The following is a 121896-nucleotide window of genomic DNA, read 5'->3' as shown; positions in this document are numbered from 1 at the left end:
TGCTACAGGTCAACAATGCTGTACTGCCTCTTCGATATCTCTACCTTGATCCTACCTCAAGTGTCAGGCAGGTTCCCAAAAAAAAGTCTTGTCAAAATGAATGCATCCTTTTTTTATTTTGCAAATATGATAAAAGAAAAACAACTGTCCATTACAGCTCACTGCATGAAGAAACTAAGTAACCTAAATTCTTGAGATCTGAATCCACAAAGAGCCCCTGTTGCTTTTCTGACGTCAGATCAAATACACTACACTGCATATCCCTGTAATACGGTTTGGAGAATTGGAGAAGTGGATCATCACATGATTTTGAATCCAACTGAACTGGCTCATCTTCAAAGACTTACACCAGAAAGAATCAGCTGAACTGTGACAAAGATCTGAGAACCCTCTGACCTCTCAAGAGCAGCTCCAAGTCCAGCTGAAAGGATTCTTCCATTAATAAGCCTCATTACCGAGGCTGTTCACACATTTTCTTCCATTACAGCAAATATGAATGTCTGAGGACATCAAAGACGAGCGCAAACAGTGACATTAATAAAAGAGTGAAGAGAAATAGTCTCTTAAAAAAGAGTAGGTAAACTACATCATTCAATAAATAGATAGTAAATATCATATATTTGTGTACATGTGGTTATTTATTAAGCTGGATTCAGAAATGTAAGGGGCTTACTGTTTCCCCTATAACTTTCTTTGGCTTTTTATGGAAGTAAAACAACTAGTTCTTTAAAGTTATTTTAACAGTTTTTTCTATGTGTCATTAAAAGTCACTCCAAAACACAGATAGGCTTCATGGTGCTGATACTTCTAAACTCTTTCTAAAGTTTTTTTGGCTCGAGAGGTCAAAGTTCACGCTATCATATCTTTTGTTTACATGAGGCAATTTTAAGCAACTGTAGATGTACATCACTGACTTTTGGCTCATTAACTGCTTTTGCATTCATGTGGACAGAAATATTTTAAGGGTGTTTTATCAGATTTATTTACTTAGAACAACAAAAGAAAACCCCTGTTTGAAAGAACCTATACCCCTATGCGTGTGGACCCGGTCCTACGCTTCCATGTATCGTTTTTTTGTGGGCGCACAGCACCTCCTGCATGGCAATAAGCCTCACAGTGTTGAAATGTCTTATTAACGTAAATCTTCTTGGGTAATTTGGAGCTGTGACTCAGCTCTGGCCTAGTCCACTATGGCGGATTACTGCACTTTCTGAAACATTTGGCCTACATACCAGCCTATAAGTTACACTGGAGAAAAACAGAATCTCTTCTCTTTAACAAATCCCTTAAAGATTGATCCAAGTTGAGAGGTCCCATAAATGTGGGCACAGATTATATGTGCCTGCAATATGAAAACACCTATATTACCGACTGGTTTCTTTCTTGAGAGTTAGCTGTAGTGTGATTAATATTAATGTGCATTAGGTGTTGCACAAAAAGAACCACACTCTGCTGGGGACGTACTGAAGTGACAAAAAAGGCAGAAGCAGTGACAATTAAAAGGACAAGAACACTAGAGGTCCTTTTTTTGTTTCTCAATCTCTAAGGGTTTCTGCCTTCCTGAGTTATGCAGACTGGAAACGTGTAGGTGCGCTGAACTGATTATAACAAAAGAAAGGGAGAAATGATTGCTAACATTGTTTGACAAGAACAAAACATTGTTTGTATGTTTTTCCTTGACTGAGAATAAAGCTTTTGGTGCAACAGAGTTCTTTGTTAAACTTCCTATCTGTTCTGAGCATGGAGTGTGTTTCTGCTATAGCACTGTGTGTGTCTGTGTGAAGTGTGTGTACACAATGCATGACCACTGGCTCTTTTTTTCAATCTCCTCCTGAAATTCACGTGGCAGAGGCTCAGTGGACACGGCTTTTCCGCTGGCTTTCATCCCATTGTGTTCACGGAGAAGGGGCCTGGTGCACATCCTCGAGCAGCTGCGTGGCTCCAAAGTGTGCTGATAGCATGGGAACTAAAGAGAGGAGTGTGTGTGTGGGAGGGGGGAGCGGGGTGACAGTGTATTACTCACTGGTGGAGTGAAGATGTGAATCAGCGTGGTTGGCCCATAGTGCAAAATGAGCAGTCTGGGTGCCAAATCCAAACTAAAACAAACAGCAAAACAAACAAATGCACTCCATCTTGATTACTCAGTTGGAGTTTTTCTCTATTTTCCCTCATTTGTCGCTTCATCTTCTTGCTCGTCTCACATCTCTCTCCTCGTCAGATGCACTGGGTACGGGTTTATCCCTGTCCTCAACCCTGTTTTTGTTAGGCACATTTTACCCAAAACATCCTCTACAGTGTTGTGTCAAAGTGATGTGCTGGCTACCATATAAAGAGTTTAGTTAGGAAAGAAAAATAAAAAAAACCAAAAACGTTTTGGACAACGTTCAGATTCCTGGTTTAAGAGGAGGTCAGAGTTCATCATTTCACTCAGGTTCTTCCTCTTTTTCTCCTGAAGTGTCCAATTGTGGAAGGATCTCCTCTTCCTCTATAGCTGGCACCTCTTCCCTTTCATTAAGGCCATCAGTCGACTCCTCTTTGCTTGCCTGCTCCTCCTCTTCCTCGTGAATGGCTGTTATTGGATCAGTGGGCTTGCCAATGCAGTTTGGATTCTCTTCCTGAGCCTCCTCCTGGGCTTCTGCAGCAAGCACTCTTTTCCACATTTCATGGTTTTCCAAAAGATGCTGTGTGATCTGGCAAAACACTTTCCCCCTGCTCACCTTTTTGGCTTCTTGCCGCTCTGTCAGACAGAAAACAAACAGTTAGAGAAGATTCTGGGATTGAAAAAGAGTAGAAATAGAAGATTTTTGGGAAACATGCTCATTTGCTCTCTTGCAGAGAGCTACAAGATAGGACTGATATTCATTTTACACATGCGTTACGAGAAAGGCATGAAACAGGAAAACAGTGAGTCTGCACCTTTACAGCGAGATAATTAACATATATATACACACATATATTCTTTTTGTGCTAAAAGCAAAATTTAAGAGTACTGTGGTTTCCTTGTTTGTGTTTTTATTTTTACTTACAGGAATAAAGGGAGCGGGACGCGCGTAACTACTGTAAAAAGAGAAATTAACATTGCACTTGCAGCGGGATGATGAAATGAGCATCATATATATGAAAATCAAAAGAACTGGAATTTCTAATAATAAATTATAGATGCTGATGATAACTGTTGCACATGTTGTTGCAAGAAAGCAAATGATAACTATTTATCCCATTAGGAATATGTGTAGTAATTAATAGTGTTCTCAACTGTGTGTCTTTTTTGCATCTATCACAGCAGCAGAGACTAGCTGCATTAAATGCCAATAAATGAGTCAAAAATAATGACAGAAAGTCTATCCTGGAACATGTCCTGCCATGCAGTGAATACTCACAGGAACGATGCAGTGACATACGTTAGGTATTCTCTACAACATGAATAATCAAGAGACTGACATACGCGAGGTGTCAGAACTTGTTGACGCATCCTCATCTGCCATATCCTCGTCCTCCTCTTCTGTATCTTGTCCTTCCTGGTCTCCCTCAGATTCATCAACCCAGTGTCCCGGCATAAGAGCAGCTGAGTCGTAGGAGGAGCACAGCGGTCCCACGATGTGAGTAATGAATGATTCCTGCAGTTTAGCTAACTGTGGAGCAGACCTGTCCATGAATGGGCTGATGGGAAGGCCCAGGGATGATTCTTCATCGCCCTGGCGGAGTACAAATATGAAAATGTAAGAATAACAGGAATTATTAAATATAAATGATGTGTCTTGCACTCTCTCCTTCAAGAGCTGTACATTTTTAAAGATGGCAGAGAATAAGGGCTTTTACACAGCATAAACTAATTTCTATATTAAAATAAATCAATATACGAATTAAACATGATATCACTCAAAGGTATACGCAGCTATGCATCTAGTCTTCTGTATAACTCAAGTGGCAAACACAGAAACTTCCAGATATGCTGCCTCTGGGCACAGTCTCTTGAAAGTAGGTCAAGAAGACTACAAATAGAAAAACATCAGTTCAAACTATGGCCGATCTGTATGTATCAGTCATCCAAATGAGGCTGCCTGCAGAAATTTTCCAGAGTAAGGGTGACTGTGATCTTTATATTTGTAACCACATGGTCACCACCAGTAAATACAGACACAAATCTAATTATCTTTGCTGTGTATGTATAGATTGGGTGCACGACTCCGCATTAGATAAACTGTAATTATGATTTGTTTAAGTATTTATCTGTGTAACAGTCATATACTATAAATGGAGGCCACATAAAGAAAACCAAAGCGGAGTCATATCTGACTATCATGACTGTCTGCCCCTGTTGATCGTGTGGTTTGTGTTGGATTACCCACGACCACACAGCTTGTATTGTATTTTAATACATCGTGACAGTCCTGTACTGTGCTTTTATGTTTGTTATATGATGTTAGGGCTTTCAGAGCTATTCACCGGGAGGACAGAGGGCCAAGAGCTCCAATTGCTATGGAAACCAGAAACCTGGATGGCGTCAGTGCACAGCACTAGTGGTTGTGTGTGAAAAGTGTGTGTGTGTATTTATAGACACATCACAATCAAACAGAGAAACTTTGTTTTAAGTGAGTATTTTTAAAGTGTAGAATATTAAATTGGTGCATTGCAGTGCATGATGAAAGTTCACGCATGTTTGTGTGTGTGTGTGCGTTTATATCTGTGCTGACTCTGATGTCACAGAGAGCCTCGTTCCACTTGTGATCTTCCTCAGTGCGACTGTGAACGAGTGCTGTCAAAGGATGGCACATTTAGGTCATCCGCCTCTCCTCTATGAAAGCAAAGCATGCGCATACGCTCTGTCTCTCGCCACCCTGTCTCTCACCCCCAACCCCGATCCCCCCCGGATGCTGTCACTCAAAGAACTTACATAATCCATAAAGTTTTTTAAGACAACTGAGCCAAAGCGTCCAGAGGAACACCAGAATGCTAAGCAGCAGACATGAGAGGCATGTCGCTTTCCTCGGGAATCAGCAATGTTCAGATTAGAGGTTTCTCGCTGCTGAACGCTGGTTTGATATCCTTTCTCTGAGTTTTCCCTTCATTAAAAAGGATTAAATAGATAATACACATTCTGATGCTAAGTTTGATGACTGTCAAAGCAACCTTGTGATAACAAGCTTCTGTCCCAGCCTGTATGTCTAACATAAAGACCTGATTTGAGAGGAATTTATATTGTGGGTACCGCTGAGAAATAAATAAAGCTTAAGAGTTTTCAAATTAGTGCTATGCTGTCTACAAAATCCTTGCTTGTTATCTTTATGGTCTTGTGAGTTTATAGCAGGATTTGTTGCCAGGCATCCATCTACAGCGGCTGTAATAAATACATGAGCTAATAGGTAAGTGTTTTCAATATTCAGTTATTGTCAGAGGGAACATGTGGCTACACATTTATACCTTAGAGAAATGTTCTAGGGGCAAGAAATGAAATGCCTTTCATGCATACTGGAAGTTTTTAAAGATTTAGTTCATTGTGTCTGTTTTTTAGCTTTAATTACCAATTTCCTGTCACCTCTGCAATGTCACTCTCCCAGTTTCCTTTATTCCCTGCCTCATTGTCTTGCTACTTTGTGTAGTCAAGAGACTTTTCCTCATTTCTCGTCTTTTCCATCCCCCTGCCTGTGACCTGGACAGCAATCTCATTACAAGTTCCTAAAATGAATTTGAAGGACAGAGGATTGAGGAGAGAGGAAGCTTGCCAGAGCAGATGTAACGAAGGATCAACAGGTGTATCCTTTGTGTGGAAGTGTTGTTACCGCTGTGCTAAACTGCTGAAATATACAAACCGTGTTGGGAGGAGGAATCTACAAATAAGTTATTTTAGGAACTGTTCAGTTCACTACTCGTGTATTTGTTTGATAAAAGAAAAAGGTATGATATCTTGACACACTGTCAGTTTCCTTGAAAGATGGCCTCAATAATAAAGTTGTGAAGCACACTGTTATGCTTGAATGACATCTGAAATAATGAAACACAGCAGTAGTTGGTCTGTACCAAAACAATTTAGGATGACACCATGCCAAACATCCTATTTACTTAACATCGTTTTAAAAATCCGACTCCAAAGCCAGGATGTCTCATTTAGTTAAATGCCCGTTTCCTTGACTGACTCCCCGTGTCTCTTACCCGCCTCCTCTACTAACATGTCTGGCAGAAGGGCCTAAGACGTTAAGAGGATTCAAAGAGGATTCAAGGAAAGGAATGAAGAATGTACTTAGAAAGAAATTAGGAATCTGGAAGGTTTCCGGGAACTCTTAGTGTTTGTTGTGTTTTCTGTCTTGCCTTGTTTTCTTCTGTGTGAACTCTGACCTCTGTTTTTAGATTTATTTATTTTTTACTCTTTTTTGCCCACTGGATTTATTTGTCATGTTGACTGACCTCCTGTGAATGTTCTGTGTTTGGATTTTCCTTCACTGAAAATCACATTGTGTGTATCACTGGTAAGGCTGTAGACGAGGCAGCCAATTTAGAACATTTTTGGTTAACTCTCACAAGATATTTGTTTATATTGACAGGATTCGTTAGTAAAACAGTGAAACCAAACACAATAATTATTGTTTTTGTACAGAAATTTAGCTTGAATTACAATTAATAACTCCTAATCCCTGAATGTAAAATAGTTTTAACTTGTCATAGCTTTATAATTTTTCATGTGACTGAAATATTGAAATAATACTGAGATAGTTATCAAACTATGTTAGTAATCTATTACAGAAAAATGACCTCATATCTCTCATTAATGATCTAATAAATGTTCTGCAACAGCGACTCCTAACAGGACTTTGGTTTATTTACAAATGATAGCCTGATGACAGTGAAAACACTACTAGAGGCGCTCCTGTGCATCACAGCACTTCCTGTATTTAAAAACTTTTTGTATAACTATTTGGTTTGTGGCATCTGGCAATTGCTTGTACTTTGGCACACAAGTTAGGCTTTAGCAAAATATCCAGTCTGATCACACTGGCTTTTAGGTAGAATTTTATTGTGTTAAACCATTACTGATATATAAGTAATAAATGGCTGATTTTATTAAGTTGGGGTTTGTTTGTTTTTTGTTTAAATTTAAAGACTTGGGCAAGTGTAGAATTAAAGAAAAGCACATTTTGGTAGAATTCTTTTTGAAATGATTCTTGTGTTTTTTGTGTTTTGTTAGCTCTGAATATATTGGAGACATTTTCATGAACATACCTGTTCATAGAACTCATTGACGATCCCCTCTGTCCATTGTAGGTGCAGCTCCTTACACTTCAGTGGCCCGTTGACATCAGCGAGCTTGATGCACATCTGGCACACTAGCAATCGATCATTCTCATTGGTCCAATCAATACAAGACACTCCTTCATCCCCTACCTAAGGAATTAGAAAGATGTTTTTGTCAAAAACAAAAACAGAGCTTATAGATTAGTTGTAGAAGGTTTATAGACCTTGCATTTAAGACAATGTGAAAAAAAAGACATTCTCTGTTACTTCAGAAAGAGACCTTTACAGAAAAAAAATGAAAAGAGCCTGCAGTAAATGTTTATTATCTCTTTCAAGGAGGTTATAATTTTGGTAGTGTTTGCATGTGTGTATCACTCTTTCTGTCCGTATACATGATAGCTCAAAATTTTTGAATGATTTTTAATAAAACTTTGTAGGTGTGTAGATTATTGTGACGCTAACAATACATTAGAATTTGCCTTATAAAGGTCTTCAAGGTTGTTGGTGGAAAACTGACAAAAAGTGTATTGTCAATATATAGAAAGTACCATTTAAGGATTTACAATGTGTCACGTTTGACCTCTGAGCTCTTCTTCAAGGTCAGATAAGGTCAAAGTTTCATAAAATGTCTCGTTAAAATGTTTATTGTTAAAACTGTGCTTTAAATTCTGCGTCTTGTTTGTATTGGCAACATTTAGAAAATTGAACTGTTAAATGGGGATTCTAAATATCACATGATAGTTTGCATTCAAATATCAAGTCGAGTCAGCAACAGTACTGTAATTACAGACAAATGATGGATGGTCATGTTTTATACTGTTTATGTAGCTTATTTGATTTACCTTGGCATTAAACTCTGCGAGGAAGTCAAAGTGCTTTTTGAGGTCAGTGGCCAGGATAGCTTCAATGACTAGGAAGCGGAAGCGCTTGAACTCGACGTGTTCAAGGTTCACCAGGAAGTTATACTCAGATCGAGACATAAAGAGGTTCCAAGCTGCAGCTGCGTGATGGTTTTCCAAGACTGACCTGTCGTTGTAAAGAAGAGCCTAAAAGGAGAAACTTAAATTAATATCTCATATCTGTCAATGAATGAATCTTCCCAGTTTAGTAATGAGTCACTTACTAAACCATGTTTAATATTACATGTTAGGTTTTAAGGTATGATTTGGTACACCAAAGTCTAAAAATAAAAATAACTCATACATGAATCAAAACTTTGACAAGAATCCGTTTTTTTGTTGGTGCTAATTCTGGCTTTCTTTTTTTACCATAATGTTGCCTAAAACTTGCAGTATCTGCATTACCTCAGTCTCAACTGTAAACTGCTTAGACTAGCGACTTAATCTGCTTTTGGCTGTATGTTGATGTTTGTATTTGGTTCATTTAAAGCTCTTTAACAACAGTACTCATGTCTGAGTATTATGTATGTTTATATTCACACCATTTACGCTCTTGTAACAACATTTGTAACAACATTTGATAACATGATAAGCGGCTTCATTCATATTAATTATATGCAAAACAAGCAGATTTTAGCTTAAAGCGCAGTTAATGTGACAGCTTACATTACTCCTTATCTCATCATAATTGCATCTGAACTGTTATAAAGGTTTACGCTGCTCATAATAAACAAATACTGGTAATATGCTGCCTATCATCTCTCTGGAGCATTTCATAAACATAAACTTAATGAAAAGACGTCTTCCTGACATTCAGTTTTGTGAATGTTTTTACCTTAAAACATTAATTACTATCACATAACTAATAATTCAGTCAGTTAGTATTCTAAGATCAGTATAGTTGCTGAAGACACTTGGTTAATGAATATCCACACAACAACTTGATGTGGACAACGCTCAGGGCGACCTTATTGATGACCTTTCACTACTCCATTCCCAGTTTTAGCTTCCCAGTAAATGAACTTTCCCATCCGTCAGTCTTATCCATCACTATCGAGCCATCACTACGGCTCATCCCTCACTACGGCTCCTCCCTCAAGCCTTCCAAGTCACAAACATTTTCCTGTATTTATTTACCTGTGGTGCACTGGTAGCTACTAGAAAGGCATTGGTTCTTCCAGGGTGGTCATAGTCATGCATGGCAGCAGCTACATAAAGGGCCATGAGCTCCAGGGCAGGGATAAGACCAGCCAGGCAGCCATAGCCTTCATGCAGCACAGGGTTCATTTTGGACACCAGGAATCCTGTGGCACCAGGTGTAATGCCGTTCTGTGAGTCTACATCCAAAGAGACAACACAGGCAAACTATCAGTGACTCTGACCTCTGATCGCTCCTCTGAAATGTTGCCTGCAAGTCTACTTCATTTCTGCAGGACATGCCAGCATTATCACTAACTTTTAGTATCTTGCCATTGACCGAACAGGAGAAAAAAATAATAATAAAAAAACTACTTACAATAAAAATAAATATGGGAATATCTGGGTAATTTTGCTATCACACTGCACTTGTGATGCCATCCAAAACGTGTAAACAAGCATGAATAAAAATTGAGGACGACATCTAGTTACCGGTAAGTTGTGAGCATTAGCTCTGGTTCAGGACCCATGAGAACAACTAAATGTATGTCCTAATTATTCAGCTTGGTCCCTCATGACAGAAGTTATTAATGCATAAATAACAAAATTGTCAGCTTAATTTTCAATCTATGCACTTTGATCCTCTGACTGAATATCTGTCCTGTACAGTCTAGGTACGGTTATGAGTGTCTTAAGCTTTAAGATTTACACCAACGTGGAAACAGGCTTGCTAGAGTCTGGCAGACTGGAATTAAAATTATGATTTTTTTTTTGCATGAAATATCAGGAAGATTAATGTATGCGTAGGAGACAGCGCACCAGTGTGTACTCCGTTCTCAGTCAGCAGGGTGGGCAGTCCTGGCACAGGCTGAGTGGTGAGGTACCAGACAGCATGCAGCACGTCTGTGGCATGGATCCGGTTGTGATCTGAGGAGAGTAAAATGAAGTGCTGATTCACAACAGTGTGGGTGGTAAGAGCGTAGTGGAAAAGTCCCAGCTTGACTAGTTTTAAATACTCTCAATCCCGGTAGTCACCTCATTGGGCCTCAATGCAAGCAGTGTCCTTTTAAAATATATTTTGGCGATATAATATGTAAAGTTGGTGTACATATAAGTATACTGTATACTATGGATTACTACTGCATCAGTGCATGGCTGATGAAGCGACTTCTCTCGTTTTTACAGAAATGGTGTAATGTTACAATCCGTGGAAGACATGGAGATGTAACATAAAAATCCATATAAAATAAACATTTATTAATTGATTGATTTGATTAATTAAGTTTCACTGGAAGGTCTTTTAATAAGAACACAACTTGTAAACATTTTGGGTCACAGTCTTTCGCATAATGAATGAAGTGCTATGAGTAAATCTGCCAATTCAAACAATGGCTTAAAATCTGGGTCACAAATAGACAACTAGACTGATATAGTTTGATTAATGTCACATATGTATGAGATGGATATTGATGCCTCTAAGTAGGCTTTATCCATAGTATTCCCAAACATGTAAAAAATATTCCCTCTAGATGTACCCTGTGGAGGCTTTGAGAGAAAGGCTAAAATCTATTTGTATTTAATTAGGAGCTATTTTACAATATATTACAATCAGGTGGTTGGAAATTGATCCTCCATCATGCAGATGCATGAGATCTGCTCAAGATGGACTAAATCATCACTGACATTTGAAAAGCTGTGGATCCTTCAAATAATCTAATCCGTCACTATAAATTCAAGCTCGTGTCATCACATTTTCAGTATATATTTGCACAGTAAACAGAAGGCAGGAAAAATAGACGCGCTATTAAAAGTGTATTTCATGAGCAACACATCCACCTTGTGGCAGCAAAAGGTAATGATGGATCATTTTTTGTTTTTTTCTTAAATATGTGATCCTTCTACTTACAAGGGATGTCCCTGTATCCATTTTCCAAAGCATGGAAGTAGTTCATGAACTCTCGCACAGGAATCCTGAAGGTCTCAAACAGACCTGTGTCCTCAAACAGCCTATATGAAACCTGGGAGATGCCACCACGAGGAAAACACACACTACAGTGAATCACCTGGATATCAAATCATGCATATTAGAAATCAATTCATTTTTCCACCACCTGCATTAACAAGCTAACATCTTTATCCAGTTAAGCTGCTAATTACATAAGCCTACTGTAAATGTAATCTCAACAATATGAGTTCCTGTTTATTGAATTAATGATCATTTGTTTTCATTAAAGTTGCAACATTTCCTCACTAACGAAGTATTTACCTGGCTGAGGATGCAGCCCGTCTTGCCGTGAGTCTTCTCCACAAGACTAAAAATGGGAAAGTTCCAGTTGTTAAGCTGACTCATTAGAGGCTCCAGCCCTGGCATTAACAGAGTCTCTGGGGCCAAGTTTGGCTTGTCCTGTCAGGCAAAGGTAAGTGAACAAAGAGAAGTTCAGGGTGGTGCAAAGAAATATTTGGACGTAAGGTAAAATAACCTTTAGGACTTAAAAATTTCAGTCATCACAGTGACACAACAGTAGGAACATTGGTTTACTTAATGCACTCTGTAGACATACACTAATCGACATAACATTATGACCACTGACAGGTGACGAGAATAACACTGATTATCTCTTCGTCGTGGCACCTCCTAGTGGGTGAGATATATTAGGGGCCATGTGAGCCTTTTATATTAGAAGCAGGAAAAATGGGAAAGCATAAGGATTAGTGCAAGTTGGACAAAGGCGAACTTGTGTTGGCTACAAGACCGGGTCAGGGCATGTCCAAAACTGCAGCTCTTGATGTCATGATCCTTGGTTCGTCAACCCAGACTTTTGTTTTTTTTCTCATTGTTTTTCGTTATCTTTGTATTATAGTTCTCACTGTTCTATAGGGTTTTTGGTTCGTTCTGGTTAAGATGAGTTTTGGTTTGGAGCTTCATAGTCTTCTATTTATTCATTTTTTCCTAGCGCCTCTGAGTTTCATTATGTCTATTTGTGGTTCATAGTTTCTTGTTTGATTATGTTAGTTTCCCTTTGTTTCCAGTCTGTAGTGTTTAGTTATCATGTTTTTGTTCCCTTTCTTCATCCCCCCAGTCAGTCATGTCTCGGTGTGTTTATTCTCCAATCGCTCTGTCAAGTTCACATGTCTTAGTTGTGGTCTCAGTGTTTTTACTTCCTGCTTTATTTAGTTCTTTTCAGTCTCGTGTGTATGATGTTCAGTTTTGCTTCCCCCGTCACATCAGTCAGATAAGTGTGTTTCTTCCTGCTCATGTTTTTCCCAGTTTAGATGGTTTGTTCCTGCCTCATGTTTTGGTTAAGTTTTCAAAGCAATAAACCTGTTTTTGAGTTTTCACCTTGTGCTCTGTGAGGCCCACGTTTGGGTCCTACCTATGACACTTGTGGGGAGCTCCCAGTCTGCAGTGGTCAGTATCTATTAAAAGTGATACAAGGAAGCAACAGCTGTGAACAAGCAACAGGGTCGTCGGCGGGCAATGTTCATTGATGCATGTGGAGAGTGAAAGCTGGCCCGTGTGGTCCGATCCAACAGATGAGTTGCTGTAACTCAAAATACTGATGTTGGTTTCGAAATACACATTTCACTGCAATTTGTTGCGTATGGGCTGCATCGCTGCAGACCAGTCAGAGTGTCCACTGCTGAAAGTTCCAACAACAGGCATGTGAACATCAAAACTGGACCACAGAGCAATGGAAGGTCTGATGAGTCATGTTTTCTTTGTAAATCAATGTCTGGTGCTTACTTTGGAACACCTGGCACCAGGATACTGAAATCCATGTTCCCTACTTAAGCACTGTTGCAGACCATGTACACCATTTCATGGAAACGGTATTCCCTGATGGCTCTGGCCTATTTCAGCAGGATAATGCATCATTCCACAAAACAAAAATAGTTCATTAATGGTTTGAGGAGCACAACAAGTTTGAAGTGTTGACTTGGCCTCTAAAGGATGTTGTGAGGCCCCACCTGGCAACTTACAGGACTTAAAGAATCTGTTGCTAACATCTTGTTGCCAGATACCACAGCACACCTTTGGTCAGGGCTGTTTTGCTAGCAAAAGGTGGAACAACACAATATTAGACAGGTGACTGTAATGTTATGCCTCATTGGCTTATATTGTTAAAGCAAAACCAGCTTTTTTAAAGTAACTTTCAAAGATAGTTGCTGCTTAGTAGAGGATAGCTAGCTCATGACATCATAAGATGGTTTCACATAATTCGCAAATGATGTAGTGCTGCTCTTATTGTCGATTCAATTATTCCTTCTTAATGAAATTATTTTGGGGGAAGGACATTAAGTGAGGTCTGATTGTCTACCTCTGAAGAGAGCAGGACAGGGTGAAGAACAATGCCGTCATTCGGATACTCCCTGCAACCTTCCCTTGCTTCAGGAGGCTTCTTGCCTCCCTCTGCTTCCTCTTCATTCTGTGCAAAGTCGCTGCTGTCACTGTGGTTGGTCTCATAGGTGCTGTCGTACGTGCTATCATAGTCTGATGACGCTACTGCGCGTTCATCTGGAAATACATGACACGATTTAGAAAGGTAGCTTTAATCACACTAGTACTTATGGCCACATAGGATTTGATACATTAAAAAGGACTAAACACATTAGAAGTGAACACAGACGTGTTTCTTCTGTTGAGAATACATTATCACTAAAACACACAATGTTCCTGTTTAACTAAAAACTGGAGTTAATCCTATGTTAATGTTAACTATAAGACCTTTTTTTATAATGACTCCATGAAAACATAATCAAAATCCAAATGTCCAAAACTTCAGCTGTCCTAGGTGAAGCGCCCTTGATTTAGATCCTGCCTTATATAAGATTATTTTAAGGTCGAGACCAATATTTGACGATCTTAAATATATAAGCCGATATCTTTTTGTTTCAGACACATGAAACAAAGAAATTTATGTGTCCTTACTAAAATTTGTGTCAAAAACAAACCCTTTTATTGCCATAACGAGTGGTGGATTTCTTGTTTACATTCTGCTTGAATGTCGTAAACTATGCAACTGTATATAACTGAAGGGTGTTTCTGTTGTTTCTTCTTTACTTTTTCAATTTACATTTATTGGCCTCTATAAATACCGACACCAATAGATTGACAAACAACTTATATCTGCCGAAATATCAGCTGTGCTCTAATTTGTATCTGGAATAAACAGAAAAATATGCATTTTTTTACTTGATTACCTGGGTGGGGTATTCTGTCTCCTTTGTCTTCAGATTCTACCCCGTTGTTTAGTCGATTGTTGTACGGCCTGCCACAGCTAACGGAGAGCAGAGAGACACAAGCATTCAGAGTATACACTCCATCCTAATTTTTCTCTCTCATCTGGTTATTTAGATGTTCCTTTCCTCTCAGAGCAAACTAATGAAGTGACTAATTTCCCCCACTCACACGCAGATGACACATAAATTGTACAATCAAATTTTCTGCGGTCAGAATCGCTCTATATATTGTAAGTAAATAACTGATTTAATATGTGATAGCGTGTAAATTACCTGCCGCAGAGTGATGGAGGCCGCCAGTGAGTGGTGGTGGAGCTCGGAGCGCTCTGGCTATGAGTTAAGGTTCTGTGGTGGCTTTTGGGGGCCACAGAGCCAGGTACTCGCTCTGTTAGTGGCCCAGCCGGCTCAGGAAGCTGCACTGAACATATTTTTATCGTAGGGCTGGAGGCAGGAGTGCCCTGGACAGGAGGAGATGAGCAAGGAGAGCCCAGAGGTGATATGTTGGAGGGAGGGAAACCTGAAAAAGATTGCATTGTAAATCAATACTCGTTTTTTTTTTGTTTGTTTGTTTTGTTTTTACCCAAAATAACTGAAATGTTCTACACTCTACAGTAAAATAGATTCACAGACACACACCTGGTCTTCCCAGTGGTTTGCTGTACAGGTGGTTGGATGTGACAGAGGCAGCACAGGAGGCAGACATGGAGCTACTCTTTGAGATGGTCATCATCACTGAGTTGTTCCAAAAATCACTGGTTTATTGGAGGAGAAAAGTCAGATAAAGAAATTACAGTAATGTCAAACCTTCTGAGTAAGACGCGTTACCTTTCAGTAGTGTGTTTGTTGCTGGCTGAGCGGTCTCTGCGTACAGGGCCTGGCTCGATGGTAGGCAGCCCTGTAGCTGATGTGGTTGTGGTCCAAGTTGATGAAATTCTCCTAAGCAATCCTGGGGGAAGACTCCGCCTGAGACGCTGAAATACAGATGAACGTGTAGATGTTACCTAATGGTAAGTAGCTAAGGCATCATTATGAAATTCTAAAAAGTAAAGGGATTTTTTTAATAAAACGCAGCTTAAAAATGATGAAGAGAATGCTTCTTCGTCACAGTGGTCAAAATCAGTCAAACTTCAGAGATATCACTGCGTTCAGTTAGGAAGGTGGAAATGAAAGTGACAACGGTGCACCGCAGAGGCAACCCCAAAAAAGGGAACGGCTTTGTAGGTGGAGGCCACAGATACAGATGAAAGCAGGGTCACACTGAGCACACTTGACAGTTGTGAAAGAGAGTAGAAGGGAGACATGCACCACGTCCCCATGGTGTTAATCAACCCAGTGTTAGACATTTCTCTGTAAATCCATGAGCTGAACTCAGTTAATGAGCTCATATTTTTCTGAAGGGAGCACACAAACACATTTACAGCAGAATATAGAGGGCAGCAGAGGATCACATTTGATGTTCTTCTAAAATAAACTTGCATCCACTCAAGCAGATAACCTCACATACACACATGCTCACTCTGCTCTGTGGCACTTAATCAATTCAAAGATCTCAAGCAGAGTGTGAACGAATGACTGAGGAGGCGAGTAAAAGAGAAAAGGGTGGGCTGAGAGAGAATGGCTGTTGGTGCTTTTTCTATTGTAAATTATTATTAATATTATGGGGTATTCCACTTTAAAGGGCATATCTGAAACATCTTCATGCAAGAATAATGTAGCTTGAAAAAGTGACAAAAAAACTTGAAAATTGGTTTCACTGCATAAAAAATAAGTTATGAGTCAATCTTATAAAATCACAGCAAACTTTGAAAATGTAACCATTTTCAAAGTTTGCTAGGAGTAATATAAAGAGAAAATTTGTTTAACACAAACGAGTTCAGAAGCTGGAAGTTGCTAAATATTAGAAAAATATCCTGAAACTACAAGGAACTATAAGCAGAACCTACAAATTGTACCCATACTTTTAAGAAAAAAACAGGGTTTTGCTGTCTCGTTGAGCAAGGTCAAAGCTTAGTTGTAGCTCAGTCACCAATAGTACTGATTACCTTTATGTAACTGCTATTTCTGTCCTTAGTTCAGAGCCATACAACAGGCCAGTGCAAGTGAGTTGAATCACCTACATTACCCACTGCCACATGCAGTCTCACAAATCCCCAATGAGCCAAAATGAGGCAGCATCTCATTGAGTTCCACTACATGGCTCAGGCATTTGAGTGCACTCAGGCATTGTTAAAGCTGCTAGTCACTTTCCTGGTAGGCTGTCCTGCATTGCATCACACACTTTATTTAGTTTCCTTGCTCACGTTAAGTGCCTTCATACATTTTGAAGCACTGGCCTTGTAAAACATTAAAAAGCCCCCCGGAAGAATTTGCGTCATTGTTAGTTATCTTAGAGGCCCCCACCAGGCTAGCAGTGAGGGAGGAAATGGAAAAGATCGCTGATATATGCCAAAAGAGACATACCTGGTAAATACCTGTATGTGTGTTTGTGTGTGTGTGTGTGTGTGTGTACAACAATACAACTAAAAAACATAGCTTAAATATAATTAAATATTTTTGTGTTTTTATGAGCACATTATTAATACTTTTTACTTTACTCACTCAATATAATACAGGGAAGTATAATAAGTCTGGCATAACTATAGTAATGCCAGTTTCCATTTTTTGTATGTCCCTCTATTCATTGGTTATTCATGGGCAATAATGAACCTTTAAGGTTAGGGTGATCTGCTGATCATCACGGCTTAGGTACAATCAATAGCATCACTAGTATATAGCAATGAAAACCTTTTACTTCTTCATCTTTCTGCATAAATTTTGAGTGGGGTTCTTAACCCTGAAATTAAAACAAACAAAGAATACATAAAGGATGAATCTGTCTACGAATCTGAACAGTAAAGCCAATGCAAAGTGCCTTGAACCTACATTATTTCTAACAGACAGCAGATGAGTCCTCTTGTTGTAAAAAGATTTATATGAAAAAAATACTCTCTTTCTAACTTGAGCTATTTCTTATGCCCTTACTACTCATTTTCTGGATAAGTTTATGATATCAGTCACATGTTTCAGTGTTAGTTTTGTGAATTCACAATATAGATAATAAAGACATTGATCTTTTTTTAGATGGGGGGGAGGCTGTCTTGTGATTGATATAATGCTGGGCATGTATCTTTCCTTGTTCGATCCTCCCTTACTTTTTTAGTATGCCGTTATTTTTGTGCCAGTATTCTGAGCACACGTAAAAAAAAATTTGAGCGCACGTAAAAAAAATTTTGCAAGTGCATATGTTGCATTTTGAGGAGAAATTTATTTTGAGCGAAGAAAAGCTCAATTTGAGTGAACAAAATTAATTGCTGTGTGCAAAAAATGTATTTTAGCTATTATCCATACACACACAACAGCAGCCCCTCTCGCTCAGTTTTTGCATTTGCGCTTGCTCGCAATGTGTTGCGCTTGCGCTCTCAACATTTCTGCCCATGCGCGTTCAAGTCTTTCTGTACACCGTTATATTTGTGCCACAAAACCAGCCAATCACAGACTTGGATGCAAAAAAACCCTGATTGGCTGCTTTGGTCTCCAATCAGCTCGAAATGCAATATCCCAGAATCCATTTCGTCCAAAACTCAAATGAGGCAGTGGCAGAGGAACGCAGAGTGGCGGAGTTTGAAATATTACTCTTTCTGGGTTACAAAATAAACTTTTAAGATATTTTCATGCGAGAATGGTGCTGTGTAAACTTCAAATATCTGCTCGATTAACAAGACATTGCAAAAGTGCTTTAACGCTTTTCGGAGATGATAATAGCAAACACTAAAATAAATTTTTTGCACGCAGCAATTAATTTTGTTCACTCAAATTTAGCTTTTCTGCGCTCAAAATAAATTTCTCCTCAAAATGCAACACATGCACCTGCAAAATGTTTTTACGTGCGATCCATTTTTTTTTTTTTACGTGCGCTCAGAATAGTGGTTGTACTAAAACACACACCCTAAGCTGGAGGCTGTTAATTCTTTCTGTTAATTCTTTCTGTCATTACTTTTGTTTTAGTCCTGTTCTAGCCAAAACTACAATCACAACAAAGATAAAAAAGAAAAAAAAAGAAAGAAAACCCCACACTTTTTCCTATGCATGCTACTTAGCTGGCATTAGCTAACTGAAGTTTCTTGTGTGAGATTATTCACACATTGAGCTGACTACTGGTTCAGCACTGGTTCCTATGGAAAAATGTGTTTCCCAAAGTTTTCTGGCTGCTGCTTGGTAAAACTGGTTGCAATAGGGTGCTGCACCACAAACTGCTCCCTGATTGGTTTTGTTGCTAGCAGGTTGCCATGGTTGCCTGTCATTAGGGTTGCCAACCGTCCCTTAAAAAACGGAATCGTCCCGTATTTAGAAACAAAAGTACACGTCCCGTATTGAGCTAATAAGGGACGCACTTTGTCCCGTAATACAGTGAGAATCAAAAGTAGTCTATAAGTTTTAATGTAATTAACGCTTTGTTTGAAAACATAATTCCCAGCCCCGCTCCTGCTTTGTGACCAATGAGCTGACAGCACACTTATGACAATTCGAGTATGACAATTCAGATTACCGCTCATCTCATTGGTTGAGGAAAGGTCGCTTGCGGAGAAAATACCGGAAGACAACAGATGACCACAACAAAAAGCATGGCCAACGGGGAAACAAACGCCGACACTGCGGTGCAAGTCTCAGACGACAGTACACCTGAAGCTGGGCAAACACTGTGCGATTTTCAAACTGCACGATTGGCTCGCATGGGTTACAAGTTCGTAGGTGACGATGCAGGTCTCACACTATACCGCCGATGCTCTGATGCGACCTGAGTCACATTGTGCCTCCATAAAATGAAGGTTATAACAGAAAATCTGTCGCTCGCTCTCCCTCTCTGTCTTTCACTCGCACAGACACACACCACCATCAACTTTGCTAAATTGCTAATGAAAAACACTGATCAGGCAGCTGTGATTGAGCAGCAATGTCCATCCAACTATTTTCACAGTTGTTGTGGTCGTGATAATTTGGTGATGCCACATCGAAAAGGCTCGGATGAGCTTTCCAAAGTTCTACAAGTTGTGCCTCCATCGCTTGAGTCCAGATCACACGCTGCACAGCCGTGCTGCTCCGTCTTTTTCACCGACGTTTACGTGTTTGCGCGTGCGCAGTGTGAGCGGCTGCGGTGACACCCTCACGAGCGATTGATGATCGGGAGCTGGTCGTGAGGTGTTAATCGCTTCTCGTTACCCCACGTATACTACACGATGCACGATGAAGACCAAAATCGGGCCGATCACCAAATTGGTCGCACGACTCAAAAATCGCCTCAAAATGGGCCAAAAATCGCACAGTGTGAGCTCAGCATTAGACCAGCAATGTTTGTTCCTCTCAGAGAAAGAAAAAAAGGCTGCAAAAGTGCAGGGAAGAATGGGAAAAGGAAAACACCTGGCTGGAAAAGTGCACAATAACACCTATAAAGCGCACTGCACTGTGTGCCGGCGCACTTTTTCCATAGGCGTGCTTCTAATGGTGGGCACATGAAGAACATGAGGGGCGTGAAAGCTCGGGGAACCCTTAACCAATTTTTGTCCACCAGGCCACGGCAGAAGCAGATATGTATGTAAACACTGGTTTGTTTGTTTTTACACCCTCTGGTTAAGGTTAAAATGGGCATGCGCAGTGAATATCAGCGCTATGTGGCCAGAAGTGTGATAATATAATTTATTTTGTGTAATAAACAACTGCAAGGATATATTGCAACAAATAGATGAGTAATACATAAAAGTAATACATAGATGAATAATGATGATGAGTTATGATGCGTAATCATGGGAACAAGTGGGTTTACAAACGGGAGCAAAAGCTGAAATAATGCCTCTGCTGAAGCCAATTGCACTAAATGCACTAAATGTGCACTGTTACAAGAATGTTTTTCTTTCTATTGTTTTCTATTAATTTATATAATTTTAAGTTAAGCAGGACAGAGTTCTTTTAAAGAAAGATTTACTTTTATTATCAAAAGTTAAGCATGACAGGCTTCTGTTTAAGAAAGAGACCTGTTTTATTGTGTTAATGTTGTCATTTTGAGCTAAAAATAAATGGCTAAATGATTTTTGTTTCCCATGTCTTGATATCACAAAGAATACGCATCTACTTAAATCAAATTCAAGTCAAATGGTTAAAAAAATAATTTCGCACACAAAAAAGAGCTAAAAAATTCACCACACTGGGAAGGGTGAAGACAACTGGGTCGCCCGGCCCTGGCCACGAGGTGTCCCTTATTTATTTCTCAGGGAGTTGGCAACCCTACCTGTCATTATTCATGTTTGTCTACAAAAACCTGCAAATTACTGACCAAGTGGTATGCAAAACTTGAAAATATGTGACGCAAATTAGAAATGAACAAGCTTTGCCTTCAAAGTAAACAGTTATAGCTCAGCTCTGCAGCCTGTTTCAAAAACATGTCTCCATTTCTAGCTTGCACGTTTCACAGCTTGGAGAGCAGTGTTTGTAGACAAATCTGTAAAAAAAATATAAATATGCGACTAAAGTAAAAAAGGAAGTTTTTACCAACATTTGGGGAATACATTATATTTTTATATTTTATCCAAGCATGGTCACAACCAGTTACAATAAAAAAGCAGAAAAACAAGACGGCAACAGGACAAACACAAGTGTTCAAAACAGTAGCCTAAAAACTACTGGGTGAGCCACTGAGCCTACTTTTAACATTTATGGTTTAGAACTGTGTCTACAATTTGTACTGGCACTGATTTTTCTATTCACGTTTATCTGCTTTGCCTAGCACACTAAACAGTTAAACACCTGTATCTACAATAACTGTAAATCTTACACTGAATATTAGTGATTCTTCTTCTCCTTTTGGAAGACCAGACAAAACTTTGTTTTTATCTGTAAGTAAACTTCCACAAAACAATCAGAACTGAACAAACTCAACTTTTCTAGAAAGACAAGCAATAACCTTTGGAATAGCGAGTCTCTCTGTTTTTTCAGGCCCATCTTCAGAGTCAGAGCAGGTGTGGGTGTCTGCAGGGATGCGAGGTCGGTGGAGTGGCTGGAGGTTGATCTGGGTGCTGAGGAGATTGCTGACAGCCTTCAGAGAGCTGCAGGTGTTAGGGGGCAACGATGGGTCTGCCAGCAGGTCTGAGATCAAACCATGAGCCTCACCCATCACTGCGATGTCCACCACCACACTGGTGCCCGACGACTAGAAGACAAAATGAGAGAAAAGGTGAATAATTAATAATCCATTGTTCATTTTTTCTTGTGTAATACAGTCATGTTGTGGATTTAAAAAGTCTTTACACACTGATGCATACAAAAGTTTTTTTTATCTAAAAGAGAATAGAAAAATGTTTGTCTGTATACTGTGGTTGCACAGCAGCGCAACCACTGACTGTGTATATATGTGTGTGTGTTTTGAGCATAAAGCATAAATAAAATAAAGCAAATAAATAAGATGAAACAATTGCCTTTAGCCTACGATTGTACTATATCGTTACAGCAGTTTAATAATAAGTAATGAGAGTGGTCAAAATCCTGAAAACTGACTAACAAGCCCCACTCCTCCTACCCCTCCACCTTTTGTTCTATATTTAGCTATTATTGATTCAACATACTGATTGATAAACCCCAAAGGCTCATCTGTGTCAGAGGTAGGCCACGTGTTGTTTCAGTCATGGATTCCACCATTAATGTCAACATCGGTTAATCAGCTTCTCTTCAGTTTATATCACACAACCAAACATGTTACCCCACCCACGCACACACACACACACACACACACACACACACACACACACACATACACACACGCACACACACGCCCACACACACACACAAGGGAGTTTCTACATGTACATATTCTCTGCATGCAAAATGCAGTGTCTGCAATAAAATGAGCCTTGAGAAAGATTAAGAGAAAAAAAGAACTGACATTTGAGAGAATTCACCAATCTTAATGCTTAATTAAGTGAAAAGTTAAAATAAATAGCTTTTTTGATTAATGCCATAATTAAACGATGCAAGGCAACAATTAAAGATCAAAAGATTAAGAAGACTAGTTCCCAAAGCAGATGCTTATTTTTTTGTCAGTGAATGGTTTAAGGAAATAGGCTGTATAGTGTAAAAGATGTAGAAGTGATCGAGTATTGTGTCTCTTCACTGAAACTTACATGATCTGTGCCATAAAATAATGCTTTTAAACCTGTGAAGGATCAGTACCTTTTCTGTTTAGCTACTGGTCTTTTTTTTTTTTTTTTTTTTTTTGGACATGTCTCCTTTCGATAAAAAAGCAAAAGATAAAAATCTTAAAGACAATAATTGGGCTGAAAAGTAAAACTTTGATGCTTGCAGGGATCAGTTTCCCAAACTAAATATTATTATTTAATGTCTCTGTCTAAATAAAATGCTATTCTATTGTGATTTCAAAAAGATCACTTCAATTCAATTTTATTTATATAGTGCCAGAAATCAGATAGAAACTCAAAGTAAGAGCCAAGTGGATGATAGTCCCTAGAGAGGTGGCGTCTGATACCTGACCTGACATATAGACAAACAGGCACACACAGATACGAACATCCATTCCCACCCTCATGCTCTCATATGCAATTACTCAGCACTCACCCAACGTGGAGACAGACATAAATAGACACTGTACACACAATCACACTCCCCAAACGCACTCTATACCCCAGGTCTAGGTACTCTTGCCCCTAGAGGGGGAAACTGCACCCAGACCCAGGTAGTGTTACCCTCTCCCCTGGGGTGGAGAGAAGCAGACTGCCCGGACTCCGCAGCAGCAGGGAGGTCCCACATTCCAGACCCCAATCGGATGGCCAACTCCTCCTCCCAGCCCCCCCGCCCCAACAGGCAACAGAGAACGGGGGTGTATGAAGACTCCAAACCTCCCTCTGCCCACTCATATGTAGTGTTGATGCATGTGTGTTCTAAGGTGCATTTAAAACCCAGGAGGTCATGGAGCTAACTGCCAGAAAGCAGCAGGTAAACGCATAGCCCCTCCCGATAGCCCTCAATCGGAGACAGCTGGAGATGGGGAGGGAAGGAAGGGAGGGACAAGTGGCCCCTCCCTGGGGCTAGCTCCCCCGCTGACCCCAGTAGGCACCCCCACACTCTGGAACCCATCAGGGCAAGGGGGCCCATGCCCATCCGGACAGGGGCCCAGGTCAGCAGCGCCACCCGGCCCCACAGAGCCTGGGGCAGCCCATCCGACCCCACCACAGATAAAACTGCACCCACCCCATCATCCACTCATCTCCCAGACTACACAAGACAATAGACACCCAGGCTGAGTTCTTCCTCCACCTCTCTTATATTTCTCCCCCACCTGCAGAGTGAGTTCCTGGAGAGAGGAGACCTCCTGCAAAGATGTAACAGCCTCTCCCACCAGTTGAAGAGCCCCTCAGGTGGCTTGATGCACCGGCGGCAACCCGCGCCAGGGCTGAGCCCCCATATGCCCACCCGCCCACAACTCCGGCGACACACCAACCAAGATCCAAGCTTCCAAGGCCCAGCCAGGGTCCCGGCCCGGAGATGGCGCACCCCCAGAACCCCACGCCCACCCCGGACCCACCCAGGGGCAGCCAGGCTACCAGGTCAATAACCCATGTCCGTAAGCACAGACCCTCCTCTAGCCCCGCTGCACGCAGCCCAGAGGAAACCATCGGCTAAGAGCCAACAGAGCCCTTAACAGGCCATGACCGCAACCCCGGTTGAGCCCTCCAAGGAATCCCCCGACGCCCCAAGCCTATCCCTACCCCCACACCAATCAAAACAGCGAATGTTGGTCCAAACTATTTTTTGCCATTTTCTAATTATGGTATATGGTGTACAAGGCCAAGACTTGGGCTTTTAAATGAATTAAAACTCTTTCTGTGTCTATGGTTGATTAATAAGCTGGAGTGGAAGATTGCTGCTGCTACTCCTCCTCCTCGGCCTGTACTTCGAGGATTCTGACATTGGTATAACTCAGGAGTGTTGATTCATTTAACTAATAATAATAATAATAATAATAATGGATTGCATTTATATAGCGCTTTTCTAGGCACCCAAAGCACTTTACAATTCCATTATTCATTCACTCTCACACACTGGTGGAGGCAAACTACATTTGTAGCCACAGCTGCCCTGGGGCAGACTGACAGAAGCGAGGCTGCCATATCGCGCCATCGGCCCCTCTGGCCATCACCAGTAGGCGGTAGGTGAAGTGTCTTGCCCAAGCACACAACGACTGAGACTGTCCGAGCCGGGGCTCGAACTGGCAACCTTCCGGTTACAAGACGAACTGCCAACTCTTGAGCCACGATCACCCAACTAACATAATCATCCTGTTGTAACCAGGCCTCTGTAAGGCAGAATAAATCAATATGTGGATCAATTATTAAATCATTTACTAAAAGGCAATTAGAACCGAGAGACATAGACCTAGTATTGTTTCATAATTCACAAATAACTGTTTTATATTTTGGTCCGGTTGAAGATGTATATTGCTCTTTCTTTGTCATTTTTTAAATACTTAAGTTATTTTTGCAGATTTTTGGTTTGGTTTTTGGTGATATGGGAAAAGAGGTTCTCTATATAGGATTTAAAACAGAAAAACTTTTCCAGCTTTTAATACTTGAAATTGTCAAATATTAATATGTAACAAAGTGTTGCATATTTTTTACTTTTGATTCAAAGCACTCTCTCATATTTTGTCCCTAAATCACCAGCCTGTGTGTTGTAGTACTGAGTTTTGATATCCAGAGCACTTTTAGAAATTGATCTAAGACCTGAAAGTTCAGGTCAAGGGTGGAAGACAACCTTTTCTTTTATTTCTTACACTTATGCTATATTTTAATACCAAGGACCCAACTTTTGTTCTTGATTAAATTACATGAGTAGGATAATGTTAAAGTTATAGAACAAAATCTGTTGCTATTCATTTCAGTCCTGGCAGTTTTTGTATTATATATAAAACAAATAATAATAACCTACCATCATACTGTCATCTGTGGATGTCTGTAGATGTTAGCCAGTTAAACCTCTACAAGGTTTTGTCAGAATTCATTCCAAACTTTTTAAGCTATTGTGTTTGCCACAAGTGTATAAAATAGAACCTGGTCATGCAGTCTGGGAATGGGCTATTTCAAAAAAACTCACTGAATTTAACTGTGGTCCTTAATAGGATGCCGGTGCTGCAATTTGTTAAGTTTCATGCCTCCTAGCTATCAACTGTAAGCGGTGTTATTGCAAGGGTTTGGGAACCAGAGCAATTTAAAAGTAGCAGACCACACAAAGTAACAGAGCAGGGTTAGCAAGTCCTGAGACTCAGAGAGAGTAAAAGTGCTTTACACTAGTGCTTTGCTAACTCAGTAATAGAGTAGCAGAGTAGTATTAATAGAGTTCCAAACTGTATCTGACATTAACATCAGCACAAAAAGTGTGTGTCAGGAGCCTAGCACAGGTTTCCATGGCCAATAACGTCTGCAGGTGCAATAAATATACATTACTGTGCAAAAGTTTTAGGCAGGTGAGGAAATGCTGTAAACAAAGAATGCATAAAAATGGAAGTGTTAATCAAGTCAATCAACAAAATGCAGTGAATGAACAAAAGAGAAATCTAAATCAAATCAATATTTAGTGTGACCACCCTTTGACTTCAAAACAGCATCCATTCTTCTAGGGACACTTGCACACAGTTTTTGAAGGAACTCGGCTGGTAAGTTGTTCCAAACATCTTGGAGAACTAACCACAGATCTTCTGTGGATGTAGGCTTCCTCATATCCTTCTGTCCCTTCATGTAATCCCAAACACACTTGATGATGTTGAGATCAGGGCTTTGTGGGGGTCATACCATCACTTCCAGTACTTTTTGTTCTTCTTTATGCTGAAGATAGTTCTTAATGACTTTGGCTTTATGTTTGGGGTGGTTGTCCTGCTGCAGAATACATTTGGGGCCAGTAAACAATCATTTATATTTCTGTAAGCATTCTTTGTTTACAGAATTTTTCCCACAGCTGCCTAAAACTTTTGCACAGTATGATAATGATAATAATAATAATAATAATAATAATAATAATAATAATAATAATAATAATAATAATATAGTGTATTTACTAGAAATAGGGAGAATACAGAAAATAAAACAATGCCTCGTGGTTATTAAAAACTAGATAATTACTAATGTAGACAAATCAAAGAACAATATTTTCCACTATACCCCACCCCCTCTCCTTCTGTATCTTTCTTTCCTTACTGTGGCAGCACATGAAGCTAATTTAGCTCACATGATCACTCCATCCATAAGCCTTCCCATCTGCCTGCCCCCTGAGGCTGCTAGGCTTGACAACTGGCAGCAACCTCTGCTTTTGCTACTTTGCTTGTATCCCTGCCAAACTTTTTCACTTTGGTCGGACTTTAAAGTGTTATTTTTATATCTCGAGCTCGTGAGTGACCCGCTTGTGGATTTTTATTAATTCAATTCTTTTTTGGTCCAGAGGAAAAAAAGATCAAGATGAGACAGCAACAGGAGAGGCACCCCTCCATATTCCAACTAAGTGACAGCTGATTCTCAAAATTTGCTTCTTTAAACAAAATCTATTAGCTCTTCAAACACATCAGGACTCAGAGTTGTGATGAGTAAATGCAACAAGGACGTAGGTGATAGTTTACTTGAAGAGCATGTGTCTGTACATGCGTGTGCGCGGTAGTGTGCATGTGTTACCTCAACCTGAACAAAACCCATTAGACCACTCCAGAGCTTTATGACATCCTGCTATTGTGACATTCACCTCTTACCTGGCAGTAATAGAGTTGTTGAGCTAATGTCACAGAGGGAGTGACATAGTAGAACCAGCAATTTGTGTGCACCTGTAGACACCCACCCAGACACGGAGACATGATGTGGCTGTTTTATGGCAATGTTATTCTCTGATATTTAACTTCCTAGATTAATTTATTTTCTTGCAATGAATTTAGATTAGAAAATCTAATTTTATGTCTGTGCATTTGCTAGTACATTCAGTACATCATGCAAAAGAATTTGAGCTGATGGATGCTACAGAGATCTGTTTTTAAACATGTTGGTGTAAAGGTGAGGAAGGAGTTTATGGATTTCTCCCAGTAGGAGCAATGGTCAATGAGTAAATCAACAGTGGACACGTGAAGATGTGCATAAAGACACACACACAAACACAGAGGTATGCATGTACAAGAACCTGCCTTGGGATCAGACTGAGACAGCATGTAGTGCACATAGAAACATGGGTCATAAAACCTTCTCAAACTGAGTTCACTGTAACAGAATACAAATCGACTGGACTCTGGTGATGTACACAGAGAGATAAAAAGAGATCTGTGTATGCCAGGCTCCTATGAAACCAAAAGATCCTCATTTGGTTTACTTGTCAAACTGCATCATCAGTGTTTAAAGGTTAAACCACTCTCAATTGCATTTGAACTGACAGGACAAAACACCACAGCGCTCAAAAAATTCCAAAGAAAACATTTTTACCTTTTATTTTTGGTGTGATTTTAAGTCCTGACCTCAAAGGGTTCATAGTTTATGTATATACTGTAAATATACACTCAGGGACCGCTTTATGACACTGTTCAACTGCTGGTTCATGCAAATATCTGAGCAACCAATCACATGGCAGCAATTAAAACTAATGACCAATTAAGTTCAAACCAAACATTAGACAGGAAAAGAAAAGTGGTTTGAGTGACTTTGATGGTGGCGTGATTGTTGGTCTGGGTAGGCTGGTCTGAATCTTTCAGAAACTGTTGATCTGCTGGGATTTTTATCGCTCAACGATCTTTAGTTTAGTTTAGAGTTTACAGAAAATGGCCAGAAAAAGAAATAGTATCCAGTGAGAGGCATTTCTCTGAGTGAAACTGCCAAGAGGTCAGAGGAAAATGACTGATGAGCATACCCATAACCCTTACCTTGAAGCAGGGTCAGTGTGTGTGTGTGTGTGTGTGTGTGTGTGTGTGTGTGTGTCCAGATATAGAGCAAAATCTCTTTCCAGCACCTTGTTGAATCTGAGCCATAAAGAATTAGGTCAGTTCTCAATGCAAAATGAGTCCAAACTGGTACTACCAAAGTGTACCTAATAATATGTCAAGTGATTTTGTAACCATGGGAATATACATTCAAGTCAAATACAAGTTTCAAACTCTTTCCACACAAATGAAGATGATACACAAAGGATTTTTCCTCAGGTTTCCCATATCCACCACTTCCCACTATAACAGTTTTCTCTCCTCTCTACCCCCATCCCCCAGCCCTCTCCTGAGAGACAGTTAGAAAATATGCAGGCAGATCAGGCATAAAGGCAGATGGTGAGAGCAGAGAGAGAGAGAGATAAAGCAAAAAAGAGGGATGGAAAGAGAGAGAACGGGAGAAAGAGAGTGATAGGCACATAGAAAGAGAGAAGCTATGGCCACAGGCAGGCCATGGCCAATCAAGTGAAAAAGAGAACAGCTCACCCTAGCAGACCAGCTGAGCTCCTCCACAGTCTCATCTACAACAACTGTAAATACAGCACTACAGTGGAGAGCTGACAAATGTTTTTTTTCCTGTGTATGAAGTAAATAAAAGAATAAAATATGAAAAAAAAAACCTCATTCCATAGTTCATAAATCCTCTCAGATTTATGAACTAATTCAGGAGTAGTGATATTTAACACGGCTTGCCAGCGGCCAAGTTCATATTCTGAATTCTGTAATCGCCAAGAGGACTATTAAAGATTTACAAACAGTTACAGGATTTCATCGCTGGACCAACAGTTAATCCTTAAGTAAATCAATTGATTGTTTAATAATGGATGGTATATATTTTGGAAGGGGAGCAGATTGTTAATGCTCCAGTTGCTACATTTCTTTGCAAAATTGTATCTCTGCAATAAATGCTCCTTTAACTCCTGCTCATACTCGGCAGAACTGAAATGCAAACACAGATCAGCAGATATTGATTAAAGAGTGTTTGGATTAAAGGTGGAGAAACTACACAAACCATTGTGCTGGAGTCGGATAAAACTGCTTCTCCCCAAGACTACTTCACCTAAGAACAACAGTGACAGTGAATCTCTCAGTAGAGGCTTCACTCTCCTTCTTATGAACGCCAGACTCTGTGACCTAAAAACTAGGCTCTATCAAGAAGCTTAATTTAGACATTGCTTCAAGTTGTCCTATTTAAACCATCTCATCATTACTGATAAAATGGCTTGCACACATGTGTATGCACGAGCGCACACACTCATACACACACACACACAAAGCACATAGAGAACAAGCAGCCTATGCCAAGAGTGAATCAAACCAATACTGGACCTGTTTAAGAAGATTGTCCTGGTGGCGCCCCATGGTACTTGCTGAGTGCCTCCTCTGCATCATTAACGTTCAGCTCGAAGAGAGCCACTCACTCGTGATATTTGCAACAAGATTCCTGGAGAAGTCAACAGCTTTATGCTGTCCTCACTTCCTTAAACCTTAATTCAAATGTCACAGTAAGTGACACATAAGAGTCTCAATCCAAAGCAACTGACATTTCAACAATGTAGCCCACAAACACTTCCTTGCACTTTCTCGTCTCTTTTCTGCTGCTGCTGCTTCATGAGCACCCCCCCCCCCCCCCATCCCCGCCTCATCATCTCACCCGCCCCTGCTTCCACACATCTACCAATTGAAAACTGGTTCACTGGTGGTTCAGGGACGACAGAACCTGCGGCACATAGAAATCAGCTATATTGAAAATACTTGGTTGCTAGGACACATTGGGGCAAAGATCAAAGTGATTCATCTATGGACCATAAAATAGTTGTTTGGGGTTCAGTTGGCCACAGTTATACTACGCCTTCTACTTGTCAAGGGTTTCCTGTGATAGCAGATGATTCATGACAACCAAACAGTGGGTAACGTGTGTTATCAGAAAAGCACTCTTAGCATCAGGAAACTGAGGTACATATTGATTCAAGTCTGTTAACATGGTTGGTGGTGGCTAAAGCTGGAATTACATGTCAACTGTGGGAAAAAAACAGATGATTTAGCTACTATATAAAAAAATGAAATCACCACAGTATGGAGAGAGCCACACTTTCTGAAAAGACCATATTGACTTCAAAATATGGGAATCTTAAAAAGTTAGAGGCCCCTTTCCAAGGATGACGCTTCTTAGCATTCATCAGATTTTACTTTGTAGTTTTCTATGTATTATCGTACGATCTTTACCTTACAATATAAAGCACCTTGAGGCAACTGTTATTGTGATTTAGTAGTATATAAATATGAAATTGCACATTGCTCTGTCAAAATTCTTCCTACGGGAATGTTTGAGAGTTAAGTGATATAATACCACTATGTTACAGTACTGTGCAAAAGTCTCGAGCCACCACTCTTTTCTTTTGCTAGGAAAATGGGAAATTGGTGCAATGATTTACTGAAACTTGTAAACATACTAGCATAAAAACTAGCTTTTATTTCATTAGTTTTGTTACCTGGCTGAGATCAATTCCCAATCAAAACCTGAAATATTAATTATTAATGCAATAATAACAACAATGCAAACGTGCCCCACTAACATATCACTGGAGAGACAGAAGTGAGTCAAACATGAATAGGAATGTGCTGAAATGTCTTGAGTGTATTAAAACAGATTATTAAAGACTGGACAGCTTGCACAGTCAGCTGAGCAGGAACAAAAAGAGTTTAATGTTATGAAAATAAAGATCTGCTTTGAAGCTATTTTGATATTCAGCAAATCTTCAGATTAGAAGAGGAAATTTTGCCAAAGACACACATCCTTTTTTGCCCTTTCCCTCTGGGTTGCATTGACCCAGAATCCGTCCAGAGCTGTCTTGTGGTCCCAATCTGGATGGCACATAATCTGCAGATAAAAGCTAACGAACAGAAGCTGCTCTCAAAGATCATTCTACTTAAACTATAGAGTGCTATCTGGGCGCATAACATCATCTCTCTTGTTCTACGGTCCCTCCTTTGCTTACCACTCCTCTCTTCCTTTTTCCCATCTAAAAATAAACAGGAGCAGGCACAGCTGATAAACAAAAAGAAAAAGACACGTGCACCCTTAATGCTGGAGGGCTGATCTACATTTGCTTCTCTTCAGCTCTCTCCCACCACCATCCTGTATCTGTACCCTCTATGAAGTTATTTTTTAAGACTTCCTTCAATAAGGTAAAAAGAGTAATTCAGGTAAACACACTGATAACAACCTTGAAAAGGTTAATGCTTAAAACGACTGCGTCTTTAACAGAGCATGGCTGCCTACTCATCATTCTAGACATTGTGCTGATTCAAAAGATGACCAGTAGGGGGATTTCTCAAAATGTACAGGTAGTTTGAAATTACATTAGAGAACTAGTGGCCCCAGATGGAAGCAAGAGGTAACTGTTTGGCACTTCAACAAAGAACAGAAACTGTCCATTGTGAGTATTTCTAATTATACTTCTCTGACCTACATTCCACGATGCTGAAAGCTGGTGCACTGGTAAAGAAGTTTTTAACGTTTAGATTTAACATCAAGAATTAAGCACAAGAATTCTGTGTGATTCTCTAAATAGTTTAACTTAAAGTTGCAACCACTGCAATTTTAACTTCATGTAATGGTAGAAAAATACATGCACATAGAAACCAGGACAAAACAAGCCAATGATAAATGTAAAAAGAAGCAATAGCTTGCACACTGTTCAGGACAGCAGTAGTAGTATTAGCAAGTACAGATGGATGCATGCGTTTGAAAAAGGACAATGTAGAATTGAAAATAATTTAAAATACATCTGAATAAAGTTCTTTAGATGTATGTAAAGGTTGTACCTTTGTGTTCTAGGTATGTCTTTATTTATAATAGTCAAATCATTCAAACTAGTGACACTGTGTATACCAGTGATACTCCCTCTAAAATTAAAGGTAAGTTTTTTTTAATAGGAAAAAAGAATGCTGCACTTATAAACATATTTTGATTAGTGTGTAATTATGTCTTCCAACAAAATGTGATCTCATAAACTAATGAATTCATTAAAAATACATAAGAGTGAGCGCTGGTTTGTGGAACATGCCATGTTGTATTTTACCTATGCGCCTAGAGACAAGGTGCATACACAGTACGCTTTATAAATTACTTTTAATTTAAAGATCACAAAGAATCCTTTCAAATTATATATGACCAGTTAACATTTATTAAATGTACACTTTCTACAATAAGCTAGACAAAACAGAGAAAACCCAAACAAACATATGACTCCTTGTGAGCAAGTGCTTTGGTGACAGTGGGAAGGAAAAACTCCTTTTTAACAGAAAGAAACCTCTGGCAGAACAAGACTCAGGGAGGGGAGGCCAACTGCCTCAACATTGTGCCAACTAATGTTAGGCTCTCCAAAAAAATCTCAGTTTCCCTCTGAAAACTGTAACAGTGGCAAAAACAACAGCGCTTACCAGCAGAAACGTTCAAGATGAACATTAACAGTAAATGAGTAAATAAGAGCAAATCATTAACAAAGCTCATCACTGTTACGGGAAGCCTGTGCTATATCATTCCATCAATGATAATAACAGTATAAATTTTCCATGACATATAAGCGCCATCAACAATATCAACCACTGTGTTTACATTCGCTAACACACGTCACCCATGCAAGCCCAGACATGTCTGAGAGCGAAAGTAACTCGTTGGCCTTCAATTCTGATTTAGTACCAAAAAAAGGGAACTACAAGAGTTCAGGCCTCCAACAAAGCACATTGTCTTACAAAATATACACGAATACTGTTCCTGCTAAACCCATAACCACATTGTTTCAACACTTTAGGCAAAAATACACCACTGACTATAACTAGGCTATGAAGGAGGATATGCTAGTAGTGATTTGCAACACAGCACATGGCTGTAGCACTCACTACTGTTTTCCATATGAGGAGAAGAGCAAAGAGTGGATGGAACTCATTGATCTGGGTCAATGGTGGTAACCACTTAAGGAAATGGTTCAAAAGCTTGACCCAAGTTACAACACACCAGGTAAAAAATACATATTTTTCAATTACATATTGATCTAAAGTTTTAAACAGTTATTCAGTCTGTTTACTTAATATTTCCATAAAAACTACCACCTAGGCTACTTCTGGACTTATTCTGTATTACTGTATATATTGTGTCCCTACTATTACACTATAAATCTGCTGCTGCTGCTGGTAACTCATGGCACTAGAGGTCCGCCATCAATAACATAGCTTACTGGAAAAGAAGTATGGAAAATGCCGCTAATGTTGTGTGGACTAATGAATGCTGCTGCCTGAAAGCTGCATCCACTACTAAAATGTTCAATATTTTTTTCTCTGTCATCATATATATAGACATAGACATAAACGTTATTAACCCCACACTGGGGAAAAGTCATAAGACAATGTGAATTAGAGCTATAAGAAAAAATTAAAATTAAAAACACAAATAAACAAAAAATTAGTGTACAAATAAAAAAGCCAAAAACTTTAATAATAGTTATTTACACTATTTACAATTTATGTTTTACAATTTGACATCATATCATTACATACTCAGGGCTATACCATACACCCCCAGGTTACACAACATTTTTAATATTTAAATGTTTGACTTGCCTGCATAAAGGCAATGTGCATCATGTTTCTTGTGCAACATTAGGTCCATTTAATTATTATTAACAATAACTGTTAACTGATAACTGGTCCCAGGCCTAGTATGCATGCTTGTGTGTGTCTGTGAGTGTACGTCTGTTTGTATGCTGATTTTATCAAATGTGATGTCCTGACAGTGCAACCGTCATCCACTGGAGATGACTTTGCATCTTGAATGGCAGATGAGATAATCTGCCTAATACAGTGGATTTGTTTAATGTGAGCCCCTGAGGATGGGAAGGCGGTTACGTCACAAAATGAAAAAGCAGGAAAGCTGAATTACATGTAACTCTTTATACATATATACACTGCATATATAGCTATTTAAATGCATTGCATTCCTTTCTTCATTAGTGAAAATTTTGTTTTAGAGATAAGGCATTAAAATAGAGCCGCATTATAGCAGAAATCAAAGAAATCCAAAGCATTTCAGCATCCATATTTACCACAGGCCATTAAACCTTCCTCTGTCCCTTGACAGCCTCCAATTACACCTCATATACACTTGTGCTGTCAAGTCTATAAGAGGCCAGGAAAATCACAGCGGTCTAATGTACTGAGCCTCATAAACTCTGACAGCTCCATTATTTAGTCTTAATTAGACTTTTAGTTATTTCACTGACACAAACTGAAAAGTCAACATCATATGTACGAAGGGATGGTGCATCTACACACACACACACACACACACACACACACACACACACACACACACACACACACACACACACACACCAGTCTAATTTTGCTGGGTCGCCTGGCACATGCATCATCATACTGTGGTCTGCAGGGGGAGCTCTTTTTTCTGACTTACTACTATCAGCATAATGTTTGCTCTGATGTCTAATGCAGTTTGCAGGTGTAATTTCTTTGCTTCTCTTGAGCTGTATCAAAGATACATTTCTGTTGCGTTGTGACAGACAATAAAGGTGTTCTATTCTATTCTATTTCAGTCTATTTGAGGTTTTCTGATATACGCAGAACATAAAATTGATTCCATATTTTTTTAAGTCGGTGATTTTCAAAGAAGATGCAAAGAAGATATTTAAAGAGGATCTCTACAGTTTGGGCCATTTTGATATTTAACAATAACATAGATATAATAACATAATAACTTTATAACTTGTTAGTGGTCTAACTTTAATGAATGTAAAAACACATTAATATACAGAGAAGGAAAGAAGCAGACCAGGTCCCATAGAGACAATAGGATCACACACTTGTCCGCGGTTGACTTCAGGACCACAGATATCAAACCTCACTGCACCTAAAGCTGGGCCACATTTAAAAACTGTTAAACTTATAAAAGCAGCACTTCTATAGAACACTAGTCCTTGACACCATCAGACTGATAAATACTCAGCTACACAGAACATAAATGTTCTATAACTGCATGAATCTCTGAAAACACAACAGATTTGGACGGCAGCTTCCACTGATAATTTGCTGTGAATTTTGTACTAAAATTTTGTACTAAAAAACTGCAATGTTTGTGTTGGGTCTGTGTTTCCACAAGCCCCGCTAATTCTAGAGACTTATTCATCATGAAGAAAACAAGACAGTCGATCGATCGATTATTTGCGCAAGGGAGGCCTCGTCTGTGTCCACCACGAAAATGACCCCCAGATCTGACCTCGTCCTGCTGCCTTTATTGAGAGACAGTTCACACAAAACACGTCAGAACAGAGCCACGCCCACATGGTCCTAAGACAAACCATTGTATGTATATGTGTGAACTTCTGTAAGAATGTGTGTGTGTGTGTGTGTGTGTGTGTGTGTGTGTGTGTGTGTGTGTGTGTGTGTGTGTGTGTGTGTGTGTGTGTCAGACCTCCTGCTGACCAAAGGGTCGTAAATGCAGGAAGCTTACATCAAAAGCACAAGGATGTGTCTGTGATAAAAGACTACAGCCCCCCCCACCTAGAACCTCGAGAATCTGGGGAGGGGAGGACAGAAAGAATTCCTTTCACAGAATTAAAACAATGTACAAATGGCAAACATAAAAATGACAAACATTTAACAATTCACCCTAACAGTTTGTTCAAGCCAAAAAGAAAAAAAACCTGGACTATAGACTATAATTGGAATCTTTATATGTTGCATACTATAGTATCTGATCTTTATCTACTGCCTGTCTATGGCAGGTAGCTCAGTCTTGGTCTCATCTGTCATCACAGCAAAGTCATAATCTGTTATTATCTGTTTGGTATAGTTTGATACCTTTAGTCTCCCTTTGCTTGTAAAGAATTTACTTTAAAAAATGTAAAACTCTGCTGTGGAAAAGCAGAAAAGAACAGCTGTTAGTCACACATTAAAACTTTGCCTAAAAATTAGACTAGATATTGTACTTTGATATTTATATTACAAATGGTTTTTGTTAATCTTAACTGCCCCTGAAATTCTGTTTATGTATTATCAATCCAATTATTATGACAAGAAAAACTATGTTCACATGATGACCTACTTCTTATTGAAAAAAATATCTGAAAGCTAAAAATAACAACAGCAGTCGCACAGGGTTGAAAAAACACTCTCTTGTTTTTGCATAAAACACAGTTTAGTCAACCACAGGAAAAACATGGAAATGACATCTGTGTTTTTCTGGTGCTCACGCTGGCAGTGTGAAACCAGTTAGGTTAGTTTACAAGAGTTAAAAAATCTTATTCTAAAACAGCAGTCTGTGTGAGCCTGTGTATGTTATGTCACATAATGACAAATGACAATTAAAGGCTAAAGGAGCATGGATTTCATCTTACCCACCTACACACTTGCACACTCGCAAAGACACATGTACAAACGGGTTAACGTGTGCACTGACAAACACATAAACACACATGCCCGGTGTCACGACTCAAATGCTCCACTCCTCAGCAACCCAGCAAGCTAGACCAAAACCCCTACTGACCAGCAACTGTTCTTACTAGAGCCCAGCTGAGACAGAAAAAGTGAGGAGGGAAATGCATTACACATAGCCAACATGAAGAGAGAGACGGAGAAGGTGGGAATTAAAGGACAGAAATAATTCCTATTTCATTTTATCTCAGTAAGCTTCTGAGATAACTGATGTAATATATATCAGTATATATAATATACATATATAGAGGCTTTTACAAGTCAACAAGTGCAAGAGGACTGTTGGTCACCCTAGGATATCTATCTATATATATATGTATGTATGGACAGAGAGATATGGAAATGAGTATACAAATTCACTAAAACAACTATTCTTAGAAATGTACATGTGTTCAACTCTGGTTGCGAAGTACTAGCAAGCAATCTTTTCAAGTTTTCAGTTGTAATATGGTGCACTGGTTACCAACTTTCTATTGTTGTGCTTATATTAGCTCTGAACTCAACTCATGAGTAAGTTGAGAGATATTTTTGTTATTTTTTTATATACTTAGATAAGCCTTGTGACTTAGAAATGAAGCAATTGGTTACACAAGTATGCTTGTGTCTTGTGTCTATATATTATTGAAGACAAACTTTCAATGTAATTGATGCCTTTCTTTCCAATAATAAATGAAATGGCACTATAGCAAAGTTTCTTAAGAATAGCTGCTGCAGTTTGAGCATATGCTGTAAAATATGACCATAATCCAGCAGAGTGATTAGTTATGATATGCTTTTCTATTTTCAAAAAACAATAACTTCTTAAAATGAGGTCTGATTTCTTTGTAAGTTTGGATTGTATCTATTAGATTGATACATTTAGTATATAATTTAGTATATTTATGGGACTGGGAATATCAATGGTGAAAGGTTTTGTACCAGTGAGCATTTCACAAGCACGTGGAAACATTTTTAAATTAAACAGGTAGGTGTGCAGGTGATCAAAAGCAAATCTGTGTAAAACATAAAACCTTGGTTTGTAAAAATGATACTGTCACCCTAAATATGGACATAACAGAGCTGAGTTAGAAAATAAATATTACTTATGTAGAGATTGCATGGTAAGATTTATATTTATCCTTGGTGTAGCAAAAAAAAAAAATCTTTGCAGAATACCCTTTTAAAAGTCACTAATTCTCTGTTGTAGCACTTGAGTTTGTTAGGCTTCTGATACTGGCCTCTCATTAAGGTAAGTTCTCTGTCATATTGTTGCTCAGTATCATAATTATGTTATATTTCACAACATGCAGTGAAAGCAGTCTATATTTTCTATAAAAACTGGTTCATTTTGACCCGCAGAATTCCATTTTACCCCCTGAACACAGCTAGCTAGCCAGATGGAACTGGCAAAGCTGCATGCGCATGCATGGTTTGCATGTGTGTGTTTATGACAGTGTGTGTGAGTGAGGGAGAGAGATGGGGCTCCTGGGCTGGATAACGATGACTCATCCATCCACCCACCCACACCGCACGTACACACACACACACACACACACACACACACATGTGAATTCAGACATGCACTCGTTACCGTCATCACTCAAAACCCTGTTAGCGGCGCTCACTGATGCTAATTGTTCCCAATCAGCACATCAGGGGTCTTGTCAATGCACTGTGAAACCAGACCACGCCAATGATTGCTTATTGATTTTATTACAGGCTGACGTCATTCTGTCAAGCAAGAGTTTGTGTGTCAGAAAGCAGATGTTTGATGGACTTAATATGGAGCACAACTCTGAATGTGTTAAAAAAAGAGATTAAAATGATTAAAAGGAATTTGTCAAAACGCTTTAATAAATTTGAAAAAGCAACACTAAGAGTGGAGACCAGCTTGGTATAGCTATACTTATTAACAGAAAATTATGGTGCCGATCCGCCCAATGCATGTTGCAAAAAAGCTGCAAAAAAGGTAGTGGCATGGGGAAAATTGTCAGGCAGCTTCCCATAGAAATATTTAACACTTGTGTAACTTTAAATTTGAGTAGTGAGATTGCAGTATTGAAGTTGGCAGGTGTTACCAAATAGAACTCACAGAAAACAAAAAACACTTGTTTACTTCTGCTTTTCCTCACTGGTTAGTTGCTGGTTGGGTTTAATCCCACAATAGACCCAAAACCCAGAAATGAGCTAAAATGCAACACTTTATGAATGAGTTCAGCCTAATTACTAACAGGGATGATTTCAAAAGACAACTTGTGGATATTGTTAAGATGATTTGTTTTTATGACAAACACTGGTTTTAGCCCTTTGATGTACTGGTAAGCAGTCCAGGTTATGCCTCCACTCTCTCCTAATTTGACCACTGAGATAGATTTTTCGTCCATGTTGACCAGATAACATCCCACAGTTACTGCAGATTTTTCGGCTGCTCCATGTTTATTTTCCCTTATATCACATTTCAAAGGTGCTCTGTTGGATTGGGATCTGGTGACTGTGGAGGTCATTTGAATACAGTGACCTCATTGTCATGTTCAAGAAACTGAGATGATTTGAGATAATGTGTTATCCTGCTAGAAACAGCCAACAGAAGATTAGTACACTGTGGTGGAATGGACACGGTCAACAACAATACTCAGGCAGGCTGTGACATTTCAGCACATTTGGTAATAAGGGGCCCAAAGTGTGCCAAAAAAATATCTCCCACACTCTTACACCCCAACAAACAACGAATTAAACCGCTGATCTAAGGCAAGATGGATCCATGTTTTGTTTTGGTTTTTTTGCTGTTTATGCCAAATTCTGACCCATAATTTTCTGTGAACTTTTTTTTTCGCAGCCAAAAGTATTAGTTCTTATTATCAGTTCATTCTTGTCTATCCTGTTGTCCCCGTGCATGGATTGTGCTGATGACAGCCACTAATATAGCCGAATGGTAGTCTTTGAGTGCTTCTGTGTTTCACAGTGGAGTTGCATGACTAAGCCTTTGCATGTACTGTCAAGTAAATGCATGTATGCATCTGTCAGCAAGTACAGATTTGTACTGCTTGTATTTCTAGTCACCTTTGCATCTTTGACACATGAACTTCTGTTGTGGTTTTGTAGTTTTCCAGTTCAAAAAGTTTTTTTGCCTTTGCCTTCAGAACGTCGTGACAGTGTGGCTACCTGACAGAAAATGAAAATGAATCCACATTTTTGCACAGATTTGGCCTTTAATCTAAACTTTTGATCAGCTGTAAAACAGCCTTGTGGTAAGGACCCGATGCACACACTGGATTTCATGCGCTATAGGTTAGTTTTTATTTTTGTTTAAGCAACTGTATTTTGACGTTCCGGCACCAGTCGCACAGGAACAGCTGCTTGCTCCTCCTCCTCTCAGTCCCCCCGTCACTATTTAAACATACAGAGAAGAAGAAGATGATCACCTCGAGCAGTCACACGTGTCCTCTCTGCCACACCTGGGCATCGCCTTGAGAGCTCACTGTAGGGCCCCTCCGCTGCAGCAGGCCAGAGACCACACCCCTGCCACAAGCCTGTTTCAGTTTAAGTGTTGTTTTCAAGAAACCACATGCTCAAAAAATGCTTTGTCTCACTCCTATTTCTTCTTGTTTCAACCTTGTTAAGATCCAACCATGCAAAATATGATTTTTTTTGCCATTTTTCAGGTGGTCTTAAAACTTTTGATCATGACTGTACAACACAATCATGTATTAAGGAGCTATGTTAGCACTGAAACTTAGCAACTGTATTGCAGAGGCTCAGGAGATGGAGCAGGGTGTATATTAATTGGAAGGTTGGTGGTTTCCTTAACTTTATCCTTAACTTCCTGTCTGACAGATGCCAAGTGGTCAGACTGGACAGCATCACCTCATCCCCCATCACACTGAACACTGGTGCTCCACAGGGGTGTGTACTGAGCCCTCTCCTTTACTCACTCTACACCTACGACTGCACGGCCACTAGCAACTCCAACATCATTGTGAAGTTAGCGGACGACACTACAGTGGTGGGTCTTATCACCAAAGGTGATGAGACGGCTTACAGGGAGGAGGTCAGCGCCCTGACCCACTGGTGTCAAGACAACCATCTCACCCTCAACGTCGCAAAGACAAAGGAGTTGATAGTGGACTTCCGGAGGTGCAGAGAAGTACACACCCCCATCACCATCAACGGCGCTGCTGTGGAGAGAGTGAGCAGCTTCCGGTTCCTTGGTGTACATCTGGCTGAGGATCTTATGTAGTCAGTACACATAAACAAAACAGTGAAGAAGGCGCAGCAGCGCTTCTTCTTTCTCAGGAGACTGAAAAGATTCGGCATGAGCCCCCGCATCCTCAGGACCTTCTATCGCTGTCCCATTGAGAGCATCCTCACTGGATTCATCACCACCTGGTATTGCAACAGCACTGCTTACAACGGCAAAGCTCTCCAGAAAGTAGTGCGGTGTTCTGAACGGATAATTGGAGGTGAGCTTCCCTCCCTCCAGGACATCTACAGGAAGCGGTGCCTGAGGAAAGCGGGAAGGATCATCAAGGACTCCAGTCACCCCAGCCATAAACTGTTCAGACTACTTCCATTGGGAAGGAGGTTCTGCAGCATCCGGTCCCGTACCAGCAGACTGAGAGACGGCTTTTTCCACCAGGCCATCAGACTGCTGAACACTTCATAGACACCTCACCTTCACTACTGGAACTTCAACATTATGCACTCCATACTGTATATAAATGCCACTTGTTTTGCACATGTCCAACTACCAACCTCTGTATATTTTATTTGTTTGTTTACTCTATTTAATTTGTAAAATATGTATATATACACACACACACGCACATATACACACACACGTAGATATACATATTTAGTATACACATTCAGTAATATGCATACACTCTTGTACATATATTTATTCATATAACTCAGATTTAGCCATTCTTATATTTTGCTTGTTCTTATGGTATTGTATTTTTGCACACCTCTGTTGCTTGTGAAACTCGCACACAAGAATTTCACTCGCATGTACTGTACCAGTGTACCTCCACATGTGATGTGACAATAAAAGTGATTTGATTTGATTTGGTTTGATCCACGTGTCCTTAAGCTTGCATGTTGAAGTATCCTTAGGCAACTTAACCCAGAATTAATTTATCAATGAGAGTGTGAGGGTGTCCATGTTAGGTTAGTAGTGCTCAGGTATAGAAAAACGTATGAATGTGTGAACGCGGGTTGTAGTACGAAAGCACTTCGAGAGCTCATACTGAGTAGAAAAGTCCTATATACAAAAGTCAATTTAACTCTATTTTTTATTTTCTTCAGTTAAATTTTATATATATGTAGTGCCAAATCACAACAAAAACTGCTTTATATTGTAAGGTAAAGCCCTTGGCGATAGTGGGAAGAAAAATCTTTTTCTAACAGGAAGAACATTCAGACAGAACGACGCTCAGGGTGGGGCAGCCATCTCCAACAGTTTTGAGGTCCAGTAAACTAGTGAAAAACAAACATAAACAAGAATAAAGAGAAATAATATAAGATGGAAGATAAATTAATGTATAAAGAAGTCAATAACAGTCGTCCTGTGCATTCGTGTAACTGCACAGTCTACTGTCATCTTTACTTCACTGAGAAAGCTGCATCATGCACAAATAAGTCGCCATGCATGCATAAATACTCCTCCACAAAAACATACAAACCATTTCATCCTAGTCTTCCTCCTCCTTCCCTACTTCCCTCCAAGGCTCCGTGGCTAAGTGAAGTGCTTTTCCCCTGTGTTGTTGTACCCATGTTAGGCTACTGACGCCAGCTTGTCATTCTCTCCTCCTATTACTGTGAGAGGTGAGTGCGTCACGCTCGCGCAACCCACTTCTCTCTGTCAGCTTTCTGCTCTTGCTGATAGACACTGACATTGTCGGGCATGAGCATTTCAGGCTGGGTCCCATGGGAATAGCATGAGCATTCAGACACTGGTCTTCCATTTGACGCTGCATGCATAACGACTTACATCCCGTTTTGCATTTGTTCTTTGGGAAGTTTTGTTCTTCAATGATACTTTTTAAAGACGATAACCAGAACAAGTTCATACAATTAGGACTCAGTCACTGAATTGCTTCTTGAATGAGACTGGTGAGAAAGTAGTAGAGAAGGAAAAAGTGGGTGGGGAATAAAGGGAGAGGAAGCAAGAGACATGTATTAAGGAAAAAAGAAAAAGAAGAAGAAAAAATAAAATACATGAACATTAAAACGAGATTAATCATACAGAAACCAAACAGGCCAGAAATGTACTCCATGTATGTGTGTTTGTCTGACTGAGCAATCAAATCAGGGAGAAACAGCAAAGCAGACAGTGTGTGTCTGTATATGTAGTGCTGTCCTCTGAACACATCACAGCCCAAGCCCAACTCCTTCATCTGCTCTTCAGATGAGAACCAAGGGCTCACTTTGTGATGGTTTACCATATCTCTCTGAAAAAAAATGTCTATAAATAGTATCCAGGTATTTATGAATATTTAAACCTGACCTGAAATCTAACTGATGAAAGGAATGTACAATCTGGTCAATACAATCTGTGTTTGGTAGCGTCCCAATCCACCGTCTGCACAGCTCCACCCATAGATTAAATTGAATTCATGATGTGAAGCAATCCCATGATTAGCTGGGCATATGGTTATCTGGATAAAACACCTGTCACATCAGCTCAGGTCTAAAAGCTGTCTTCACAAGTCTCGGTGCCCAGTTTTTGCTCTAATTTGAATCTGAAAGATATGATTAGAAGCAAAGATTTGTATCTCAGAAACTTCGTTAAGGATATCTTGTTTTTCCACTCACCACTATTCTTTTGTGTACATGTGTCAAAATCACTTTTTAATAGTTCAAGTGTATGTGAAATGCTTGGATAGTGCTTTTATCTGCAAGTATTTTATTTTTTATTTTATTTATTTTAGATTTCCCTTAGAGCAGAGCACTGTTCAACAAGATCTTGTGCAAGTTACAGGTTTACTCCAACCACAGCCTGTAGCAGGTACGCTGGTTTAAGTTGATTATATCATATCAAATTTATTTGTTTAGCACATTTAAAGACCAAAGTACACCAAAGTGCTTTCCAGTAAAACCACGATACAGATAAAATCACGATATAAAATATAAACTACTGATATAAAATTGTTACATAATATAAATGCAGAGCCAGATGAAAATCCCACTAGTTAGCCTTGAATGCCAGGTTAAACAAGTACGTTTTTAGACGTGATTTAAAAGATTGAATAGAATCTGATGCCCGAATGTCTAGAGGAAGATTATTCCATAATTTGGGTGTGGCAATGGCAAAGGCACAGTCTCCTCTGGTCTTCAGCTGAGACCTAGGTTGCACTAATAGCAGTTGACCTGATGATCTTAGTGCTCCCTTAGGGCTATACAGACAGAGGAGATCAGCTAAGTAATCAGGTGCCATATTATTTAGGATTTTATAAGTAAACAATAAGATTTTTAGGACTTATATAATCAGCTCCTATTGGAAAGAAAACCTCATTGGACAAGATACTGGCCATCACAACAGCAAACTACACTTCATACAGCAGGGGTGTCAAACTCCAGGCTTGGAGCTGCAGGTTTTAGATCTGACCCAGGGTCAACATACCTGAATCAAATTATTAGTTCATTAACAGGCTTCTGGAGAACTTCAAGACATGTTGAGGAGGTAATTTATCCATTTAAATCAGCTGTCTTGGATCAAGGACACATCTAAAACCTGCAGGACACTGGCCCTCGAGTCCTGGAGTTCGACACCTGGGTCATACAGGGTAGCGTGCATGCTGCAACTGAACTTTAAGAATAAAAAACAAGGAGTGCCTTTTTGATGACAAGTTCTTTACCGTTACTCTGAAGAGGGCAGCTTATGTCAGAGATAATAACATAAAACAGGGGTCGGCAACCTTTTTGATGATGAGTGCCGTCTAAAATTTCCTCAGAAGTCAATGTGCCATATGATTGCATTAGCAATAAATTTAATAACACTCTACATGAACAGTTACACACTATATAAAACAACTTTACAGAATTATATTTGTTCACAGATGTTGGCAGCTGTCAGCGAATAATTATCAACTATCTTGAAACAAAAAAAGACACTTTTTATCCATAACAGCAAATGAACTGTACAACAGAAAATGCAAATGCTATTTATGGTATCCTCACAACAATGAAAACAAACGCTGTTGCGACAGTGATGTACACTGTCTTGTTGGTATATGTATGATTTCTATACATTTACGTCAGATTAAACTTTGGTTGTAAGATTCAGATAGTTATTTATTAAAAGCGAGACATTTTAAACGAGAATAAGAAAGAAAAGTATTTCTTTGTGTCCCCATTTCCCTGTTAATGCCCTACCTGGCCCCCTGGCAAAACTTTGCTAGACCCGCCCCTGCACAGTTACCAGCTGTCAGCTACTTAGAAAAGGATCCTGGTGTTATTTGTCTCTCAGAAACAGTTCATAACTTCAACTCATTCATGTCACCTAAAAGGTAAACCTGTTTCTCCATCACCTGATCAGCTCTGAGGATTCAGTAAGGACATCTCCTGGTTTCATCTGCATGTTTCCCTCTCACCAGATAACCAAACCGATATCATGACCAGCAGCTTTTACAGCTGTGGCTCCAGCAAACATCAGCTGATTCTAGAAATGAATATTAAATCAATTCTAACAACAGCTGATCAAGCTTAAATGTGCTGCTGTTGTTTTTCCACTGGTTTCCTCTTTCTGGCGCAAAGTGGAAGATAAACAAACAAGAGAGAAAAGCCGATCAGCTGATCACTGATCAGTTTCATGATTGAAGTAACAACAGGAGAGGGAGGGGGAGAGAATGAGAGAAGAAGAGGCAGCTGACAGCGTAGAGACGCTTTGTGTCTTTTTCCATTCTAGCTGAAGTCCGGGACAAACTGTGTTCCTTTTCAGCTCAATACAGAAAGCATAATATTTTCTCTGAATACGAGATGATTCCGTTTTATACGGGACGGTTGGCAACTCTACTAACTAACCTTATGAATACAATAAAGTTCACTATCAGTAACATCATAGCACCCACCCAGCAGTATAGAAACTCCGTCATGCTAGCTCACGCAGTACGAGTTATTGTAACTGACTATAAAAAATCAGCACAACAAAAATAAACTCCACCTAAACTTGGTTTATATCTGACCCAGATAGACTGCAGGTGATAACTTCTTACCTGAGGTTCGGTTCAGTTCACCTGAGGGCGGCTGCCTCGGGTTTCTCCTCCTCCTGCCTCCCCTTTACCTCATCCACCTGCTGGCCTCTGTGGAAGCTCCGCCATAGCCACGACTAAACAATTGAGTTATTTTTACACATGGCCAGCATCTGGCCAATCCACCACCTCTCATTGTTTATATCGTTACAAAAGACGAAACAACAAACAAACAAACAAACAAACAAACAAAAATCATCGACCCATAAAAACGAAAAATCACATCGGTCCACCGGACAAATGCCTGGTATGCCTGATGGCCAGTCCAGCTATGGTCGTGCCATCAGTTAACCCTTTGTGTGCCAGCTGTGGCACGCGTGCCCAGGGTTGCCGACCCATGACATAAAATATAAGATCATCAGATTGCCGAGTGCCTGCATCTGAAGGCACACACAAAATTGTAGATATTGTATAAGATTGGCTGGATCTGATATGTTGCATGAAACTGCATTTCTAAACAGTGATTTTAGCATGTAGTTTGATGTATGACACATCAACATAGAGAGTCTGCTATGGATTCATTGTCTCTACCTCCCCTTTAAAAATTGTGACTATTCCCTATACTCTATTCTGACAGTGTATAGTCACTGTTCCCAACCTCTTGTGATACTGAAGAGGCATGCTATTGAACAAGGGCCAAAAAAAGCCAGAACCCTTTAGCATCTAAAGACACAGCTCATCCAAAACCTGTCACTTAACCACCAATGAGCTCCTAACTCCTCTGGTAAAAATATGTGTAAAGCTTTCCTTGAGAATTCAAACTTTAACTACTCCACAGAAGACATGGTGGTATGGATCAGGAGTTCCACAAAAAGCAATGCTTGATTATGTTCATCATGGCCAAAGACCTCCAAGTATGGAATTCCTCCTAATCACCTATCAATATATGTCTTCAACGTTGCTCACATGAGTGCTGAAGTACCCCAATGGTAAAATCTCTACTAGTCCGTAGACAATTTCCTTTCCAGGATCTGACCTAAATTCTCCAAGAACTCCAAATACACGTAACTGCTGTTCATAGGTACACCAATACTTAGAGCCTTCCTCTCATTTCCCCTTTATGTTCTCAGGGGAAAACGCCAACTCAGCAGAATTCAGTGAGGGATTTTTGAGAATTCCCAGAGCGGCCTATTGCTATAAGCAACTACTGTATGGAAAAGGATATTCCAGGGCATTTCTAAAATTTAGATTCCAGAACCAAGCGTGTATGTGGAGGCAACCTCAATATATATTAATTTAACTTTAAGTTTGTTTATATATACCCAGATTGGGTATATGGTTAACATACCATATACCCAATCTGTGATGCCTTGTGTTGGCAGATCATCTTCTGCTGCCAATTCTGTGCAGATTTAAAACAGAAAACAACAACAAAGAGCAAGAGGTCAGAGTCGAACCAGACCACACAGCTCTAGATCTACGTGTCTGGCCTCAGTTTTGATAAATGGGGATGATTGTGAACTGTCAGAAGGCCAGAATCTGAGGTAAGACACAAGCAAAACCTCACACGTGTGCTCACACATACACATACAGACACACATAAGCAATGTCTTACATAACACAGTGAGTGATGGCAGCTGAGGACACAATAATACTGCCTTTGGCATTTGTCCTGTGAAAGTTGGACACGGAGGAAATCGGGTGAGTGGGAGAGAAAACAGAGGGACAGATTTTAAAAAAAGCCAATTGAAAGTGAAAGAAAGAGAGAAGATGGGGCAGAAAAGGGGTGAACGAAGACAAGATTAAAAAAAAAAAAAAAAGAAACAAGAAAATATTTGTTTGTTTTGCTACTACTGCCCATGGCCAGAGGCACAATACCCCAAGGGAAAATATGGCTTTATGTTAATAAGCCCAGTCAAAGCTGCCCTTATCACCACCGGCATCAACTTCCGGAAAGAAACTGTAATGGGGTGCAAGGGAAAGAAATAATAACAACAGGAGCAAAACAAGAGTAAACATGAGAGCAGCTTTCCAATGCTGGGAATAGCTCCTGGACAGAAAATTAAATAAATGAATGATCATGCTGAGTATGCCTCTAAACTTGTATAGTAGGAGAGAGAGCTAATGACTGTCATGTAGCAATGAGATGTAAAGAAAGCTAATTGCAACTGCAGCATTGAAAGATGGGAGAGTGTAGCAATGCAATTGAATAATGTAGTGCTATCTACTCTCGCTGAAGTTAAATGTGTGACAGTAACAGAATTGGTGTATAGGTTTAAGCAGGGGTTAAAGTGGGCTAGGAGTTATCTGATAGGCAGGTTAATACATTATACTGCGTGTCCCTGTGGAGCGTTCATGGCGCGCATGTCAAAACTGTGTTGTCGTTACTTTTGCATCAATCTAACACTACTGAGGAGGACTGAGCATAAATGGACTAATGTCTTTTAAATGGCAGGTAAATTTCAAATGCAACTGTTCAAACAGCTCCACAAAAATCACCAGATACAAATGCTTTCTCTGCTACTTGGCATATTATTGTGTCTTTGCAGCTAAATATACAGTTCGTCCATTTCCCAGGGACGGAAAGAGTTATGTTTGACACACTCAGAGATGGACTACGATGTAAGAAAGAGAGAACAAGAGAGGAAAATGAGAGACTGTTTTTAAAGGAATGTAAATGCAATGCAGTATAACAATTTGTGCTATTCACAGATAACATGAAAAGCCAGGCAGTTCAGTGCAGATGAAAGTGGTAACAATCCAGTACTGTGGTGAAGTTTACAGTAATGCACTATGCTTGACTAGTACAGAGCAGGCTGTGGTGTGAGGTTACATCAAGGGTAGCAGCCATCAATTTAAATTTAAGGTAAGTATGCTGATTAGATTCTCTCACCAATTTCGACCTTTCATAACAGCTGTATAGTGTCTAGAGGCTGAAAATCAGGTTAACATGAAATCTCATATCATGTTGAATTCAGTTTGCTAAATCCACAAAGAGCAGAGCATCTTAGAGCAGCAGCATCACGGGCCAGCTCATCACAACCTGTATAGAAATTAAACTCTAATGGAGCTTACAATGCACATTATTATGTGACTTATTTCTAAGTGATTCTTTTCCACATGTTGCAGCCCTACACCCAATTTTTAAGCTCCTCCACCTGCCAAATCCTACTTTAACCCCTGGGTTTAGGTGGGTCTTCTTGCCGCCTCTGTGGGAATAATAGGTGAGAGAGAAAGAATCTCAATTTCTTTTTCCAATTTTTTGTTTTTCTTTAAAAAAAACAAACAACAACAACAGCTTTTTATTTTAAATTGTTTCATGTGTAACATAATTAGTGAGCCAATGACATGTGTTAGCTTAAGGTTGTAGCTGTCCTTTGTAAAATAAGATCAAACAATAAATAAATACACTACTACTACTGTTGATAATAATATTAACACAGTCATTGAAAGAAACGCTGGTCTATAACACAGATGTAACCAGACTACCAGACTGTTAACTAGGGAATCATGGACCATCAATGCAACCGTTTCCTTAAATTCTCATCTAACTTAGGAGTTCGGGCTGAGTGCTGAGGATAACTAGTAAGATGATCAGATTGTTATCGTGTGCTGATATCAGAGGCATGAGTGACGACAGCATGATATAGTAAAAAAGAGAAAACATTTTTTCAGTCAAATCTGAGAAACGGAGTTGCAGAATCTTTTTTTTTTTGTTTGTTTCCCAACTTTCAGCATCGATATCGTGACATTTATCACAATTTCAATAGCAAAGGTACAATGAATGTATGATGCAGAGAAGCAGAAACAAACATCCCTGCCTTGGATATTTTATTTATTTATTTATAGTTTTGCTTTTTGTTTTTTAATGATCATGAATTGAGGAAATCATCAAAAAGTGTATTTTGGTTAAACGTTAAGAGTCTTGTCATATATATTTGGTCAAAACAAGTCATAGCATAATTGGTTTAGCTTAAATTTCTGTCATGGTCCTGGGTCGGTGACCCAGCGCTTTAAGTTTATTATTATCATTTTCTAGTTTATTGTTATGATTATTATTTGAGTTCTCTTCGGTCTGCCTCTGAGTCTGCGTCTGTATCTCTGTCTATGGTGTCGCCCCATCTGTTTGTGAATCTGTCTGTTCAGTTCAGCGTCTTGTCTGGTTCCCGGTGTCTGAGTTTCCTGTTTTATTGTGAAGGTCTGTGTCTTTTGTGAGTGTACTCAGTTTACGTTTCCCCTGTCTCGTCAGCTGTGATTTCTCCCAGGTGTGTTCCCCTCCTGTCTCTCATCCCTTGATTACTGCCATCTGTGTATTTAAGCCCTGTGTTTCTCTGTGTCAGTGTCGCGTCGTTAACGTCTGCTCACCCTCAGATTTCACTGTGTGTTCCGTTACCTGTTATGCCTGCCTGTTAGTTTATTTTCCCCCCAGTGTAGTTAGTCTTTTGTTCAGTCTGCAACCTGCAATAAAGCTGTTTATTTTGAGTTCAACTTTGCCTCAGTGAGTCCTGCATTTTGGGTCCTTCCTTCCTGCCTGCCTGCACACAGCCATGACAATTTCCATGTGCGTAAACTTTTTTTTAACCAAAATAGTCATTTCTACCTAACTATAAATGACTATTTTTATCATAGAAATTACTAAAATGTAAGTAATGTGATGTAGTTCAGCTGTCTATTGTGTACGACTGCAACGATTCATCAATGATGGCATGATGATGGCACAGTTCAGAGTCTGTTTGCACACCGCAAAGAAGCAAAGAGGCGGAGCCTCAGGTTGAGGGAAAGAAAACGTGTTTCTAACGTCCAAAACAGCAGCGATGGTCCTGTAATCACCATTAAAACCTTCACTGGTAAAAATCGAGCGGGAATCCTTCACCAAAGCACCTAATCAACAAACTCCGACATGAAGAAAAGCAAACAATCCACCGCTGTTTGTTTTACACAGCGTAAAGTATCCAGATGTATTAAAATAAGCAGATGATCTGATAACTTTGTTTGATACCAGACTAGTTAAATTATAGAGCTTGCTGAAGGTTGAAGGCAGCCGTCCTATTTTATATGGAAGTATACCTGCAGGGAGCAGGGGTGAGTCTAAAGGGGGGCATGGGGTGTACTAGACCACATGTATTTCAAGGCTTTCATAACATTTTTCCAGACTGAAATAATATAACATATAGTATTAATTAAATTGAATTAATATTTAAAAATATAAAAATAAAAGATTTTTTCACAATTGTTTCTAAAGTTTGGACACTGAATCATTGTTAATTAGTTAGTGTCTACATCATCATAATGTCTGTTTTCAGCAGCAAAAAACTCCTAGCCTCCTATTAACGTCAGAAAGCCTTCCAAGAAGAGTAAAGATACACCTTTATGCCTTAGTTTAGACTGCATATACAAACATATATATATATATATATATATATATATATATATATATATATATGTACATACATATATCTCATTTTATTTGACCTTGACCTCTGACTGTACTGATTATTCATACATTTTTGCATTTGCAAATGTTTTTTTTAAAAGATTAAGTTCCAGTATGACATGTACATTCAATCACAGAGTTTAGAGTTTTTTGTTTTTTTTTGACATATGTTATATGCAGTTAAACTTAAAAACATTCCAGTTTCTATACTGGAAACCAATGAGCAGTTTATTCTGAAAGACCTGTGTTTTTTCTCTTAAATATTTATTGTTGCTGACTATAAGATAGAAGTATTTCTTATCTGATTACTCAGTTAATCGATGGGATCATCAATAGATTACTCGATTACTAAAATAATTCATAGCTGAAGCCCTACTACTGTGTATTTACATGACAGCTTGTTTTAATAAAACAGTGGGACTAACAAATAATATGCTTCCCACAAATATAGGCCTGATGTAATGTGCATTTAAAATAAATAAAGGCCCGATTCATTAATTAAGAAAATATTTCAGCAGCCCTGAAACTACCAATTAGTCCAATGCAAAAACTGTAAAGGAGGGGAAAAAAACAACAAACTTGGAGCTACATCCAGAAAGTGAAAAATTATAATGAAAATTATATTTGAAAAATATAATAAAGCTGCTCCATTAGCTTGCCACTGGTTAAAAAAGAAGGGGGAAAAAGGGACTCATTACAAACTAAAATAAACCCGTGAGTTATTTTAAACATCAGAAGCAAAATATCATGGTAGTCTCTCATGTATTGTTTCATGTCCACCTCCCCATCATTATAATAACTTCAGACTCATTTCTGAAAGAGCAGGTATGCCAGAGTATCTCTCTTCAAAGCACTTTAGCAGTCAGTGATGCTCTTCTGTCAAAACAGAATACAGCAGGTAAAGGCAGCTTTGCATTCTTATGCCTAGATGAAACCACAACTTTACACAGTTGAAAGTCGGCCACAATTAGCTGCTGTATGCGTGTCACTGCCGCGTGTGTCTGCAGCGTGTATGTGTGTGTGAGCAAGACGTGTATGTGTGCATTATGAGGGATAATGGAAGGGAAAAACACTCCCAGATGCATGTGATGCAATTATATCCTTGATTATCTGATTGGGTAATCTACAGACAGGCTGGAGGCGTCCAAGATAAACACGGTGTTGGCAGACTATTGACCAAGCATAAACCACGACGAAGGACACACATACAGTCTTACACAGACACACACACCTGTATTTGAGCATGCACTCAACAACATATAGATATTGTGAATACTATTTAAATAATATTCTATTTAAACATTTAAATACTTTAAATGATGAAATATATTTTCCCATATTTGTGTTTAGCTAAAATAAAAAAGCTAACAATTTAAATACATACAACAATAATTAGACTGACTTTAGCCGTTAAGATTAATTTAATGGTCCAGTTTTAATATGTAAATGCATTTTTTGCAGGAAATGTTGCCACGGAAATTTTTTTTTTTTTTTCATCAAAACTTTAGAAATATTTTTTTACATCACTTTGCTCAAAAATCACCCTGAACCCACAGTATATTTTTAACAGGTTTTGGAGATGCCAGGATGATCTGATGCCGGTTGTTGAAAATGATCCCTCGTATTTCCTGATAATTCTGAAAACATTAAGGAGAAGGGCATTCTTTAAGCTAGCTGGGTCACCAGTACTCCTACACTGCTTGTGCTGCTGTGTAGCTCCCAGGTACGTCAGTAGGTGTTAACTAAGTCTGTAAACCCAGGGCACAGCAATGAAAGAAATGCACACATGCCAGCAATTCCTGCATAAATACAGTTTTAAAAATGTACCTCTGCTTATGTCCTCACTGATCCAAACTGCCCATGCTCTGCGTCCACAGAGTAAAGGGAAAGCTGAACAACAAAGAACACTTAAATGTGTGATGTGTGAGGTGGCGTGTTGGGTTTTTTGTGAAGGCTTAAACTGACAAATGTCATGAAAGTAAAGTGCTCCACCCCTGCTGCAAATCTGTTACAGTGTAAGAGTGTTTACTGTAGGGGGAGAGAGAAGCAGACATACCTGCAGACAGATGTATGGACAGGTCTAGAGTCTGCTTGTCAATGTTGCCCCCTGCCCAGGCCAACCACCCTCACCCTCACCCCTCCTCACCTCTCACCAAACATATTTTGGAGCTAAAACACACCATTGAATCGAGTAACAAGGCAATCCTTGTCCAGCGCCACCAAACCTCATCTGGACAGCCAGCAGGGAAGCCACTGTATGTGCGTGTGTTTGTAAGCACGTATACAGAAATGACCAGGAAAGGTTAAAATTATTTGCTGTTGCTTTTAAAGAGCAAGCTGGGGAGGTCACTCTATTGCACACACTTTCTTTTGCTCTTGCTCTTTTCCCCCTGCCCTGTGTTCTCTCTCCCTCTCTCTGGAGGCATGTGGCACTGGGCCATCTTCACCTTACATACGCACAAACACATTAAAAACACATACGCAATAACTGCCAGGCAAACTATAAGCAGTCAGTACGAACTTGCCTCAGCTGTGTGTGAGTCCATGTGAGCGTTCAGAGCAAAGGTGTGTTTAGAACAGAAACACAGAGGTTGAACACGAGGATCAGATAGTTGTCCTTTTACAATCAACACTTAAGCGGAGCTTGGCAGAGAATCTCCTCTCACTCCCACGTTTTGCCTGGCTGTAAACTGCAAATCTTTCAACACTCCTCTTATACCCCACATTAACTCCAGATACCCCCCACCCCCAGCTTTTTAAAGCTCTTTGTCACGCGCGCACACACACACGCGCACACATACACACACACACATTCACCCATGTCTCGGTGCTACCCATGGATAGATACACCCTGTCCTGATTCAACTCTTTCAATCACTTTTCTTCAGGAAGTCTGTTTTCACTGTTTTATCACTATGACTACCTTCCCTGTTTTTCAGTGTGTCTTTTCAATAGTAAAGGAGTATATATGTTTATAACTGAAATGTAGTGATATATAAACAGTAATATCTAATCAAGACTGTTACGTTTCCTACACACATTTTCACTTTATGCACAAATATTACCTTGTGGGGTTTTTTTTTCTTTGAGGTACTTAAATTACTGCTTTTTAAATGTTACCATGTTGTTCTAGTAGACAACACTGTAAAGCTGCTCAGGTATAGCAAAAAAGTTTTTTATGTATAGATATAGTAATGTGTGAAAGTCTTGAGCCAGCCACTCATTTTCAGTCCAACGTGGTCAGTACCTGACTATGTTGAGAGGATTACATTAAGCCACTTAACCTCAATTTCAATAAATTTGAAATTGGAACTGATAATCCTTCCAAATTATGGAGATAGAAACATATGGTCAGATTTTGCAATACCATCTGGGAAGTATTGGAATGGCAATAGCTTAATTTTTCAGCATGACAATAATCCCAAACATACTGTCAGTGCAGTAAAACCATACCTGGATAGAAAACACACAGTGGAATATTATCAGTCCTGCACTGGCATCCCCAGAGACCTCAAAATTACTGAGGCATTGTAGGGCTGTATCCCAATTCAGGGTCTGCAGCCTTAAAGGCCACATTTTAAGGCCGATTATGTCACAGCGACGCGACAAAGGCTGTCCCAATTCGAAGGCTGCTCGAAATGCAGCCCTCAAATGCGTCCTTCATTTCCCTGAATTTTAAGGACGTGGCAGTGTAGACTTCGTGGCCCAACATATCCCAGAATGCATAGCGCGGCGGTGGGTGTGGATAATTTTGCCAAAAAAAAAAACGGCGGATAAGGGGAGTCCGAAGAGTAAACTTTAAGTAAGTACTGAATATTATGTCACTTATTTATGTGCAAATGTTTAATAACGAAGAACATTAAAACATTACTGTTGGCCACATGTCGGCAAAGTTATGTGACATTAGTGACGTTTGTACTAACTTGGTTTTAAAGCCTTTACTTTAAAATATACGCCGTTCAATAGCTGAGTTTAATCTTACAGAGAATGATCAAAGCTCATCTAGAAACAAACAAACAAATGAACAAAAGATTTTCTCCTTCATTTCTGTCAAACAAAGCTGTATGAAACGTTTCCAGCTGTTAGTATCATGGTTGCTAGGCAACCTGGGCAGCGCAACGGAGGCTAGACCGTCCCATTTCACAAGCCTCGCACTTCCGGCCTTAGCGGTCTTTAAGTACGCGGCCCTTGAGGATCGTTGAGGCTGCGTACTTTAAGGCTGCAGACCCTGAATTGGGATACAGCCTAGGATAACTGACAGAAGACAGAACAAAAAGGCAGCCACCGTCCAAAGAAGAGCTTTGGTGTTGTGAATGTCCTTCAAGACGCCTGGAGAACTATTCCTGAAGATCACTTAAAGAAATTACAAGAAACCATGCCTAAGAGAGTTCAGGCTGTCCTGAAGAATAAAGGTGGTCATACCAAATTTTAGAATTTTAAACTCTTTTTACCTCATACACTGTATTTCCATGTATTTTTGCACAATGTTCAATAAACTGCTGCACCTTTTTCCCATTTTCCTAACAAAGAATAAAGCAATGGAGAGTGGCCCAAGACTTTTCCACAGTACTATATGTTTTCATAATCTTTTCATCTACTATATACAGCACAGTAAGTCCAACATTTTTTTTCAGGTGTACTGTGAGATAAATCAATGACATACACAATCTTGCACAGCCTTATTATCTAATGGCCCAGGCTGATTGGAAAATTGCAACTCTCAGGTCATGCAGGCCTAAAGACCGATCAATGTTGCCCTGATAACTGCCGGTCCTTAGAGAAATATATGCATTCCCTGACCGCTTAGCTTGCTGGTCCCACAGAGGGCGCTGCACTAAAAACCTCCTTGTGATTTCTTTGGAGACCAGCAGATTAGCACGGCCACCTTCAGTTTTCATGGAAGACTCCAATTCGTCTGTAAACACTCACTAACTTATCATAGAGCACCAGTGAGATGCAAACCGGAAACAGCATCCGTTCCCCTTCAAAGTAAAAGTTGCAACTTTTGAAACATGTTGGTTTTGGTGGTAAGACACAAATTCTACACTGAAGGTGAAGCTCCTCTGTTTCCAGTTTGCAGTAAATATACATATAGGAAAATGAACACACATGAAAATGGCAGGGAAGCTCAGCTAACCATATTAAACAGCTACACTGACATCAGGGAATTGTCTAATTATTATGGAAGTGGCTATTTCTATAAATACAGTTGCTGTTTACAGGTGACATCTGCAACAACAATAAATAACAAAACATGAGGTATACTCAAACCAACAAGCCCACAACTCATGTTTTTTATAGCGTCACAGTTTGTATACGGTTTATTTGTCCTAATAACAAGGTTCACTGAACCATAATCCTATTATATTTGCACTGCAAAGCTTTAACACAGTTTCTGATATTGTACAGTCATCTGTGCTTTTACTGGCAATTATTGAGAAGATAAAAACCTTGCTGTATTATCTATGCATTTTAAATTATTTTAAAAACTCTCCATCATTATCCTATAAAAGAAAAAATACTGTATGTTAAGACTGGATGCCATTCAGAGTAAGAGCGCTCTGGCGACTGGAGCTGGTTGTGTCTCCCTGGAAATGTATGTGCGTCAGTGAGAGAATGTGGGCCTTCCCTCAAATAGATTTCAGAGCACATGTTTCTGCTTTAGAATCTGTCTCTCTCCCGCCTTTCCCCTCCTGTTTGACACAGATACTTTATATGGTGAAGAGATTATGAAAATGATTTGAACAAGAGAGCAACCTTAATCGTGATATAAAGTAGTGAAATTAGCCTCGGATGAAACAATGTGCAAATATTTCAGTAAACCCATATTGCTGCTATGCAACTGAAAAAGCAAACACTGGCATCAAAAAAAAATAAAATAAATAAATTTAAATATTACGCTGCTTATCGACATACTTATGGTTGTTGTCTTGTTGCACACAGCAAGTGTTTGTCAGCTGCATGCAACCCAACAAACAAAATACTATTCCCCAAAATCCCCATCCCACTGAGACCCTGGCTAAAAGACAAACAACTCCTGTCAAAACACAAGGCCTCTGTGTGGAGCTGATCCAGAAGGATCATAATGGAGTTAAGTTCATGTTAAAATCATCAAATATTATAAACTCCTTTGTATGGACAGCAGAAACCAACAGGCTTTAACGTAGTGGTGCATCAGCAGGAGAATTAATCCCATTCACTTTAGAGAAAAAAAAATACTGAAATAAAGCCATGGAGCTGAGCCAATGCTATTTCCCAGCTTCCTGTTCAGCAGAGTGCCTGTCTTGCCTCTGGCTTGGCAGGCTGCACCAGCCTGCTTCATAAATACTGCACAACCAACGCTTGATGAAAACGCCCGCTTCTCTCAGGTACAACTGCACTCTGGAGAGCTTCATTTTCTACAGTATGGATAAACTGTGAGCATCTGTGTCAAAGAGAAGCTCTGAGAAAAAGGCCGCAACCTCAAAAATGTGCTTGATTTTTAATATAACCTCATTTTGCTTCTGGAAATTTACCTATGTAATGTGTGTGGCTAAAACAAAAACCCAGTGCTAACCCCAGGTGGCTCTCCGGTGACCTGCTGGAAGTTTAAGAGGTTTAAGAGCAACCCAATTGCTTTGCATTTCTTTCTCTTTTTGTGGCATACATCTGTGTCCGTCAGTCCTACAGATTACACCCAGTGAGAAAAGGTTAAAAGAGGATGCGCTGTCCTAAGCATCTGGTCAGTTAAAAAAAATTTTCATTGTTTTTTTTTTAACTCTCAGAATTCAATTTGTCACTATTCCTGTTCCAAACATGGTGACCAGAATGGGTAATGGAGCTCTTCTAATAGTACAGATAGTCCACTAACTCACTGTTCCCTAGATACCAATTAGCAGTGAACATCCCAGCATCACGAGTCAGACAGCTGATGTGGGAACAGCTTGACGTGAGAGAATGAAACTTGTGTGTTGGGACAATGTGGGAGAGTCCAGATTAGTAAACTGTGAAAGGTGTATTCCCTTTGCTATTTTGGGGCACTTGGTGGCTCACCATCACCCACACTGAGTTCATCTCAGGTAAACACAAATTTTAGGCTTCTGTGCGACAAAATGCATCTATGGCAATTCAGTCTAACTTGGATATATAGCTAATTATAATAATGTTTTATAATGCAAAAGTCAGGAAGGAAACATTCTTTTTAACAGGGCATTATTGAATGTTTTGATTCTCATTAAAAACATCAAACAGTCTCAGTAAAATCCAAAATCACAGAAAACAGCACCTGTATATTTTTCTCCAGAAAGCAATATGAGGTACGCTCCCTCTTCCAAAGGACAAATATAAATAATAGAAAGCTACAAAGTGTGTACAAAGTACCAAAGTTTTTGTGTAGACGTACAGAAAGCACCATCATCCACTGTGATTACACCACAAACCAAGCCATTTAACTGCTACTGTTAAGCTTTTCTTTCTCCGCCATGTTTCCTTTCTCTCTCTATTCTCAAAATCTACAAATGAGATCAGGGTAAAGTTGAAGAAAAAGAGCAGCGTAATCAGGATTACGCTGCTTCTGTAGCTAAGCCATACACGGGTGACTGTGACACAAGCTCACCCACTCGGGATGATCACCGAATCCCCACTGTGAAAACACGAGCATGCCTCCCTATTACTATGCACCATGTGGTGACACTTTCAGTTGAAAATGAGTGGCTTCATATAACATTCATTTTATCTCAGCTTGCCGGTGTAGGACATAAGAACCAAAAAGAAGGAGGGGGGCAAAGACGGGCGAAGAACATTCAAACAAGGTAGCATCCATGAGTGTGAAGGGATGGATGTTTGGAGGTTGGAGCACTGTTCTAAGAAGAAGGCACCATCTGTGATATATTAGAAGCTTAACATTACTTAACAAGTATTTTTTAAGTCACATTAAGTTTTAATCACATTAAGTCACATCATTTTTTATGTATGTTTTATTTAAATTTCCCAGTTTAAATTTCCCAGTTTTAGTATCTCTCTCTCTCTCTCTCTCTCTCTCTCTCTCTCTCTCTCTATATATATATATATATATATATATATATATATATATATATGTATGTGTGTGTGTGTGTGTGTGTGTGTGTGCCTATAAACAATCACAAGCTGTGAGTCATTATTCACAATCCCTTATGCTGCCATAAAGATAATATGTGTAAAAAGTCTGACACGGCACCACGGGCCTGCAAGCTGGAGAAGCAGAGGCTTGCAAAAATATTTACATGTGACTTCACACCTATGCACGCGAATACAGACACACTCACACACAGGCACGCGGTAACTTGGCGTGATAACTAACCATCCATTTCCTTATCAGCAGCCCCAAACAGAGCACAGCACAACTATGATGACCAAATGAACAACGTCAGAGTAGGCTCAAGGTAAACATCGGTGTTTAAAGGGATGCACAGGATTGTGAAATTCAAAAGACCAAAATACTACATTAACAAGCATCTTGGGAAAACACAGATGTGGCCCTGCATGGAGCAAACAGGTCATCAAAACAAGTGTTATTATAGTGTCTTCGGCCTATTCCGTTTTGGCCCAATGCATGTAAAGCTCTCACACATGCCATCAGAGAAAGAGGGGGACTCGAAAGTATTACATGCCAGTGGCTGAAAGTTCCTAAGCAAATCAGTAACAAAACATCCAGTAAGGTCCGGTCCAAAGTTGCATCTTACCTGGTCCCGCGGAATGCAAGGCAGCGAAGTCCTGCGGTGGGACTTGCTGTTGCTCTGACTGTGAGCCATCATTTCCGAGGCCGCTATGGAGCTGGACCTCCGTCTCCTTTTGAAGACAGGGATGTCCTCCTCCTTCGCCCCGGTCACAGAGCCACAGCACCCCGTCCCGCTGGTCCCTGAGGCCGGCAAGAGCCGGTCAGCATACCTCGCAAGCAAAACCCCCAGCAGCCCCAGCAGGTAGGCCAGGTAGGGTCTCCAACTGGCCCGGACTCGACTCAGGGAGACAAGTGAGACGGTCCTGATGACGCTAATGAAGACGAGGATGGACACTCCCTGACCCAGCCGGACGACCAGCAGAGCCCCGCTGCCTAGGCAGCCGAGGACTACCAGGGTTGCGGAGAAGGACAGCAGCTGCTCCCCGGCGCCGCACAGGAGGGAATGCGCCGCGGCTTCGCCCAAGTGGCACACCGCTAACAGAAACAGCGCGCTACGGATGAGTACTCCGCAGCGAATCAGATACAGCCCTACCCAGAAGAAGGCACATACGAGTGTAAAAGCGGGGGAGACGCAGTAACACACGCTCAAAAGCAGCTCGACAGCGCAGCCCGCCGCGAAATGAAGACGAGAGTCGGAGCCGCTGCTATTTCCGTTGGTCCTGCTGCCTGCATCCCAGTCGACCAATCTGAGCAGCAGAGCGAGAGTAACGGAGATGGAGGCAACGCAGACCGCAGACGACACTCCTCGGCAAGTCCATGTCACGGCGAGTCTGAGCCACGACGACTGGCACCCTGCGTCCTGGAACAGCGGGGTGACACATGTCTTCACGTAGCCGTTGCGCTCCAACGCCGCCCGGGGATATTTTCTGGGAGCGCTCCTTGACGAACCTCCGTCTGCCTCCAAGGCCATTATCAGTCAAGCGGCATAAAAGAGATAGATTTAGTCCCCGTGTGGGTGTTTTAGTTTGCACATACCACCAATAACTCTTTTTATTTTATTGTATTTCTGTGCACCAAAACTCAGGACCACCCCAACTCTAAAGTTTGCATATTATTTAAAAAGCGCAAAACTGAGCGGTCTACACAACTTTTCATTTAGTTTGGTGCTTCAGGACGTCCCTGTTATATTTGTTCCACTACTGGGTTGAGTGTGTTTGTCAAGCAGTGAATCAAAAAAAGAAAGAAAAAAAGGCAACCCCTGGCGTTTCACACATCTAGGCCACTACCCCAACTCCTCTACATGGTTTTTCTCTCTCCTTTCCCTCAACCTCTCCTCGTCTCTCTCTCTCCCCTCCCACTAGAAATTATCCCCCCTTTTTCCTTTTTTTTTGCCGCTCCGGTGATTCCTCCATCACGTTTTGGCTCTTCCCCTCCTCCGTGTGTTTCTGCTGTTCATTCTGCAGGCTGCGGTCTCGCCCTGGATGTGACTCAGTTCGCAGTGGATGGATGCCATGTTTATACGAAGATTTCCTGGCTTGTTCGGGAAGATGGAGCGGGTCATTACGAGAATTGACTATAACAATCCTGTTATACATTTTAGAAGTGCTGTGCACTGTAAATATGACAGAACACCAAAACGTGGATGTCGTGCTGTGCACACTGGTACCATGCAGCTTTAAACAATATCATTCATCAAGCTTTCAATCTTTCATGACTTAATTATTTATTTACCTTCGCTTTCATTTCTGTGCGCACTGTGTACCTCTAAAAACACGCAGTGAAATGAAAAGCACAGTCCAAAAAAAGAGAAGAATGCTTTCCTCTGTTAGTAATCTTGCGACCCATGTTTTTTTCTTTTTTTTTTCGGATTAAAATCCTAAATCACATCATCCTGTGCCTCCTGTGTGGCAGACCGGGACAGGGCAAGTTAGCGGCCTTCACCTGTTTGGCCTACATTTTGTGAGAGGATTTAAAAGGAGACTGCATCTGCATAATGCTATTGTAATATCTTTCTGTAAAAATACTACAACAACAACACTGGCAAACTGGGGTTCTTTAACATGTAAAGCAGTACAGATGTTACCGAAAGACAAAGAAGCCATAAGCAGACAGTTAATAAACTGGGTGCAGTTTGTTTTGTGTGTAAATGCATCAGGAAAATATGAGGCCTATCCTTCCCCACATTGGTAGTTTGTGCTGTAACTTTGGAACGTTATTTCCACTGACACTGGTGTTACACAACATGGGTCGGTGCAATCAGTCAAGTGCAATCAGGGTATAAATCTTGGGTTTTAGTCATCCTATCGCAGTGCGCAGGGAAAATTTTGCCAGCACAAATTGTTCATCGGTATTTAAGCTGGTTAGTATGTCAGAACAAGAGATTAGATTGTTAAGTTTGGCTCCGGCTGTTTATTCTGGTTGATTGTGTTCCACAGCGGCCGTCAGCGTTACAGCTAAACTGAACTGGTCAAAGGAAATCACCACGTACACTCATTTTGTTTAACACGCACTAGTCTCCAACTCGCAACCATGTCAAAGAAAACGAATAAAAACTGAGATGTGTTCCTGTACAGGGTACAGTATGCTGGCCCCTGCAGGGGACACACAATAAATCACATTTGGCAAAGGTAGCCATGATAATAACATTCCTCGTCCTTTCCTCTTGGAAACATTGTCCAGACACATTTCTCCAGGTATACTGAGGAAGTGTAGTAACGGTGTCATCTATTACTGGTAAGTGCTGGAGGACAACTGGATGTGAGCATATGGTTTGGTTTTATTGAGTTATCTGTAGCATGGTCGCTTAATCAAACTCATGCATCCTGACATATATTTATACTGTCATTCATGTAACCTAAATATTCCACCCAGCGGTCTGACCTGTTTGGGTGGAAACAAAATGCCAAGAGTCCAAGAGACTTGATTTTGGTAACACAACTCAGCTAACGTACAAAAAATAAATCCGCACACATTTACCAAGTACATCTTACACTAAAAATGCCTCAAAAAGTCATTTTGACACAATTTAAGTATCAAAACTGTTTTTTCACCCTGTTCACATGGAAATATGTCAAATGACTCTTTGTGGATTATGGGGACCGTGAGTAGCTAGCCAGAGGAGAAACCCCATCACAACCAATGTATGTTTGGGTTTTTGCCAGCTAAAACATTTGCATTTATTAAGAGTGTGTCAGAGATATCATTCATTGATTCAGCTCCTATTCTTCTCCGTATCAAACAATGTGAATGAAGAAAGCGTTTTCAAGTTACTGTTAAGAGTCATTGTTTGTGTTTTGAGCAGATTCTGAAAGGCATTGTGTTTTCTTCTGAAATTAAACTTCTATGTTGCATTAATTAGTTCAGCTCTGATCCGAAAACTATTAATTAACATCTCATTTACATTTACATTACCACACTAATCTCTCATTATTTTTCAATCAATCAATCAATCTTTATTTATAAAGCACTTTTCATACAAAAAGAAAATGTAGCACAAAGTGCTTTACATGGTTAAAAGCAGCCCCCCCTCCCCTCCACACACACACACACACACACACACGCACACACTTAAAAAGTAAAATTGGACTGGGTACGCATGAGCCAAGTGAGGAAACACTATCATGGGGAGCCGTCTGCACCGGAAGCCGGTCACAGACCGCAGCCTCCAGGCTGGGCACACAGCAGGAGGGAGGCAAAGAAGCCCCCCAGCCAGGCTGAGAGGACCCACAGAGCCCCAGCAGCCACGGTCGATCACAGCCCCGGTGCAGAGAGCGCCCTCTGAGGAAACACTGGAGATATGACCTAATAAGAGTATATACTGGGTAAAAAGATAAAATAAATAAGAACGGGATACAATATAAATATAAATATAAATAGAGTAAGAAGATTTAAAAAAAAAAAAATTAATAAGAATAAAATCAATAAATATTAGGTAAAACCTAAATTAACAATAGAATAACAGGATAGAATAAATAAGCATAAAATAAATAAACGTTAAGTAAAAGCTAAATTAAAAAGGTGGGTCTTGAGCCTGTTCTTAAAAACATGTACGTTCTCTGCGGCCCTGAGCTCCTCCGGCAGGCTGTTCCACAGACGAGGACCATACCACTGAAAAGCTGCCTCTCCGTGAGTATGTGTCCTGACTTTAGGGACAATCAAAAGGCCAGTACCAGAGGACCTCAAGGTCCGCGAGGGTTCATATGGTAAAAGCAGATCTGAGAGATAAGAAGGCCCAAGACCATTAAGACATTTAAAAACCAATAAAAGAACTTTAAAATCGATCCTGAAACACACGGGGAGCCAGTGCAGCGATTCTAAAACCGGTGTAATGTGGGCCCGCCCTCTGGTCTTCGTCAGCACACGAGCTGCAGAGTTTTGTAAAAGTTGTAAAGTTGAAATATTCTTTTTAGGAAGACCAGAGAGCAGGGCATTACAGTAATCAATGCGACTGGTAATAAAAGCATGCATCAACATCTCCGTGTTGGCCCGAGAGAGAATAGGGCGGACTCTGGCTATATTTTTTAGATGATAAAATCCAATTTTGGTTACATGTTTAATATGTGGGATAAAACCAAGCTCAGAGTCAAAAACAACACCCAGGTTTTTCACTTGTAGCGAAGGACATAGTGAAAATGCCTGTAATTTAGACAAGAGTTTCTCTCTCTGAGCCTCAGGACCGACGATTAAAACTTCAGTTTTGTCCTGGTTAAGCTGTAAAAAGTTTTCTGCCATCCAAGATCTTATATCTAAAATACAGTTAAAAAGGGCATCCATTGGTCTGGTGTCATCAGGAGACATGGAAATGTACAGCTGAGTGTCATCAGCGTAACTGTGGAAGTTCACTCCATGCCTCCTGATGACACCGCCGAGAGGGAGCATATACAAATTAAAAAGTACAGGGCCTAAAACTGACCCTTGAGGCACACCACATGTCATTTTATGGATCTTAGAGGAGCATGTATCCATACTCACCATAAAAGTTCTGTCTGAGAGATAGGAAGTGAACCAGTTGTGTACAGCACCAGAGAGGCCCACCATGTGTTTTATATCTGTACCATTGTCTGTCCTTAAGCTGTCTTTTGGTTGTTGTTGTTTTCATTATGTGTCTCCTTAGTGTTAAATTCCTTATTCTATTTGTCTACTATTGTATTTTTTATGTAATTACATGAAAAAAGTACAATGTTGATATAAGTGTACTTTGTATGGCACTTTGTTCGGTTAAAGCTGTTTAAATGTGATTATAGATACATTTTACTTCCTTACTTACTTTACTGACTTTATATCCTAAAAATTAAATTCAGAAATATATACCAGTTCATTGCAATTTTCTGTGGCAGTGGTAAAAACTATATATCAGTAGGAACTGTGAGCACATATTGTACTGAAAAACAAAGGGAAATTTAAAGCCACTGCAAATGATATGATGAGTCACAATGACGTTAGCTGTTTAATTTGGTTATAGATTAACAAAGACCTTTAGGTGCTATTTTTTTAGGGGATTTGAAACATAAACCAGAACTAAGAGTGTCACGACCTGTGGTTTGTACATAAACCTTGTCTCACTGTTTGTGTTCCTGTATAAACTTCTGCATTTTAGACATTATACAGTGCGTTCCTGCTGTCATAACCTCTTTGCATATTGCAAAACAAACCTGTTGATTATATTCTGACACACCGGGCTAGAAAGACATCACGGGGTAGATGAAAACCAAATGCAGCTGCTTGTGGAGAACCTGTGTGTGTGTGTGTGTGTGTGTGTGTGTGTGTGTGTGTGTGTGTGTGTGTGTGTGTGTGTGTGTCAGTGACTCCATGCCTCTGGGGTTGTGTACATGTGCAAATGTGGAGAGGAGAGAGGACAGACTATGTTTCTGGAGGCTGTAAAGCGGTGAGATGACTGCTCTCTCTCACGTCTTTCCTCTGCCTCTCCATGTTTTGCTACCCCTTAAAAAATATTCTTTGAAGGTGCTCCTTCGACACCGTAAAGCTTGGATGGGCAAAGTGCACCATTTCAATTACAGCACGCCTTCCAAAGACCCACGGCTTACTCGCTCTAAACAAAGCCCACCAAATCAGTAGTGGCCCGAAGATGTCTTAGAAAAAGCTGAGTTTGATCGACAAAATGGTTCAGAAGCATGCAACTCTTATACAAGACCTTTATTACATTGGGGAAAAAAACACAGTGAAGTATAATGACTTTCTGTGTTTGTTTTTGTATCTGGAACAGAGGCATTAAAGCCGTGGATGTGCAGGAAGATTGCACATAGAGTAAACATCTACAGTATATTAAGCACTGCTCTGGGCAAAATTATTTTAATGCTCATTCTTCTTTTTTGAGAAATTGAGAGCTCATAAAAACCTGCATAAGCACACAGTTCAAATACAGACCTTTTTTTATGGAATTTTTAAATGAAAAATGAAAAATCTAGTAGATATTTTTTCAGCTGTTAGGTCACTGTATGGACTGTAAATGTAAATAAATGTAAAATAACAAAAGCTCCAAAGAATGCATCAAATGTTAACATTGACCTTTGTTTGTGTCCTTTTAGCATCTACCAAACATTTCACTTTCCACACTTGCGGTGTCTAAATTTAGCTGAGACATCTACAATTATGTGGTCGTATCCTAAATGGCAAATAGTGTCAAATTGCTTGGCGGGATCATCACTAGCAAACTATGAAATTTATTCTGTTTTTAACTACATTCAGTGGAACTTGGAACTGCTTTTCAACATAGGAAAATATGAACTTCCTGCTATGCACACATGCAAAATCCAAGCTTGCACCACACATACACATGCTCCTTGTTCAGTCCACTCTGTTTACTGTTACCATATGATGGATTAAGATTTGTTTATGAGTTAGTGCAGCATAACATTTGCCATATCCTGTTTGCTTCTTTCCAACAGTGGCCAGTTCTCACCACTAATGACCTGAAACATGCAGCTCAAATACCTGTGTCGTTATAAGTTTCTGTGTGTGTGGTAACAGAGAAGAGAAATTTATGAAATATGAGTTTAAATGTTTTTGTGCTTCACAAAGAGCAAAAAAAAAAAAAGAAATTCGCTATAATTCTCTCACAATAGCAGAAGAGCCATAGTAAGGTTTGCTCAGTCTTGTCTCTCCAAGTGCTCCCTGAGCTCATCAGGCGAGATCAGGAAACACAACCAAACCAGTCAGTCCCTGTTAGTCAAACTTGAAAGAATGTCTTTATTGGGCAGCGGGATGGCATTGCGTCAGCAGTGTGATAAGCTGTGCCTGCTAACCGTTCAGGAATCCATGGATAAAAAAAAAAAAAAAGCTTATCGGGGCTGTAAGTGTGGGTGTGTGTGTCTATGTATGTGTTTTACTTACAGGACAATTCTGGTTTATTTCAAAAAGTGGCTGTTGTGTACATAACATTGTGTCCAGGATTTCTACCTGTATTCCACCACTGGTCTCAGTTTAATTTATTTGTGTACAGTTCCTCCATCGCTGTGTGTTTACCACTTCTGCCTGACCTTCTCCTGCTGTGTTTGTCCAGCTTTCTGCAAACCTTTGTGATCTGCTGGGATAACACACACACACACACACACACACACACACACACACACACACACACACACACACACACACACACACACACACACACACACAAGATGTAGGGCTACTCATTCTGCTGTGCTTGAGAAATCCCACTTAAATAAATAAACCCTATATATAGAATAGTCTGCGACTGTATTACAGCTACGATGCCATATTTTTTCATGTAACACCATGACACAGTTTTCCCAGCTTTTAACTGCAGAATTAAGTGCAAATGTATTGAGGGTCAGCCCTGCAGCTGGTTAGTGATTATTGCTGGTTATTGATTAGAATTGATTTTTTAAAAGCTGCAAATGCAAATGTTGGTCTTTGCAAACCTTTGATGCCCCCTCCAATAAATGTCATTTTTTTGAGCCTCTTTATCTTCCTTCATTGTTCTCACAATGACTTCTGCAGCCCTTTAGACAATGTCTCCTTATTGTAAAGCTGTTGTCCGTACCTTTGTTCGAATAGCACACAGCTGCCTGAGAAATATGTAACATTATCCCATTACTTTTGAACGCTTACGGTTTGGGTTAAAGTGTGTTTAAAAGGGCTTTATTTACCACACAACTCTTTGGCTTTTTTTTTCCAAACAAAGGTTAATCCAGTTTTGGGCACAAAGCTCATTATGCCACCAAGATGTCCATCAGCCATCCTAGATCAGTGAGCCAGCAACTGCACATACCGTGGATGTTAGTGTTTAATTCATATATTCAGTAATTCAGTACAAGAATAATATGCTGCATCTACTCAGTGATTAATATGCAAATGGATATTTTGCATCTGTGGTGCAACAAAAAAAACAACTGTCTGGTCAATTGGGCTCACAAGACATGAAAAAAGAGTGTGTGGGTGTGTGGGTGTGTGCAGAGGTGTATCAAAAGGCTGTGCGTTTGTGTGTATTTATGCGGACAACTCCCGCGGCCTCTTGTTGTCCTCAAGGTTAAGTATCCCATCTAGTGAGAGTTGTTCTTTTGAACATTATGCTAATTGTCTATTTATACCTGTTTGCTATTCAAAATAATGTTTTGTTTGTTGTTGTTTGCTCCGCTGCAGCATATGTCGCTCTGTGTGGGCAGCTGGAAGAATAATTATCAGGTTTTACTCGCTAATGATGTGGTTTTCAGTGCACTCAGAGCAGCACATTATGATAAACCGAAAGCTTATCTCTTTCCAAAAGTCTTATATTAGACAAAGCAAACAAAAAATATAGGCCAGTGAAGAGAAAAATAGGAGAAGGTACGGCAATGTACTCTAATGAAATAAAAAAAATGCTAAAGGGAGTACATATGATGTATGCACATGTGAGTATATACATGCGATGACTTCTGGCATAGTAGTTTGGGAAACTGGTATAAAGACTAAAGATGATGTGTCTGAAAACATTTAACTATCAATAGCTAGACAGGCAGGCAGACAGCCCTTATTGTCTTCATAAAATATTTAGTAAGGTGCAAATACCCCCCTTAAAGCTGAAATCATGGCTTGCAGTTGCAGTTCTTAAACATTTCCCGGCAAAGACAAATGCTCAAATGAAGATGTATTCAGGCAGACAGGACAAGACACTTGTACAATCGCATGCATGGCTGCACATGCATGAACTGTAACACCAGCACAGAAAGAAAAAGAGGGAGAAAAAAAACATGCACACACACAACCAGAGACACACAGATGTGGACACAGAGGCAAATACACCCACCAGGAACAAAACGGGGATGCAGCATCCATACAATCGACTCTTAGTCAGTTGAGGAGCAGGAAACTGTCTGGATGCTAGTCATCTGTCTTTCCATAACAGCTACTCTTATAGAGAGGTGGTATGTTGCTTCCAGGGAGGATTTGTTTGTTTGTGCTTTTATGTGTGTGTTTTGGCAGTGGCCATTTTTCATGCAACATTCATATCCACCAAGAGGGCTCAGACCTCCGGTCCCTGCTGATTTTACTGCAAGTGACGGAACAAGTCAATTTAGCACAGTTCTTGTTTCATTTTAACATCATGACCTCCCTTTATTTTGTCCCAGTTTGCAGACTCTGCAGATTTTGTGAATGCTTGGACTATTTTTTTGTTAATTATGAGCTCTATCCCTACCACAGAAAGATACACATATTTACATTTATTTTTAATACAAAAACTGTGAGGGCAGATTCCCGAATTATTACTGCTGCGAGCTTTATTACAACTGCTCATGTGGTGAGAGAAGCCCAGAACTCATATTATGAATGAAGGCGGAACACAAAGACAAATACCTGTGCATCATCTTGTCTCAATCTCTCAGTAAATGCTAAACCTCAAAGAGAAATCTATTTGTCTTTGCATCAAGCTGTTTGCTATGTATTGACTGGATTCAAGGGATCAGAATTCAAACTTCCTAGAGAATGGAGAGGGGTTAACAGTTTTACTATTATATATTAGAAAATACCAATAAGGCAGAATTAGATTTTCTTTAAAGTTGTCACTGTTGCTTTAAAACCGACTCCAGCTACAGTCATACAATATATCTGTGACTCTGTCTATCTTCCACCACTGAGTTCCACCACCCTTAGGAGGTGCCCAGGAGGCATCCTAATCAGTTGTCCAAATCACCTCAGCTGGCTCCTCTCAATGTGAAGGAGTAGCAGATCTAGTCTGACCCCCCACCCCCCTCCCAATTCAAAGGTGACCCAGACACATTTTGGAGGAAGCTCATTTCCACTGCTTGCATCAGCGATCTCATTCTTTTGGTTACTACCCAGAGCTAGTGAGACTAGGTGAGGGTAGGAGAGTAAATTGACGTCTTCATGTTCATACTCGCTTCTCTTACAACAGGACTAGTACACAGCATCCACATCACTACAGACACCCAACCAGTGCATCTGGCCTTCACCTACAGTCCACAAACAGATGTTTGGGCAAACTCAGGAGGATATCTGTGAAAGAATATAGAGCTGAGCATTTATAATGCAGGACTGTATTAGACAGATTTTTGCTTAGCATACAGTGAAACTGTTTGTAATCTTGTGAAATGCATATACTTGCTAAATTCAAATTACACAGGGAGATGCAGAAGTCATCAAAGCAGCCGATAACCTGGACAATGGCTGGTTTGAGGTGGGGCTGCTTGTATCAAACAGACATTAAAGTATAGATTTACTGCTCCCCCCCCCCCCCCATTTATTTACTTTTTATCAACATAAACACTAATAATTCAGTGACACTTTTGCCGCTCATCTTATGAACTGATTTGAACCCTCAGGTAAGAACAGTTTTGAGTTTATCAGTCAGATATGATTTGGATCAGTCATGATAATCACATCAAAACACACAGGAAGCAGCTTATTTAATGCAATGACATGGATGTAGGTCAACATTTGTTAAAATTACAAGAATCCCCGTCTTTATGCAATGGATGCACCTGCACAGTAAAATATAGTTTTCTTTTTGGGATTTTGATTATTCCCTATTTGCCATACGACACCGTACCAGATAATGCAAACATATTACGTTTGGCTCAAAGGATTCCAATTAAGGATACACAACATGTTAAGAGCCAAACGTCTTGCCAAACAAATTTGCTCTGGCATTAATATTCCTGTCGCTCTCCTCTTCAAACCATCTCAGATCACCTCATACATATCCATCGGCAGCCAGTGCACTCAGACTGAAATTCTTTGGCTCGGTGTAGTTAAAGCCCGGCAGTGCTTCCTATTTTTGTCTTACAGATGTTATGGGCAAGTTCCATTCCATCCAAAAGCCAAATGACAATTATTGCAACTTGCACAAACAGTAAAAGAGAAAGGGAATGTAAGCAATGATAACAGCAGCTGTTTTTATTTACTTTTTCATGTTTCAGTGCTAATTTCTTAATTGTGAATTTTCCTTCTTGTGGCTGTATATAATACAAAATATATGGAGCATAGAAACACACACTGATAAACACAGACATACACACACAAAGGGCGAATATCTGCACACCATGGAAAGTCTGTTGGGTTTGTGTTCATACACTTGTTTCTTTAAATCCTCAGGACTACAGGAAAAAAAAAACCACTCCGGTAAATGAGTAACACTCCCTGCTGCCTCACAGCAACCATCACAGTGGTACTGACTAAATGGCAAAGGACTGAAGCTGTGCTGAGCAGCTTTCAGGTCAAGCATAACTGTATGCTTTTCAGCTTTCATAAATAAAGACATTACAAAGTCAAACATTTCACTCCCCTGTGTGCTTCTTCCTGTTTCTCTCTAATGTGTCCCACTCTGCCATTTTTCTTAGTAAAGTAGTCTATGAAAAGAACAGCACGTCAGTGTTATGTAACAAAAAAAGCACCACCTGGCGATCTGACTCTTTCGCAAAATGCTAAAGTCACTCATGATATATTTAGCAGTTTATCCTAATCTGTGCATCATGTGTCCAAGTGCCTGTGCACACATGTGTTCGTCCACTAAAACCGGGATTTGTCTTACATGCACCTGGGAATAATGAATAGCGAGCAAAGGAACCGTTACACGCAGCTGTAAAGGCCTCATCACTTCACCCTGCCCCCTTTCTGCCTCTTCCTGCTTTCCAGACTGTCTGTTTCTTATCGTCTCAACACCTTCCCATAGGAGTCATGGACTCACAGCAACAGCGAGCCGGGGAGGGTGAGAAAGCAAGAAAAAGGGTCGATGGAAATGCAGATTAATGCACAGTAAAATCCCGGGGAGTCACCCTCTGCAGAGGAACGGCATTATTTATGGTCCTCATCTGAACTTTTTCAAAACAAGTTCCCATGTTAAATACATCAGTATTATTATACATGATTGAAGCTGGCCTGTCTGTTATACATTATTTTTAACAGTGTGTTCCCAAAACTTTATATATTAGGGAAATGTTTTAAAAATAATTTATTACTAACATGATGTGGTCTGTTTCTTCATATATGAGAAAAGAAGAGTCCAAACATCTGCACATTATGTCAACAATGTGAAAACAGTCTGGATAAGCTGGCACTCCACGTGTCCTGTCTTGAGAAGAACGGCTGGTTCGCATCAGTCTGTGTGGTTATAAATTTCCCACAGCCCCCAGAGGTATTTCTATAAGTTTGTGAAGCTCACTTGCTGCTGTTCCCCGAGTTACTTATAGCTTATAGCAGAATCATTACCCCTTACTATGAGGCCGTTTCGTGACCACACTCTTTGCAATAGCTGCTAAATTTCTTGGAAATCCATCAACAACCAGAAATCATAACCACATAGCCAGCCACTTAAAACATCTCTGCCAAGTGGCTTTCAGCTGTTTCACTGATTAAGTTTGTGGAGACGTAGCAACACTTCACGTCCCATCTTAGGGTATCCAGCATTGGTGATTCATGCCATGCTGAAATTTCGTGCACAGTCACAAAACATTTCTCTTAAAACCCGGCCCCTGACTGTGGAAACCAATCAGTACTGTTGAGTCTGTGGGTGGGTTTGCATTTTGCATGCATGTATTGTGTCTGTGCTCTACAGCGTCACTGTCGGTGCCTCGAGGATCAGCACACAGAAAATGATGGGATTTCAAGGTCCTTATAAGGTTTCAGATTAACCAACACTCATTCGCAATTCACTTTTAAATGAACATGGGAGCATGGCTCCTTATTTCTACCTGCATGGGATCAATAAATTGTACCATTAACACTGTTGTTACTGTTGACACACTGAAAACAGCGCTATTTACACACTCTGTATACGCATGTTCATCAGCGGCCATGAATGATGTTAATCAGCGCACACGGCTTGTTCCTGGTTGCAGTTTTGGATTGTCATACTTGGGTTTTAGAGGTTATTAAAAGTTAAAGGTTGAAATTTTATTTCCAAGCTCTCAAATTAGAGTAGTAGCTTTTGAATGTCTAATATCATTTTAGTTACCTACACCACATAGGTACATACTGAGAAGAAGAAAATACAGATACTGTACTGTGGTCTTCGCTGTTTTTCATGAGTAAGGAGGAGTAGCCACTTCATCACCACCCGTGTGTGCGCTTTGTGTGTAAGAGTGGGCTCTTTGTTGAGGTGAGAAACATGATAGGGTTAACTGGATTCCTTCATGGTCCTTGCTTCCCTCCATATGGTGATGTGTGTGTTTTGTATGATTTCACGTGAAGGTTAGTCAGGAGTGTGCACATAAATATCATCATCATTATTATGCTTGTCAAATGTCCAAAATAGTGCCATATTTTAATACTGTCATGGCTGTGTGCAGGCAGGCAAGGAGGAAGGACCCAAAATGCAGGACTCACTGAGGCAAAGTTGAACTCAAAATAAACAGCTTTATTGCAGGTTGCAGACTGAACAGAAGACTAACTATACTGGGGGAAAATAAACTAACAGGCAGGCAAAACAGGTAACGGAACACAGTGAAATCTGAGGGTGAGCAGACGTTAACGACGCGACAGAGACCAAAGGGAAACACAGGGCTTATATACACTGGGGAGTAATCAGGGAATGGGAAACAAAAAACAACAAAAACAAAGTCCAAAAACAAACCAAAAATACTAGAGCACAAGAAAAACAGAACCAGCAAACAGTTCAGAGGGCCTACCCGGAGGCCGAAAATGCATGCGGCCAAAACAGTTTAGTTCAGGAAGCAGACTGTGTGAAAAGCAGCGGCGGCGGCACAGGTGAAACAGGTCTAGAGGTCGGCCACGCGGAAGGCAGTGGTGGCAGTCAGGAGGTTGCGCACGGTGGCGATGATGCCCAATAAGATGCCTGGCCGACGATGTTGAGGCGGCAAACGTGGACCTGAAGGTGCCATGGCACCTGCAGTACCAGGCGGGGCAGATGCCGAGGCCGCACCAGGCGGGGCAGATGCCGAGGCCTCACGGACCCTCCAGCGGAAGCAGGCTGCTGAACGGGCCCCTTGGACCCTCCAGCAGGCACGGAGGCCTCTGGCAGACAAAACAGAACCTGCAGGTGCGGGGGCCTCTGGCAAGGTTGACGCTGACTGGAGCTGAGCAGCACATAGGTTTGGCTCAGGCACTGACAGCAAGGTGCAGTCCTCTGCTGGCTGAAAGAGTTCACAGAAACTCCCAACAGAGGGCGGAGGTGACTGGGTTAACTCTCCCGGGCTCTCAGCAGAGAATGATTGCTGAGAGGGCTCAGAGTTCTCAGGTAACACGGGTTGTGCTAGCTTCTTGGTCTCCAGGGGTCCAGAGTCAGCTGAGGGTTGAAGCTCAGCCTCTGGGGAGGCCCTGGGGAGAGTTACAGTCTCTAGAGAAGCCAGCTTTTGAGGGAACAAGACAGTCTTAATGCGTGCATCTCTTTGTTTAGCATGAGTGAGTGAAGAGGGCAGCTCAGCAGGAGACTGGGCTGCTAAAGGCTGAAGTGCCGGTTGAGGTGAGAATGAAACTGGCGGCGGACACCGGAGACTGAGCTGCGGCGGACACCGGAGACTGAGCTGCGGCGGACACCGGAGACTGAGCTACGGGCTGCGGCGGACACCGGAGACTGAGCTACGGCGGACACCGGAGACTGAGCTACGGGTAGCGGCGGACACCGGAGACTGAGCTACGGGTAGCGGCGGACACCGGAGACTGAGCTACGGGTAGCGGCGGACACCGGAGACTGAGCTACGGGTAGCGGCGGACACCGGAGACTGAGCTACGGGTAGCGGCGGACACCGGAGACTGAGCTACGGGTAGCGGCGGACACCGGAGACTGAGCTACGGGTAGCGGCGGACACCGGAGACTGAGCTACGGGTAGCGGCGGACACCGGAGACTGAGCTACGGGTAGCGGCGGACACCGGAGACTGAGCTACGGGTAGCGGCGGACACCGGAGACTGAGCTACCGGCAACTGAACAGAGGACTGAGGTAATGGTTGAGGAGAAAATGGTGGTGGAGTTGGCGACTGAGCAACAGGCCGGGCAGCTAACTGGGCTACCGGCTTCGCTGAAAGCAGTAATGATGGCTGTAAAGCAGGTGGTGGAGTGGAAGACTGAGCTGGTGGCTGCTGGGCAGCTAACTGAGCTGGTGGCTGCTGGAGTCCAAGTGAAATGAGGGATGGAGTAGGTCCTCCTGAGTCCCCGAAACACGGTTTAACTAGCTGGAAGAGCTTAGAGGAAACAGTCTTAGATACTTCTGCTCTGAGTGAACAGGAAAACAACAGTCTTTTGCAGGCTGGCTGAGCTCGCCTGGGCTCTCAGCGGAAAAGGAGGAAGAGGCAGCTCAGCTGAGCTGCCAACGGAGGGAAAAGCAGGCTGCACTAGCTCAATAGTCTCTGAAAATGCAAGCTTAGTAGCAACAAGCACAGTTTTTGAATGTTCAGTCGCTGAGTTAACCTTCAGATTATTTGTTTTAGTTAGTTCTAGGCTCTAAAGGAGCATGAACAGAGTCATTTGTGTCTCCTGATGAAACAGCCCCCCTCAGATGGAACAGAGTTGGTGTTTTTGTCACTCACCCCAGCCAGCTTCTCAGAAGTCCCAGAATCTGGCTGAGTTAAGGGGTGCCGGCGGCGTGAACGACGGCGTTTCCTCTCCGATGAGGGAACGGAGGTGATGGAGGAAACTGGTGATGGTGGAGCGATGAAGGCTTCCTCTTCATCCTCTGACCACATTGCTGCCAAGGAGGCCGGTGAGTTAGGCTCAGAATGGCACGAGGAGGAATTCCGCGGCAGCTGTGTTGAGACGCCTCTCTCCAATGGCGGTCGCCGGTGTGTAGCGGAAAGCTCCGTGTGTCGCTGCTGCTGCGGCGGGGGCTTTGGGATAGACCACCGGGAACGGGTGAAAGCTGCGAGCTCCCGAGCTTGTAGCACCTCCTGGGCTTCGTGCAGCTGGTCCATCAAGCCCATAAATCCTCTTAGCGGGTGCAGATGAGGATTCCCCTCCAGGATCGCTTCAATAGCGTTAATCCCATTGCCATCACTTTAGTGTCCTTAGTGTGGGAAATCCGCTTGACCAGGCTGTGGATGCGGGAGAGATCACACTCCCGGGATGAATCCGTTGGGTCCAGGTTGTGGTCGCGTCGTTCTGTCATGGCTGTGTGCAGGCAGGCAGGGAGGAAGGACCCAAAATGCAGGACTCACTGAGGCAAAGTTGAACTCAAAATAAACAGCTTTATTGCAGGTTGCAGACTGAACAGAAGACTAACTACTAACTGGGGGAAAATAAACTAGCAGGCATAACAGGCAACGGAACACACAGTGAAATCTGAGGGTGAGCAGACGTTAACGACGTGACAGAGAGCAAAGAGACCCACAGGGCTTATATACACTGGGAGTAATCAGGGAACGGGAAACAGGAGGGAGACACAGCTGGGAGAAATTAGACTAACGAGACAGGGGAGAAGTAAAACTGAACACACTGACATCAGACTGGGACTATCAAAATAAAACAGAAAACACGAAACAAATCACAAAGACGCAGACTTGACACTAAGAGGCAGACTGAAAGAATATAACACATGGAACCCAGGGACGACAGAGACTTAAAGAAGAATTAACATCAAACTAAACTCATGACTAGAACCAAACTGAAACATCGATTTATAATACTCATCAACACAGGATAGCTAAAGAATCAGACATAAATCATAATACAGAAAAACACCAAAACATAAGAAACAGAAAATGCTGGGTGAAAATGACCCAGAACTGTGACAAATGCATATGAATTTTTCTATTAAAGGTTGTTTTAAACCTTTAATTTAGCAACAGCACATTTACAGAAGGAGACACGTTACAGTCATATCATTTATTCTGCAAGAATTGAACTGTGTGGATTTATTTCAAGCTGATCTACAGCAAGCACATCCACCTGCTGTTGGTGGAAAGGTGTAGTGCATGTGGGTTGTGTTTTTGTATTAACAGTGACTGGAGAATTGCTGTATGCTCCTTCCGTCTGTCTACTCAATGGAAAGCTCCCTCATGCAAGCAGCTCTCATCTCATGCCAGCGTTGATGCCATAAATGGCCCCATTTCTGTGCCTCCTATTGGTCCGTTCAGCGTGACACAGCTCTTCTGGTTGACGTACAATTAGGAAATCCACATCACTGTAGTAAGTGGTCTGATGTCTCCCCCACTCGTGCGTGCACCTTTCATTGTTTTCTTTATTCTTTACAGTCTTTTTGGTCACTCGCTGCGGTAAAAGGAAATGCCAAGTGAGCCATTTGCTGATTGGTTTAGTCAAAACCAACCAGTGATGCATGTGGCTGCCAGACACATAAACAGACCTCAGTAAACCTGAACTCATTTGTTTGTTTGTGTCACTGTGTGTGATGTATATGCATGTGTAGGTGTGGGTGGGTGTCAGGGTTTGCATCTACCTGATCCTGACTAAAAGGTTCAGTGGATATTTCAATCCTTCTGTTGTCCTTAGATTTGAATGATTATAATAACTCAACTTTCAGTTTGAGGAAACAAACAGACCTTCAAAAAACATAGCACCTTTCTTCAAAGCAGCATCCTTCCCTTTTTTTTTTTAAACAAAAAAAAAAAATCATCCTACAGAAACATATTACATTTGATCCAATGATGATGGAATCTACAAATGCAGTGGATTAAAGCTCCACCAGACTCTGGTGGACAGAATAAAGTCAGCATTTTCAGTACCTGAAAGAGAAAGGATAGATCTACAATGGCAAAATTTTTTAAAGCATAGTTTATGATAATTACTAGAGAATAAAAAGCAATGGAAGCACTTAATATTACAGCTCGGTAATAAAGGGGTAATAGTAGGGTAACAAGGGGAAACAAAAGGGTAATAATGTGGTAATTTCTAAGTTATTACTATGCAATTACCAAAGTAATAACCATGTAATATCCACGTAATTCTTTGGCTGGTGTTTGTTCTGTTGTCCACCACGGTGATACCACACTGCCAATAATGAGTTCTGTTTTATGCTTTGACTGCACTATACTGTCAATCAGATGTTTTACACGTGGTATTGTATGGTGGATCAAAATTTGATTAGGATGTTTCTGTGTTTATAAGTCCAACAATTTTAACAAGATGCCCAACACCACTGGCTGAAATGCAGTCCCAATCCATGACAGAGCCCCTACTACATTTTACACATGGCTAAAGACACTCACTGTTGTGACAGTCTGAACCAAAAAACATTAGAAAAATATAGATTTGCCCCTCCATAAAATCTGTTGCCTCTGATTTTCAGTTATTTTCTTGTATCTCAGCATTTTCTCCCTTTTGAGTTCCTTAAGAACAGCTTCTCTCCCACTGAGACAATTTCTAATGACGGTTTGGTGAACAGTAAATGGACTGAAAATCAACTGAAAGGTTAAATGATTCAGGTCAGTGCTAAGTGGCTTAATGCACAAATATTCTTTTGAATATAAGAATATTTAGGAGTCGACTCAAAATGAGTGAAACTAATGTCCAGAGAAAGATTGTCAGAAAGCCTGAGAAATATTGCTCAACACCACTTAAAAAAGTCTGACAAAAGTCTTTCGTGCAATACTGTGTTGGCATATAAATATATAGGCGGAAAACCACACTGACCATGTCACTCAGTCCGTGTGTCAGGTAGCAGCTATATTTTGAATGCCAAAGCACATCTTGCAGTTGCATTGTTTTGTTGAAGTTTGCATGATATGAGACAAAAACGCGAATGAGGGACCAATAGCCTGCAAACTGTAGTCTGCATAAGAATTAAGGGAGCACTATCCATCCACTTTGCAACCACTTGTGCAATTCGTGGTCATAGCGGTGAAGCTATTCCAGTTGTCCTAAGGCATGAGGCAGAATAAACTCTGGGCATGTCACCATTATTGAGGGGCAATAGTTTTTGCTTTTTTTTCTTAGGGATCAAATAATCTCCTAATATATTGCCAGCAGGGAAGACACTGTGGATATGCTAACACACATAAATAGACGTTACCTTCACGTTACAACATTTCTGAAAATATGCACTTAGTGCTTTATGATGTCTTCCCTCTGGGTGACTCTATTCACAGTGAAAAAAGTACACGGAAGAACCTAGACATACACATATTTTACATAGTTATAATCATCAACTCAGAGTTAAATCTTGGTACTGTTTCCCAGATACTCAGGCCGTTAGTGCGTCCTCGATGCTGGTTAAAATCAAAAGGTCAGGGGACTGAATCACTGGTGTGGACGGCGTTCATCACACTGTGAGTTACTAAACTAGCCACATGATGGCACTGTTGGAATCACTGCAAAATATTTCGGTGCCAGGATTACCCTACTAGGTGGATTTTTTGCTTATGTACAACTGTATAAACACAACAGTTATTAAAAAAAAGGATCATGGCCAAATAACTGAATCATTATAGAGAGAGTAGATAAGTAAAAAGAAATGAAGAAAGACATCAATATGTCATGTGCACACAAATATAGAGGGCAAAAAGAAATGAGTGTATTAAATATCCTTAATGTGGAGGAAAAGCACTAGTTTCAGTTTGCTTCCAGACTCTCGCTGTCTCAGCCACAGTAAAAGTAATGAGCTGCCCCAAGGCTACACACAGGAAATGAAAAGAATAAGGCCTCCCCCTGATGGCAAGCAGAGCAAATATCAAATGCTTTGCTATATTCCTGTAGATGTATAGTATTGACACTTTGACAATAGCTTCTACCATCCACTAGCTGATGCTAGAGGACAAAAGATTCACAAGTCATCCGAAAAAAGTATGCATCAATTACTGACAGTTTCTATTGTAGAATTATTGCAGCCCTTTGGTTATTAAGATCATATATAACATATAGGTTCTCCACATCTGAACACTACATCCAGTGTAGTATTAAGCTTCTTTCACAGAGTGTCAGACAGCAATAACAAGAGGTTGTTGTTGGTTAAGTGGATTGTCCCTGTTTGGGTCCCAACAAAACAGGGTTGTAACACATTTTTATGGTGGCTCATTACTAAAAAGCTTTGAAATAAAACCTTTCAAAATGCGAAAAAACTGAGATAGTTGTAAGTATAAAAAGAGGCTCTATACTCAGGTGTATATGATGCCCCCAGAGCAGCCACAGTCTCTCAGATAACAGATTTAAAACTGGTTTATGGATTTTTTTTTCATAAGTAGCAAACATTTACTTCTGTAAACAGTTTAATTCAGATCTATCCAGGTTTGTTGGATATATTTAGTCTATAAAAAATCTTTATTGCTCATCATTAGTGGTTGTTTTTTTTTTTAACCCTTTTAACTAAGTATACTTTACCCCCACTTATCTAAATTGCCATGTTCTCTACAGAGAGCGTGTGTTTTCTGTCACATGCATACTAATGGCAATTTCTGTTTTTGAGCACTCCCTTCTGGGTGTAAGAACTTAATCAAACTGTTGCCGTAGCAACAAATAGGCAATCTTTCCATTCCACACAGTTAACTCTGTGTGTGTGTTTGTATGTTCAGTGTCCAGATCAATGAGTGCCCTCACTCGTTCCCTGTTGTTCGGCAGACAGCAGTGTGATCTCCACCTCCGCAAAATCTCACTCAAATACACACGTACATGCACAAACTAAAAGCAACCAGGAAGAACACATTTATACCACGAGCACCTAGACAGATGGCTTAGATAGACATTGTAATTGCACACTAATCTTCATCCGCCTTCTATTTGTCATAGCCGACGCAGGTGGCACAGACTATTTGTAACTGTAATTGTAATTGCTTGTTTAGTTGCAGATGGGATTGTTTCTCCTCCCTCGAGTCCTTCAGTGCAGTCCACCTGCTCTCACTGCCGCCCAGGGACACTAATGAAGTTACGCCAACCCTCACCGAGGCTCTTAAAAGCCTCATGGCAGGGCAAAGTGCTCCCCATTGCTTTACCTTTGCCCTCTCTTACCTCAGTAAAAAGCCTGTCATTTCATATCAGCCAAAAGTCGCTGCGACCGTGCTTGTGCTGTTCATGCACTAACAGCTCAGTTTGCTTGTTTCTTTTTCTCTTTTTCTGAAATTAATGCTGCTTTCTTTCCTGAGGGTTTGCTCTTCTATTCTACTCTATTGCACTACATTTGAGGGTTCCGCTCTTTATATCACCCTCCACCAGTGTGATTGATGCACTACGCTGCTGGGAGATCTGAGCTGGGGATGCATTTGTCTACCATAAATGGTTATGTCAGCTACAAAGTGTGAGGGCTTTTGCTGTTTTGGTTATCTGAATTCCACACTGTTTGATAGTTCTGTGTTTGGACCTTGTTAGAGCCACAATCTTGGTGTTAGATTTGTGCTCTTACGTAGTTCTGCTATGGAATATTTGAATTGTACTTTTTTCCTAAATCAAGCAAAGTTGTTGCTTTTAAAAGCTTATAAAAAGCTTAATTGGGATATACGTTTCAGAGGTTTCAATTCCTGCCTGAAGATAGCAGCTTTAAACCACATTTTGATGTGAAAGAGCACTTTGAAAAATCATTCAAGCATCGCCCCGGTTCTTTGCATGAAAGCTGCAATATAGTCCCTGGATGCTCTTATTACTCTGCAGATGCTGTTAACCAAATTTTACTCTTTCAGCATCCGGGTTTTGTTGAATATATTTGCAATGGAAATGAGTTTCTAAAGTAAGCAGCTGATGAAAATATTAAAAAAGAACAAGAGCAACAGAGTCATCATTGTTGGAGATGAGATATTCAAAAACGGGAAAAGAATGAAAACATCCCTAAACTTGTTTGCTTTTCATATTCTTGCACTTGTTATTGCATGGATAACAGACAGGAAGGGAGGGGTCCAGTCCCTCCTCCCTGACATGCAAAAAAAAAAAAAAAATTTAATGGATGCTAGTTTAGAATTTCCATTAGTTTTTACAATCTATTGCTCATACTACACCTATCTCGCTTCTAAATTACTGGCCCTTATCATGCTGTTTGGAGATGCTGCAGGAGAGAGGATGTTTGGGCTATTGCCCATGGCACATAGAGCTTTTAGTAAACTGTGGCTCCTTTCCAGTCACACACACACACACACACACACACACACACCCTCCCCCTCCAGCATTATCACGAGATGTGTAGCACTAACAACAGGGTTGATTTAGCCACATCAGCACAGACAGATAGGTTTGCTTTTGCAATCGATCTGATTCAACACTTGGATTTGTCTTAGCTGAACCTTTTTAAATGAATGAAAATAAACAGTAAAGTGTGTCTGTGAAATTGTGTTATTTATTTGAGGGGAGCCAGACCTGCTCGAGTCTCTAGTACGAAGCTCGTGCTCAGTCCGCATGGCATTTTGTTCTTGATTATGACTTATGGCTGCCTTTTAAATGGGTAAAGGAGCCGAGCAAAAACTGTATGATATTTATGCAGGCTTTTATGTAACATGATACAGAATCAATGAGAAATTTCTAAGACATCTTATCTGAAAAAAAAATGCTATTTTCAGTTGAGCATGTTCAAATATACATAAATACATGAAATACATGTTCAAAGTATTCTTTCCAAGTTTGTTTTTATCATCTGTGCTAAAAGAGCAGTTAGTGTATTTATGTGACAGCGTATATGAACGTTTGTATTCATCAATATGTGAATTTGCTGTGATTTCGCTACACTGTAAGCTTCAGTATATTAATGAACACCTGTTTTTTGCATTGCATGTTTGTAACTGGAACACCGAAACATGAATATGTGTTTCCATTTTAGCAAGTGTGAGTGTATGACTATGTATAAGGTTTCCAGAGTCTGTGAACCCCCACGTTTCTCATTAGCTCTGTGTTTCTTTTCTTCACTTTCTCTCTCTCACACACACTACAGCTGACTTCACTTTCTATTCTGGGAAATAGAGATCCTGTCAGCCAGCGCTCACTCTCTCCCTTTGATGCTGCAAAGTGCATCGGTCTGATGTAAAAGTCCTTTAATGACTTCCTTAATGACAGCAGAGGTATTTTTAAAATGGCAGTTCAAGAACAGAAGTTTCTCAAGACACACCTATGTAATGCCTAGTTCTTGTATCATGCTACAAAAAAAGATATATTCATAAGCACAAAAACTACCCAGTAAAATTTATTTTTGTGTTGGCTAATTTTAGCAACCAGATACTGCATATTCTTTGTAACACATCTTTTTAACTACATTATGTACAGCATGACTCATCACTGCTATGGGTGCATATGACAGTTTATAGCCTATAGGTTTTAGGCCTTTCTTCTTTCTTTTCTTTTTTTTTTTTTTTGGTCGGTGGAATAAAATAAAAATTGAACAATTTTTATAACAATAAAAATGTGTTCAGACATTTCCCACAGCTGATCTTTGACTTGAAAGCCAGCTATACAAAACATGATATCTATTTAAATCTACAATACACTGAGAGACAAAAAACTGTAGTGCAAGAAGTGTCTTTTTTCAGAGCACTCTGTTTAGTCTCCCGTCTCTAATTCAATTTCCTCTTGCTTTTTTTCCTCCTCCTCTTCCTCCTTCTTCATTCCCTGCCAGGGGGCTCCTCTGTGGCGAAACTCAGCCAGAAGTTTATCCATCAGCTGTAAGACTTCTGTACAGTACCGCTTTCTTATGCAAGGACTACAGAAAAACAGGCAAAGTAAACTTTTATTTCCCTCGATTGCCAAATGCTGCGCAGTTTTAGTTTCACTCCTTCAGCAGAAAACATGTCAGGAAGAAACACTGAAACGTCCCGACTTGTAGAGAACTTCATTTCATGCACTGCAGATCAGTTATACCACATTTTCCTTTCTTCTACTAGATTTCTACGCTAATAAATATAGATCCATAAATTAAAGAATGGTCTTCGACTAAAATGCAGGAGATTTGAGATGTCCACACTTGAGGTTTCGTCCTGTGGCGGGGTGTGGTTGGTGGGTCAGCTGCAGGGGATGGGTGGAGCAGTTGTTTCAGGGAGCTAGGGGAGGCTGGAGGCCAGAGCTGACCCTCATTATTTCCATCATGTCTCCTCTATTTCAGTAGCGCCCTGGGACTTGGAGGAGTGGAAGCAGACAGAGCTATAGCAAGAGGGACAGAGTGTACAGGAGCGAAAGCTCGAGTAGTCGGAAAGCAACCCCCACCCAGTTTTTGTGCACAAGGCACTGTCAATAAAGTGTCACATGTTGTGTAACACTGAGTGTAAAAGGTCATACGTTCACACGTCTGTTTGACTTTGATCCCCTGGACTCCAAATTTAAAAGTTTTACCCCAATCAGGAAGTTCTGAAGAGTCTGTTGCAGCATCAAGAGTTTGAACAATTAATCTTTTTCCCTTCTATTATCAGCATGCCATCACTGAAACGAGATTTAGCTTTAAAATAAAAGTTACAGCTTTTGAAACACGATGGTTCTAACAGTTAGTTTCAGCTTTTACTTTGAAGGCGAATGTCATGTTTCTCATTTGTTCACAGTTTCATTACTACTTTAGTTGGCAGGCAGATGCTGACAAATCAGTGTTTCCATGCAAACTATGGGTGAACGTGGCAATCCACTATCACAAACTAAAGCACCAGTTGACCAATTCCACCTGGGAGGTGACAGCCAACAGAACACTAAGGCTTCATTATATAGCTGTGGTTAGTGCTGTGCAAAACTGAAAACTTTGGTATCTGTCCGGTATTAAGTAAATACAGCACCAGTACCACCAGTGCCAATACCAAGACCAATGCTGACAGATTTCACTAATAATTAAATTATTTAAGGATGCTCATGTAGGGAACATCAGTGTGTAATGACTTATGAGAGGACTCATCATCAATTTTGGAAATTCTGAACACATTTTAATGACTTCTAAAACACTTTGATTTTTATTTTCCACAATACTCAGTTAACACAATACAACTTTTAGCATTTCATATGTTTTGAGACTGGGTATTTTGGAGAACTGAAATGTAAATTTGCTTGTCACTAAAGAATTTAAAACTAACTTTTTGTATTTAATGAAGAAAATAATTCGATTATAGTTATTATTATAGTCGTTAAAAAACCTTTCATGCTTCGTGGATGTCATCAAGTATCTCTCTGTTCGTTTTTTCAATAGTTTTAGTAAATTTATCATCTTGTGATCAGGTGGTCCAGGTGGTCCTTTCCTTATATTTTCTCTTTTTTTTTGAGTGACAGCATGTCTTAGAAGTGTCTGACATTTTTATTCTCTTCACAAATTACACTTTTCATATTAATTGCTAAAAAACAACAACAACAACAACAACAAAAACATGTTATTGTTCCAGGAAATTGAAACCTTACTTTTACTCACAGCCATGAACAAAAGCTACTTATAAAAAAATTCTATTACTTGTGCAGTCCAGTGTTTAACAGGTATACCTTTTAGGGAGGCGTGGAAGTCGATGGCAGGGCCTCAGGAATTCCCCCCGCCTTGGTCAGACTTCCAGCCCTGACAGGACTCTGCCAGGGCAAGGGAAATTAACTTTTAATTAAAGTTGCAATACACAAATGTGAGGCAGGCAAAATACTCTTCAGACTGTCACCTGTCAGAGAGTACTTCCATGGACTTTAAGTTCAGCTTCTGATATCAGTATATTATAATCTCTGTAATAAATCTTTAAAATCATTTTGTCATAGTGGATGTGGCCACTCAAGCACAAAAATGCAAAAAAAGTTCAACAGTAATGAGGGATACTGCCCTCACTGGCATCCTGCCTTAGTAAACAACGTATATTCTGTCTTGCTTCACACAAATCAGTGTAGCCAGAATGGGAATACAAATTTGAGATATGACATGCTTTATTTCACTCTAGAGAGGCAACAACATGAGTTTTAAACAGACCATATACGCAGTCATGCACAAATACACTATCTAGGCATGATATCCTTATTGTGTGGTCCAGAGAACTTCAGTGCATGGTGCGTATGTTTCTAAATGTCAAATATAATTCCCTGGTAATCCAACCATGTGTGTATGATATGCATATGTAAGTATTTTTATACTTCCTCAGTTTTCAGCCTCGATCTCACCCTATCTCCAGCTTCCTTCTCTCCTCTATCACACCAACTATCTTGCATGTCCTTCTCCGCTACATCCATGAACCTTCTGTGCTCTTCCTCTTTTCTTTCTGCCTTGCAGCTCTATTTTCAACATCCTTTGTCCCGTATATTCACTATTCCTCCTCTGCACACGTCCAAATGATCTCAGCCATGCCTCTCTAACCTTGTGTACAAAAAACCTACTAAAATCAAATGACAACGAAATGAATTAAAATGAATTGAAACTACTTGGCAGTTGTTTTTTCTGAAGCAGAAAAATAAAATCGTGGTTATAAAGTAATTGTAAGCGGGGGGTAGCATTATTTTTGGAAAAAACAAGCAAAAATTTAAGGTCTCCTTTGCTTATCTAAGCAGGGCGAGAGATAGGATACACCATGGAAAGGTTGCCAGTCTTCAATTGTCCAATTTAGGTGAGCCTGTTCAAATTGTAGCCTCAGTTACTTGTGATAGTTGGTGTAGCCTTCTGCTGCTAGTACAGCCCATCTGCTTCATGGTGTGATGGCCTTCTGCATGCCTTGGTTGTAATGATCCAGTGAACTGCTGCTCACTCTCTTTTTCAGGTCATTCACATTTGAGCTAAAAATCAACAATTTCTGAAATCATCTTTCTTTCCCATTATGATGTTCAGCTTGAACTTCAGTAAGCTGCCTTGTGATTGGCTAACTAGCATGTGTACCTAATGAAGTGGCCAGTTAGTCTATTTCCTCTCTTAAAGGGCAGCATGTTTTATTGGTTCAGGTTATCTCAGTTAAAGAAGAAATGCTCTACTTAGATCTGTCAGTAGTGAATCTCAGACCATCCAGCAAAATACATTTAGTTATTATTTTCCTTTATGCTTCAAATCGCATCTCTCTCACGTGAATGTGGATCCGGTCAGTCTTGGAGGTTTTTTATTTTGTTTGAATGTTGGCTGCAAAGTGGCCATGATCTATTGTTATTTCTTTTTATCACGTCATTGCCGAGGTGGGACGGGCTCATTTGACTATTGTTGTCTGCGACTTGGGTAAAGGCCATTTTCTGAATGCATTCATCCTTTCATGTTGAACTTCCTTCCTGCCATTCACTGTTGATGTCACTGGTGCTATTTCAAGAGAACATCACAAGCTCTCATCGCTGTTTAACTGACTGCAAGTCTCTAAATAACGTGAGACTGTACTCTCTAAGTGTGAATTTGAAGTGGCAGAGAACGATCAGGAACAAAAATAACACTTTTTTTTTATAGCTTATGAAAATGTTTGAACGACTGCAACAGTGAAGTGAAAGGCATCTGACTCTTCCACTCTTATTCGCAGCTCGATGTTCTGACTAATGGGTAAATGTTGCAGTAAGTAAAATCCAGTGTCATGTTGCAGGAAAGCTGCACACGCTTTTATCCTGCACTTTATTCACCTTCAGAGTCTGTCAACATGCTCTTATCTTAGCACCATGTTTGCACTAGTAGCTGTCAACAAATCATAAAAAGACGATAAATCAAGTTCCCAGGTTTCAGGAATTGGTAACTACCACGTTGTTATTGATCTGCAGTTAAGGTTGAAGGCTGAAGAAATAAAAATGAATGTTTACTATATTTATATTTTTTTATACATTGTATAAATCCCAAATTTGTTTCTAAATTCAAACAGAACAGAGGTTATTGTACTTGGCAAGAAAAAAAATCATAAAAGCATTACCTTGGCCTCCAACACTACTTTGAGGAATTTTTGAGTAATTTCTAGCCAATACGCGTCCTTCAACACACACATTAAGCAAATATCTATGAATGCTTTCCTTTGTGTGCACAGTCCTGCTAAAGTTAGAAACAAACTGTCTCTGTCTTCATGCATTTGCTGGACTACTGTATTTCATTATTATCTGGCTGTTCTAAAAGCTGCCTGAAAAGCCTCCGTGTGATCTAACACACCAATAATAAAACTAACACCAGCTAGAAAGATCATATATTTTTCCTATATTGGCTTCTCTTTGCTGGCTCCCTGTTAAATCCAGAATTGAATTTAAATTCTTCTTTTCACATACAAAGTCAGATGAGGCCCCGTCAGATCATAAAAGCCTTGTGGTGTCCTGTTATTTTATCAGAGCACTTCACTCTCAGACTGCAGGCTTACTTGTTTTTCTTAGAGTTTCTAAAAAGCAGAATAAGAGTGGTGCAGAACCTTCAGCTATCTGGCCCCTCTCCTGTGCAACTACCTCTCAGTCTGGAGTGATCCCCTCTTATTTATGCTGCTACAGCCTCTTTCCCCCCAAACCAGTCTCGGCAGATGGCTGCCCCTCCCTGAGCCTGCCAGTAGGAATATTCTTGTTAAATAGGAGCTCTTTGTTCCCACCATTAGGAGCTGCTTGCTCTCTAACATTTTGGGGTCCTTACCTTGCAATGTAAAACACCTTGAGGTAACTGTTGTTGTAAACCGGCAAAATCATCTCCAACTTCTTTCATGACATTAATCTTCCTAAATATATATTTCTCTCACTCAGGGAGGACAAATAACAATGTCAATAAACCTTCTCTCAACTTGTAAAATACAGTATGCAGAAAGCTCGGGAGGTTCAGTGTACTGGGACATATAGTTTATGTGCAGCCTTGACCGTCAAGGAACAGGCAGAATGAAGTAATCCTCTTTGTGATTTATAACCTTCAACATTATGTCATGTGATGCATGATTTCAGAAGGCTGTAATACTAGAGTCTCAATCATAATAAAGTTTTGCCACTCATTGTAAATCTTAAATGTTTAACCAAAGTAAAATGTTGGACAGTTTAAATCCTAAGAAATTATTTTATGGAAAAGAATGAAGTAAGAACCTGGAAGAAAATCTCGGCATTATCTTTCTTGGGTTTGTGTATAAATATAACAGTTCAGTGACTGTAATTAACAGTTATGTGCACTGACTTCACCCCGCAAGAGTTGGGGCAAGAGCTCATCACACAAGCAGCTAAAGTGTGTGTGTGTGTGAGAGGCCACGGAAATGAGCAGTACACATGAAGGAAACTTAGATAAAGAAAACTTTCTTGCACTTGAATGAAAATGTTATGCTTGCATTTAGCAATAAATTCAACAAAAACAGGGCGGTGTTTCCTAGAATGAAGCTCTTTCTGTGACTAGCAAAGAAATGAGGGAAGAAGAAGGTTGGTAATAATATGCACCCGTATGGTAACTGAAGCACCCCGGCCATTAGCAGAGTTGACAGGCTGACCCTTGGAAAGCAGCATGACCTTCTGAGTCTGCCTCTAGCAGTAATAACACGGCCCAGTCTCATGGGGAGTTGTGAAATAGTCACAAAATGTGATTCATTTGTTCGTGTGCATGGAGATGCATTGTCCTTTGTTATTCCTGACAGATAGGAATACTTTAAGGCTCATGTATTTTAACTGGAAGTATGTATCATGCCAGTGCCTTTTGAATTTCCTATGAAGGGATTTCTTCTTACTGTAACCATTTAGTTTTGGCCACCCTTTAGTTTCAAATCTTGTTTTGAAGCACTTTTTTTAGCCACAAGTGGGTGAGGGCATACAAATACAGAAAACTGCTAATTGGTGCTCAATAACATCCAAGACGTCCCAGAATTTAACTAAACAAAACTGGAGCATAGACTTCCTGGATAGGCTTCTATTAAACTAAACACACAAGAACCTTTTATCCATCAGGCAGCGGTCACATTTTGTTTATCCATCCATCTGTCCAAACCTCTTCTATTTTATACATTTCAGGGTCACAGAGGGGCCGCGGAGCCTTGTTTCACCCCGTATTAATAGGGTGAAATGCAGGGTACACCATGGACAGGTCATCAGCCTGTCATAGGGCTAACACAGAGAGACAGACAATTAGTCACGCTCACATTCACACCTATAGCCAATTGGGAGCTGCCAATTAACCTAACCCAGTGAATCTGAGTCCAGTGCACCATCATACTGCCCGTCACTAAATACGCATAAAAACATCACATATGGAAGAACACATGCTGCACATCATTTCTATCTATGCATGACATGATGTGCAGATAACGTGACTCACTGAGCACTTGGCATGGCTTCTGCACGTGTACGCAGCAGTAACATGATTAAAGGCAGAATATAACACCTGCTTGCACAAAAAGAAAAGGTCAGCAATGAATGTAATTTGTTATCCACGTTGACTTAACAACTGGTAGTCAAACATGATGGATCATGCTATAGCGGCATAACAAATCAGGGGAATACTTCTCGTGACTGATAAGACCCAATCAAGGAGCAAAAGAGGGTCTCTGTCATCTTTCCAAAAAGTCAGATTTTATTGCTTTCAAACTGAAAATTGTGGGGCAGCAAACTTTTCAACAGTTACTGGATGCTAAAACGCAGAACTGTGAATTTTACCAAATGAAGTCTTATCAGTGTGGATTTAGTCTGCATGGTTCAAAGAGAGTGTTAGTCCATGCTAAGGATAAACAAAATAGCCTGAATTACAGCAGCAGCTCAAGTGTAACTGGATGATATAATGATAGCATGAACAACTGGGACAAGCTTTCAACTATTCAGTTCTTTGTAGATTGAATGAGCATTGTTGTCCTTACATATTGTTCTATTAGCCACAAGGGTGGCCATTAGCCTTCATTTTGACATTTACATTCTCTATTGTAATAAATAATAAATAGAAATCAGTCAACGGCTTGTTTTTTAAGATTTGGCCATGACATCAGCATGTCAACCTGCACATTTCACAATGTGCTCTCATGACTCACCAACTTGCAAAAAGAAAAAAAGAAAAAAATGAATTCCCAATTTCACATGGCCTTGATTACTGAAGCTTGTGTCATTAAGGAGATCCCTCTGGATTATAAACAATGACAGCGAGAACAAAAACAGATATCGTCAGAGCTGTAACACAACTATCAGTGAAAGGTCAAGAACAGACACCTGATTTCTTTCTACACGTGTCCAACAAGAAATAGTGTTGCTTAAACTGCAGGAACTTTCAGTTTTAAAGTGCAGATGATTCCTCTATTCCTCTGCGTAATTCTGGTAGCATTTGAATTATTTGCACAATGGCTGAAAGATTCGTAATTAACTGATAAGACTCACTAGGAGAGTTACAGCTCATGAGGAACTCATAGACAAAGTGATGCCGCATCCTTATTTGCAAACTAAATAAACAAAAGAACGAATGAATGATCTGAGTCAATGTTTGAGTTTTATTATACATCTCTGCCAAGTAGAGGTTTGGTGGGTGGCCAATGACGTACCAAAGCTAGCCAATTAAACATGCATGCTGCGTTCCATTTAGCTCAGAAGTGAGATGACAGAGTTGGGAGTGATACCACTCTGGAGTTAAAATAAAACAGACGTTGTTTTGGTTCTTACCAGAACAACATTCATTCATCCATCACTTGCAACACAAAGAAATTCTTGTTCTGATTTTTGTTTTGGGGGGTTTCTTTCCTTAAAAAACAAACAAACAAAAAGCTTATCCTAGCCCTATGGTTTCTAGGATTAGCTCCAGTCCCTCTGTGACCCTGAACTCGATAAGCGTAAGAGAATGGATGGAATGGAAAAAACAAACAAACAAACATGCATGCTCATGGAAATAGCCTGGTCAGTGCTTAGTGCCGGGCTTATTGAGCAGATCATAAATACATAACAGTCACAGCAGAGATTACAATGTTTACAGTGGTGCTAATGTTTATGTGCATTGTTGCCATCTTGGATTACAGTATGTGATGAAGTTGGGCTGGGTCAGACTTCTCCAACTGGAAATCTGGGTGTCCCGGTTGAAAATTCCCACTTCAAATAAAATGTAGTGTTATTCTCTACATAACCTCTGCTCTTTAAGTGAACAGCTCACATGTACAGTGGCCCTGAGAGGCCAAACGGACTGCAACTTAAGAAAACACCAGCAATAAGAAAAATAAAGCAAAAGCACACAAAACACAACGGAAATAGGAAAAAACAGATTTCCAAATGCACAAAGGAAGTGTTTCTGGGGAGACAATAACCCGACGGACCAGTTGCAGGAACCAAATATGCTAAGAATTGCGCTGGGTGATACTTAAAAGAAGTGGGGGATTTGTGAGGAAAGAAAAGATGAGAGGTAAGTCTGTTAGACTAACCATTGGCCTAAAAATCCGTCATCACTATTATATGAATCATGATAAAACACACCTATCATGTTTTGGGTTCCTGCAACTGGTACGTCGGGTTATTGTCTCCCCAGAAACACTTCCCTTGTGCTTTCGGAAATCTGTTTTTTCCTATTTCTGTTTTCTTTTTCCTATTTCTGTACTCGTTTGCCCTATTTGTGTTTTGTTTTTTCCTATTTCCGTTGTCGTTTTTTTCCTATTTCCATTGTCGTTTTTCCTATTTCCATTCTGTTTTGTGTGCTTTTGCAGCATTTTTCTTATTGCTGTTTTTTTCTTAAGTTGCCGTCCATTTGGCCTCTCAGGGCCACCGCACACACAGTACAATTACAATGCATTCAAACTAAATCCTGAACACTGGTCCTTCAGAGGAGCACTATAGTGTCTGGCCTTTACACTACAGCTGAAAAGGGAATTAGCCTTTGCTGCTCTAGTGATAGATAGATCTGTAAAACTGCCTTCCCTCATTATACAATTATATTCAATTCAGTTTTATTTTTATAGCCCCAATTCACAACAACAGTTACCTCAAGGCAATATACTGTAAACTCCAGTCTGCCTGCCTGGCTGCCATGGCAAGCATTTGTTGGGGGATGCTGGCTGTCACTACGTGAAACTAAGGAGGTATAGCATGCTGCAACAAAAATCTCCTTGCAATTGTTTTTGTTTTCACTAAGCAGCAGTGAAAGTGCAAAAAGTGCTATCTTTTACTTTGTAGGTAAAGGTTCTCCATTTTGGTTTGTGAAGCATTGTTTCATGTTTAAAGACTGGTTAACCACTTGCTAACCAGCTGGTTTGTTAGCAAGTCTCTGCAAACAAGCTGAAAGCTACATGCAGCTGCAGCAGTCTGCTAGCAAGTAAAGCAATCATGAGGTGGTTTCTGGAGCAGCACCCTTTTTGTGATTGGATTTAGCGTTAAAAACAACCAGAAACCTCTTGTTAACCAATTTAAGGAATACACATTTTTACCTATTCTATTGGAATAGGTCTATTGGACTGTGTGACTGAGGCCTCATTTTGGAAAGGTTAAAATTATATTACAAAATTATAAAAGATAATTAAATGTTGAAGTGTAGAGCCTGCAAAAGTGAAGATGTCCACTCACTGCAAAGTTTTTAAATGCTAAATATGACACAACACACTTATAGAGGGCTCTTCGGAGCTGGGGGACTTCAGAGAAAGTTGTGATGTGGGTTTATGCAAAAATTAATTAATTAATTAAATTAATTGACTGCACCCAATTCAAAAGAGGATCTGGAGGGGAAGAAAGCAGCTTAGTGGTGCTCCCACAACGATCAAAAATAACCACATTTTTAATTTTTTAAAGCATACAAAGTAGAAGCTAAGCAAACAACAGCAAATGGCCTAAATTTCTATACCTCGCTTCTCGCCCTATGACAGCTGGGATAGGCTCCAGTGCCTCCACAAACCTGATAAGGATAAGTGGAAGAGAATGGCTGGACTGATGGATGAATGTAAATGATGTAAATGAAATATTTGAAAACGAGGGCATGTTTCACAGACAATCATTCAAAGTCAGAGGAGGGAGATGGGGATCATCGCATCTGACTGAAAGGTGTTAACATTAGGGTTTTTTTTGGGTTTTTTTTACATACTTCTTAATAGTGCAGATAGTTTGCAAATGTTTGACTGTCACCACTGGCTCTAGTAGTATTGACCTATTTTCAGCCCATAAAATTGCCAATATATCTTTGCAAAACATCAGTAAACACTTCACACTGAGTGCTGTCAGACCACATGTTTGCAATTTAGAATCATGTGATGAAAAACATTTTCCCCTGTTAATCGTAACTTCCTTTAATGACCGAGAGCTATGAAATGATATTGTGCGTTCTCATCAGGTCAACTCTTCATCTATTTGTCCAAACTCCTCGCACGTCTGGGAAGTAAAGCTAAAGAGCGTTTATTAGTAAAAACCTGCCAAGCACCTCACATTAGGAGACGTTTGACATTTCATGAGATCATGTTGTTTCCAGCTGCGAGCTCCTGCTGATGCGTTTCCTTGTGATGATTTCATCACAGCACAGAAACAGCTTTAGTGAAAGTTACAAATGATCTTCTTATGGCCTCTGACAGTGGACTCATCTCTGTGCTTGTCCTTCTTGACCTTAGTGCAGCATTCGATACTGTTGACCATAATATCCTATTAGAGCGATTAGAACATGCTGTAGGTATTACAGGTATTGCACTGCAGTGGTTTGTATCATATCTATCTAATAGACTCCAATTTGTGCATGTAAATGGAGAGTCCTCTTCACACACTGAGGTTAATTATGGAGTTCCACAGGGTTCAGTGCTAGGACCAATTCTGTTTACATTATACATGCTTCCCCTAGGCAGCATCATTAGAAGACATAGCATACATTTTCACTGCTATGCAGATGACACCCAGCTCTATCTGTCCATGAAGCCAGATAACACACACCAATTAGTTAAACTGCAGGAATGTCTTAAAGACATAAAGACTTGGATGGCCACTAAGTTTCTGCTTCTTAACTCAGATAAAACTGAGGTCATTGTACTCTGCGCTGAAAAGCTTAGAAATATGGTATCTAACCAGATTCTTACTCTGGATGGCATTGCCTTGGCCTCCAGTAACACTGTGAGGAACCTTGGAGTCATTTTTGACCAGGATATGTCCTTCAACGCACATATTAAACAAATATGTAAGACTGCGTTCTTCCATTTGCGCAACATCTCTAAAATTAGAAATATCCTGTCTCAGAGTGATGCTGAAAAACTAGTTCATGCATTTATTACTTCCAGGCTGGACTACTGCAATTCATTATTATCAGGATGTCCAAAAAACTCACTGAAAAGCCTTCAGTTAATCCAAAATGCTGCAGCAAGAGTCCTGACAGGGACTAGAAAGAGAGAGCATATTTCTCCTGTTTTGGCTTCCCTTCATTGGCTTCCTTTTAAATCCAGAATTGAATTCAAAATCCTGCTCCTCACATACAAGGTCTTAAATAATCAGGCCCCATCTTATCTTAATGACCTTGTAGTACCATATTACCCTATTAGAGCACTTTGCTCACGCTCTGCAGGCTTACTTGCTGTTCCTAGAGTATTTAAAAGTGGAATGGGAGGGAGAGCCTTCAGTTTTCAGGCCCCTCTTCTGTGGAACCAGCTTCCAGTTTGGATTCGGGAGACAGACACTATCTCTACTTTTAAGATTAGGCTTAAAACTTTCCTTTTTGCTAAAGCATATAGTTAGGGCTGGACCAGGTGACCCTGAATCCTCCCTTAGTTATGCTGCAATAGATGTAGGCTGCCGGGGGATTCCCATGATGCATTGAGTTTTTCCTTTCCAGTCACCTTTCTCACTCACTATGTGTTAATAGACCTCTCTGTATTTAATCATATCTGTTATTAATCTCTGTCTCTCTTCCACAGCATGTCTTTATCCTGTCTTCCTTCTCTCACCCCAACCGGTCGCAGCAGATGGCCGCCCCTCCCTGAGCCTGGTTCTGCCGGAGGTTTCTTCCTGTTAAAAGGGAGTTTTTCCTTCCCACTGTCGCCAAAGTGCTTGCTCATAGGGGGTCATATGATTGTTGGGCTTTTCTCTGTATCTATGAAGCGCCTTGAGGCGACTTTTGTTGTGATTTGGCGCTATATAAATAAAATTGAATTGAATTGAATTGAATTGAATTGAATTGATTTGATTAAATCTCCTCAAAATGGAAAGACTTTTTTTTTTGTTAACAGAAGATAACTCATAATACAGTTTGATGTGATGCTGAAACAGGACTTCATATGCTTAATGAAGTTTTTTTGATTTTTTGACTGTTTCAAAAAATCAAAAATCATGTTTCTGACCATGTCGCGTGGAATCTGGATTCAAAATTGTGTTGTGTCATATTTAGCATTTAAAAACTTTGCAGTGAGTGGAGATCTTCACTTTTGCAGGCTCTACACTTGAACATTTAATTATCTTTTATAATTTGATGGGCTTTAAAATTAGAACAGGGCTGTGGGAGTCGGCATATTGCAGTTCACGGGGTATTCGGTTCTGCTGCCAGTATTGTGGATCAACACCAAATGACTGATGACAAAAACCAAAAGGCAAATGGCAGCTGTAAGCAATGAAACAGTAGGCTATGAAGAAATTCACACTAACCTGTATTGGCATGTATAAGCTCAGACTTACAGTTTCTTCTTTTTCTTTTTTTTGGCAAGGGTGTGCAGGTAAAGTTTAGTGAGTTGCTTTTGTCCATATTATACATGTCATGTTTAAAATTTACATTTTAATGTCAACGGAAATTTAAATGGGACAGGAAGGCCGCCTGAGAGGAAGTGGTCATGCACTGACATGTGCAAGAGGTTAGTAAAACTACACTGTGGCTGAAAGTCACAGGCAGTGACTTTAGAAAACATTTGCAGTTACCTCATTTTTTATCTCTCTTTCTCTGTGGTAGATGTGGAGAATAATGTGTGTTCTCTACATTTTATATCTAATTTACTGATGTTATCAAAGCAAATGGGGACATTTGTTTCTATGTGTCCAACATTCTCCGGAGACTGCAACCCTTCAAAATATTCACCAGAGGAAGAGGATATGTTTGTTAGATCATGGATATAATTCAGTCAGGGAAAGGCTTACGTCACAGTCCGGGTTCAGGACGAGGACATCTACTGCATCACCACATAAGTACATGTCAGTGTTTGAAGAAGTTAAAGCCAGTGTAAACATGGGCTCTGCATATGGTTGCCATTACAGCAGCTGGGTGAGAGGTGACTGTAAGGTTTCTGCTTTCCTAAACGTCGAGGTGTGTTGGAGAAGAAAACAGGAGAACATCAACAAAACTGTGGCTCAGCTAAACGTTTCCCTGCATTATGGATGTGCGTGTGGAACTATGACAGAGTCACTGTTTGTTTTGATGTCAAAGGTTGTTGGCTTTTCCATAGTGGCACATGACAGGTTGAGGCTGGAGAGGAGGGGGTGAGGACGGTGTGAGACCAGCAGAGCAGAGGACTAGATTTAAAATGTGCAGATGTGACAGTCGTTTGAGCTCGCAAATTACAGCTAGCCAGGCATAAAGACTTCTATATAGAGAAGGATCCTTTAGAAAGAAAGTAGAAGCACAACACTGACTTTATTTTTTTCTCTCATACTGTGCACACAATCATCTGGGTGCTGCTGCACTGTGGTGAGCGCAGACAGAGACCTGTGTTTGTGGTGGAAGAGCAACAACAGCAAGTCAGTTAGTCTTGCTAGATTGGCAACACTGCGGTGAGCTAAAGCATGATGATCACCACTGTGACTGAGCGGGATGTGAAGCATAGAAGATAAGATCGTATACATTTCCACAATTTAAAGAAATAAATCCAGATCTCAAAACTGAAAATCTGGTGATGACATCTGTCAAATTTCTGAAAATGAAACTGTACATGAGTCACCCTTTCTAAGAGACAGAAACTGCAATGTGTATAAAAGATGAGAGATGCAAAACTTGAATTTACATTAACCTTTAATTGAAACTTGGCTTCTATTACTTTCAGTCTTCTAGATAAAAAACATGGATTCAGTGATTTAAACCTTTTTTTCCCCTTTTAAAGAAGCTTCCAACAAAAGTTAGCCTTCTTCGAAAAGTCACAAAGTCTGTTTTCTGTTTTGCATATTTTGCACACTTAATTGTTTCAATTCAATTCAATTCAATTCAATTTTATTTATATAGCGCCAAATCACAACAAATGTCACCTCAAGGCGCTTCATAGATACAGAGAAAAGCCCAACAATCATATGACCCCCTATGAGCAAGCACTTTGGCGACAGTGGGAAGGAAAAACTCCCTTTTAACAGGAAGAAACCTCCGGCAGAACCAGGCTCAGGGAGGGGCGGCCATCTGCTGCGACCGGTTGGGGTGAGAGAAGGAAGACAGGATAAAAGACATGCTGTGGAAGAGAGACAGAGATTAATAACAGATATGATTCAATACAGAGAGGTCTATTAACACATAGTGAGTGAGAAAGGTGACTGGAAAGGAAAAACTCAATGCATCATGGGAATCCCCCGGCAGCCTACATCTATTGCAGCATAACTAAGGGAGGATTCAGGGTCACCTGGTCCAGCCCTAACTATATGCTTTAGCAAAAAGGAAAGTTTTAAGCCTAATCTTAAAAGTAGAGATAGTGTCTGTCTCCCGAATCCAAACTGGAAGCTGGTTCCACAGAAGAGGTGCCTGAAAACTGAAGGCTCTCCCTCCCATTCTACTTTTAAATACTCTAGGAACAACAAGTAGGCCTGCAGAGTGGGAGCGAAGTGCTCTAATAGGGTAATATGGTACTACAAGGTCATTAAGATAAGATGGGGCCTGATTATTTAAGACCTTGTATGTGAGGAGCAGGATTTTGAATTCAATTGTGGATTTAACAGGAAGCCAATGAAGGGAAGCCAAAACAGGAGAAATATGCTCTCTCTTTCTAGTCCCTGTCAGTACTCTTGCTGCAGCATTTTGGATTAACTGAAGGCTTTTCAGTGAGTTTTTTGGACATCCTGATAATAATGAATTGCAGTAGTCCAGCCTGGAAGTAATAAATGCATGAACTAGTTTTTCAGCGTCACTCTGAGACAGGATATTTCTAATTTTAGAGATGTTGCGCAAATGGAAGAACGTAGTCTTACATATTTGTTTAATATGTGCGTTGAAGGACATATCCTGGTCAAAAATGACTCCAAGGTTCCTCACAGTGTTACTGGAGGCCAAGGTAATGCCATCCAGAGTAAGAATCTGGTTAGATACCATATTTCTAAGCTTTTCAGCGCCGAGTACAATGACCTCAGTTTTATCTGAGTTAAGAAGCAGAAAGTTAGCGGCCATCCAGGTCTTTATGTCTTTAAGACATTCCTGCAGTTTAACTAATTGGTGTGTGTTATCTGGCTTTATGGACAGATAGAGCTGGGTGTCATCTGCATAGCAGTGAAAATGTATGCTATGTCTTCTAATGATGCTGCCTAGGGGAAGCATGTATAATGTAAACAGAATTGGTCCTAGCACTGAACCCTGTGGAACTCCATAATTAACCTCAGTGTGTGAAGAGGACTCTCCATTTACATGCACAAATTGGAGTCTATTAGATAGATATGATACAAACCACTGCAGTGCAATACCTGTAATACCTACAGCATGTTCTAATCGCTCTAACAGGATATTATGGTCAACAGTATCGAATGCTGCACTAAGGTCAAGAAGGACAAGCACAGAGATGAGTCCACTGTCAGAGGCCATAAGAAGATCATTTGTAACCTTCACTAAAGCTGTTTCTGTGCTGTGATGAGCTCTGAAACCTGACTGAAACTCTTCAAATAAACCATTCCTCTGCAGATGATCTGTTAGCTGTTTGACAACTACTCTTTCAAGGATTTTTGATATGAAAGGAAGGTTGGAGATTGGCCTATAATTAGCTAAGACTGCTGGGTCTAGAGATGGCTTTTTGAGTAAAGGTTTAACTGCAGCCACCTTGAAGGCCTGTGGTACATAGCCGATTATTAGAGATAGGTTGATCATATATAAGATCGAAGAATTAATCAATGGCAGGACTTCTTTGAGCAGTTTTGTAGGAATGGGGTCTAAAAGACACGTTGATGGTTTGGAGGAAGTAATTATTGAAGTTAACTCAGAAAGATCGATTGGAGAAAAAGAGTCTAACTTAACATCAATGGAACTAAGAGTAGCTGTAGATAATATTACATCTGTGGGATGATTATTGGTAATTTTTTCTCTAATGATAAAAATTTTATTTGTGAAGAAGTTCATGAAGTCATCACTAGTTAACGTTAAAGGGATGGTTGGCTCAAAAGAGCTCTGACTTTTTGTCAGCCTGGCTACAGTGCTGAAGAGAAACCTGGGGTTGTTCTTATTTTCTTCAATCAGTGATGAGTAGTAAGCTGTTCTGGCTTTGCGGAGGGCTTTCTTATAAAGCAACAAACTATTTCTCCAGGCTAAATGATGATCCTCTAAATTTGTGACACGCCATTTCCTCTCCAGATTACGAGTCATCTGCTTTAGGGTACGTGTTTGAGAATTATACCACGGGGTCAGGTACTTCTGATTAGAGACCTTAGTTTTCACTGGAGCTACAGTATCCAGAGTCGTACGTAGTGAGGAGGTGAAATTATTAACAAGATAATCGACCTCTGTTGGGGTAGCGTTCAGATAGCTGCTCTGCTCTGTGTTGGTACAGGGCATTGACGATGATAACAGTGGCTGGATTATATTCTTAAACTTAGTTACAGCGCTTTCAGAAAGACATCTACTTTGATAAAGTCCACTCTCCACTGCTGTGTAATCAATTATTGTAAATGTAAATGTTATCAAGAAATGATCAGACAGGAGAGGGTTTTCAGAAAACACTGTTAAATGTTCAGTTTCTATGCCATATGTTAAAACAAGATCTAGAGTGTGATTAAAGTGGTGGGTGGGTTCTTTTATATTTTGAGAGAAACCAATTGAGTCTAACAACAGATTAAATGCCATGTTGAGGCTGTCTTTTTTAGCATCAACATGGATGTTAAAATCACCCACAATAATTATTTTATCTGAGCTCAGAACTAAATTAGATATAAAGTCTGAGAAATCAGACAGAAACTCTGTGTAAGGCCCAGGTGGACGATAGATGATAACAAGTAAGACTGGTTTCTGAGTTTCACAGCTGGGGTGGACAATGTTAAGCATCAGGCTTTCAAATGAATCAAAAGTCTGTCTTGGTCTTTCATTAATTAATAGACTGGTGTGAAAAATTCCTGCCACACCGCCCCCTCGACCTGTGCTTCGAGATTTCTGGTAGTTAGAATGACTCGGGGGTGTTGATTCATTTAAACTAACATAATCATCCTGCTGCAACCAGGTTTCTGTAAGGCAGAGTAAATCAATTTGTTGATCAATTATTAAGTCATGTACTAACAGAGACTTGGAGGAGAGAGACCTAATATTTAATAATCCACATTTCACTGTTTTACTCTTTGGTTCAGATGTGGATACTGTATTATTCTTTCTTTGTAAATGTTTAAGTTGTTTGTTGCTGGTTTTTAGTTTGTTTTTTTGTCTTTTTGGAAGCAGACACAGTCTCTATGGAGATGGGTTTTTGGGGGGGTTTCAGATGATAAAACTAATTTTAATACTAGACAAAGATAATGTGAGCAAGCACACAATGCAGTTTTTAAATGATGATGTCCTTTTTTACAGGAACAGAAGCTATCCAAACTACCTGGCCCCCTGAAAAAGTAATTTATTACTGTCAGAGCTGTTGAATCAATAAAATCACTGAAAAAAGAACCTGTTTGACAAAGTTTAGTAGGTTAAAAGATCTCAAATATCAACACATCACGTCAGTAATAATTGACAACTATCAGTCTGGAGAGGGTTAAAACAGTTTCTAAGGCCTCAGTGAACCACAGGGAGAGCTATTATCTACAAATGGAGAAAACAGAGAACAGTGGTGAACCTTCCCAGGAGTGGTCTGCCTAACAAAATTAATCCATGCATGCATCATCAACTCACCCAGGAGGTCACAGTAGAATCCAGAACAACATATAAAGAACTGCAGGCCACGCTTGTCTACGTTAAGGTCAGAGTTCATGATTCAACAGTAAGACAGATTGAGGAAAAAATGGCATCCATGGGAGAGTTCAAGGAGAAAACCCCTGCTGACCAAAAAGAACGCAAAGGCTCATCTCACATTTACCAAAGAACTGCTTGATGATCCCCAAGATCAGTTCTGTGGACTGACAAGACAAAATCTGAACTTTTTGGAAGGTTTGAGCCCCGTTACATCTGGAGTGATGCTAGAGCAACAGTCAAACGTGGTGTGGTGCTGCTTCGGGACCAGGAAGACTTGCTGTATTTGATGAAGTCATGAATTCTGATCTCTACCAGAAAATCCTGAAACACAATGTCCAGCCATCAGTTTGAATGAAGGTTTTGGAGTGACCTATTCAAAGTTTGGACTTAAATCCAATTGAGATGCTTTTCCATGACCTTAAACAGACCGTTCATCTTGGAAAACCCCCAATGTGGTTGAATTAAAACAATTCTGCAAAGAAGAGTCGGCCAAAATTATTCCACAGGGATACGAAAGACTCTTCAAGGGTGACACAACTGCTGTCAGGTAGGGTTGGATAGCTATTTTACCAATAATACATAAAATCATTTTAGAAAATGCACTTTAATCAGGTTTTCTTTGTCTAATATTACAAATTTGTTTGATTCATTCATATTCAAATTGGAACAATTCTCATATTAAAACTAGGGGTGGGTTTTTATAATCGATTTATCGATTAAAATCGATTCTGGCTTGGATTACGTAAAATCGATTCATTAAAATCCCGAATCGATTTTTTAATATAAATTTATTTTGCCCGAAATGCCAGAATCTCTGGTGAAATCTCACAAAACTTCAACAACCACCAAACAGCTAAAACAGTAAATGAGAGCAGGAACACGGATTCTGCACAAAGACTTAAACACACAGCGCAGCCCGCGGATCAGAATCAGATGTCGAATTTCTCACAGTCGGGGCTGAAAGCCGACAGCCCGCTGATTCTGATCTGTCGGCGGGTCCGCGCTTTGTGTTCACGCCCTTAATGCGCTGATTGTAAAGCTGTTAGTTTGATGTCTCTCCAAACAATATTGACCGAACCAGCAGCAAAAGAAGATCCAAACTACACTTCACATAAACATCGTCATGTATTCACTCTTACTTTTACTGTTTTGCTTCTACCATGATGCACAGCTCTCTCTCTCTCTCTCTCTCTCTCTCTCCCCCCCTCTCTCTCTCTGTATGGTTTTCTGCATTATTCGCTTGCTTGTTACCACAAGTCTACCGCTGTTTACAGCGCTATCGGCCGACTTTTTTTTCTTTCCGTTTTATATACTTCCGAAAAGAAAACCTAATTTCTGCCGTTCAATGCTGAACAAATTTAAACTTTTTAAAATTATGCAAAATGCAAAATGCTTAGCCATGTCTCTAATAAAACAGCTGTAACTTCAGAGGTAATGTTCATATGTTGATTAATGGTTTTCTTTCGTTTTTGATGTACTGCAGAATATTTTTATAAAATCCCAGGCCAGGAAAAATCACCTTCATGTGTTTCTGTGTTTTATCTTCAGCTACTTTGACACAAAGGCATCTGCTGTGACGCTCACACCTTTGATAAAGTCTTGCGTGTGTCAGCTTCCTTTTTATAGATACAAAAATATGTAAATGTACTGATCTGAATTATAATATTTCTGACTGTCAAAATTTCCCATATTCAAATCGAAGTGAATCGAATCTAATCGAATTAAATCGAATCGTGGATCGAATCGATTCTGGACCTTGTGAATCGGAATTGAATCGATTCTAGAAATCAGTGACGATACCCAGCCCTAATTAAAACTACCCTTAGAAAAGGTTAAAGACTAGAATTTGGTTTGATCGTGCGTTATTTTTTTTTAGGTAAAAATCCACTCTTGATTCATTAAGCTGTTGCAGCAAGATATTCTAACTTTTGCATTTAGTTCTTTATGCTGATTGTATCTCCTCTTACACAGTGTATGTAAATGTCGGCAGAATCTCAGCCAGGAGACTTCATCCAGGGTGCAAAATGCAGCCTCTGGGCTATATCTTCATCTTGGCTCAGTTCTTTTCTTATTCAGTCAGCACTCCTGGGAAAACACTCATTCTTACAGACATTCTCCTAATGTTTGATTGTAGATCAAACATGGGATCTACAATCTGTTGTCAGGTGTAAGTAGTTGCAAAGATGAGGATATTTTTCATGCAGCACAGCATTTGATGTTTGTTTTGAACATAAAAAAGCACCACAATCTGTTTAGTCTAAACTTTGTAGTCATTTTTGCTTCTAGAAGTCAGGTCGATTTCTTGTTCATTTTCCTCCTCATCTCTTCTCATCAATGCAAAATGTATTTTTGTGGTCCTCGCTAGTTTGTCTCTTGGGACTGTTTGAGTCAGTGTATTGACTGAACAAAGACTGGATCTGGATTGCAAGAGTTTTTCAAATTAATACCGCTTTGAAAAATGGCCTCTGTACAAAAGTCAATCTAAAATCCAAAACACATGAAGTCCTGACCTTTTCTATCCATTACAAATTACATCAGTAAGATGGTTTACTTAACTGCGATCATTATGAATGAGCCTCACATTTAACTTTAGTAAAGCAAGTTTAGAAATACCAAATATTGGAGAACATCTCTTACAAATATGGGTTCATATATATATATATACAGAAAGTAATACATAATGAGATTACTGGTTTAAAGAGAACACCTGATCTGACACTTGCAAACCCGTGCTTATTAGAGACTTCGATAGTCTGATGCACTGCACAGAGGTCAGAGTTTTCCTTGATTAGGTTTCAAAATGAACCGATTTCACCAACAAACAAAAATGATTGCTTGTCCAAGAATAGCTGTGGCTGTAATCGTTTAATATATCATTTTCAGAACCAGTGGAGGAAAAAAAGTTTTCTGGGAAATGAAAACAGAACTTGAGTGCAATGTTTAAGGGGACTGAATACATATACACATTCTAGAGATTAAGTTAAAGAACTGAATTGAAGCTGGTCATCACCCAACTTTAGAGCATCAGTGCAAGCATGGATGCACACAAAGTGCAGAAAAGCAAATATTTGGTGCCTGTGAGGTGTGTTACCACAATGCTTCGGCCTCTCGTTTTTCTTTATTCTCTGCTCAATGTTTTGGTGTCTGCTAATTGTTCTTTCTGGCTAATACAGTGGACTGATGCAGGCTTGAAACCTGCCACAAAGACACAATGCCAGTTTCCGTTTGGGTGTGTTTCCTCTTGCCTGTACACATTACGTCTCCACACTGTCACTGTGAGATCAGGATGAAGCACTTAGTTGTGCTTCTAGACTGAGTGTTAAAGATATATTCCACTGCAAAAACAGATGACAGCACTAAAGCTTTTCACAAAATTAATTAACAGTATTTTAGTAATAGCTTTAGATTCTACTGATAAAGATTCAAATTGGATATTCCATGGTAAATACAAATATGGGTTCACCTCGTGTCTGATTTAAAAAAATATTTTTTGCATGGTGTTCAAATGCCCCGCCCTTCACACAGTGGAGAAGAGAAACATTTGTAAATCCTTAAAGTGTTAAATTTCTTTTCATTCATTTCAGTTTTGTAGTATGCTGAGTTCGGGCACCAGAGAGCAGAGTGGGTACAAACTGGATCTCCCCGCAGTTAAACTGTAGAAGAGTCTGTGTGTCTAATGACGATTGTTCTTTTTTCAGCCTTTCCCACAAGTGAAAGTCACAAAAACTGAGCCACCAAGCAAAACTGAAGATGAACAGAAGCCTTAACAGGGTCTCCACCAAAAGTTCACAGATCACTCTTTGTTCATTTTTACCTCTCTCACACTTTCCGAGTACAAGGTCACATCTGATAATGGTCGTGCGCGGTACACAGGTCTGCCTCCACCGTGTGTGAAGAGCAAAGTGCAGTTACGGGAGGGTGTGGTTCTTTCCATGAGGCTGATGGAGACGAAGTGTACGGTTTTTTGTTGTTTTTTTTTTAATCGTTGTTTACAGGAAGTATTTTCATGGGAGAGTAAATAACAGCACAGATAATCACACATACCTGTTCTCTCGTAAAGGAGGTTGGTCTTAATGGGACCCATCGTGGGGGGCGTTTCCAGCAGCGCGTTGCTCACGGATATTTCTCGCGCTATAGACTGTTGGGTGGAAGCGCCGGTGTCGGGAAAGTGCAGTGTGGATAAGTGAACGGAACTGTCCTTGCGTGTTTTATAGCTAGCTAATCACAACTGAAGGCATTAACAAGCCTCTGTTGTGGGAGCTGGAATGACAGAAACGCTGCGTAATCGGGACCGCGCGGTTGTAATGACCGGGGACTCGTGCGCTTTGGCACCGGAGGGAGCACTAAGCTTTAACTGAGGAGTTGAGCACCAACAGACAAAAGCAGCAAGGTGCAAGACGGCTAATCTTTCTGTTAACTAATTTGCAATATGCAAATGTAGAATACAAAGTGGAAAGTGTTAGCATTGTGCTCATTTTGCTCATCCCGAACCGTGCCAATGCTGGAATGGCTTTTGGCTCTGTGCTTTGTGATCCTGGTGGTCTCAATCTGGCCAGGCTCCAAATATTTTTGTACCGAGAGCCAGCGCGATGCTTTGCTTCAGAGATTTGGAATTTTACAGCAGGTGGCGAAAGGCAAGACGGAGAAGTGCGTCTCGGAGCGAGAGGGGGGCGACGATGCCCAGTCGGCCTGCGTGGGCGCTTTGACCGGTGAGAAGCCACGCACCGTGGCGCTAATATGTAAACCTTCCGCGCTGGCAAACTACCTGCTGAAGCACTGCTGGACTTTCAGTAACTACTCACCATGTGTCGGCTGGACATGGCGGGCCAGCGCCTTTCTCCAGAGTGTTTACGAGGCGTGCTGGCCGTACGAAAGCCCGGTCCAGTTTGTGCGAGATAACCTGCAGCTAAGTGATGACGGACTGGTGGCCTTGGACTGGGCTGTGCCATCCTACCAGAAACGTCGCAGGACTTCGAGTCACTCCACCAGTCCGGTTCTTCTCATCATTCCAAACTCTTTTGGGAAGATCACTAGAAATGTCCTGAAGGTAACTCGTGCGTTATCGGCATGTCAATAAAAACTTAACTGAGTGTAAAGAAGCATATTGTGGAACAAAGAGGAGGATAGTAGTTTGTATACAGCGTATTGACAACAGGAAGCCATTTGTATCTGCTTTAGAGACAGAAGCCATACCCTGAAGTCCCCAGCAGATGAATCTCAACTTGTGTCGTGAACTTTTACAGATGCCCTGTTCCTCTTATCAGTGTTACAGCATAAACCAAAGTGATGTAAATACAGCAGTCGCTTGGGAGTTCATTCTGTCTTCTTTGGGGTTTTTTGCATCAAAAATACAAGTGTAGCATTTTGAGTATTTCAAGAGCTAAATAGCTGGGCAAATGATTCAAAATAAAATAAAATAAAACCAGAAACAAATATGGTAATTTTTAATGCACACCCTTGCAGTGTCTTTAAACTAATCAAAAGAGAATTGCCTTCTTAATTAAAAAGAGAAGACACCAAATAGCCATTTGAGCTTAAGCCATGGCAAGCTGAAAGGAAAGAGCAGAGCAGTGAAAAGAGCAGATGCAGTGGCTGCGCCAGTCTTTCAACTGCTCTTTCAATACACTGAGGTAATTGAGTGAGGGATTACAAAGCATCGCTTGACTTGTGAAGGCCGGGGAAGTGCAAGTGCTGCTCCACATGAACGCTTGTTGGTTCTTTCACCGTTCTGGCCACCTGGTATCATGCTTCATTTCATACTGTTAGCTTTGTGTGTAAAGCACTCATGGGCTTACTGTCAGCCCTGTGTCAGAAATGACAAGTCTGCAGGAATACTGGAAAATCAAATGTGCCTGACATTAAACTAGGGCAACTCTTTAAAAAAGGAAAGGATAGAGAGTGACAATAAGGAAGAAATAAGAAGAAGCAAAGAAAACGGAGAGTGCAGCCTACAGATTTACCCCAAGGAAAAGCCTCAAATGATGTAGAGATGAAGAGTAAGTGATTGGTGCAGCATTTTTTTTAATTTTTTTTAATTTTATTTTTTTTACTGGCACCCATCATCAGAATACAGTATTTACAATGAACCCGGTCATTTACGCTTGGGAGGGCTGGAAGCTGAGGCACCACAAGGGATGTGCACCAATTAAGATTGCTTCTGCTATTGGTGAGACTTACTATGCATAAAGCAGTCACAGTCTCTGTGTGTGGGAGAGAGAGGGAGAGGCAAAGATAGAAAGAGCTCAAACACAACCATGCATCTATATCTGTCACACAAGACTGAAACCAAGGAACATGTAGATTCTTTTATGGGCTTGTGGTTCCTGTCGCCTCCTCTTTAACGCATCCCATTGCAGGGATTTATGAATTTATGAATGAACCACCTCTTCATCAATTATTCATACTTTTACTCACAGTTTGTCTTAGACCCCTTTCGTATCTCTCATTCTGGTACAGTTCATATGCATTAAACATTGTTTATCATATCTATTACTTTTCACTGCCTTTATATTCAGGTCAGAGTTTTAAATGTACTTACATACCTCATACCCAGCTGCTGGTAGTTGCTGGTGGCTGTTTTGCCTTGGAAACAGTGGAAACAAACTCCCACCAGTCCTCATAAACCAGTTAACAAGTTGCATCTTGCTTGCTTAAACTGTGAGACTAAAATTAAGAAATAGTTTATTGTGGTTTATTTCTTGGCCTGGTGCAGCGACTTCCTGAGCGTTGGCATGACTGTGATGGAGAAATGCACTACATGGGGGTTTAGATAATGTTTTGGTTACATGTAAACTACACTTTAACACTTACATTTTTTTAACTTAACCATTTCTTTATGTTGCTGTTAAAAAAGCAGCTTTCAGCTTACGAACTTCTTGGATGGAATAGCTGCGTAGCACTTGCTCAGTAAAAGTGGGGAAATTTTAATATCAACACTCATGGTTCTGTCAGTGAGGGATGCAATAAAACCTCACCTGTTTATCAACAAGATAACCAGCAGTATTAAAAAAAATATGACAAGCTCTGCATAAATGTGCCAAAATCCTGAGCATACTGTTCATCAAATACTTTACTGTGTATTTTTCACAAGAAAAAAAAAAAACAGATCATGAATCTGTTTTCCGTCTCCCCCATCAGTTTTTATCATTTATAGTGTCAGAGCAGTGAGAGAGTCCAAACCATCTCAGCCGTGACTCCCAAAGTTTGTCTCCAAACTGCTCAACCTGAGTTGTCCTTGCAAAAATCTGATTTCCACCTTTTAAAGGTGTAAGATGTGCATATGTCAAGATATGTATAAAGATGCACACATAACCTCAATGGCTTCTTCAGTAAGTGCGCCTTGGTAATACCAGCTGTTGCCACATTGTTGCACTAGCAGCAGCCTGAACTGCTGATACAAGGGAAGATGAATCCATGCATGTTGTTTTTCTGCTGCCATAGCCCATCTGCTTCAAGTTTCAACAAGTTGTTTGTCCAGAGATGGTCTCCTGCATACCTCGGTTGTAACAAGTGGTATTTTGAGTTAGAGTTGCCTTCATATCAGGTTCAAGCAATTTCCCCTGACTTCTGGCATCACTAAGTCATTTTCACCCAGAGAACTGCTGCTCTCTGCATATTTTCTCTTTTTCAGTCCATTCTCTGTAGATCCTAGAGATGGCTGTGTGGGAAAATCCCACTTTCTCAGATCAGCGCCTCTGGCAGCAACAGCCATGCCACATTCAAGACACTTAAGCCACCTTTCTTCCCCATTCTGCTGCTCAGTTTCAAGTTCAGCAGGTCGTTTTGATCATGTCTACGTGCTTAAATGCATTGAGCTGGTGCCAGGTGGCTGTAAAGCACTGGCGCCTAATGAAGTAACCAGTGAATGTGTAAGTGAACAATGCAGAATGCTTTATTTTAAAATTAAAAATGAAATTAAAACTTTCTGAGAACCATTCACAAAGTTCTCGATTTAATGTAACGTTACATCCACAAATCAGTTCCACGCCTTGCTTGTATTGGTTTTTGTAAAGCAACGCAGTTGCATCATAAACTCACCCATTTCTTCCAGCAACACAGGCTTTTGTTTCTCTACTGTTTGTGTGTTTTACTCCAAACAATTAATATGAAACAACCTTTCCTTTGATTAGAGTTCATACAAATAGTTGGTCATAAAACTGCCAACCATTTAAATAAACCAGGACACCAGAAATCGGGATTAATACATAACAAGTGCAACAACTTTATTTTAAATTGTAGATTTCTATTTTTGATTTAAACGTCAGCACTATGCAGTCTAAAATTAATAGCCGAAAATGAATGGCGGTATAAACGGCAACATGGTAATATATTGCAGCAAAAATTATTTATAAGTGTTGACGTTCTGTAACATGTGACTGCTGAATAGTATTTTAGCAAACTGTTAACCAGCGGACACATTGTTGTTGCCTCTGAAGGGCTTTTGATCAAGTAGCATTCCCAATTGAATGTGAGCACCGCTGACCTTTAGAAGCCTTCTGGTATTAATGTCTTTGTCGCTGTGTGAGGACAAGGGGTGTTGCGCAGTGTGTGCAGCCCTGGGTGGAGGAATTTGTCACGGAGTTGACAGTTTATCAGCACCAGCCAAAAAGTGCTGGAGTGGCTGTTGCAGTACAATTAAACTTAAATCTCTAACAAAACCAACTGCATAGTGTTAGTATAATATATCCCCACAAACTAGAACATGTACATTTGATCTGACACGTGCTTTGCAGTGACTTTAAAATCACAGAATCTTTCGTGATCAAGTACCAAATGGTAATGCTGAGGCTAAAAACGTCAAGTCCTATTGAGGTTTAATGATAAAGCTTTTTTTATCGTTACTGTGGGTAAACTGCACTGTCTGATGTTTCTTTACACTGTGCGACTGGAAAAATACCTTAATAAGCGGGCAGTTCTCCTAATTTAATCACAGCTGGAGCGCTCATTGTTTGTCACAGCTCTAATACTCTGCTGAAACCGTAAGATCGCTCTGTGTTTCTCTGCATCACCGGGAATTTAACTGAACCCAGAAGTGATTTATATTCATATGTGAATAGTCCTTTCTCCTGTGTGCTCCTCTCAAATCCTGATGATTTGAGGAAGAGGCTAATGAATGAGCAAATGAGTGATGTTCTGGTATAAGAACTCAGCGCAGCACTGACCTAGTAATGTGTCTGGCACAGTAAATCCTCTTTTCATATAGACAACGAAGAAGTGGCAAAACTGCTACTGCAGTCTTTCTCAGCTGGTAAATATTTAATGCTCTTCCCGCAGCCCGTTGGGATTCCTGCAGTTTTAAAGTGAAAGGTCATTTAAAATCCAGCCATTTATTTGCACAAAATGTACAATAATCTCACCGTCGTCCCGAGTCACAAGCCTCTGTGTGTGTGCACTCTCCTTCTCTTGTGCTAAAGGATTAGAATCACTGCAGATTTAGAGGGAAGACAAATCTTCTCCCTGTGCTTCCTGACAACATAATGGGTCATTTGGTCTAATGGTAATATTTAGAGACTAGACTGCAGCAGTTTCTCATTTTCAGTCCCTCTCTGCATGGAGAGCTTTTCACAGTAATTTAGAAAATCACTCGTCATTTGTGTTCTGCTCTGAATCAAAACCTTCCCAGAGTTAAGTTACAGTCGTTTTTTTCCAGGGTAATGAATGAAGACTGAGGTTCACTATTTTTTGATGTTGTCTGTTTGTCATGTGAAAAGGAAAGTTAGAGAACTAAGAATAACCCATGATTCAGTAAGTTGTAGACCAACCTGTAGCAGCAATAACTCAAATTATGTTTGGGTAAAAATTGGCGTGTAAAAATATAATCATGAGCAAATAATATTATTGCACAGGGGCAGCTATTTAATGCAGTATGCACAATTAAATTCCTTGCACATAAATTCAACAACCTGCATGTGTAGATCTCAGCAGCCAAAAAAAAACTCATGATGCACGTGAGAGTGTCTGTTTGGTGAGCATTGCAGCAGATTAATGGGGAAATTATGTTTGCATGCCTGCCTGTTTGCAGTCCTTTTGCATGCTCAGACAGTCTATCTACCTGCAAAGAGCGTCTGTTGTCAGACGGGGACAATGTCATAGATATGTCATACAGTCCATCTGTGGGCTCCTGCTGGTGATGTTGTTGGTCTGTCAGCAAACTGCAGAGAAGAGAGAAGTTCTAACATACAAATAGGGATGGGAATTGATCAAATTTAGCAATTCTTGTTCCATTTTTAAATTGCGTTTTGATTTGATTCCTTATCAATTCTCATTGGCTCAGCTTTGAGAGTCTATCAAAAACATGACATTTGTCTAAAATAAATTACGTTATGTGGTCAAATCTTAGTGCGTGTTGCAGGTATTTTCCCTCTATATTATGTTCAATGTTAATCAAAGAAAATAATGTAATCTTACACAAAACACTTTTCTTTATAGTACAATATGTTTTCTCCGTAAAATGACCTGAAAAACGCTGCCTCATAGTTAACAATACCCGGTTACAACAACCAAACACCAGTTAACAATATCAACCTATAGGGTAAAGTTCCACACACCAATTTCACTCAGCTTTAACATCACTCTGGGTTCTTAGCTAGCTTAGCGTTAGCATGCTGTCTGTGCAGGTGCTTGCAAATGCAGATGTTTGCACTTTGCATGGGCAACATTGTTGCAAAATCTGCAACATTTTTGCAATAAAAATAACAGTAATGTCCACATTTGCTTTGGTTGAAAACCTCTTTGTGGGCCCTAGATGGGCAAATACCTGTGCAAACTGATGCAATCATAGTACCATAAATAAAGAAATAAAGTGCTATTGCTCTCACAAGCAACTGTGCTCTCAAAGCTGAATTCTGCTTGCTCTGATCAGTCTGAATTTTGACAGTTTGGAGGGCAGAGCCCAACGGAAGCATTAAAGTCCATCCATTGATGTTAGTATTTCCATCATTACACCGCAAAAAAATAACTATTGGCATGTAAATTCGGCAAAGTTCATTTGTTAAATTGTGAACAGATATGGTATTAAAGAGCACTTATGCTGCTGTCATGGTGTCATTTCGTTTGAAAGGTATAATCTGAATGTCTCAGTCACAAAGGTTGTGGAATTACTTGTTTAAAATCACTATGAGAAGTCTGATTAGAGCGAGCACTGCCTGCAAGAGCGTGAATCTGCTGTAGCACTTGCCAAGTGGATACTCTTGTAATGGATTCTTTGTGTAGTTGGTTGCTGAGTTCTACCTGTGTAGGTTATTGAATTTACATGTGAGGAATTGAATTCAGAATCAGAGAGACTTTATTAATCCCAGAGGGAAATTGGGTTGTCATAGCAGCAAATATACAACAAACATCAAGCACTTATATAAAACGAGGGTAGAAACAGAGATAATGATAGATAAATATTAAGATGAATAGATAAATATAGAGATATAGGTATAAATATAAAAAGACAAGTGCGCGTGCAAATATATCTTGCGGTGTACAAAAGTGACAGGATGCATTGAGGTGTGATTAATTCTGTTCCACACGTGTGGACCTGACCCAAGTCGATGAATTGAAGAGTGTGATAGCAGCAGAAAGGAATGACCTCCTTTAACGTTCTTTCAGATAGTTGAAGGAAGCTGTTGCTGAAACTGTTCTTCAGCTTGTCCCAAGTGTGGGAGTCATTGTCCATGATTGCTCGCAGTCTTGTCAGCATTCTGTTACTGATCACCTCCTCCATGGTGGCGAGCTTCATGCCAAGAACAGACTCGGCCGATGAGTTTGTTCAGTCTGTTTGCGTCCTTTGCTTTGATGCCTGCACCCCACCACGCCACAGCAAAGAAGATGGTGCTCGCAACAACAGACTGATAAAACATGTAGAGCAGCCTGCTGCATACATTGAATGATCTGAGCCTTCGTAGAAGTCAGTGATAGCTGAGCACTCCAGCTCGTGATCCAGTTGAACTCCCAGATCCTTACAGGATTGCATAAGCAGCATTGTGCCTGTGCTTGTGAGGTGAAATACTTTGCTCATAATTATATTTTACCACAAGTATAATTCCATGTTTAAGCTCCCGCCACAGCTTCATGACCCAGTTTGGGCCAAGTTTTAGCTGTTACACAGATGTCCTCACATCTGAATCTAGAATACAACTTCAGATGAGAGGAGTTCATGGTTGACTCTGTGAATTCAAGGTGCCCAGGTCCTGTGGCTTCAAAACAAGCCCATATCATCACACCTCCACCACTATGCTTGACAGTTGGTATGAGGTGTGTGTGCTGATAGGCTGTGGTTGCTTTTCTCCAAACACGGTGCTGTAGTTCTTGTTTTAAAACTGGAGAAGCCTTTTAGATGAGAGGTGAAAACTCTTTAAAATAACCTTGGAGAAGTCCAGTTACCTTCTTTTCAAAGTCTTAAGACTACCATGTCCTGGATGACTGAGAACCTACAGATGCATAACCCATTCTTGCGCAGTCTTTTTCTAATTGTACTGTCATTTACTTTATATTTAATATGCTAACTTAAGCCTGTATAGTCTGTAGCTGTTGGTTTTCTTGAGTGTATCTGAGCATTGATGTGTGCTGTTGGGAGCTGATAGTTAAACCTATGCTGTAAGACAGTCATGTGCACTTTAAGCAAGGTTAGAAACTTAATTAATGGACACTTAATAAGCAAAGCTTTCTTAGTTTTACCATGTTCTGATTTCCTACAGTAATAGTTTTTTTTCTCCATACAATAAAAGTAATAGAAAAGTTTGTGTGTTACAGCTGTGAAGATGCTGTGTTCTAAAAAAGTTTTTTATTCGTTTAATTATTAAAACCAAGAGACTAGGAAACACAAATTCAGCTGGTATTTAGGACAACAAAGGATGACTGCACTGAGTGTGTAACTTCCATTGCATTATTAATGATAACCCTAAATGTTTCACCTTTTGAGACACATTCGATGTATATATATATATATATATATATATATATATCTGCTTTGTGTCTTTCAACAGTTGTGTGAAATGGCACTGTCCCATGGCTACCTTCCTGTGGTATTCAATCGCCGCAACCACAACAGCTGCCCACTTACAACCGTGAAACTGCAGCAGTTTGGTGATCCTGCAGATCTACGAGAGGCTGTGCGCTACATTCGCTACCGGCAGCCTGCGGGTAGACTGTATGCAGTGAGCGAGAGCTCAGGGTCGGGCCTTCTGCTGTCCTACCTGGGGGAGTGTGGATCTTCAAGCTACGTGACGGCGGCTGTCTGCCTGTCTCCTGTGTTCCGCTGCCAGAGCTGGTTTGAGAGTGGGCTGTGCTGGCCCCTGCAGGGGGCGTTGGTGCTGTACCAGAAAATATGTCTCAGCAGGTACAGAGGAGGGGTGGGGGATAAGAACCAGTTATCCATAGTTTTTACATGATGTCAAAACTACTGGGACATGCCCACCTCATGGGCAAAAGTAGTCCTTTGCACTCCAGCCATTATTTGAATGTCTTCAAATTGAACTTAGCCGAAATATCAGATAGTTGCTGTGCTATCAGATGCATACATCAACGTTTATTTACAGCTGTCAGAAGGGCCAGCGACACAGGCTGTTAGTGGCAGCTCATGGGAATATTTCCTATCTGACATTGGAAAATAAGCAGTCAGCTTTACTGTCATGACATGACATTAATGTGAAAAATTAATACTACCAGAACTTTTCTGGCCCTACACTGTAAATGTTCAAGTTGACAAATTGTAAGATTTACATGTAGCTTTGTTTAAGCTTGCTATGTATCACTTACCTTTCTTTTAATGATGAACAATTTCTTGTTCTTCACCTCCCAGACGGTGACATTATTTACCCATTCAGATCAAAATACATGTACCTGTCTATACTTTACGCCAGGATGAAAGCTGTCATCCTGGCACCGAACTGCAGCTCTAGGAGAGATATTGTGACTTTCAGGGACTTAAATAAAGCTGCCGGGTCAGAATATGGATCACAAGAGATCCAAGTAGTCTTGGCTCAAGACTGGTGAAAAAAGCAACACTTTTGGCCTGCAGTACTATCCATTATGGGCCATAAAGATGGAGTAATGTTGTGACCACGAGAGCAGTGAGTCTGTCACATGACTGAAAAAAACTGTGTATTGACAGACTGATAGTAAAACAGTGGCCTTAACTCCACAATATTACCACTTGGGTTTTATTTTTATAGCTTTGGCTACATTTTGTATTGTATGATGATTTATGCATATCCATATCGCAACAGCGAGTCAAAAAAAGGCAGATGATTAAATAAGTAAAATCCTCCATAACATAATGTAAGAAGCTCGTCTAATCATTTGACTGCTAATTTGTCTTGTCCATTCTGACTTATTCTTGGGGTTTATTGCTGCATCCCCAGAACAACAGGAGACGAGACAAATTGTGTATTTGTCCAAATAACACGGTAACATTTCAGGAATTCAGTGCTGGAACAGTTTTATTCAGCTTAAATTGTCAAAGTGCAGCCATGTAAGGATAAGGGCAGTGTGTCACAAGGTAATTCATTTGAGCTGCTTGCATGCTGTGGCTGAAATTAACATAGCACGAGCTTGTGCTATGTTTGTGTTTGTGACACAGGATGTACAAATTTGAGCTATACTAATGAGTAAAATATGCATTGTACACTCAAAGTCATGAGGCCATGTGATCATGTGGCATACACAATGCACAACACCAAAATAAAAGAATTCTATAAATACAACTGTATGAAAATTTGAGTTTTCCTTTAATGATATTTGGTAGCTTGCAAAGGGAAGAAAAAAAGGAGCTCAATAAGGCTCTCGTTCGAAGTACACCTTAAAATTATGTCCTTTAAGACGGAAAATTGCGATGTTTTTGTGGGCCGAAAGGGAAAAGGGGACTTGTGTGACAAACAGACAAATAAGTACTCACAAACCTTCAATTGGAGAGGCACATACAATTTGGGAAATAGTCATGTCACTGTAGCAACAAATAGCTCGCTCAGTGTTGAGTCATTGATTCTGAGAGACATCGTGACCATGGCAAAGTTTCTCAAATCAAGGCCAATGAGGAGTATGAGACCCATGTAGCTCTTCAAAATTGATTTACTGTTTTTTCATTTATCTTTGTAACCGTGTGTGTGTGTGTGTGTGTGTGTGTGTGTGTGTGTGTGTGTGTGTGTGTGTGTGTGTGTGTGTGTGTGTGTGTGTGTGTGTGTGTGTGTTGATAGATACAGGACCGTGCTGGCTGAGACCCTGCAGACAGACACTCTGTTCTCCAGCCATTCTTTGCGTGGCCTGGAGGAAGCACTGTTTTGTCAGCCTGGATATCCTGACTCTACACCTGCAGCACCAACAGGAAATGGCTGTAGCAGCAATACATCAATTACCTGGGATGCTTACTGGGAACACAACGAACCCTTAAGAGATGTGGATGAAGTGGCCATTCCTGTTTTGAGCGTGTGTGCTAAGGATGACCCTATCCGTGGAGACGCCCAGTCCACAGTGCCCTTGGAACTTTTTGAAACAAATCCACATTTTTTTCTCCTCCTAACTGACCGTGGAGGTCACTGCGGTTTCTCCACCCAATCTGAAGGGAATGCTGCTGGTGCAGTGGGCTCCGTGGCTTCATCAAACAGAGGGATGGAGAGTCACGGGATCAACTGGAGCCACAGAGCTTCACTGGAATTCTTTAGGGCCACCACGGACTTCTTCAATGCAGAGGAAAGAGTGAAGCAGATTGCTTCAAGGAGGAGGGGCCTGGGAGGAGCTGCAGGAGGAAGATTTTTTCGCCACCGCAGCGTCAGTACATGTAAAAGAGTGCCAGCTTGTTCTCATAATATCCACGCTATTTACAGCTGGCAGAGATCCTACACACGATGAGGAAGCTTTATGGAGATTAAAGGTACCCTGTGGAGTTTCTGTGTAATCACATTCAGCTATTCCATTTTAGTAAACCAAAAAGGGAGAAAGTTTAACTTTTACATTCAGATACACTTTAGTCCTCAACAGAGCTGACTTTTCTGCTGACTCCTTTAACTCGTCTTGCCTCCCATTGTTCATGCGTTGTTGTATTATACATGATGCTCGATGCACATGTAGATGAGTGGAATGGTGTAACGCCATATGTGTGTACATGTGCATTGTTGTGTATGTATGTGAACTCATAGCACTGCTAAAACTAAAAAAAAAAAAAAAACAAAACACCACAGGGCACAAGTGACGTCTGACTTTAATGTTTCTAATGTTTTTTCATATTTGGGATGTGAGGGGCCAAATTGTTCTCTGGATGTGTGACACTCACTTGAAAGTGTTATGACAACCAAACTTTGAAAAGTGCTGGGATTGTGAAGCTGTGTGTGTGTGTGTGTGTGTGTGTGTGTGTGTGTGTGTGTGTGTGTGTGTGTGTGTGTGTGTGTGTGTGTGTGTGTGTGTGTGTGTGTGTGTGTGTGTGTGTGTGTGTGTGTGCATTGTTTTCACACTGCTAACTCGGGACACAAACCATTAGGATAGAAAAATGACAGACCACAAGATTGCATGCAGTTGTTATGTTCAAAAGTGACACTATAAAAAAAGTCGACAAATTATGAGTGTCTCTATATTTTTCTACAGATTTAGGTCCTCTGTAACGTCAGCTGTTGCAGGAATTTCTCAGTTATATTAACAAGCTTACTATATGTTTACAGGGTCCGAGTCATCTGCTGCACATTTTCCCCCATTTCCCCCCTACATTTGTAGCCACATTTGCTTTGACTTTTGAAACCTTACTGTGTATTGTATTTTGTTGTTTTTACTGCAAGTATATCTATTGAGGACTAAGACTTATGCCTCAGTTTGGAAGAAAAAAATAAGTGAATCAGAGTTTCAGACTAATTGGAGCTGAATGTTAAAGGAGTTTAATTAGTTAATCAACTGTTTTTTCTGTATTACAGAGAGTTAAGTGAGTATGTTCTCCTCTGTGTCAGAAAATATCCTGTGATGAACAGAATAGGTGAACACCTGTGAGACTTTTAACCAGTCAGCCTTTATAGGTCTGTGTCATGCGAATGGAAGCACTTTGTAAGTTTTCATTTCTTATCCTTTGACTTCCTGCTCCGAGGCTTTTTCCTGAGCTGCTTGGGATCTGCAGGTGGCTGTTGTTTTACTCTGAGTAGGAGAATTTTGGGTTCATACTTCTACAATAAACAATAAATAAATAAAAGTCAGTATTTCTGTTTCCTATTAATTAAGGAAAAGCCAAGGTGCATTATAACAGTGAGTATAAATCAGGACATTAAGTACCACAGTGCACAAATGATTGTTGTCTTGTGTTTATTGAACAGGCTGTGCCCACGTTTGATGTGTTATATTATGTGACAAGATGAAATTAAAAGTATATTGAGTGAACCAAGACACGCTGCTGGGTCTGAATTTAATAACCATGCATCCTTCTACTACAGTTAAATGGATTCCTCTTTAATAACGATATGTTGCATGATGTTATGTCTTGTTCCATGTTGCAGATCTCATTAAAGCTAACCTGTGGTCTTGTCAACCCTTTTTTTTTTTTTTTATCAGTGTTCACAGACACTATCTATTATGGTAAAGTACCCACGGCCTTTCTGTGTGTGCATGTGTGTTACAATCACTGTAGCATTTGTCCTTTCATTGAGCCTTATCCACTCAGACAGCTGGAACCCAGCAGTGTACACACTGAAAGACACAAAATGTGTGCTGGCAGACACATTGTCAACATACAGCCCTACGGTCAGAAAAGCACACAAATAGAAATAGAAATACAGAGACATAGAGGAAAACCAACAAGCTGTCAGATATATATTGTTTATATCGATGCACATTATCTACAGGAAGATTTTCATACTAATCATCCATCCATTTTCTTCCACATATCTAATTCAGGGTGTATAAAAGGCCCCAAAGTTCATAGAATAGTTTTATTGGTGTTTATGAGTTTATATAAGTTCATTGAAGGACGCGACTGAGCTGTTCAAGTATCAAGTGTTGGTTGATCACCTGCACCTAGAGGAGGCCAGATTAATAGCCGATGCTTACCTCAACTCTACCACACCCTTCACTGATACTATGGAGGCCCTCAATGACAAATTTGGCCAGCCACATCAGATAGTGCTGAGGTGTATTGCTGCGATGATGGACTCACCTGACATCAGGCGTGGAGATGTCTCGGCATTTGAGAAATTTGCCCTCCAGATACAGTCACTAGTGGGGATGTTAAGGACACTAGGCCCAGAAGGAGAAGTGGAATTACACTGTGGTTCACATGTTGCTCGTCTGCTTAGTAAACTACCCCCCGAGCAGAGAGCAGAGTTCCGCCGCTGCATGTTCCAACAAGGTGTGAGGATGCATACCTTGGCAGATCTCGCAGGGTGGCTTAAGTATGAGTCCTGGTGCCAAAACTCTGAAGGGCAGCTAGCAGTGAAAGGGACAAAGGAGAAACAGTGGCCCAGGCCTGAGGTGCGCCAGAGTAAGAGATCCATCACAGTCCTTCATGGTGCAAAGGAGGTAACGACAAAGCCACAGGCTGTGAGGCCAGGTGGTGTGGCCAGTAAGAACAAGCCATACTGTCCATTCTGTAACACGGAAGAGCACTATCTCAGTCAGTGCACAGTGGTATCCAAGTTGACAAAGGACCAGCTAACAGAGTGGATAAATAGTAACGAGATGCTGGCGCTGCGCACGGTCACACCAGGCGGCCCAGTGCAATCTGAGAAAGACGTGCAGCCTCTGCCAAGGGAAGAACCTGCAAGGTACTGCATGATGTCAATGTTAGAACACCTAAAGGGTCACCAACAACAGCAGTGGTGAGCTGTGACTCAAAGGCGGCGACCGACGTCCTGTATCTAGACAGACCCACTGAAGGCTGCAGAGTCCTTCTAAAGATCGTCAAAGCCTGCATTCATTATGGCAAGCGAACAATCAACACTTACGCCGTACTGGATGACGGGTCAGAGAGGACAATGCTTCTGCCAGAGGCTGCCGAGAAGTTAGGCATGCAAGGGATCGCAGAGGATGTCCCACTGCGCACGATTAGGCAGGACGTGCAGACTCTCAGAGGTGAGTCAGTGTCGTTTTCTGTTTCCTCTCCCTCAAGGCCCAGGACCAGGTTCAAGATTGCTGGGGCCTTCACTGCTGCACGCATCGGACTTGCAGGCCACACTTATCCCATGGAGCAACTCAGAGAAAGGTATAAGCACCTGATTGGCCTTCCGATCCACACCTTGATAAATCTGAAACCTTTGCTACTCATTGGCAGTGACCATCCCCATCTGGTTACCCCCGTTGAACCAGTCAGGCTGGGACCTCCAGGAGGGCCTGCTGCTATTCGTACCAGGCTAGGCGCTACAACGGCCAGCAAGTATAGTCAGCCAGCTTGCCCAACGGCAGCAATGCTTACTGACAACTGTGGCACCTCAGGTCAGTGAGTTAATGAAACATGTGGAGAAACTATGGCAGGTCGACATCATTCCATTCCGAAACAAGAAGCTTTTTACTCGTTCAAGGCAAGACCAAGAGGCCATATGCATTCTAGACACCAGAACTGTCCGAATAGAGGTTGAAG

At 40.4% G+C, this 121896-nt stretch overlaps 2 protein-coding genes and 2 long non-coding RNA genes across 4 annotated transcripts in view; 2 read left to right on the top strand and 2 right to left on the bottom strand.

The window, feature by feature from the left end:
• Positions 1–463: 463 nt before the first annotated feature.
• LOC146504022 (cGMP-inhibited 3',5'-cyclic phosphodiesterase 3A-like) lies at positions 464–61856 on the bottom strand. Its single transcript, XM_085184741.1, has 15 exons — positions 60351–61856; positions 21496–21741; positions 15330–15475; positions 15141–15256; positions 14778–15021; positions 14466–14542; positions 13583–13779; positions 11530–11667; positions 11170–11281; positions 10083–10190; positions 9264–9463; positions 8070–8273; positions 7216–7377; positions 3446–3695; positions 464–2737 (listed from the first exon to the last, which is right to left on the bottom strand). The coding sequence occupies exons 1-15, from the start codon at positions 61254–61256 to the stop codon at positions 2424–2426; spliced, it is 3420 nt and encodes a 1139-aa protein (XP_085040867.1). The 5' UTR covers positions 61257–61856; the 3' UTR covers positions 464–2423.
• Positions 6307–7207, bottom strand: LOC146504023 (uncharacterized). The gene is made up of 2 exons (XR_014877952.1): positions 6801–7207; positions 6307–6729 (listed from the first exon to the last, which is right to left on the bottom strand). It is a non-coding gene; the product is annotated as an uncharacterized LOC146504023 (long non-coding RNA).
• Positions 61857–63711: 1855 nt separating the features above from the next.
• LOC146504021 (uncharacterized) lies at positions 63712–65265 on the top strand. The gene is made up of 2 exons (XR_014877951.1): positions 63712–64631; positions 64779–65265. It is a non-coding gene; the product is annotated as an uncharacterized LOC146504021 (long non-coding RNA).
• Positions 65266–106312: 41047 nt separating this feature from the next.
• abhd15a (abhydrolase domain containing 15a) overlaps positions 106313–121896 on the top strand; it is a 17920-nt gene continuing 2336 nt past the window's right edge. Inside the window, exons 1-3 of the mRNA XM_085130566.1 lie at positions 106313–107418; positions 115343–115695; positions 117551–121896. The exon at positions 117551–121896 is cut by the window's right edge and continues 2336 nt beyond it. Coding sequence (XP_084986692.1) covers positions 106870–107418; positions 115343–115695; positions 117551–118202 — 1554 coding nt within the window. The 5' untranslated portion in view covers positions 106313–106869 and the 3' untranslated portion in view covers positions 118203–121896. The remainder of the gene's footprint in view (positions 107419–115342; positions 115696–117550) is intronic.

The sequence above is a fragment of the Neolamprologus multifasciatus genome, chromosome 14 (genome assembly GCF_963576455.1).
Source record: "Neolamprologus multifasciatus chromosome 14, fNeoMul1.2, whole genome shotgun sequence".
NCBI classification, from domain to species: Eukaryota; Metazoa; Chordata; class Actinopteri; order Cichliformes; family Cichlidae; genus Neolamprologus; species Neolamprologus multifasciatus.
This window is presented reverse-complemented; position numbering and strand designations above follow the sequence as displayed.

Bases quoted from the DNA above. Each gene is read 5' to 3' on its own strand.
- LOC146504022 (XM_085184741.1), bottom strand. From the start codon at position 61,256: ATGGCCTTGGAGGCAGACGGAGGTTCGTCAAGGAGCGCTCCCAGAAAA. The intron at 15,476-21,495 runs GTTATTGCTTGT...TCTGTATTTCAG, and splicing joins AGAGACTCGCTATTCCAAAG to CGTCTCAGGCGGAGTCTTCC. The intron at 10,191-11,169 runs GTAAGTAGAAGG...TACTCTCCTCAG, and splicing joins TGGATACAGGGACATCCCTT to ATCACAACCGGATCCATGCC.